This window comes from Sciurus vulgaris (genome assembly GCF_902686455.1).
Source record: "Sciurus vulgaris genome assembly, chromosome: 16".
In the NCBI taxonomy this organism is placed as follows: Eukaryota; Metazoa; Chordata; class Mammalia; order Rodentia; family Sciuridae; genus Sciurus; species Sciurus vulgaris.
The window spans coordinates 31077550-31221728 of NC_136477.1; the positions used below are offsets into that span (position 1 = coordinate 31077550).

Below are 144179 nucleotides of genomic sequence, written 5' to 3' on the forward strand. Positions count from 1 at the left end.
CAGTAAGTGTTAACTATTGTTATTAGAGTTTTGCTAATATTATCATTAGCACTACTAATGTTTCAATGTTTCAAATTGAACAAACCTGATCTACTCTTTTTGAACTACTTATTCATGGTGAATCTTGGATAAGTCACTAAACTTTCCTGTGCCCCAGTTTCTGAACTGTAAAATGGGCTAAATGGTTCTTATATCTTACGCTCATTATGAGAACTCAAAGAATCAAGGCAGAGGAAACAGAACATTCCCTGGCATATGGTAAATGAACCATACACATCTTAGCCTGAAGTAGTGTAGCAGTGTGGTAATTATCAAAGTGTGCCACTCTGGCACTCCTGTGACATTTCTGTATGAGATGCCCTTGTCCATCTGCCAAGTATCTGTTCACATTGGGATGCCTACCCAGAGCCTCTTCCCTAGAAGTGTCCCTAATACCCATATCAGCCCAGCCACCCTCTTCCAGGTACACCTGCTATCAAGGATACTCCTCTAATGTTCCTATCACTGCCCATGTCTCTTCATATTGAAGGTAATTACTTAAGACAAGTCATCACCATGAGTGTCCTGGACACCTCTGGGCTCCCAGAGCCCAGCACAGGGCCTGAATCACAGCAGAGATCAGTAAATGTAATGCTGAACCAACCCAGCAAGAGAACATCCTTTTTTTTTTTTTTTTGCAATGCTGGGGATCGAACCCAGGGCCTTGTGCTTGCAAGGCAAGCACTCTACCAATGAGCTACCTCCCCAGCCCAAGAACATTCTTGATTCATAACAGGGCTACAGCTGCAGAGTACACAGCTTCTCAGACATGTGAGTCCCTGAAAAGAGGGAGGAGACCCTGAGACTTCAGGAGGTAGCGCCTGTGCCATTGTCTTCTCCCCTCCAGCCCACCTACCCTCTTTCCTTCAGCCTCCCCTGTACCTCTAGCCAGAGAGAGCAAGAGGGAAGACACAAAGAATCAAGATGAGGAAATGTCTTCAGGCCTTTTCAGCTAAGTGGCCTGTGTTTGCAGGTTTTCTAAGGCTTCAGACCAATCCTTAATGAGTTGGCAAGAAAAGATTTCTCATCCCAGCTTGCAGCTCCTGCCTGAATCCAAAAAAATGCTAAATGGCATCTCTCTGCTCCAAAAGGAAGAGGGGAATGCTGGGCCTGCTGTGTTAGATAACACTCAGCAAGCTGGGATCTGTGTGAACCTGGGTGCACCTTGCTGTCACCTGCTCTCATGGTAATCAGCCAAGCCTCTCCAAGCCCTGTCCCTTATGCTAATAGCCTCACAGCCTGGCAGTACCAACAGTTTTGTGCACTTTAGCCAATGCTGCCTGCCCATGCTCTCGGGGCTCTCCTCAACCATTCATTCAAAGTTCCTCATGTCCACACAGACCGCAGGAGGTAGGCCTGTCCTGTTGACTGTCTCTCAGGCAAAACTGCTATGGAGCAGCAAGGGATGGGCCACGCAGGAAAGGGCAGAAAGATGTTTTCTATTTTCTTTTTAAAAACTTACACAAAACAGTAATTTATCATTCCTTAATTTATTGTTTAAAAATGTACGGAGCATCCACTACATGCCAAGTACTCTAAGTGGTAGGTCCACAGTGGTGAACAAATCAGATTTGGTCCCTGTTTCTTTCCTGTGAAACTTACACACCAGTGGCATCTAATCAAGGAAAGACAGCCACAAGCTGAAAGGTGAAAGGATGAAGACGACATTCCATGCAAACAGAGCCTGAAAGCAAGAAGGAATAACTACTCTCACACCCGACAAAGCAGACTTCTATAAAAATTAATCAGAAGAGACAAAGCTCACTTCATACTGGTAAAGAGAACAATCCAACAAGAAGATATGACAATAGTAAATATTTGTACCTCAAAAGTTGGTGCACCTATTTACATAAGACAAATCCTACTCAACATAAGACTCAGACACAGGCCCCAGCACAATACAATATTTGGTGATCTCAACACACCTCTCTCACCAATAGACGTCATCCAGACATAAAATCAGCAAAGACTCTTTAGACCTAAAAATAATAATATACATGAAATGGAATATAGAATATTTTCATCTAATAACAGCTAAATTCATTTTCTCTTCAACAGTTCATTGAACCTTCTGTTTTTGTTTTTCAGTTTACATATGGTGTTTCTGTAGTACAGGTGTTCTTAATTTGTTTTGTTTTATGTAGTCAAACGCACCAATCCCATTCACTATGACATCTGGGTTTATATGATTCTTACAAAAGTCTTGCCCAAAAGCTAATAAATGGGATGACATCAAATTAAAAAGCTTCTGCACAGCAAAGGAAACAATTAAGAATGTGAGGAGAGAACCTACAGAATGAGAGAAAATCTTTGCCAGCTACTCTTTTGACAGAGGAGTAACATCCAGAATATATAAAGAACTCAAAATACTTAACACCCTTGCCAAAAAAAAAAAAGTAACCCAATTAATAAATGGGTGAATGAACTAAACAGACACTTCTCCAAAGAAAAAATATAAATGACCAATAAATATATAAAAAATGTTCAACATCATTCACAAGTAGGAAAATGTAAATCAAAATTACACTGAGGGGCTGGGGCTGGGGCTCAGTGGTAGAGCGCTTGCCTGGCATGTGTGAGGCCCTGGATTCAATTCTCAGCACCACATATAAATAAAGAAAATAAAATAAAATAAAATAAAATAAAATAAAGATCCTTGACAACTAAACAAATTTTTTTTTTTAAATTACACTGAGATTCCACCTCACTTCAGTCAAAATGACAATCACTGACGGAGAGAATGTGGAGAAAAAGGAACACTTTTACATTGTTGGTGGGACTGTATGTTAGTACAACCACTGAAGAAATCAGTATGGAGGTTCCTTAAAAGACCAGGCATGGAACCACCATATGACCCAGCTATATCACTCCTCAATATTTATCTTAAAGATTTAAAGTCATCATACGATAGTGATACATGCATCTCCATACTTACAGCAGCACAATTCGCAATAGTCAAACTATGGAACCAGCCTAGGTGATGGATGAACAGATAAAGAAAATGTGGTATGTATACACAATGAAGGTTTATTCAGTCATAAAGATGAATGAAATTATATCACTTACAGGGAAATAGGTATAACTTGAGAGCATTATGTTAAGAAAAATAAGTCAAACTCAGAAAATCAAGGTTCACATGTTTTCTATCATATGTACAAGCTAGAGAGAAAAAAAGCAAAGAAAGGTGGGACGCTGTCCTATGAAAATCAAAAGGATATCAGAACAGGAAAGGGACCAGGAGAAGGGAGGAGGAGAGAGAAAGAGGAAATACTGGGGAATGATGATATATTAATATTAAATTATATTGTTACATTGTGTGCACATATGAATATGTAACAAGGAATCTCACCATTATGCACAACTGTAGTGTACCAATAAAAAAGTAGAAAAAATTCAAGAAACAAAAAGAAAAAAAATGTCTTGCCCATGGTGAGACTCTGCACCATGTACAGCCAGAGGAATGAGAAGTTACGCTCCATTTGTGTACAATGTGTCAAAATGCATGCTACTGTCATGTATAACTAATTAGAACAAATTTAAAAAAAAAAAAATTCCAAAACAAAGTCTTGACCAATTTGAGATTAAAGTAATTCTCTCATTCTCTACTACTTTATGACTCCTTTTTAATACTTAAATCTTTGGTCTACCTGAAAATTAATTTGGTAGAAGATAGGTGATAAAACCAAGTTTACTTCTTGTTTACTGTGAAATCAGTGAACCAGAGTGTGTTCAGAAAAATAAATAAATAGATAAATAACCCCCACCTCTGGTTCGAGGACGAGAACCTGCTCCTGACTGCAAGGAACAAACAGTCCATACTGGTCAGTACCCCTCTTTACAGTCCAACCGTGAGAACCTGCACAGCAAACTGTGTCTCAATGCTCCCCCCATTGCCTCCAAGATAAAAGCCCCAGGCAGACGGAAGATCCTGCCCTGATTTTCACCCAGTCTTGCTGTGACCCCAGATCATCCTAATTATCAGGATCAAATGCCTATGGTTACTGAAATTCACTCTTCACCACATTTTTGCATGGATTACTCAGTTTTCAAAACTAAACCTTTCCATTAGCCTTGGAGTTTACCTTACACTGCACACACACACACACACACACACACACACACACACACACACTACACATTTGCACATATTCCCAGACCTCTATTCACACATATACCACCAAAGCAGGAACCACACTCCACATTATGCAATTCACTGTTGTCTATCTTCCCTGCTAGTGTACAAACAAATGTGCCTGCTGCTTCTGCTATCCCTCCACTTAAAACAGAGAGATGTTGCATGAAATGATTCTTCAGTAAATGAAGAACTCCAACCCTTCTCCATTAGTATTTTTCTTTTTTTTTTTATTGTAAACAAATGGGATACATGTTGTTTCTCTGTTTGTACATGGCATAAAGGCATACCATTTGTGTAATCATAAATTGACATAGGGCAATGTTGTTTGATTCATTCTGTTATTTTTTCCCTTCCCCCCAAAGTTCCCACCCCTCTATTCCCTCTATACAGTCCTTCCTTCCTCCATTCTTGCCCCCCTCCCTAACCATAACCCTAAACCTAATCCTAACCCTAACACTAACCCCTCCCTCCCCCCATTATGTGTCATCATCCACTTATTAGCGATATCATTTGTCCTTTGGTTTTTTGAGATTGGCTTATCTCACTTAGCATGATATTCTCCAATTTTATCCATTTGCCTGCAAATGCCATAATTTTATCATTCTTTATGGCTGAATAATATTCCATTGTATATATACACCACAGTTTCTTTATCCATTCATCAATTGAGGGACATCTAGGTTGGTTCCACAATCTGGATATTGTGAATTGAGCAGCTATGAACATTGATGTGGCTGTATCTCTGTAGTATGCTCATTTTAAGTCCTTTGGGTATAGGCCAAGGAGTGGGATAGCTGGGTCAAATGGCGGGTCCATTCCAAGTTTTCTAAGGAATCTCCACACTGCTTTCCAGAGTGGCTGCACTAATTTGCAGCCCCACCAGCAATGTATGAGTGTACCTTTCTCCCCACACCCTCGCCAACACCTGTTGTTGCTTGTATTCTTGATAATCGCCATTCTCATTGAGGTGAGATGGAATCTTAGGGTGGTTTTGATTTGCATTTCTCTTATTACTAGAGATGTTGAACATTTTTCCATATGTTTGTTGATTGCTTGTAGATCTTCTTCTGTGAAGTGTCTATTCATTTCCTTAGCCCATTTGTCGATTGGATTATTTGTATTCTTGGTGTACAGTTTTTTGAGTTCTTTATAGATTCTGGAGATTAGTGCTCTATCTGAAGTATGATTGGCAAAGATTTTCTCCCACTCTGTAGGCTCTTTCTTCGCATTGCTGATAGTTTCCTTTGCTGAGAGAAAGCTTTTTAGTTTGAATCTATCCCAGTTATTGATTCTTGCTTTTATTTCTTGTGCTATGGGAGTCCTGTTGAGGAAGTCTGGTCCTAAGCCGACATGGTGAAGATCTGGACCTACTTTTTCTTCTATAATCTGCAGGGTCTCTGGTCTGATTCCGAGGTCCTTAATCCATTTTGAGTTTAGTTTCATGCATGGTGAGAGATATGGGTTTAGTTTCATTGTGTTGCATATGGATTTCCAATTCTCCCAGCACCATTTGTTGAAGAGGCTATCTTTTCTCCATTGCATATTTTTGGCCCCTTTGTCTAGGATGAGAAAATTGTATTTATTTGGGTTTGTGTCCGTGTCCTCTATTCTGTACCATTGATCTACCTTTCTATTTTGGTACCAATACCATGCCATTTTTGTTACTATTGCTTTGTAGTAGAGTTGAAGATCTGGTATTGCGATACCCCCTGCTTCACTCTTCCTGCTAAGGATTGCTTTAGCTATTCTGGGTTTCTTATTCTTCCAGATGAATTTCATAATTGCTTGCTCTATTTCATCATTGGGATTTTAATTGGAATTGCATTGAATCTGTATAGCACTTTTGGTAGTATGGCCATTTTGACAATATTAATTCTTCCTATCCAAGAACATGGGAGATCTTTCCATCTTCTAAGGTTTTCTTTAATTTCTTTCTTTAGTGTTCTGTAGTTCTCATTGTAGAGGTCTTTCACCTCTTTTGTGAGATTGATTCCCAAGTATTTTATTTTTTTCAAGGCTATTGTGAATGGGGTAGTTTTCCTAATTATTCTTTCCAAAGATTCATCACTTATGTATAAAAAAGCATTAGATTTATGTGCATTGATCTTATATCCCGCTACTTTACTGAATTCATTTATGAGTTCTAAAAGTTTTCTGGTGGAATTTCCTGGTTCCTCTAAGTATATAATCATCAGCAAATAGGGATAGTTTGAGTTCCTCTTTTCCAATTCGTATCCCTTTAACTTCTTTGGTCTGTCTAATTGCTCTGGCTAGAGTTTCAAGGACAATATTGAATAGAAGTGGTGAAAGAGGGCATCCCTGCCTTGTTCCAGTTTTTAGGGGGAATGCTTTCAGTTTTTCACCATTTAGAATGATATTAGCCATGGGCTTAGCATAAATGGCCTTTACAATGTTAAGGAATGTTCCCACTATCCCTATTTTTTCTAGTGTTTTGAGCATGAAGGGATGCTGTATTTTATCGAATGCTTTTTCTGCATCTATTGAAATAATCATGTGATTCTTGACTTTAAGTCTATTGATATGGTGAATTACATTTACTGATTTCCTGATGTTGAACCAACCTTGCATCCCTGGGATGAAACCCACTTGATCATGGTGCACTATCTTTTTAATATGTTTTTGTATGTGATTGGCTAAAATTTTGTTGAGAAGTTTTGCATCGATGTTCATTAAAGATATTGGTCTGAAATTTTCTTTCCTCAATGTGTCTCTGTCTGGTTTAGGTATCAGGGTGATATTGGCTTCATAGAATGAGTTTGGGAGGGTTCCCTCCTCTTCTATTTTATGGAATACTTTGAGAAGTATTGGAATGAGCTCTTCTTTAATGAGTTTTGTAGAACTCGGCTGAGAACCCATCTGGTCCCGAACTTTTCTTTGTTGGTAGGCTTTTGATGACTTCTTCTATTTCAGTACTTGAAATTGGTCTATTTAAATTGTTTATGTCCTTCTCGTTCAGTTTAGGCAATTCATATGTCTCTAGAAACCTGTTGATGTCTTCGAAATTTTCTATTTTGTTGGAGTATAGGTTTTCAAAATAACTTCTAATTATGTTTTGTATTTCAATCGTGTCTGTTGTGATATTTCCTTGTTCATTCCGATTTTTAGTGATTTGGGTTTTCTCTCGTCTTCTCTTTGTTAGTGTGGCTAAAGGTTTATCAATTTTGTTTATTTTTTCGAAGAACCAACTATTTATTTTGTCAATTTTTTGGATTGTTTCTTTTGTTTCAATTTCGTTGATTTCAGCTCTGAGTTTAACTATTTCCTGTCTTCTACTACTTTGGTGTTGGTCTGTTCTTCTTTTTCTAGAGCTTTGAGTTGTAGTTTTAGGTCGTTTATTTGTTGAGTTTTACTTCTTTTATTAAATGCGATCTGTGAAATAAATTTTCCTCTAAATACTGCTTTCATAGTGTCCCAGAGATTTTGATATGATGTTTCTTTGTTCTCATTTACCTCTAAGAATTTTTTTAATTTCCTTCCTAATATCTTCTGTTATCCATTCATCATATAGTAGCATATTGTTTAATCTCCAGGTGTTGGAGTAGTTTCTGTTTTTTACTCTTTCATTTATTTCTAACTTCAATCCATTATGATCTGATAGAATACAAGGTAGTGTCTCTATCTTCTTGTATTTGCTAACATTAGCTTTGTGGCATAATATATGGTCTATTTTAGAGAAGGATCCATGTGCTGCTGAGAAGAAAGTGTATTCACTCTTGGTTGGATGGTATACTCTATAAATGTCTGTTAAGTCTAAATTATTGATTGTGTTATTGAGATCTATGGTTTCTTTGTTCAATTTTTGTCTGGAAGATCTGTCCAGTGGTGACAGAGGCGTGTTAAAATCACCTAGTATTATTGTGTTATGGTCTATTTGGTTTCTGAAATTGAGAAGCATTTGTTTGATATACATGGATGAGCTGCTGTTTGGGGCATAGATGTTTATGATTGTTATATCTTGCTGATTTATGCTTCCCTTAAGCAGTATGAAATGTCCTTCTTTATCCCTTCTGACTACCTTTGGCTTGAGGTCCACATTATCTGAAATGAGGATGGATACTCCAGCTTTTTTGCTGAGTCCATGTGCATGGTATGTTTTTCCCCATCCTTTCACCTTTAGTCTATGGGTATCTTTTTCTATGAGGTGAGTCTTTTGCAGGCAACATATTGTTGGATCTTTCTTTTTAATCCAATCTGCCAGTCTATGTCTTTTGATTGATGAATTCAGGCCATTAACATTCAGGGTTATTATTGAGATATGATTTGTATTCCCAGTCATTTGGTTCATTAGTTTATTTTATTTATTTATTTATTTATTTGACACGACTTGGTTCCTCCTTTATTTGACAATTCCTTTAGGATAATTCCTCCCTTTGCTGATTTGCTTCTTTGTTTTTCATCTCTTCCTCATGGAATAATTTGCTGAGAATGTTCTGTAATGCTGGCTTTCTTTTTGTAAATTCTTTTAGCTTTTGTTTGTCATGCAAAGATTTTATTTCATCTTCAAATTTGAAGGTAAGTTTTGCTGGGTATAAGATTCTTGGTTGGCATCCATTTTCTTTCAGGGCTTGAAAAATGTTGTTCCAGGCCCTTCTAGCTTTTAGGGTCTTAATTGAAAAATCTGCTGATATCTGTATTGGTTTCCCCCTGAATGTAATTTGGTTCTTTCCTCTCACAGCTTTTAAAATTCTGTCTTTATTTTGTATGTTAGGTATTTTCATTATAATGTGCCTTGGTGTGGGTCTGTTGTAATTTTGTATATTTGGAGTCCTATAAACCTCTTGAACTTGATTTTCCTTTTCATTCTTCAGATTTGGAAAATTTTCTGATATTATTTCATTGAATAGATTGTTCATTCCTTTGGTTTGTTTCTCTAAGCCTTCCTCAATCCCAATAATTCTTAAATTTGGCCTTTTCATGATATCCCATAGTTCTTGTAGATTCTGTTCATGATTTCTTACCATCTTCTCTGTTTGTTCAACTTTGTTTTCAAGGTTAAATATTTTGTCTTCAATGTCTGAGGTTCTGTCTTCCAGGTGTTCTACCCTATTGGCTATGCTTTCTATGGAGTTCTTAATTTGGTTTATTGTTTCCTTCATTTCAAAGATTTCTGTTTGGTTTTTTTTTCAATATCTCTAACTCTTTATTGAAATGATCTTTTGCTTCCTGTATTTGCTCTTTTAACTGTCGATTGGTGCAATCATTCAATGCCTGCATTTGCTCTTTCATCTCATCATTCAGTGCCCGCATTTGCTCTTTCATCTCCTCGTTTGCTTCCCTGATCATTTTAATTATATACATTCTGAACTCCCTTTCTGTCATTTCTTCTGCCATGGTGTCATTGGGTTTTGTTGATGTAACATCTAGATTTGTTTGGGGCATTTTCTTCCCTTGTTTTCTCATATTGTTCAGGTATCAGTGGACCACTGAGATATTGCAGATTTCCTCTGTTGACTTATAATGTCCCTAACGATTTCCAGTATACCCCCTCTTAGCCTTCAGTAGGCTGAAGTCTTAGAGGAAGTTGATAGTGCTGTGCTCCACAAGGAAGCTGCCTCTCTAGGGGTGGTGGCCTTCAGGTGGGGTATATTCCCTGCTAGTGGACAGAGGTGCCTCCACTTGTTGACCAATGGTCATCCAAAGGGGAACTAGGCTGCAGGCTGAGCCAAGGCCTGTTTGGGCCTGTGTCTCTGGTTTTACCATCCTTGTGGGGAAACCTCACCTGGCAGAGAAGACTCACCCAGTGGGGTGGTCTCACTGGTCAGTTCCCCTCCTAGAGGTTCCCCTCAATCTACAACTACTGCCTGGGCTGGGCTGCCTTCCTCTGCAACATTCCCAGGGACCTACCTCCTGGGCCTGAGAGCCTCACCCTTCGCAGAGGAGTCTCCTTAGGCTGCCCCTCCTCAGAGAATCTGCCCGCAGGGCTGGAACCTTCGCTGCACCCCTAAGCATGTCTCTGTGCAGCTTTTCCACCAAGAAGCCTCCTAGGTCCTGGGACCCTGCCCTGCACCTAATCACCTGGCTATGCGGCCCCTACTCTGAGCAGCCACCTGGAGCCCCGTACAATCGCTCCGAGTCCCAGCGACCCACCGCACGCCTCTTCCTCTGGACAGCCGCCCGGTGTTCCGGTGCGGTCACTAGGAGTCCAAGCAACTCACTGCGTGCCTCCTCCTCCCGCCAACCGCCCGTAGCCCTGAGCACTCCGCGTCCAAGTGACCCGTCCTGTTCCTCCTCCTCCTCCAGGCAGCCCCCCCGGGTATTCAGGAGCGATCACTCTGAGTCCAAACAACTCACCACTCGCCTCCTCCTCTGAGCAGCCGCCCAGAGCTCTGGTGCAGTCACTCCGAGTCCAAGTGACCCCCCGCACTCCTCCTCCTCCTCCTCAGGGCAGGCCCCGGCATTCAGGAGCAGTCACTTTGAGTCCAAACAGCTCTCCACGCAGCTCTTCCTCTGGCAACCGCCTGTAGCTCTGGTGCAGTCACTCCGAGACCAAGCGACCCACCATGCTCCTCCTCCTCCTCCAGGCAGGCCCCCCGGTGTTCAGGAGTGGTTGTTTTGAGTCCAAACAGCTCTCCTCGCAGCTCCTCCTCTGGGCAGCTGCCCGGAGCCCCAGTGGTTGCTCAGAGTCCAAGCACTGTGCTGAGCGGCCTCCTCTACGATGCTCCCAGTTGTCCGAGTTCACTGCTCCAGCGGGGGGAGGGGTGTCTTGTTGGGCAGCTCTACTTCACAAAGTTCCCTGTGTTCCGGGACTACCGCCCCATCCGGGACACCTCCCCAATGGGAGAGACTCACCCGGCTGCTTTGAGTTGGTCCCAAGTCTCTCAATATCTCCTCTTTTGAATCCTGAGTCCTGGAGCAACATGAAATGCAGCCACCCTCTAGTCCGCCATCTTGAAGAAAAAAAACCCCATTAGTATTTTTCTAATTCCAAGAATGGTAAAGTCCAAAGAAGAATGTGATATTCATAGCAGTGCTAAATGCAATATTCAAAAAAACACAAGTTATAAATGCTTAATTTGCAATAGAGCTGATATCCAGCCAGTCATTCTGGTATGCAACAGCCTGGCAGATTTCTTTTTAAAAATGGAGCTCAAATTATTATCCTCCCTATATCCATACTTCTTTTTCAATGTGATTTTGCATCTCCTCCCAACCAGAAGTGGAGTCTATACTCTGACCCTCAAATCTGATGTTAAGACTTTCTTTGCCCATAAGAGTAGCAAAAGAAGTCAGGCAGAGAGGTACACACCAGAAATCCCAGCTACTCAGGAGACTGAGAAGGGGGAATCTCAAGCTTGAGATCAGCCCGGGCAATTTAGAGAGACCCTGTCTCAAAATAAAAAGGGCTGCAGATGTAGCTTAGTGGGAACACATCCCTGGATGCAATTCAGTTCCACAAGGGGGCGGGGGAGAGAGAAAGTGAGTAGCAGGAGAGACATTGTGACAAATTCAAGCCCTTATCTCAAGAATCCCTGCATGTGTTCTTGGAACTACATTCCACCATGTGAAAAGTCCAAGATAGCCTTCTGGAGATGGAATACACATGACCAAGTCACCCCCACTCTCCCAGCTGACCCTGCAAGAAGCTTACTGCCTAACTGGGCATCACCAGATTACACAAAACCAGAAGAATCACCCAGCTGACCCCACCACAAATTGCCAACCCACAGAATTACTGCTTAAATACATTGAGTTGGTTTTATTTTGTTTTGGCTTTAAGTCACTAAATTTCAGAGCAGTTAGTTACACAGCAAAAACTAATTGATAAAACTTGTTATTACCTTGTTACACTTCCTCCTTATCAGCAAATACTCACTCTCCAAACCCTTACCATTAATAATCTGCCCTACAATTCAACATGAGAGTTAATGTGAGGTCCAGCAGGGGTCTCCAGGACATGCTCTGCTTCTGTGGCCTAGTCTGTTTTGATTGATAAATTTCAATAAAATATCATTTATTAAATATTTTTGAAATCACCCCTGATCAAAGGGAAATGGCTAAGCCATTATAGCATATCAAAATATCATACAGTTACTAAAAATAACTGTATGAACTGTCAGTCCATAGAATCATGCCTACAAAATAAGGCTAAATGGAAAAGAATAGATCACTGCCAATTGATATGCACTTATCATGATAAAATGAAATGCCTATGTGAACACTGACAAAGATGAGAAGTGAAATTATCATACCAAAAGCTTGGTGGAATTTTTTCTTGCACTTATTTTATTTTAATACACAATAAGAGAAAAAACAATTATAATCTTTCCAAGTAGAATGCATTTAGAAATTTTTCTTCCTGGAATTGAGATTATCTCAGAGTAAAGCCCTGATCTTAAGTATAAGGCATTACAAAAATCATGTTCTAGTGGGTGGAGGGATGAGGGGTGAGAGAAGAATGCAGGAACTTTATGTAGAGGGAAATGAGAAAGAGGGGGTATGAAAAATGGTGGAATGAGACAGACATCATCACCCTATGTACATGTATGATTACACGAATGGTATGAATCTACATTGTGCACAAGCATAGAAAAGAAATAATGTACCCCCATTTGTGTACAGTGAATCAAAATGCGATCTGTACAAAATTAAAATTTTTTTAAAAACTTAACACCAAAAAAAAAAAAATCATGTTCTATTTCCTATAGGCAATATGTCCTAAGTGTCAATATAAATTTCTATTTTTAAAGGCTAAAAAGTTGCAAAGTGAAAACAAATCAATGTGTTCTAGAATTGATCCTACTCATTTAAGCTAATATTCATTCACTTACAAATAATTTTTGCTTAATCAGGTTTTTTCCCTTCACCCCAGCATAGAAAAGAGCACTGTTTTTTGCCATATTGGCCACCACATTTTTTCAAAGCAAAATCTAGCAGACAAGCGTGGCAAACACTGATAACTACCCAATATCTGTTCTTCCCTTCTCTAGTCAGAGGACCCTGATTGTTTTCCCCCCATGGTTGCAAGATGAAAAGTTCGACTTACCTCCCCAGGCTCCCTTGCAGCTAGCAATTTCATTTCCAGTCAATGAAATACAAGTGGAAATCTACTAGGTGGAAATCCACTAGGTAAGGCTTCCAAGAAAGCACTTGGTTTTCTGATAGAAACAGACCAATCAGCAGACACAAGCCTACTGCATTTGGCCATTCCCTTTCTTTTGGCCTAGAAGGAAAGCTTGATGACCAACTATGGGAATAAGAAGGTTAGCCACCACAAAACCAGCAGCTGCTGGACCAGCCATGCAGCACCTTCCTATGGACTTCTTCTCTGGGGACATAAACCTCTTACATGTGTTAGCCACCATACTGAGGTTTCTGCAACTTCAAACCAGACACTATCCTGATTGACAGAGGGGGAAGATGGGTCCTGAGAGACAAGGAAGCAGGTAGGGAGGGTATGGGCAGAGAGTCCCAGGTCCATCTATTTAATGAAGAACTAGAAAAGAGGAAAGAAAGCCCAGAGAAAACGCGACCCCAGATTGTGGTTAGAGAAGCAGCTTGTGTATTCGCACAAGAGAACACGTGGAGTAGCTGAGAGAAGAGTGGAGGACAGGGCCTTTGAAAAGTGTCATATCCCCTTAAAGTTTAACATGAAATGAATGGAATTCTCAATGACTGTTGGCAGCTGGATTTTGCTCTGGAGTATGGGGGTCTCTGTAGGGAGACTCCTCGTGGAGACTCAGGACATACCACAGTCATAGAAGAATTAATTTGGGAAAGATCTAAATGATGGGTACAGAGGTCATTGTAGTACAAAGAGCAGAGACAAGTAGGAGGTCTGAGTTCAAGTGCTCCTTCTTTCACAATCTACTGTGGAGCCTCAAGAAGGTACTTAGTGCTTCAGGTTCCCCTTTGTAAAGGGAAGGAGACAAGCCAAATGTGCCGTAAGAACCAGGATTGCAGTATTTCAAGAGTTACTATTAAAAGAAGGATATCTGAATTCCTAGAAGGATACCACTCCCTCAGGTAGCTTTTACTTTTGACTTTGAATAATGTAGCAGAAAAGGGAGGAATGTACAAAGAAAATCAGGTCCAGTTCAATAACCAATATTTTAATTCAATAAATATTGGTTGATCAGTGGCTCTGATTTGACGCTCAGATGAGCATGGATAAATACGACCGAGGAGTTCAGCCAAAGCTCCTTAGCCAGACTCACAAGCCCTCCACCATCTGACCCTGCCGGGTTCCTTAGCCTTGCACACCCTGGCTGCACACACACACACACACCCTTGCTCTTGACACCCAGAGTCACTCACAGTGTCCACAACCTCCTGGGACACTCAATGCCTCCCTTGATCTATTCTGGCTATATCCTCTTCCTGAGACATGTTCCCTGCTTGATCTTGAAGATTCCTACACATTCCCTCAGTACCCAGACCAAGCATTTTCAGAGGGTGAGGGAAAAGCAACCCTGAGACCTTTCCGTTGGTGGTCAGCTTCAGACTGCGATGCTTCCCTCCTGGACAGGAACAATTTCACAGAATCCCAACGTCAGTTGAGAACTCCCATAAGTCAAAAACAAGGACACTGCATGGTCACACCCGAACAGAGATGGAAACAAAGACCTATGCAACAAGAACCACCAGACCTCCCCGTCCGTGGCTCACGTGAGTCACCACTGACTCTTTCCCAGGGATATCTCTCCCCTGCTCCATCCTCCCACCTCCTTGATCAACAGTGTTCAACTGAATACAAGGACTACATTAAGATGCCCACCTACTAAACTGCCCCACTCTCTGAAGAACCAATCCAGAACAAAGCCCCACTTCACCGTACCCCACCAAACCACCAGACATGTACCCAAATATTCTGATAAGTTCCTCCCAATTCCCTTTTGCCCAGATGCTCCATGGCTCTTGGAGGGGTATATTATCTTTGGTGCAGCAAGTTCAGAACCAGGACCACATGCCAACAAAATATTGTCTAGGACAGGAACCGCGGCAGCAACGCCCGCTCTTCAAAGGTGTTCTTACTACAGGTATATTCCTGGTGGCCTCCGGTGGATAGTCCTTGACAATCTCTTCCTCCTCCAAGTCAGCAGAACACAATCGACCTCTGACACATCTCTACGGTACCTGTGCACACGTCCAACTTCCTCAAATCCTTTTTGGAACAATATTCTGCAGCAACACTTCCTACTCTGTCCTGCACTTTTTTTTTATTTTTTTGGTACCAGGGATTAAACCCAGAGGTGCTTAACCACTGACCCCAGCCCTTCTTAGTTTTGAGACAGAATCTCGCTTGGTTGCTTAGGGCCTCACCAAGTTGCTGAGGCTGCCCTTGAACTTTTGATCCTCCTGCCTCAGTCTCCCAAGCTGCTGGGATTACAGGTGTGAGCCACCACGTCCAGCCCTTCTATTATGCTTCTTTGGACACACATCTCTCCACTCCTCTCCCCTAAAATGGTTCACTCCCTGATGACAGAGTCCATGTCCTCTTATCACGGTACTCCAGCATCCAGCCCAGGGACTGGCATGGAGCAGGTTCACAAGACGTCTCTGTTAAATAAACACTCCAAGGCTCTCTACCACAAAGCAGCATGGACAGGCCTCTGAGAATCTCAATACCAAGCACCAAATGGTTCATAACTCTTCCTCCGTCAGGGCCTATGTCTCATGTGGACCTATTTCCAGCCACGGGGTGGGAAGATGAGAAAGTTGCCCTCCATCAGCACTTCATATGGCTTCTCATTTTTGCCTTATGTGCTGTTCTTAAATTTGCAAAGTTGCCATTACCATCGATCAACCACTGAGGCCACCTCTGTGACTTGGACATCCCCTGACAGTGCTCTGCCCCTTTATTGAAAGCAGAGGACTGCAACTACAGGCAAATAATGGGAACACAAGTTAATGAGCTGATAACACCAAGCTCCTTCACCAGAGGGAAGAAAGGGAGAGTCCTAAGGTTTAAATCACCTCCATAAAACATCTACAAATAGGACACGGTGAGGCTGCTGGGAGCCTGTGGTTGCTGTTTAACATGCACAATTAGCATTTTTAGGAAACAGCCTTTTGGAAAATCAGTATGTCCTAAAGAGCACCATTTTATGCATTTTTCAGTTTAAACACGTTGACTCAAAGGCATGCTGCATTTGTCCAGGCTCACATGCCAACAAAACACCGTCTAGGACAGGAACCGTGGCAGCAATGCCCGCTCTTCAAAGGTGTTCTAGAAGAAACTGCAGTTGCTTTCACCAAGGAAAATGTGGTTTTTCTCAGCTTTACCGAATGTGAAGCAAATATCTTTTTGAGTGGTCAAAAACAATAGGAATTTTTTGGTTTGTTTTTGTTTTTGTTTTTTCCCACTCCTCTCCAAGATGCTTCCCAGGTGTGGTGAGGGCAGTAGGAACACCCCTCACTCTCCAGAGCTTCACACTCCACTCCGCACTCTGCAGCACTGGCCCTGCCTCTGGCTCCTGTTCCTGTCAGCGAGGAAAGAAGGGCACAGACAGAGGCACAGGGAGGAAGGCATAGGGAGCCAACCTGGCTCTCTAAGAAGAGAAGAGGCAGCCTTTCTTGCATTCCACAGTAGAGAGGAAGTTAAAATGTAACAAAATGTCCTCTTTCTCCCCAACAAAAATTAATTCTGCCAGCCACGGGAAGGGTCTTAAACCAGATGCCACTTTTCGGTGGTTTAAGAAGCACGGGATCTGGAGAATTGCCTCAGTTTTGCCACCCCGAAAGCAAGGTTCTTTAACCTGACCCCAACCTCAAAGGGATGCTATAAGAAATATTTGTAAAATATCTTTAAAAGTCTCTGTGGTTTCTCAGAGAAAAAGGTAGGGCATGAGATGAAACTATAAGATAAAGTGTGGGCCCAGCCACAAATGAATGAAACAAATCCGGAGACCACAAGCAGAAAACACTCTTGCTGCTTAGAATTCCAGCAAACCTGGAACTGACCCTGGCTGAGGAAGCACTGGGGCCATTTGGAAGAAGAGCTGGAGTCCTGCAGAGCTAGAAACAGGGACACAGCTAGGCCTGAAGTTTTCTACTATGGTGGTCACAGCAAAGATGGCCTCCAAGTTTCCTCAGAAAAGCAGGAATGGAACCCCCAATGGCCCGGCTCTCCCACTCTTGGGGATTTAACCATAAGAACTAAAATCAGCACACTATAGTGATACAGCCACTTCAATGTTTACAGCAGAACCATTCACAAGAGCCAAATTATGGAACCAGCCCAGATGAGTGGATTAAGAAATGTGGTACATACACACAGTGGAGTTCTACCCAGCCATAAAGAATGAGATTATGGCGTTTGCTGGTAAATGGATGGAAATGGAGAACATTGTGCTAAATAAAATAAACCAGGCTCAGAAAATCAAGGGCCTAATATTTTCCCTCATATATGGAAGCTCGAACAAAATAAGAGAAAGATGGCAGAGAAAGGGGATACAGTATCATAAAGATATTGGGAGGATCATTGGAGTAGAAGAAAGAGAAAGGGAGGGAGGAGGGGCTGGAAACAGGAAGAATAGTGAAATGACTTTAATAAAATCATTCTATGTGCCTCCGTAAATATACCAAGTAAATTCCACCTCTATGTATAGGTATAAAGCACCAATCAAAAGTAAATAAATAAACGAGTAACAGGAAGATCAGTAGAGTAGAGAAAAGAGAATAGAAAGGAGGAGAAGGGAAGGGAGGGAGCACCAGGGACTAACACGGAGTAAATCAAATTCCATGCATGTATGAATTTGTCAAAATGAACCAACTATTATATATAACTATAATGCTTTTTTTTATTTTTTTGGTACTGGGAATTGAACCCAGGGGTGCTTAACCACTGAGTCCCAGATCTTTTATTTCTTTTACTTTGAGACAGGGTCTTACTAGGTTACTCAGGGCCTCACTACGTTGCTGAGGCTGGCTTTGAACTCGTGATCCTCCTGCCTCAGCCTCCAGAGCCACTGGAATAGCAGGTGTACACCACCACTGCCTGAGCCCACACCCCATCCTTGCCCCACAGCTCCATCACCCCCCACCAGCCACTCCATTCTCACTCCCCACCTGCACCACCCACATTATCACTCCACCAACACCCACTATCATCCCATCAACCACACCGACCTCACCTGACCGTCACTCCATCACAAACAACAGTCGCCCCTACCCCACATCACGCCCTTGACCCCGGCAGCAACTGCCCACCGCCACCCTGCAACAGTCCATCACCAACAACCACCGTAGGTCCTGACCCTGCCCACCACCCGTCATCCCAACAGTACCAGAACCAACCCTAAGAGCACATCGACAACGACTCCACTCCCACCACCGGCCGTCAACGTATCGCTCCCACTACTGGCCTGTCACTCCACCTTCATCCCCCCACCATCCCACCCTAACCCACAACCACCTCTCGGCCACAGTCCCTCCAGCACTCCACCACCACCCCTTCCACCACCCCACCACTGCTCATTCACCATCACCTGAGCCCATGAGGAAACGGGGTCTCCCTGGACGTGAGACCACTGGTCTACACTGCCCAGTAGAGTCACACGACTCTAATGTGCCATCAGAGAACACTTAACAAGCTGTCTAGGCCAATAATAGCCATAATAACAGCTCATAATTTTGAGTCACCACAATATGCCAGGGATATAAGTGCTTTTTTATGCACTGACTCCTAATAACTTGATGCAGAAAGCGACATTATTGCCCTTATTTTAAAAGTTGGAAATTAAAGCCCAGAGAATCTAAGTAACTTGCTTAAAACCTTGCAGTTAATACCTGTCCTCCCTGGGACTTGGCCCAGGCCATCCAGCTCCAGAGTCCATGCTCTTAACCAATTTGTCATACTGATGTCTCACAAAATCAATCTTGGGCACCTTAATAAAGAGCATGTATTAAGATCACCAGCTCACTGGGGTGCCAGGGCCTGCAGTGAGGCCGATGCTACAGCAGCTCACGCTCTTGGCTGCTAACAAATTTGCCTGGCCCATGCACACCACAGGCTCCAGGGACGAACTCTTTCTCATAAGAAAAGTGAGGCACCCTGCTAAATATGTACACTGTCTGTTTTCTTAACTCACAATAGTCTTGTGAGGTAGATTATTCCCATTTCACATCTGAGGGAACAGAGATTCGGAGAAGATCAACAATGTGCCTGGTAGGCAGAGCTGAAGAGACCCTACTCAGAGAAATCACATTTACCCAACATGTGCCCAGCACCCTGAGTGGAAGTATAGATCCACAGTCTTTGCAAATGCTTCTCCCCTAAGGCCCCAGCATCCAGGCTGGAGCCTGTAAAGGGCAGCTTTGATAGGAAGTTGTTGAAAGAGTGAACCAGTGAATGAATGAAACAACAACATTCATAATCAAAACTGGAGAAAAAGACCCTTAAAGTTCAGAGAAATGGACAGTGTAACAAATGATAATTTTAGAGTCACTGGTAAGTTTGAACACAGAACTGCATTTGGTGATAGGGACTCTGCCCCCAGAGACATTGTGCTGCGTTTTCTCTAGCCTGACCTACTTCAGGGCAAGTGAGGGTATGCAGAGCTATTCCTCCAAACAAATGATGCTGACTTGTAAAAGTGGCTGCTGCCCTTTGCAATTAGACACTCTAAGACCTCTATTTTGTGCCCTGAAATATATACAGTGACCTAAGTGCTGATGTGGCCAAAGGACAAAGGAACGCATAAAGTTGTTCCCATTAAAATCAGCCCTAGGGGCAATGGCTGTGTAACCAAGTGGAAGGCCTGGCTAGATCCTCAGAATTTTGATATATGATCACAGCCTCTCTCCACCTAAAAAGTTCTGAATTCCCTCCTTCCTCACCCACTCTCTGCACTCTGTCCCTCACACACACACACACAAACACAACACATAAAAACCTTCAGCTCTGTTTCTACTTTGACAGAGGACCTATTCCTATCAGAATAACAAAGCAGGTAACCTTTCTGCTCTACAAGGTTTTGGACTAGAAGTGGGGAAAAACAGCAAACAAACTGTGGTCATTAGACCTCGAGTTCTCCTCTAGTGCCTAAGACTCACTTTTTCACATCACGCCTCCTTGGATTCACAAGACAAGGATATTTAAGCTCTTGGAAGGGTATCAGTTACAGAGCCTCATCACTGGCCCCAATTACACTGCTAACAGCAAAGAAAACCTGAACCAATTTTAAAAGAACTAAGAGGGAATAACAAAAATGCTGCTGTGCCCTTTTAAAACAAAAGTTGTGAAATACTACCCTCTTGTGGTTAGAATTGGAATTGCGGTTCTTAACAGTAAGCTTTCCAACGTCCAGAAGTTAATAAATTTGGGGGGGTCAAGAAACATATTGAAGCCAGGCTAGTGGGGCATGCCTGTAGTCCCAGCGGCTCGGGATGTTGAGGCAGGAGGATCCAAGTTCAAGGCCAGCCTCAACAAAAGCAAGGCGCTGAGCAACTCAGTGAGATTCTGTCTGTAAATAAAATACAAAACAGGGCTGGGGGTGTGGCTCAGTGGTCCAGTGCCCCTGAGTTCAATCCCTGGTACCTTTCCTTAAAAAAAAGAACTACACTGATAATCAGAAAAAGATATGGACCTTTTCCCAAATTCATAAGGTAAAACATATAGAACTATAAATAATGCCAATTATATTTCCTTTTATGTATCCATTTATTAAGGGAGGGCCATACAAATGTGTTTTGTGTGTGTGTGTGTGTGTGTGTGTGTGTGTGTGTGTTGGGTTTTTTGGTTTTCATTTTTGTTGTTTTTGCTTTTGTTTTCTTTTGTTTGGTGTTTGTTTTGGGGGGTTGTTTTAGTAGTGCTGGGGATGGAAGCAAGGGCATTGCACATGTTAGGCAAGTGCTGTACAATAGAGCTACACCCCCAGCACAGTGTTTCCTTTTTATTTATTTTTTAATTTTTTAAGTTGTAGAGGGACACAAAAAAGGGATACTTTTATTTTATTTATTTTCGTGTGGTGCTGAGGATCAAACCCAGTGCCTCGCACATGCTGGGCAAGCGTTCTAACAGAGCTACAGCCCCAGCCCCAGTGTTTGCTTTTTGAATACAGCAAATAGCAAGACCTAGAGGCAAGTCTAATTACCATAAATTCAATGTAGTGAGGAACAGAAATGACATTTTGAAAAATGAGCAGCAACAGTAATGTGATATACAAATAACTGGGAATTCCAGAAGTGATAAAGTCATAGGTTCTGGTAATACTACAAAGGTCAGTGCAGTGCCAAGTATAACTGAAGGAAATTCTAAGTTTCAGTTAGAAAGGAAGCGCTCATCTTCACTGACCTGCTGAATTCTGTCCATGGGCCCAAGGGACATTCTATTCTAATCTAGCTTAATCTGTGCATTGGGCAGTCTCCTCAGGAGGCAAGGAGGCTAGCAACTTCTCGGTATTTCAAGGGGGAAAGTGCTACTGTTTTCTCCAAGGTGCGTGGGAACTGGAGAACGTGAATTAAGCAGTCAATCCACTACCTTTACTACAACGAAGTGATACCGCCGTTTACCGATGCCGAGTTCTGCTCCTTCTAATGTTGAAGACTGAACACTAGAGACGCACGCCAAGGCAAGCATGTTAAGCAGGTTTTATTTAAACGTAATAATACAGACTTCTCCGGCAGGAAGAAGGGGGCCATGGCTGATGTTCTAAGGTCCCAAGAAGTGAGCGCACCCTACATCTTTTATAGGTTAAATTCTCTTTTGTTCTCCAGTTCTCTCCCCCCTTATCTCTCCTTCCTGCCTACGTGACTAGGCCTGGTTTTGCATTAAGTGAGAAGCCACGGGCAGGGGGAGGGACAAGGTGATTCAGGCAGGCAAGGGCCCAGGGGGCATTAATTAGCAGCGCCTTGCTTGCAGTTCTTGATGAAGGCAGGTAAATTTGGTAATCAATGGGCTCCGGAGATCCTTGACATTCCATTCTTCCAGGGGCAGTCTCCAACTTCCAGAGGCAGATGATTTTATGGCCTCCATTTCCTCGATTTGACCCGATCCCCTATTTCTACACTAACTACCTGTTCCCAATTCTGGCTTCAGAAGGACCCCACCTCGGAAGACCCCACGGCCACCCAGCACTTAGGATAAGACATTGAAGGAGAAGCCGATCCACAGGGCAAACCTCCGTCCTCTCTGCACCTCTGTGAAAGGCAGCGTGTGAGCGGACTGAGGAGGCCACCAAGGGCCCCTGGGCCGTGGACAATGACCCACACAGCATGACAACCCAGGACCCTGGGCTGGAGGGCCTGGCCCAGTGTCCACAGGCCTCTAAGATGCCACACAGTTCCACCTCAAATCCAAACGTGTCTCCGCTCCATAGGGAGCAAAATCTGCCTCACCCCACCACATCGCTGCCCTGCTTAGAAGACTCCGGGGCTTTTTGTGGTCCACTGAGGTCTCTTACCCGCATCCCTTTCTCATCTCTGCAGTACCCGGTGTTTACCTGAAACACTCTACTGCCCAACCAGCGCCTCCACCACCCTTCCCGCTTCCCGCGCGCACGCGCACCCCCCCCCCCCCGCCCCCCAGGCACGCAGGCGCGGGAGGACTCGGGCTCCTCATCCAAGGGGCCACGCTGGGAAGCAAGGCTGCGATCCCCCCACCACCACCCTCCTCAGCCATTGTCCCCAACTGCAGATTCTGCTATGACTGAAAACTTAGCCAAGTGCTCCCATGTCTTTGCCACAGGCTCACAGTGGCCTCCTCAGGACCACCCCCTTCGAGGAGGGGTACACCTGGCTCACCTCACTGCCGCTCCAAGTATGCCGCCCCACCAAGGACTGCTGAGGGTGGCCCCTCACTGAACCAGGCTCCGCAACCCACCTCCCAGGAGTTAGAGAGAATCCTTCAGGACATTTGTGTTGAGATGCCTGCAGCTGTTGGCCTGAGTAGCAAGACCTAGGCTCGAACACCCCCAAAAAAATCAACCTTTTTCTTTTGATTCCCTCAGTTTCTAGTACCCTTTACAGCGACAGGTTAGGAGAAGGTGTAAGGATGAGAGTCTATGTCAGACCTTGGCATGAGGCACGCCACTCTGGTGTGTTCACACCCGTGTTGGAGCCCAAGTCTTTCTTGGGAAGTCCAGAACACCCTGATAAGAGCCCTGAGCACCTGTCTCCTCACAGGCTGAGTGAATACATCTTGTAGCAGCCGGCTGCGTGCTCACGGTGACTACAGTTCCCTGAAAGCCTGCCCTGGAACTCTGAGAAGCTGGCCTCAGCTGAGGACAACTCCTTCAGTCTGTGTGCCCTGAAACCCCTTGGGCTTCACTTTTAGTATGTCACTGAGCTCTGCAGTTTCTCATCCACCAATCTGCTGCATCCTAGGAACAGGCCACAACAAGACTCAAATGCTCTTATTCAGGGACCAAGTGGGAGCTTCATTTCCCTCAAAACAGTTTCTTGTATGTTCATTTCCACCATGTTAAAATAGCTATGACTTGAATGTGTCCCCCAAAAGTTTATGTGTTGGAAATAATCCCCAAATGCATGTTAATATTTGGAAGTGGGACCTTTGGGGCGTAATTAAAATGTGATTAAGTCATGAGGGTGGAGCCTCCATCAGGGCATTAGTGGTGTTAGAAGAGGAAGAGATCCACACTAGCACACTTATTCTGTCTTGCCATCTAATGCCCTCATGCTACAAACTAATGAGAAAGTTCTCACGTGTCCTTTGGACTTCTGAGCCTCCGAAAACATGAGGTACTTAAACCTCTATTCCTTATAAATACCCAGTCTACACGATTCAGTTACAGCAATGGAAAATGGTCCAAGGCAACGCCTCCCAACAATTGGGACAACCCATTTACCTAAGTCTTATGTGGCATGACCAGACCAGGGCCTCTGTAGCAATATTCTTCAATGCCACAATTGAGGCACCTCTCTTCCAGGTATATTGTACTTTTTGATGGAAATGAAAAGAAGTGAATCTCCTCAGCATTGTTGAATAAGTGATTCACCTCCTCTCTGTTCTGGTGACCCTCACATCTAACCAGTGGGTGAAAACATTCCAACTGTTCATTCAAGCTCAATCTCATTCCACAACCAACAGAAGCTTCTGAGAGACTGTAACTTCTGCTTGCCAGTTCTCAAGCAGGGTCTTAATCCATCAGAATGAATGCAGCAGCAGAGCATGAGTGCATATTTGCACAACATAAACATCTCTGCCATTCCAGAGATGGCTCAAATGCAGCAGGTGGCATGACTTGAACCCCACTAACCTAGGAACATCAGAAGCAACAGGATGCAGGAAACCTGTGCCCCAGCTCAACTGTTTGGAAGCCATGTGACCCTGAACCAGTAACTCAACCTCTCAACAAAGTTGACTCTTCCCTTTAAAATAAGTATAAATACAAGTAATACCAATTTTGTAAGTTCTTGTAAAACCTAAATGAATTATTATTCGAAGACTTACCATACTGCTGACAATTAGGAAGTGCACAGTCAAGGCTGAGCAAGTCATATGAACACAGTGGCTACCAGGATATCAACGAAACAGAGCAGCAGCTGACTACAGGGGTAAATGAGAGATCAGTAAAGATTGCCTTAAATCACAAAATATTATAGCCACATTTAAAAATGCTGTGGAGACTGTGGCAGACTGAACACTGCAAGAAGATGAATCTGAATTAGAAGATTGTTTCAAGAAATTCCTCAAAATCAGGAAAAAGATCAAAGATTAAAATAAGTGAAAATAATAGCTAACATTATTGAATGTTTGTTATACACTATCTACCAGATAATCTATGTCTCCACATAGAAAGCATGGAGAGACCTATTATCTATAACAATAGAGACTCCAGAATCAAGAGCACATTAGAGAGGGAATAAATTCTCTAAGCTTAATTAAAAATTTGGGTATTTGTATCAAAAAGTTTATCTGAACTTCTAGGTTCTTCTCTGACCTATGAAAAGCTTAGATGTCATCACTCCCTTCTCACTAGAAAAAAGTTAAAAAAAAAAAATTGAAAATCCACAACTCTTTTAGATCTATCCAGAAAACTGAGGTCACAGGTTAACAGATTCCCAAAACTAAAGTAACAAGAAAATATTGAATTATTGATTACTAGGAGCAAAAGTCACTGGAGCTAGGATTTTTTTGGGGGGAGGTGGGTGCCTGTAATGGATGAACAACCAGAAGCTCACTGTGGACCACCTTGAGGACTAAAAAAACTCTAGCATCTGGATCTTAGTGGGGCCCTCACACTTTCATGAGACTTACCTCCAAGCAGCCTACCAAGTTCTGATGAAGATTTCAGAAAAATTCCCTGAGCTTCCAGCAGGTGAAAAGTGACCACCTAAGCTTGCTGTTGTCTGCCCCCAGAGGAAACTACCAGAGCCTAAAGTGTCAGAAAAGGGAAATTCAACTCCAGCCCTCCCAGCCTTACTGTCACACCTAAGTGGAAGACTTAACAGTAGGAAGCACTTTTGAAGGTCACAGCCTAGGGCCACGGGCTCCTTTAAAGACTGAGACCTTGTCATAGGATTATAGAACTCTTTTGCCAACCCCACACCTCACTACCACAACAGGGGTTCTGCATAATAAAGGACTACATCTGGAGTAACTGCAAGGTGCTTAAGGAGTTTCCAGAGGAAATTAAGACACTACAGTGAACTGTCAGACCCCATAGCTACACTGAATAGTAAACATAGCTGTGTTCCTAGCCAGGTGAACAAACAAAAGCATAATCCTGAAGAGTTGTTTATCTCAGTTCCTTTTACCCATTATATCATGTCTGCCTTTCAACAAAAAATAATGGCAAGGCATGCCAAAAGGGAAGAAGAGACAAATGCAGGCAACAGAACCAAACCCACGTACAGAGATTGGAGAACTACTCAACCCAGAACTTCAAATAACTGTAATTAATATGGGCTGGGGTTGTAACTGGTTTTTTTGTTTTGTTTTGTTTTGTTTTGTTGGTTTTTTGTTTGTTTGTTTGTTTTTTTAAGTTGACAACCATGTTCTTTCAGAGTCACCAAGAATAAAATTATGGCATTTGCTGATAAGGGGATGAAGCTGGATAATGTCATGCTAAGTGAAATAAGCCAAGCCCATAACACCAAAGGTCGAATGTTTTCTCTGGTAAGTGGATGATGATACATAAAGGGGGGTGTGGGGGGCGGACAAGAGAAGAATAGAGGAACTTTGGATGGTGTAGAGGAAAATGGGGCAGGAGGGGGTGGGGGACGGAAAGATAGTAGACTGAGACAGACAGTATTACCCTATGTATACGTATGATTACATGAATGGTGTGAGTCTACATTGTGTACAACCATAGAAATAAAAAGTTGTACCCCATTTGTGTACAATGAACCAAAATGCAGTCTGTAAAAATAAAAAAAATTTTTTAAAGAGTAAGAGAAAAAAATTAAATCTAAAAAAATGTTTTAAATATTCTAAAAAAGTTATAAAAGTGAACGTGTAAGAATGGATGACTAACTGTAAGCAGAGACTGAAATTCCAAAAAGATAATCAAAAGGAAATGCTAGGGACTGGAGATATAGCTCAGTTCATAGAGTGCTTGCCTGTCAAGCACAAGGCCCTGGGTTCAGTTCCCAGTATCGGGGGGAAAAAAAAAAAAAAAGAGCCAGAAATCAAAAACCCTATTATAGAAATGAAGAATGACTTTGATGGGCTCACTAGTAGAATAAATATGGATGAGAAAAAATTCAGTGAACTTGAAGTCAATAGAAACTTCCCAAACTGAAATGCAAAGAGGAAAAAACCATGAAAAAATGGAACAAATTGTCTAAGAACTGTGAAACAACAGCATTAACAAGTAAAACATGGAACACCAGAAGGTAAAGAGAAAGGAGAAGAAATATTTTAAATAATAATGCATTTGGTAGAGTGCTTGCCTTGCAAGCACCAAGGCCATGAGTTCAATCCCCAGCACCACAAAAAAATTTTTAAAAAAATAAATCAAAAAAAAATTAACAGGAGACATAAAATAGAGATTCAGGAAGCTCAGAGAACACTAATCAAAATAAACACAGAATCAAAGGGAGATGAGTAGAGGAAAAGGACCAGGGGTGGGATGTGGGGAGGGAGGGAGAAAGTGATATTGACCAAAATATATTGTTATATTGTGTGCATGAATCAATATGTAACAAATGCCATCATTATGTGTGACAATAATGCACCCAAAAATATGTGGAAAGAGAAGAAATTCAGAGCTAGACAGGGTGGCATACCTATAGTTCCAGCTACTTGGGAGGATGAAGCAGGAGGATCACTTAAGCCCAGGAGTTCCCGTCCTGCCTGGGCAACATAGCAAGACCCTGTCTCAAAAAAATCAAAATAAATATAGAAAAATCTATGTCTCAAAGATTTATATCCAAACTGCAAAAAAAAAAAAAAAAAAAAACTAAAAAAAAATTATTTTGAAAGAAGTCAGAGAAAATCCCACCCTACAGAGGAACAAGAATGAGAAATATATTGAAATTTTTTTCACAAACCATGTAAGCAAGAAGAAAGTGGTGCTGAAAGACAATAACCACCACACTAGAATTCTGCATTTGGTGAAATTATCCTTCATTAATGAGGAAGAGGATGACAGACCTAAATGTAAAACAGACAACTATAAAACTTCTAGAGGGTAAGACAGGAGAAAACTAGGTGACCTTTGGTTTGACAATAAATTTTTGGATATAACAACAAAAAGCATGATCCATAAAAGAAAAAAAAATTGATGAGTTTGACTTCATTAAAATAAACTTTTGCTCTGTGAAAAACACTGTTAAAAGAATGAAAATAAAATCCACAGAAAAGAAATGTATTTGCAAACCATGCCTAGTAAAGAACCCATAAAACAAGAAAACAATCCAATCTAAAAATGGATAAAAGTTCTGGACACCTCACCAAGGATGGTATATTAGCATATGAAAAGATGTTCTATGTCTTAAAATGATTAAGAAATTAAAAATTAAAACAATGATATACCGCTACACACATACTAAAATGACTAAGATCCAAAACAATACCAAATGCTGATAGGATGTAGAGACATAAAGAGCTCTCATAAATTGCTGGTAGGAATGCAAAATGGTACAACCACATTGGAAACTGGCAGTTTCTCACAAAGCAAAATACATTCTTATCATCTGATCCAGCAATCATGCTCCAGTTTTCACCTAAAGAAGTTGAAAATTTATGTCCAAACTCGCTCGATTGTTTATTAACAATTGTCAAAAACTGGAAGCAACCAAGATGAATGGATAATCAAACTGTGGTATACCCAATATACCCATAAAATGGAATACTAGCACCAAAAAAGAAATGAGCTATCAAGTCATGAAAAGGCATAGAGGAAATTTCAAAACTAGAGACAATAAAAAGATCAATGGCTACAGAGTTGAGGAGGGAGGATGAATAGGTAAACACAGGGTTTTTTAGAACAATAAAACTATTCTACATGATACTGTAATATGTGTTTGGCAAAACTCCACACAATGTACAACTTAGAGAATGAGCCTTAATGTGAACTATGGAGTCCAGTTAATGAAAATGTGCATTCATTTATTAATCGTATCAATGAAACACACTAATGCAATATGTTAGTAAGAGAAACTATAAAGGGGTGGGGCAGGGGTATATGGGAATTCTGCGCTTTCTGCTCAATTTTCTATAAACAAAATTGCTCTAAGAAAATGTCTATTAATTTTTTAAAGTTTCATATATCATCAGGTAATTTTACTAGATTAAAATCCCAATTTTAATGGTTAAATTTCTGTACATTACCTATATGGGGAGAAAAAAGATTTAGCAAGACATCTCCTACACAACAGCGAGTCTACAAAATGCCTGCCTTGTGCAGAGTCTCCTACTTCTACATTGTATTTCTATTCTGAAATTTTCAATAGTGAAGAAACTGATAAAAGACCTTCTTTGAGAAGATAAAATATGAAGAAAGGGAACCTTCCTTTAGGAAGCAAATACTATTTCATTAAAGAGAATGAAGCTGATAGTTGGGCCTATGTATCCTTCTGGGAGTTACCACAGCAATGTAAATCTCTACACTTCTGTTGATGAAAAGCTAGTGGATGTATCATATTCGGCACAACCCAGGAGCAAAATAAGAAAACTATTTGTTAATATGGTTACATGGCAAAGGGAAATTAAGATAGCAAATAGAATTAAAGTTGCTAATTAGCTGACCTTAAGATAGATTGTTTTAGATTATCCAGCTGAGACCAAAATGATCAGTTTCCTTCCAAGTAGGAGAAAAGAAAAAGGAGAAAAAGAAAGATAACAGCATGAGAAGGAAGGATATCAGGTGCCACAGAACTGACAGAAACAGGATCCCTTGCAGGCAAGAATGCCAAGGAGCAGAAAAGGTGGACAACTTGAATTTGCCCTGGATTACTGCCTACAAAGGCAACACCAGGCAGTAAGCCAGGACGCTGGAAGGCAGTAGCCTGTGGTCCCGCAGCTCAGTGGCCTGCAGCACTCTGGGGCCCTAGACAAATTTGGGTCTGCTCACAGGTAGCTCCTAAACCAATCATGCCCTGCAGTAGTAAAGAGTGGTAAATTCTAAAGCAGCCCCAGCATGCAGTCTTCTTATACACTTCTGTTGGGGGCACAGCAGAACCCAAGTTCCAGGGAAGGCTCTTTGGATCCCCACTATTCCTTCTCCTCACTCATCTGAATTTCCAAGCCCCTCAGTGTGAACTCTATATTTTCCAAACCATATGCTAAAGTGAAAAGAAAATCTGATTTAACTATGCTCAATGGTAATGTTAGAATATACATACTAGGAACATCAGACTATTGACTTATTCCTAGAAATAGCTTATTCAACAAATTTTAAAAACATACACCAACATTTTCTGATAAAAATTGTGTATATTGAGTTACACAGCAATATAATTTCAAATGTGACCTTAAAATATGGGATAAGAATGAAGAAAATGTCTTTAAAAATGAGTACATTTCACCACTTTCCTCCTCCTCTGATCAACTGAATGTTAAGGTAATTTTGCTGATCATTTCCAAAAATTGGCCTAAAAGATGGTTCTTAAATACATATCTGAAAGAACTGGGGTAAATTTTAAGTAATGAAAAACATGGCCCACCGATGATAGTTAAATTATAGAGTTCAGAGTTGTTTAAAAAAAATAAATAAATAAACCACACTGTCTTCATTTTGTAGTCCCCAGTATTTAGTCAAAGTGGGTGTTTATTTCCCAACCCACCATTTATCCAAGAAACTATGGAAACTATAAAGCTGAAGGATAAACACTTTAAATAAGAATTCATACTCCAAGGAAGTAAGAATCTTTCAACTTTTATTTCTATGATACATTCATCTGGAACCTTTTTGTTTCTTTACAATTTTCCCCCTAAGAGAAATGAATACAATAAAAATATAAACCAACTACCAGCAATGTTTTTAACCAGAAAAGAATCTAAAATCTCTGGTGTGATAATATAGAATTTTTTTAAAAATATAAACTTCATACCAGAAATAAAGCCTGAATATTCTCTTTCTTGAAAAATATAATTTTCCTTCTTTGCTCTTCCATGTAAATCTTATAATCAACCATTTAGTTCTAAAGTCTATATTTAACCAGCAATTGTAACACTGTAGCAGGATTTTTTTTCCTGCTTAGTATCCTCTCCTATACTGAGAATTAACTAATTGCATACGTCTAAAAAAATGAGATGCCACTGGGTTGTAGCAAGATATACCAATCATAAAAAAAAAAAAAAAAAAAAAAAAAAAAAAATCTCATAGCAAACTGAAGCCTACTTAACAAATTATATTTTATCCTGCTTATGAAATTAGAAAATGTGTACAAAGCACTTTTGCAAACTATAAAGCTTTAATGGAAAACGTGTTTTGAGGACTAGAAAGGCTGCTGACTGGGATAGAACATTAGGGACACCAGGCTCTGTGAAATCTGTTCTTTTTTTCTGTTACTCCTTAGATTTGTCAGGGGTGGGGCCAATTATAAATTGCAAAGAAGATGGGGAATCAGTACAGGGATAGCTTACAAAGACTACTTTGCAGTGTTCAGTACAGGGATAGCTTACAAAGACTGCTTTGTGGTGATAAATGATATTTTTCTTGACTGAGAATAAAGACCAAAGGGCATAGGAATAACTCTCTTAAAACCAATGTTTTGCACCAGACTGAGAAGTCAGGCCATGTTTCCAACCAACAACAGGAAATAGAAGTTAGACAGTTTTACCCCTACTAGCTTCTCTAGGCAGAGCGTCATTGTCATAATATACTATAATCCATTTTAAAACAGAATCCCAAAGCCAAACATAAATGGCCTGAGAATCGTCCCTTAGTTTAAGAATCTAACAAAAAAGTCAAACTATACAACATACCTGAGCCACAGAGTAGAGCCCTCCTACCTGTAAATAAACAGCATTATCCATTGCTTTTTAGGATATTTTGTAGAACACAGGAAGCTCGGTAGCAGATTAAAAAGTTTCATACAAAAACCAGTCTGAGTGAGGGCTTTCTTCCTGCTTGCTAGAATGTAAAATACTTACAAGAGAAGGCTTTTTTTTTTACATCAACTCAATGCAAATATTATCGGCCTATGAATACAAACCCAGCACTCAGGGTTACAAAGACAGTTTTCTGTACCTAAACGTGAGTGACAAAAAGAAATATATTTTAAAACCTAGAGGATGAGTGAACTGACAATGAGTCTGGGTCACTACATGAAAGAGGCTAACACAGTGGAGCAGAGAGAAGCAGCCACAAGGAGCCATGGAGGCTTCTTTTCTAAGGTTTCTACAACATCTTTCTGTGGCTCTCTGGGAGCAGGCCCAGCTTTGCACATGGAATGGGCTAAGTGGCCTTGAATTTCTTGTGGCCCTCTGATGCACTTACCCTTTTCTTTAGTGCCCTCTTTCCCCAAGAGAATATTCAGGCCAATTTGTTTTTTCCTTGTTTCTGCATTAATAAGAATTATAAACTTGCAAATTGGAATATCACTAACTCTCACTGGGTGTCTTATGTTAGTACAAGATACCTCAAGTGGTGAAAATGTAGAACTTAAATGCCATTTACAGAGGAGTCAGACAAACCCATCTCACACTTTGATAAACCCAAAGTATTAAAACTTAATGATATGTAAAAAACTATTTTTGCCAATGTTTAACTATTAGACTTTAACCCAATATCAATATTCCATGTAATTGAAGGTTATTTATATTGAATTAACATGTCTTTGTGTTTTCTACATACAACAAAGTAAGATTCTTTAAAATATACATATATTTTTAAACCAATTTAATCCCTTTTACAATCATACCTTCAGTCTAACATTCAAAATATAAATCTAAATAGTCAATGAAAACAACAGTGGATTAAATGACAGTATCATTTAAATGAAACAATAATGCAAGAAAAGATCAGCATTCTCATAACCTAATGTGTTCAGAACAGCCCCCTCTGCGATGTTGCCCGACTCACACCTTTCTTTTTTCTCTCCATGGTGCATCTTCATTATTTTACTGAGGTTTATACAGTGACTACTATCCTAACAGCAGAGGCTCATGCTAAATACACAGCCTATTTCAGAACTGGCACATGTTCCCAACAATTGTTTTGCGTGATCTCCATATTATAAAATGGTCCAATCTTTCAGGAGAAAAATAAAGGGAAAGGGCTGAGATATATCTATACATACTGTGCATTAAATATTACTAGGTTAAGACAGTTAAGGTGGAAAAAAGGAATAGAAGGGTACAGTAAATTGTCTCCAAACAATTCTATTACATTTGACAATACTGTCAATGACATGTATTTATTTTAACCAGGTTATGAAAAAAACTAAAAGAATTATTACCAGAATTTGCATTAATTTCTTGGAGATGCTAACAATAAAACATTAAATATATTTTTAAATATATATATATACTTGTATATTTATTTGAAGAATCTTTGGTAACAATTGTGTGTTTCTTCCACATTATAGGATTTCTTAAAATAAATGTCAAAAGTAACTTACTAATCAGTATATGAAAGATAAATTATAATAGTATTCTTTCAGTCTTCCTATAAAGCGTCCTTAACCTATTAATCTGCACTGCTTGTGCACTTAAACACAGTATCTGTTTTAACTTGTGAACATACAAAATGAGAGACTAATACCAGAAAGAAATTAGACAATAATGAGAATCAATGACAAAACATAACAATGACAACTGTTCTTAAGTAATTTATTTTTAAATTATAAGATTTACAATGCCTTGATTACGTAAAATATCATAATGGAAATTAAACTGAATCAACAAACCAAAAGAGAAAAAGATTTCCTTGAATATCCGTACTTAAACCATCTTTATAAGTATCTGATGTCCCAACCGCATCTTATGTAGAAAGTATACTAGTTTCAAACGTTTCACTTGCAGGTTTAATTTCTCATTTTCAAACTTTTATGAACTGTAATGTAATTTATTTCAAATCCTATTATACCTAGTATTTATACTGCAATAGCAGCAAAATCTCACGTGTGCAATCAAATGTGGAACTGGGGCACAGCTTTTAGCTTTCAGCCACAGACAGAAATTATACACTGCATTCAGTACAGTAAAGTACATTATATTAACCGGAGCATAGAGTTTAGTATACTTATTGCAGGGTTGGTATTTCTCTCCCTCTGAACTGAACCAGCTGAGCTTCTGAGCAGACATTACTGCTGTGGATAGTAAGACTGCTGTGGGGGCTGAGGGAAGGGGTATGAAGGCTGCTGGGGTCCTGGGTATGGAGCCTGTCCAGGGCTCTGGTGATACACTGGTGGATATGGCATATTATACTGGCCATATGCATAAGGATTATAGCCCATGGGCATGGGCATTTGGCAATACCTGATGAAGGAAGAAACAAAAAACAATGTGTTGGTAAATAAAATACTAGAAAATGAAACATACTATAATTATTCTAAAGTCTTTTTTTTTTTTTTTTTTTTTAAAGAAAACCATTTTTCTCTACTTTTTCTGTATATCAGAGAACAAGAGGGATAAAAAGGAATTGTTTTAAGGTACATGTTAAAGAAAAAGAATTCTTATCCTATTAATTAAAAGAATATCAAATATTGAATACTATCCAGAAAATAATACTATTAAAGGAAATAAGATCAAATATTCAACTATTATAAAAGGAATAAAAATAGTCCCTTCATTTTGAAGTGGCAAAACTAATACTTCAAACACATTTCTGGGGGTTGGAGATGTAGCTCAGTGGTAGAGTACTTGCCTAGAACACACAAGGTCCTGGGTTCAGTCCCCAGTACCAGGAAAATATAAACAAATACATTCCTGTTCCACAAGAATCAATATTCACTATAAATGCACATACATTTATAAAGTTCTAATATTCTGAAGAAAGTATACTTATTAAATAGAATTTAGAGCATATTTTTAAAAAGGTAGTCAAGTGTCGGATTTTTAAGAAATTACCACAAAGGAGCTGGGGTTATAGCTCAATGGCAGAGTGCTTGCCTAGCACATGTGAGGCACTGGGTTCAATCCTTAGCACCACATAAAAATAAATAAATTAATAAATAAAAAATAATTCAAAAAAAAAAAAAGGAAGAAATTACCACAAGACAGTAGCAGTGTAGCTCAGTGGTAAAGAGCTTACCTGACATGTACAAGATGCTGGGTTCCATCCCCAACCTTCCCCGCACCAAATTAAAAAAAAGGAAAGAAAGAAAAGAAACTGCCACAAAGAAGGCTAACCTTTAAGTAAACACATTCATAACTAGGTAAATTTCTACCTAATAGTTTATTAAATGCCAAAATTTCAAAACAAAGGGATATAAAGAAGGCCTCATCAGTCTCGCTACACAGAACTCAGAAAAGGCACCCATTTATCACCTAAATAAAGGCAGCCAAGGGACACATACTGAATTTGATACAGAAGAGATCTGTTTAATGTAACAGGCAAAAATAAAAGTATAAATTTTTAAAACCTAGGAAACGACTCATACTCAACTACAAAAATAAGTGTCTAAAATGTTAATTTAATTTTTGGATAAGCTGCCATTGTAGCTCATTCCTTCATGACACCTCCATTTAGGGAAGGGGTAACAACGTCTTTAAAAGGTTAACCAGAGGTAGAAACATCATTAGCCACTTCAATGGGATACATGATGCTGTAGCCTTACCCAGGATATCCAGGATAGGTAGGGTAGGGTGGTCCCTGGGCCTGTGTCAGGGGAGCTGAGCCAGGGGCTGGTGATGGAGCTGGTGCAGCAGTCCCAGTCCCCACAGGAGCTGGAGCAGTAGCAGAAGGAGTTCGGTTTGCTGGAAGCACAGGGGGTGGAGGCCGGGCTGGGGGCTGGGGCTTAGCAGGCTATAAGAAAAAATAAGCATTGACTGCAAGATGTTTCTAGTTTTTCTCAAACTGCTATTAATTAAAATAAATGAGGGAAAATGAGAAATTCTGGCATCCAACCAAATATATTTCTAACTCCCACTCTTGGCTTATTGACTCTAGAAATGTATCATAGTAGAAGAGTAACTGTCCAATTTGTAAAAACTCCACAGCCACTGCTCTTTTTCTGATAATTAATATTTTATCATTTACTATTTCCAACAATGGTAGACATTTGAGGTATGAAAAAAGCAGTACAGGTATAGTTTATTATTGTAAACTCCTTTCACTCCCCCAAACTCTTTTTACAAAAATTTCAAACACTAAAAACTTAAAAAAAAAAAAGTATAACAAAGCAATCAGATTATCTACCAATGTAATTCAGTAACTACTAACACTTAACCATATCTGCTTCATCTATAACTACATCCAAATATTTACCTGTATATTTGCAGAACTATTTGAATGTAAATTAACACCAGCCCTACAAACTTCAGCACTCAAGTCCTAATAACAGTATTCTACATAATCACAATTGCATTTTTTTTGTGTGTGTGTGGTGCTGGGGATTGAACCCAGGGCCTTGTGCATGCGAGGCAAGCACTCTACCAACTGAGCTATATATCCCCAGCCCCCACAATTGCATTTTCACACTAAAAATATTAACAATTATTCCCCAATATCAACAAAATATCCACTCAGGAGTCAAGTGAAAAGCTGACCAAAACATGTAATAATTATTCTGATGTCACTATTCACCACAGAAAAGCTCTTATAGCTGTTTTTATGAACCAAAATCATATCAAAGTCCATGTACTGCATCTGATTATAATGAATCTTTCTATTCTCTTAATCTAGAATATACCCTCCCCTTTTTTTCTATTTTACAAAAGACCAACTTAGTGGAATCATATAATGGTTCCATGTTCTAGATTTGTCCAATTGTTTCTAAACATTTTGCTTCTTATTTAATCACTGATTCACTATCAACACAAATTTAGTTTGATTGGACTCTGCTTTCACATTTTTTAGCAAGAACTCCCAAGTGATACCATGTTCTACATACTGCAAAACATCAGAAGTTTGGTCACCTGACACAGGTAGTGACCACTAGGATCCCTCCAATGTAAAGTCTGTTTTATCATTTAGAGCAAACAAGCTGTCACTAATGTAACACTTCTATTTTAAAAATGTATTTGGCTTACTAACCGGCATGGTTCTTGGAGCTGGAGTTGGAGGAGCTGGTGCATGTCCTCCTGCAGGAGAGGACTGATATGCAGGTGTAGGAATTGAAGGAGCACTAGGTTCTCTGGCAATGCTTTGTTGCAAGTCCCTTATTAAAGACAAGAGTATTAGAATTTAACACAAAGAATAAATTTTAAAACCCACAAATACAATACCATGTCATTTTCTTGTTTTTCTTTTCTTCATATATGAAACAGAAAATGATACCTAAACAGGGATGATATTTTAGAATATATGACATTTCTATTCTTGACTATAAAATACATCATCTTTCTACTTCCTACTATTTAATAAAATGAAGTTAAATCATATACTATTTCTGAAGACTAGGAAAGAAGGTAAACTTTTTCAGAGATCACACAGTCACAGCTCAAGTAAGGAATGTGTTCACCTAGGCAAGCAGTCCTGTAAGACTGCCCACTCTCTCTTAAGTTATTCAGGAAATGAAAACTCCTCCCATAACCTAACCAAAAGTTACCAAAAAACCACAACCATTCAGTTGCCTCATAAATATTTTAATCAGTATATAGTATCAGTGTTCACAGAAAATCAAACAGCGTGAAAGCTAATTATGCAAATTTATAGATGAACAATTTCTAAAGATATTCAAAGAAATGTGACACTGGGATGTTTTTATATTAAAAGATAACTCATAACCTGTCACTAAAGTGAACTCACAAAAGATAAATTGTTGAAAAGACCACTTAAATACTGTAAGAGCCAGGCGCAATGGCTCAAACGTGTAATCCCAGAGACCCAGGAGATTTAGGCAGGAAGACTGAAAATCTGAGGCCAGTCCCAGCCCCTAAGCAATTTATCAAGACCCTGTTTCAAAATGAAAAGGGGTGGGGGGATGTAGCTTAGTGATAAAAGACCCCTGGGTTAAATCCCCAGCATACCCCCCTCAAAAATAAAAAGAAGAACTAGAAGAAAATTTCAAAATCTCCTCCTGAAATTTTCCCCCAAAACTCATTAAAACAATACCTAAGGTAAAAAGTACTCTAGTAGTACATGGTGTCAATCAATCTCTTCCAGCACTGATTAACAAGCAAATACATGTCCCAAAATGTCTGCAACAATACCTGCTGCCCTGATGTAACAATTAACAGCCACCCTTCACATCTGTCATCCATACTCTCACCCTCAAAGAGGGCCTCATTTGGAAGATGAATGTGACACTCCGGACACAAACTAATATACATTCCTCAAAAAAAAATAAATAAATAAACTACTTGACATAAGTTAATAGTTGCTTAGAAGATAAATTTTTTCATCAATATTAAAATTGTGAAAGGTCAGATTTTGAAGTATCTAAGAAATATGTGTATATTATAAAGCTCTAAAACAAGACCTTTCTTTTCCTTTGATGAATACCAGAGATGACTGTAGTAAACACTACATTCATATGACAAATGAGTCTAACCACTTACTAATGATGTAAATCAAAGCATCAGATCAAAAATGAAAAGTAAAACTAAAATGCTACCAGAATTCCTATTCCTTACTGACATTAGTATTTAAATCCTTAGTGTAAACAAAGTTTAGCTCAAAGTAAAACATTCTTTTAGTACTCATTAAATTTTTGATAAAAGATTTCAATGAAAAGACATTAAAATCAAAGTATTCAGCTAATAGAAATACAAAAAGAATGTATGAGTCATCAGGGAAATAAAAATTAAAACTACTATATATTAACTCAATGCACCCACCAGAATAGCTAATGGCAAAAATGTTTATCTTCTAAGCAACTATTTACTTTCCTTAAGTAGTATGTTATTGGTGTTTTTGTTTTCATTTTTTCTTTGAAGACTAAATAGTAGTTTTCCTTGTCTGAACCAGAACTCATGTATTGCTAATAGGAATATAAATTAGAAAAAAAACTTTGGAAAACTGACAACAATGCCCAAAGCTGAACATAAACATACCCTATGACCCTATGGGTTCAATATTCAGGAGGATGGGGGGAGGGAGGGATATTTGAAAATAAAAATATTATTTCTTCCAAAGAAGATCCAAAGCTTCCTTATGCATAAAAGGTCAATTAAAATATTTTTATTTTCTCTCTTTTCACACAAAAAGCACACTTTGTACCCTATCCTTTTTCTTACCTTATTTATCTGAGAACTTCCCACATCAGTAAATTGAAGATATTCCCTTTTTTAAATTATGTGCATAGTATTTTGCTGTAGAGATAATAGTTTTATTTATTTCACCAGCCCTCCACACTTGATTTATAACTATTCCTTTATTGCTATAAGCAATGCAGAAATAAGTAAGCTTATAAATATGTCATTTCTAGTACATATAGCCTCAGAATAGTTTTTCAAAACCAGAAGGATGCTTGAATCTGTAATACTGACCTTTACAACTAAATTACCCTATACAAAGATTGCACCATTATGTACTCTCACAGCAATGTATGAGATCTATTTCAACAAAACACATTATCAAACTCAGATTTTTGTCAATCTGAAAAAAAATGTTACCCCAGAGTAATTTTGACTTTTATTTTATATTGAATACATATTTAAATATAAGGGTCACATCCTTTTCGTAGTTTTTTTGGTTTTTTTTCCTTCTCTCATTAATTATGGAGTTCTTTATAAATAAGACAAATTTGCTTACTGACTATGAATAAGTTTCAAATACTGTTTCCCCAGTGTGTTATACCTTGTCTTTGCTTATCATGTTGCAGGATCGTTGTTTTTAATTCATGATGAAATGTTTGGTCAAAATTTTCATACATTCTGTGACAATATATGTTAAGTTATGTTCAATTTTGTTCATTTTTTTTCACCTTTAGAAATAATTTCTTTGTATCAATGCTAGATAAACTCTATTTGATCACTCAGCACAAAATAAGTCCTATGCATTGGCCCAGCTTGTAAAATACTAAGGAGAAAATAAGGGAAATTGCTACCTCACACTACCAAGTTCCCCCTAAAAGTTTCTATCATATTTTTAAGACAAAATTTTTAAATACACTTTGATACACAAAAACAAACTTACTTTAAGAGTTCATCTCTTTCTGTCTTCCGTGCAAACACTATGTCACTACATTTGTTCTGGAACCTGACCAGGATTTCTGTCAGCTCATTGTAAAACTGTAAGCAAACAACAAAGAGTAATAAGAACAATTTTTTTTAAACTAGGGAGTAACACCATCTAAAGCTAACTTGTCAAAAGTTAAAAAGTGAATAACTGAATCCTCTACACAAGACATTCACAGCACTTATTAAGCCCAAAGACCTAATCTTAAATATGACCTAAAATTCACTAAAAAATAAAAACAGTAAAATCATTTTTAAAGAACACTGTCATCAAAAATTAAGTGGCAATAAGTTAAGTTTCATGAATATGAACATGTTCCCAATTTCTAGAGAAAATTCTACTACTACATAATGATACTAAAACTACTTAAGGGGGAGGAGTAAATGTACACATTCACTAGAGAAATGTTTCATTTCAGACAATCTTCAAAGAATTTCCAAAGATTCTTTGGAGAATTCCCTCAGCTTATCTATTTGAACAAAGTATTTAAGTCAAACCAAGATGGTATTTCACTATCCTGTCTGGAAGGCAATGCAATATTTTCTTCCTCTCTTCAGAGGATTTTACATAATACCTACTGTAACTTTATTAAGTGATCTTTATGAAGTTGAGTATCAAAGGACCTTGTGTATCTGAAAAGCTAAAGTTAAGTTATTGGGGGTTGAAAAAAAGGCACTTTCCTAAATGTTTTAAGATACAAGGTAAGGAAAATACTTAAAATATATTTAGTAGCATATAAAGCTAGTGGCATGCCTGTAATCCCAGCAAATCAGGAGGCTAAGTCAGGAGGATTACAAGTTTGAGACCAATCTCAGCAACATATGAGGACCTAAGGACTTAGCAAGATCCTGTCTCAAAACAAAACATGGGGATATGGCTCATTGGTTAAGTACCCCTATATGAAATAAATAAATAAATATATATATATATATTTTTTTTTTCAGTAAGCACACTGATGCTCATATATGTGTATTTTTTTAAGTAAATAGGTTACAAATCTATCATCACCAAATCACCCACACAAAACATAAAAGCCATGTACCCATTTCACACCATAGATGAGCCTTTGCTACTTTTTTCCTCACAATTCACTCAAAATGCTCAACATCCTAACCCTTAAAAAGGTATTTTGACATCTCTGTACACTAACTTCTGTTACCTAGAATGATTATATCCCTTTTTCTGCCAGCTGAAATATACAATTCATTTTTACAAGTTCCAATGAAATACTGCCACCTTTATTAAATAATAACCTTACAGAAGCAAAAGTCATCAAAGCTAACAAATTCAAGGCAAAGAAATAATCTGGTCTAGCTAGAAATACAAATTAACTTTCTAAACTATATTTTCATATCTATACTTGTTAGCTATTGTTTCTTTTGTATTACTTCATACCTTTGTGCCTTCCTTCAAATTAGCCACAAGTTCAACAAAGTTGTCATATGCAGTAGCTAAATTCTTCAAAACCTCTTCTCTTAAATTAGCTTCATTGTTAGATTGTTTCATTTTTGAAAATTCCTGGTGTGAGACCTTATTAAAAGAAAGATACATTTAATTTACAATTGCTTATAAAATTAAGGTAGCTCATTACATTTTTAAATACCTTTTTCAACTATGAAAAGCATACATGATAATATATGCTTGCAGAATTACTAGAAATACCTAACTATTTCTTTTTGAGGTAGTACAGGGCTTTAAAAATCTTTTCTTAGATTTATTAAAAAATATCACAAATCCAATGGGTGTCAAAACATAACCAATAAAGACCACAGATTTCTACTAATACATAACACAAAATAATTACGAAGATGGAACTTTAACTTTTGAGAATACTTTATAGTATATATAAACATTCAAAAATGAAAAAAAAATAACATTTAATGCTGCATATTAACTCCTAAAAGCAAATTTTCAAATCTTATTAAATAGTCCAAACTACTTATTTGTAAACAAAAATTCTGGCTAATTTCAAACATCTAACTAAACACATTTAGTTTGGGATTATTTACAATGCCTGACAAAAGTCTGTATGTATTAGCCATACAATTTCAGGAATCAATAATTCCAATGAATTTTGATTTTTTTTCCCCCCCACATAAGCTTAAAAAAATCTTAAAAATTTGGAAAGGGATGGGGTGTGGCTCAGTGGTAGAGCACTCACCTACCATGTGTTAGGCACTGGGTTCAATTCTCAGCATCACATATAACTAATAAAGATTCATCAACAACTAAAAAAATTTTTTTTAATTTTTTGGAAAAACGCAAACTATCTGAAATATCAAGGCATTTCTAAGTAGCAAGTACCATTTTAGCAACAGAAGAATGGCTTTGTTTCATAGTTTTTTTACAATCAATGTGCCACATTAAATTTTACAAAACATAGATGTATCATGTTCCACTCTAAAATTTATGTTCTCCAATTTCATTTTCCTAAATGGGTACGGGTATCATGCAGGTGTATCCTGTCTGTAATTTTCTGAACATGTATCTTATTAAATATATAAATTTTACCTGAATATTTTTTAGGAGTCCCTCCTGTTTCTTTAGAGATTCCTGAACCTTAGTTGTAAGACCTCCATAGATTCGATCCAGTTCAGTAACAGAAAGAGCTTCTTCATTTATCACACCATCTTGAGCCAGAGCTGTCAAAAACTTGCTTGTCATATCAAAATTTACTGACTTCAGGTCATTCTCAAGACTTTCTCTTTCCTTCTTTACTTCATCAAGATTTGTCAATAAGGATTTTAAGACATTTACAACCTAAACAAGAAAAAAAAAAAAAAAAAAAAAAAGACATTTTCGTGTAATTGCCCAAAAAAAAAAAAAAGGCAGCAATGTCAGGAAGAAAACAATATACAAAGGTTATTAATTCATGGTCAGCGAAGGTTATTAATTCATGGTCAGCGAGAGATGATTTCTCAGAGAGTGAAGTATAAATTAAGCATCAGGTTTATTTAGATGTAATCATTATATACTTTTAGTTGCCTCAGATTACAAAAACAGGGATAACAACAGTAGCAATAGCTACAATTCACTCAACACTTACTACATGCCAGGAACTATTAAATGTTTCACAAAAACAATGTAACACATTCCTTATAATATCCTAAGGGTATATATTCATCATCTCTATTCCAAAAGTGGAGAAATTGAGTCTCAGAAAGATTAAGTAACATGGTTACATAGATATGAGACAGGGATTTAGAATAAAGAGATAAGATACTGAATCTTAAAGGAAACATCCTCACAAGCCACTGAGATACAGAAAGCACAATTGTAAATCTTGAGGAACACGCCCTTGGCCTATGCCCTTATAAAATTAAGGAAAACACAAGCACAGGGAAAACTGGTAGGAAATTATATAGCTCCACCCTGGCTCCACCTCCAGTCCAGTTCCTGATACAGCCCTTCTATAAATATTGGACCCCTAGCCCAAGTCAGGGCTTCTCACTCTGTAGTTAGCCCCAATTCTCCCTTCAATGTGTATTTTCCTTCCTAAATAAACCTCTGTCTATGCCTCTGTCTGATTCAAGCTGAAATTCTTTTCTGTCACATATACCAAGAACCCTGCTGATCCTGAGTTAAGTTCCCCCTCTCCCCCAGGACCTCCTTGGATCCTTCTCCAGAGACATCTCTTCTCCCAAGAAAGTAAAAGAAAGAGGTGAAATGTGAGACCTAAATATGCCTAAACTCCAAACCAATGCCCCCCCCTCACAACCCCAGTATTGGAGATTAAATCCAGGGCCACACACACGCCAGGCAAATGCTCTACCACTGAGCTACATCCCATCCTTCTTCTTTTCCCCTTCCTTTCTGACAGGATCTTGCTAAACTACCAGGCTGGCCTCCAGCTTGCATTCCCTCTGCCTCAGCTTCCCAAGTAGCTAGGATTACTGCTGCATGACATACCAGCCGCAAAACCAATTATCTTAACCACTCTACTCTATACTGCCTGCCTGTAATGGCTCTGAGGTAAGGTAAGGTCTGACTTAAGTAAGATAATCTATTTTGCCTACACTGAGAGAGAGAGATATATATAGAGATATACATGAAGACAGAAACAGAGACATGAAGAAAACATGCTAGATGGAGAAAGGGGGTTGAGCCTGGGAAACAGCACACAAGCAAGGGGACCGCATACCATATGTTTATTTTATATGCAGGGAAAAGAAGAGGGAAAGATGGTTACATATATCTCTTTTTATTATTAAGTGTTACTTCTTCTATTCAGTCCAGGCAACTTCTGATTTACATCCATATGATTCACACATACTCCCTTGTATTAACCGTGTTCTAATGCTGCTTCAAGCTGTCCCTTTTTCTCACATTTCTCTCACTTTAAAAGGGAAAGCACCAATCCCAAGCCCTCTACTTTGCTCATCCCAATGCTCATAGAAAGAAAATTAAGGAAAAGGCAAAGGAAGATGCCCATGAACCCTATTTCCACAGCCCTTCCTTATCACCAGCAACAGTTCCAACTCCAATGGATCTCCTGCCTGTTTCTGAGAATTCCTGTCCTCCTCTTCCTTTCACAGTCCTAATTAACTCCTTGACACTAATATCCAGAGTAATATTCCTTTGTGAAGGACTAAGACCTGAGGAAAAGTCTAAGCTTTCTTCTAAATATAGGTGAACTTCTTTTGGGCCTCTGTTTACCACCCGTATCTCCTAAGTCTCCTAATCTTAATCTAATCTTAATTTTAAAAGTTTTAATTGAAAAGGAAAAAAAAAGTTCAATTCTCAGCACCCTAAGAGAAGAGAGGGGAGTGAAGAGGAGGCCAGGGGAGAAGAGGAGGGGTGCAAAAGTATATATATATATATATGTGTGTGTGTGTATATATATATGCGCTCATATATATATTACTCATTTTGAGTGAGAGAGAAGGGAAATTAGGATATAAATATATACACATATATAATATGTATATTATACACATATACACATATACAATATATACACATACATAATATGTATAATATGTATATGTATACATATATACATATATATGTGTACAATGTGTACAGAATATGAGAATGAAGTAGAAGTAATGAATGGGAATGAGATTCCTCTGCACTTTAGAATCATAAACATTTTTACACATTCAGAATACAAAATTAAATCAAAACAATAAATAAATGAACCTATCAAAATGAAATGTAATTACATACAAAAAAATATATCAACTATGACTATACTCCCTTAGTAGATACAATGGACTTAGTTATTACTGTGTAACCCTGGACAGCTTACTTCCTAGAACACTCACTTTCTTCACTTACAAAATGGGAATAATACCTAGTACCCAGTACCTATTCCAGGACCACTGTGAAGACCAAGATAATGCATATAAAGTGCTCAACATAATTTCTAACGTAGGGTAACTGCTTAACCATACCAGTCTAATTTTAATTTGTTAGTTCAGTTTTATGATTTAACTCTATATATGCTGGGTACATTATGGACTAAAGGGGCTTAGGCATACAAGCATTCAGATAGGGATAAAAGAACAATGAGAAGTAGATTAAGAATTAAAGTATCCTTTATTTTACTGAATTATAACGATCTCTGTAGTTAAGTGGTATGTTTTGTATTGAGCAGGATGCAGTAAGATACAAAAATGCTATTGACAGTATTATCTTTTCCCTTAAACTGATAATGAACTAGTAAGTCAACTGTAACTTTAACTTAAGACCTAAGTGAAGGCTGTGTGCCTAACAGAAAAATAAAGGATGTTAAAAAAGAAGGAAGGAAAAGTCAAAAGAAGGAAGGAAGAAAGGAAGATAGGGAGGGAGGGAGAGAGAAGAGAAAAAAAAAATTGGGGGGGGTTTCTTTGGGTTTTTTTTTGTTATTGTTGTTTGGTTTTGTTTCACTTTTTGGTTTTGGTACTGGGGACTGAATCCAGGGGTACTTAAATATCCATTCCTTTTTTAAAAATTTTATTTTGAGACAGGGACTCACTAAGTTGTTAAGACTGGCAGCAAACTTGTGCTCCTCCAGCCTCTCAACCTACCAAGTCACTGAGATTACAGGCATGCATCACCACACCCAGCAAAACGTTATTCTCTCTCTGTAAGCAATGTCTAATTTAAAAATATATATATAGAAAAAAAGTTAGACAATTAAAATGAAGCTGGAGTGCTGAGGTGCTGGGGTTGTAGCTCAGTGGTAGAGCGCTTGCCTAGCACATATGAGATACTAGGTTTGATCCTCAGCACCACATAAAAATAAATTAATTAAATAAAGGTATTGTGTCCATCTACAACTAAAAGAATAGTTTTAAAAAATGAAGTTGGGGAGAAAAAGAATATGCAGAAGGTTTAACAGTCTAATAAAACTAAGGGTCTGGAACATTGGAACACTATTGTCTTTAAACAGATGGTATACTCTCAGAGTATGGAAACAAAGATCCTCTCATCAAATGATGAGTTGGATGAGTTGAAGTTACTATGGTAACATCCCCAAAGTTAGCTAATCTAATTTAATCTAACTTAATCAATAAATGAGAAGATAAAATGGTTCAGAGAGCTGCAACTTCTTCTTCAGTGAGAAACTAATTATACACAGGACAATAGAAAAATGAGGGACGAGAACTCTAAGAATTTAAGAACCACAAGTTCTCCTACCAGCTCTAGTTACAAAGAAAAGCTAACCTCCCAACGTATGTACATCATTTTCTAACCAAAAAAATGAGGAACAGACCAGTATTATTAAATAAATTCTGTACTATTTCAATATGCCATGATTTGAAGTCTCTGAAAGAAATGCTATTTTAAACAACTAATTTATAAATGAACCTTTGGACAGCCATACAAAGATAGTAAAAGACCCCTTATATTACAGAGCCTCTTTTTCATTTTTTTATTAATAATCATATACACTAGTTTAAATATATTTTAAATTGCATGACACTAGCCTAATTTTAAGAGTGAATGATGTAGAAAATGAATGAAACTACTTTCACAAATAAATGACTATGATAACAAGAAAAATACCACCTAAATTGTTTTAGAAACTCAAATTTCAAGTTTAAATGTTATCAAGTCCAAGTACATAAATAATTAGAAACCTGTGGTATATATTTCTGTTTTATAAAAACTTCCAATTAGCTTTTAACTGCAATTAAATGTATCACTTATATTAAGTTAGGCTGCCAGTGGTTACCATTCATCAAGAAATACTCTCTCAATGATTATGTGTTGAGTATTGTTCTAAAGGCTACCAACAGTCCTGCTGGGGATGTAGCTCAGTGGTCGGCCTTGGTCTGATTCCCAGCACAGCAAAATAGTAAACAAATGGAGGGGGAGGATTTAAAACAAACACACAACAACAGAGTAATGCTGTAGAGAGTGACAAAGATGGGGAAGATGTGCCATCTGAGACTAATGAAAAAGAGGAAACAGCCACAGAAAGGGAAGCCCTCCCTGACCCCAAGAAAATGTAAATATAAAAACATCTTGAGGCAAGAACAAACATGACACAAAGGGGAAAAAAAGGACCAACTGTGTCTGAAACACAGAAAAAAAAAACAGAAGAAAGAATGGAGAGAGATAAGGACAAACAGAACAGTAGGACTAAGACCGCCTAGTGTGTCAATACTTCTGTTTCCAATCAGGGGCTGGAAAACTTTTTCGGTAAATGGCCAAACAAAATGTTTTTAGTTTAGTAGGTTAAATTCAGTGTTGCATGTATTCCATTCTTGCATTTGTACTTGTGAACACAGCCATAGATGATATGCAAATGAAAGAACCTTGGCTACATTCCAACAAAAATTTATTTATGAACACTGAAATTTGAATTTCACATAGTGCCCACATTTCATGAAAATATGATTCTTTTAACCTTTTCAACCATTTAAAAATGTAAAAACAAAACTAAGAGGCCTCCTTTATCTGGTCCTCTCTATAGTTTGTTGTCCCTGGTTTTACATCATAAAACTCTCTATAGGGCTGGGGATATAGCTCAGTTGGTAGAGTGCTTACTTCGCAAGCACAAGGCCCTGGGTTCAATCCCCAGAACCAAAAAAAAAAAAAAAAAAAAAAATTCTCTATAGCATTTAACAGTACCAAATACAATTAGAGACATAAGAAATGCTCTCAATAAAATTTTCAACTTTACTTTTTGACACTATCATTTTATTTTCAGAAAAAGAAAACATGAGAATATCTCTGCAAGCAATAGAAAAGCAGGAACCTGATTCAGTTACCCTACAGTAAAGCTAACACAGAGGTGAAGACACCCTTTATTAGAGACCACATGCTCAGTATAGCTGCTGGCAAGTAGCAGACCTTCCACAAATGTGTGGTGAACCAAATGAATGGATTGCAGTCAACCTCAACACTTGTCTATAAACTTTCTGATATGAAAAATCAAGACTACAAGATGCCTTTTTATGATTTAGGAAAAAATCCTCTCAGGGAGAGCACACAGCTTTGGACAGAGCTCTTCATGCAATACCTTTCATGAAGTGAAGGTTTTTTATAAACGCATCCCTCCATTACCCTCAGGCAGATGCAATACCCAGTGTAAGTGGAAATATCCTTATGAAAGAGGGTAAAAAAAAGATACGCCCTTTATTCTGGCCAGGTTCAACTCCACAGTAGGGCCAGGGTCATACGTAGATGGTTTCAGACTTTAGTGAATCAGAGACACAATCACAAGCAGTGGTCCTAAGTATTTAATATAAGAACATTTAAATATAAACTACCAACAACCTGCACTATTTTCAGAGTATCTCAATATCTAAAACTAGATGCCCAAAGAGACTTAATAATAAGATAATAAAATAACCTTATCAAAAAGCTTGGGTTTCTTAATAAAACATATATGCTGTATCACTTCAGGAAAATTAAGCTTAAATAAAATAACTTCAATATGAAGTTATTAATTATAAAAGTTTTCTCCCTTGTGAAATACCACTAAGGACTAACAAAAGCATCCATTTTTATATAAGTGAATAATAATATATAAACGAATCAGCGCACTCATCATTTTTGCTTTTCTACGAAAGGACAAAAGCCAGATATATTCTGGGTCATATATGAAACACCAAAAAGAACAAGGAAGGAATATTTTTTCTAAAACAGAAAAGGTGTCAGAATTTGTTGCTGTTCCCTGGGTCCACAGTCTCTTTTTTTGGGTTCTTTGTTTTTCACAAATAATTTTCTGATCATTTCCTCTTTTATCCCCCATGTCATCCAAGCACCTAATTCCCTGTCCATCAGGTTTCTCCCTTAGATTCAAGTTCCTTGAATTAGGTAGCTTTCTCTTCTCTTGGGAAAGCCACCCAGCACCTGTGCCTGGTTTCCAGTGTATCTCTAGATAATAATAATGCAGTCCTTCCTAGATCCTATGTAAGTCCACTTTTCCTGCCTCTTCACACAGTTCCCAAAATATGCCAACTTCCTAAGAAACCTGCAAGAGAGGTGTTCCAAATTGCTGAAGTGTTCCAAATTGACGTCTTTGTAGTAATCTTTATATGTATCCTGTTGTATTTTTAAACTTCTATTCCTTACCAATTTTCTACATTGGACCATATAAAGGTTTCATATGACTCATCTGTTAATTTTTCAAAGTACCCATCATAGTGCCTTACAGAGTAAGTCTTGTTTGAATGAATATATGAAATTATTCTATATAAAGAACAATCTGATAATTTCTAAAACCTACTACTCAGGAAATCTTTCTTGAGAAGTTCTGAGTGGTATTTCTTGCCCTTTGATTCATTTTCCTATGTACTTTGGAGACTATTTGATGCTACTACATTACCCTACCTCATAGTGATCAGCCATTAAATTATACCTGCACTCTCTCCTCTTTTTAGGACTCCCAAACTCAGATGCTCTACTATCAAATTTTTCCTTCCTATCAGAAATACAATAATGATGTTATCTATTTATTAACAAGCATACCTGGTCAGTTTTCCCTTCACAGGTAATCCCAGTGGAATATGATATAAAACAGTACAGAATCATGTAAGAAACAAAGAACTGGTGATCAGAAAAGTATCTAGTCAAACCCAGTTTTTTATGGTTACTTCAGGCAACTTTCTGCACTTCCAAGTTTCTCCCTTTTATAAAACCTGAAATAAATATTGTGACCATATGTAGTATCTAGAATTTAGTACCTAGATTATAAAAGGCATCTGATAAATGCACATTATTGCAGGATATTAATATCAGTACAAAAAACTATCATAGTGTATATGGATATAACCCCAATTTACTTCTCCGTGTTGTGTGTGTGTATGTGTGTGTCTGTCTGTCTCTGTCTCTCTCTCTCTCCTTCGCCCACCCCTTGGTGGTGCTAGGAATCAAACCCTGGACCTTATGTATACTAAGCAAGTGCTCTGCCACTGAGCTATACCCCCAGAAAACTTCTGCATTTTTTATAATATGACAATAAGACGTTGTCAGTTCATTGTATATAATGGCCTGAACACAAGCATATGACCACCCACAACAAAATGTACCCTCTCACCTCACTGCCCTGCATAGTCTTTGCTGGGTTAGCAGAGGGGATGGCGGCATTCAGCTCAGGCTCCGGCTTACACAGAAGAGCAATGGTGTCACGATGAGACTGATAACGTTCTTTCACTTGCCCATCTGCTTGCACAGCTTTATCTAAAACTGTTCTGAAGTTGGTTCCCTCTGGGGGGGAAAAAGTTTCCAGAGCACAGCAATGATTCTAACAACAATATTTATGAGCTGGTTGTACTTTCAGTTCTGGTTCTCAACTTTACTTATATTCCTTTATGATCCCAAATCACTAAACAATAACTCAATTTCTGTCAATCTTTGCATTTCTGTTTTTGGAAAAATGACAAAATCATTTATAAAATCAAGGGCACAGCTACATTTTAAAATACATTTCATGGCCAGTGTGTGCCAAATACAATTCAAGAATATAGACAGAAATCAACAAAAACAAATCACTCCAAAAATTTGTACGACTTATTTAACTAGTATTCTTCTCTCAAAGAATCAACCTGACTTAAAAAGAATAACATATTTTTAGAAAAAATCTCAATATTATACGTCCTTTTTGCAGAAATAAAACAGGTCTCTAGTCACCATGAAGACACCACTCAGTAAGCACAAACCTGAATAATAAAGTCTTAAAAACTGTAATTTTTGACTTCAAAGTAACTCTTAGAACTCATTTTTTCAGCACCCAGATTCACTACCAAGAAAAAAAAAAAAAAATCATCATACATGTAATATGAACTCATATGATTTTTAAAATACACAGAGCTTAGAAAAGGAAATGAAATTTGGTAGGTATATTGTTTTATTTTCACTTTACACCTTCTTTTAAGAATCTGAATTTTTTTACAGTGAGCATGAATTACATTTGTTACTTTGTACCTTTATACTAAACTGAGGGAAAAACACCTGGGTTTACACAATAGTACAAAGTTTCAGTAAAAAATGAGCTTACAACTGAGTCTAACTAGCAAAAAGTAGATCCAAATTGAGAGTTTGAGTAAAGGTCATTTATATACATTTTTACCTGCTCTTAAGGGCTTATAGAGGTCATTGGATGCTGTCCTTTGCCAGCGTTCCTTGAATTTTGCTCTTAAATCATTATCAGTTGCTTCTTCTTCATCCAACAATCTTAATGACTTAAAAAGGAGGAAAAAAATCGATATATTATTTTCAGCATAAAAATTTTAAAGCAATTTTAAAATTATCACACCCAATATAGATGAAGAGTTTAGTGAGATGGAAACACTCCTATACTACTACTTAGAATATAAGTTATTTTTTGTTGTTGCAGAAATCCAAGTTATGTATTTAACAAAAAGTATTAAAAATGTAAGATTGTTAGCCATTCTTTCTCATTAAAATAAAAATGAAGAAAAAATAAGAAATTATTTATATCGAAATACAAGACTACTTCAAAGAAAGTTTTACAATTAAAATAAAGAACCAGATGCCATAACAAAAACCTTTTAATCTCAGAAGCCATTAATAAAATGAAAGGGAAAACTGATTAACTATATGAAAATAAAAAACTTAAGAATTCCATCCCAGTACAAGAGACTAACACTGTGTTTAACATATTTTAAAATGCTCTTTTAATGCTTAGCTGGAAAGAAACCCAAGGAAGTGCTGATCTATCAATGGACACAAATGCTGAAGCCAGTGGTATCTGACAATCCCTGATAGCTTAGGGCAGAGAACAACAAACTTTTCTGTTACACACCAGAGAGCAAATTTTAGGCTACACAGGTCACGTACAATCTGTCACTTATTCTTTTTTTACAATTCTCTGAAAAACAGCAAAAATCATCCTCCAAATAAAAATCAAACTGAACCAAACAAAAATGGGCCAAAAGTCAAAACTGGTCCACCACTCACATTTTGCCAGATTTGTAGTTCTTCACTGGCATAGAATATACACTGAACACAAAAGGAGGAGACAAGAATAGAGTCAACAAAACTGAGAGACTCCCCCTCCACCAAATCAGGACACTTACAAACAGGTAACTCAGGGAAATAATTTTAAAAAGCAAAACAGCCAACAGAAGGAAACCTACATGATCAGATTTTGGATCTAAATAGAAAAGTGATATCACCTGAGATTCTTAATAAAAAGCCTGTACATGGGACTAGAAATCACACTGTATGACACAGTTTTAAGATGAAGTCCTGGTTAGAAGATTAGACACAGAAAGGAAAAAAAAAAAAGTTTAAAGAGGTATCAGGTATACCATGCTTTTCTACAGCAAAAACAAACACAAATCCTATCTAAAAGAATTCACTTTAAACCTATCAATTCTCAGCAAATGTTTCACACACAAAAATCATTCAACACTAAATGTGTTAAAGAATTTCCACCAATTCCAGCATATGTGAATTCACAAAAATAATACAACACTAAATGTAATGTAGTATTTTGTACTGGATCATGGAACAGAATAACATCAATGGAATAACTGGTAAAATCTGAGTAAAAATATTATGCCACTGTTTAATTTCTTAGTTGTAACAAATTTACCATGACTACATAAGATTTTAACTTTGGCAGGGGGCTAGGTGAAGAAAATATAGGAACTCTGCACTAAATCTGTAAACTTTTCTGTACGTCTAACACTTTGCAAAATAAAAAGCTTTTAAAATTAAAACACAAGAACAAAAACAAACTGAACATGAGGAAATCAAGTCACTATTTTTTAAAAATGTCAAATCACAGAGTCAAACTCACAAAGATTAGAGAGATTAGCATTATAAAATGAAAGAACATAAAATACATTTAATGTATTTTAAGAAATAATAAATAAAGGTATAATATAGAAGAAATCGAATAGAAGAACTGAAAAAAAGCCAAATAGAATTTCTAGAGATGAAAAACATAACAAAATTAGGACATTAATGGATACCTAAAAGCTGCAGAGATATAACTGAAGAGAATGCGTTTACTGGAAGATTCTAAGACCAAAACAATTTGTGAACTATGAATGAATGAAGCACAGTACACAAAATGAGAGGTTGAGAGACATGGAAAATTCAGTAAAAAGATTCAGTAAAAAGATTCAACATACAAATAATCAAGAGATCCAGAAAGAGATAATGAGAATAGGGAAAAAGCAATAGTCAAAGAAGTGAAAACTAAAATTAAGCATTTTCCAGGATAGATAAAAGATATAATTCCTTAAATTCAGTGCATCCAATGAAATTGCAAGCAACTTAAAGGAAACTCAGACACAGTATAATAAATTTCAAAGAATAGAAGTAACAGTATGTAACTTCAATGCCAATGTTAAAAAAAAATGGAATGAACAACTATAAAAGCAAGAAAAAATGGGAAGAGAGGCTAGAGCAAAGAAACCCACAGAATTCTAATTGAGACAAATATAAAAATACAAACTATGGTAGAACATGATTCTGAATATATGAAAATAAAGTTAATACAAATGGACTTAACCCTTCAGGTAGAGACAAAGATTTTCAAACTAAATTAGAAAGATAATACTGCTATGTGCCATTTACAAAACACACAACTATAGGTTGAGTATTCCTAATCCAAAAATCCAAAATCTGAAATGCTCCAAAATACAAACACTTTTGAGCACCAACATAACACCAAAAATGGAAAACTCCATAACTGATTTCACATAACAGGTCAAAATAAAAACACAGGCACACTAAAAATTGTGTTAGAATTGCCTTCAGGATGTGTATATGTTACACAGAAAACAAACGAATTTCACATTTAGACTTTGGTCCCATATCCACAATATCTCATTATATATATGCAAATATTCCTAAATTCAAAAAAAGAAAAATCGAAAATCAAAAACATATTCAGAAAAGGGATACTCAAACTGTGTAAGGACACACAAGCTAAAAGCCAGACACACTACAAAAAAACTAAAGACCAACATCCCTCATAAACATAGGGGCAAAATCTTCAACAAAATACTATCAAACCAAATCTAACAGCACATCAAAAAGATTTTATACCATGAAAAGAACGATATCCCAGGAATGCAAGATGGTTCACATCTGAAAATCAATTAATGTAATACACCATATTAGTAGAACGAGGACAAAAACCTTATGATCATCTTAAAAGAGATGCAGAAAAAAGTATTTGACAAAATCCAACACTCTTTCATGATAAAAACATTTGATAAACGAGCAGAAAGGAACTTTCTCAACCTGATAAAGGTCATCTATGAAAAACCCACAACTAACATCTCACAGTCATGCTCCACATACCCATGTTTGGTCAAGGACAGAATACATATACAATGACAGTACCAGAATATTATCTCACCTAGTGATGTTCTAGCCATTTTAATGTAAGTAAAATGCTATGTGTAAGTAAATGCTATGATGTTTGCACCTAACAAGTATTTCTCAGAACATTCTGATATAAAGTGATACATGACTGTGCTGAACAGTCAAATGCTGGAAGCTCTCCCCATAAAATCAGGAATAAGACCAGGATGTCCATTCTCAATATTTGTAACTTGCCAGGAAAACTAGGCAAGAAAAATAAAAGGTATTCAAATTAGTAAGAAAAAAATAAAACTCTCTCTAGTTGCACTTCACTTAACCTTACACATAGAACATCCAAAGATTCCACAAAATACTTTTATAGAGACAATAAATTCAATGAACTAAAAGACAAATTCCACAACAAAAATTTGTTGTATTTCTAGCAATGAACAGTCAAAAATGGAAATTAAAAATAACAGTATCAAAAAAAAAAATAAAATATTTAGAAATAAATTTAGCCAAAGAGGTGCAAGACTTGTACACTGAAAACTACAGAGCACTGGTGAAAAAGTTAACAGCATTTTTAAAAACGGAAAAATATCCTATGTTCATGGATTTCAAGATTTAATATTAAGACTGGCAATGCTCTCCAAATTGATTTACAGAATCAGTGCAACCAGGTGCAGTGGTGCACACCTATAATCCCTGCAACTCAGGAGGTGGAAGCAGGAGGATGACAAGCTCAAAGCCAATCTCAGTATCTCAGCGAGGCCCTAGCAACTTAGTAAGACCCTGTCTCAAAAAATAAAAAGGGGGCTGGGGAGATAGCTCAGCTGGTAGAGTGCTTGCCTCACAAGCATAAGACCGTGGGTTCAATCCCCAGCACCACAAAAAAAAAAAAAGAAAAAGAAAAAAAATAAAAAGGGCTGACTATGTGGCTCAAAGGTTAAGCACCCCTGGGTTCAATTTCTGGTACCAAAAAATTAAATTAAATTAAAAAGATACAATGCAATCCTTATTAAACTTCCAATTTTATTTTTGGTAGAAATGAATAAGCTGATCCTAAAATTCATTTGGAATTGCAAAGAACCCCATATAGAGAAAACAATCTTTAAAAAGGGCAAAGTTGTAGAAAGACTCCTCCCCTCCATTTCAAAAAATATTACAAAACTGCAATAATAAAACAATGTAATGGCATACGTTTAGACATATCAAGCAATTTTTCACAAAGATGCCTAGGCCATTGTCGTCAACAAATAATGCTAGAACAGAGTAACTACATGCAAAATATGATGTTGGACATTTACCTCACACCAAATTCAAGATTTATTTCAAAACAGATCGAACACCTAAACAGAAGAGCTAAAACTATGAAACTCTTAGAAGAACACATTAAGAGTAAATCTTCATGACCTTCAATTTTTGGCAATGTAATCCTAAATATAGCACCAAAAGCAAAAGGAACAAAGGGACACTAGATAAACTGTACTTCATCAAAACTGAAAACTTTTCTGCATCAAAGAACAGTACCCAAAGAGTGAAAAGACAATCCACAGAATAGAAGAAGGTACCTGGTTAATCATACAGCTGATAAGGCCTACCATCCAAACACGTAGATGTGAATTTCCTACTAACGTCTATAAAGTACATGACTGAGTGGCTTTCAGTACATTTAAAAATATGTAAAAGAATTCTTGCAATTCAACAAAAAGACAACCCAATTTCTGAAAAATGTCAAAAGTTATTAGATATTTTTCCAAAGATACGCAAGTGGCAAATAATCACAGGAAAAGGAGACCGATATCATTAGCCATTAGGAAAATGCAAATTGAACAAATTGAACCCACAATGAGATACTTCACACAATTATGTAAGGTATGATTTTTTTCCTTAAGAAAACTGTAATACAGGCTTGGGCTGGGGTTGTGGCTCAGTGATTGAGCGCTAGCCTACCATGTGTGAGGCACTGGGTTCAATTCTCAGCACCACATAAAAATAAGTGAATAAAATAAAGGTTCACCAAAAACTAAAAAAAAATTTTTTTTTAAAGAAAATTATAGTGACTAGTAAGGATGTGGACAAACTGGAACCTTTACACACTGCTGGCAAAAATGTAAAATGGTACAGCTATTTGGGAGAGTGTTTGGCAGTTCCTTAAAAAAATGAGACTTACCATATGACCCAGCAATTCTGCTCCCAGGTGTACATACCCAAGAGAAATGAAAACAAGTGCTCAAATAAAAATTTATACACATGTAGCAGGATCATTCAAAACAGTCAAAAAAAAGTGACAACAACTTAAACATTCATCAATTGAGGAATGGACAAACAATATATGGTATATCCACACAATGGAATATTATATGGCCATAAAAAGAAATGAAGTATTAACACATGCTATAACATGGATGAACCTTGAAAATATTATGCTAAGAAAAAAAGAGCCAAACTCAAAAGGCCATATATTGTAGGATTTCATTTATATGAAATGTCCAAAACAGGCAAATCCATAAGAGACAGAAATCAAATTAGTGTGGTTTTCAAGGGCAGAGAGAAAGGGAAAAAGAGAGGTGACTGCAAATTCTTTGGGAGGAAGGAAAATGTTCTGGAATTAATGTCAGTGTTCACAGAACATTGTGAATGTACTAAAAGTCACACAGTTGTATACTTTAAAGACTTTAATAGTGAATTTTATGTTATGTGAATTTTACCTAAAAATAAAACAGAGAATCAAATATGGATATTAAACAGAGGAGTTGTTTTTTAAAGAACCAATTAGGTATCTTGGAAATAAAAAGATCAAGGAAATTAAATACATGTATACGCACACACACACACACACAGACAATGGCTGAAGAATCAAAACAGCTGAAAAGTTGATTAATGAACTAGAAAGATGACCTGAGATAGTCTCTCTGAAAGAAGAAAAAGAGCACAAACAGAAAAAAATAAAAGATATGATAAGGAATTTGAAGAAATGATACAGAAGCACAGCCATCAGTCTAACAGGAACTCATAGGGAAATAGTGGAGGGGATAGAGAAAAAGGAATCTAAAGAACTAGAACCCACAGACAAGAATCTAATCTTTAAAGGACCCAACAGGTCCCAAACAGACTATTTACAAAAGAAAAAACTGGTAAACACCTCAAATTTCTGAAAATTAAGATTAAACAAAATGACTAAAAGCTACCAGTAAGAAAAACAACTCAAATCAAATACCAGCTTTACAACTTACTATAGCTTACATTTCTAAGTACAAATGACAAATACAAACCTTAAATCATAAGGCTGTTAGAAACATCAAAATAAATAAAAGCACTTCATTTTTAGACAGACAACAAACATATGTATATACACCAATGTCTGTACAAGATAAACTTTTTTCACTTCAATATTTTTTAAGGAGATGCTCCTCACAACTGATATATATTTCATTAGGCAATATCCTTATCAAAAAAAATTGTTATGAAATCAAACACATCTTCCAATCAATGGCATCTTAAAATCAAGGAAATACAGAAGTATTTAATATTTATGTAAATATTAAGTAGCAGACGTGTGTTATCCCAATGTACAACTCGGCAGGCTAAACACTATTATTACTATTTTCTCGATGAGTCAGCTGAGACATGAAGATGTTAAACACCTTGCCCAGAGTCACAGCTCTGAGGTAAGAATCAAATCCAAACATAATTCCACACTCTGAGACTTTAACCACTGAACTATGTGTAAATTATAAGTACTAAATGCTCCCAGAATGTTCTCCATTTGACTCACCAGGTCTGCATTTTCCAGGGTTTGCCTGCCCCCACACAAACAATTTTTCTTGATGCCATCACTTCTGGGATTTCTAAAAAACTCTCCACTTCCTTCTCCCTATGTCTACCTGCTATTTCTAATGTCCATTCAATTGCAACACAAGATGACAGCTTGCTTAGTCCACAAATCAACAGAATTTAAAGGACTATAAAGTATTCTTCTATGACCTTAAGAGCAAAGTGTGTCAAATTTTAATGGACATGAAAATGACTAGGAATCTGATCAAGATGCAGACTGTGATTCAGTAAATCTGGAGAGAGGCCTGAGATTCTACATTTCTAACAAGCTCAACACAGCAAAGATTTAACACTAAACTATGTAAACATTCTAGTTAGTTTTTCAGGTTGTTGACTCTGTCTACATAGATAAGGTTGGTGACAGCTTAATAATTAATGTAGAATCCCTCACAAATAGCAGCATTCCAGAATCAATGCAGTAAGTCTCCATCCTAAGCTTTTTCAAGAGATGATTTGCATTGAAAAATGAATAACAACCATCTCTACTATCAACAGTTATAATTGCAATACTATCATCATAATAGTAACATAAGAGTAATAACAGCTATAATTTATTAACCACATCCTACGTGTCCCCAAGGCTAGGCATTTCACTGTTTTATCTTTTACGTAACTAGCTCACCCACAAGATCCATATTGTCATCATAAGTATTTAAGTGCTCTGCCTCTCTTCCAATGTATTTGGAAATTATGTAAATATAATATCCTCTGAAAGTTAATTTAAAAATCAAAACTTCAAGGACTGATAAGAAAGGTCACCTAAACAGACTATGTGACTTCAAAACTGACCAGAGTCCATCTAACCAATTTCTAAGTATCTAGAGCTAAAGAAAGAAATCTAGCAATTAGGGAAAAAGACAAAGGCACCAGAAAAAAATTTACATTGGTGGACAGTAAGCTTTAGTAAAAAAAAGAACTTTACGAAGTGTTTTATTCCTATTAATAAAATGCCATCTCTACTGGTATATGAATGTAGCAGCTTTATAAAATATTTGATGTGATGTCCTAACTTCCTTTGCTCCATGTTCATCAAGAAACCCGATCAGCCTATGCACAAATGAAATCATTAATTACAAAGACTTCAGTTTGTGTGACAGTAATTTCTTAAAGTATACTAGCATTATATAGAAGTCATATGAATTTTATTAACATGCATTTATTTGACTTAAGACAAGAATGAACTCATTCTCATTCAACCAGGATTCCTCTTGAACTGAAGAGCAAGCTCTGGGGTTACATCAATTTCTGGGGCAAAGATGATGAATACAACCCTGTGAAACCCTGCAGGCCTCATTCCTGCTGAACACCAAGAGATCACAGTTTTTATTTGAAAAGCAAATCTTTTAAAACATACCTCATCTAGAATTTCTCTATTTCTTTGTAGTAGTTCAGGTAGTTCTTTAATCAACTGATCAACAGTCTGGATACCACCCTGTTCAATCACCGATGTGGACTTAGTCAATATCGACTGAGGTACAGTATCTCCAGACACATCTTCAATTGCTGCTGGAAGATTAAGGGAAGCTAACACGCTGAAAAAAATGAGATATTTTGTCATGTTTAAGGCTAAACCATCTTTAAAATATTAATTGCCTATATCCAAATCAATAGCAATGGAATGGAGTTAGCCTCTAAAAAATGAAGATAACCCCCACTAATAAAAAAATAAAGCAAAGATAAAGGGAAAAAAACAGAAAAATCAATAATTGATACGACAGAAACATTACAAGTTATTTAAGTTCACAGTTCACAATTAAAAGCCAAAAAGAGGGCTGGTGAGATAGCTCAGTCAGTAAAGTGCTTGCCTTGCAAGCACAAGGCCGTGGGTTCAATTCCCAGCACCACAAAATAAAAATAAATAAAAATAAATAAAAGCCAAAAAGAAAAATTATGACAGCATTTAAAATACACTAGACATCTTTTGGCCTGTAGCTCAAACTTAACTTCTTTTAGCCTAAATAATTAAAAGTAAAAAATTCTTTTTCAGTGGCACACGCATATAATTCCAGCAACTAAGGAAGCTGAGGCAGAAGAATTCCAAGTTTGAGACTGGCCTCAGCAACTTACAAAGGCCCTAAGCAAGACCCTTTCTCAAAATAAAAATGTTTTTAAAAAGGGCAGGAGAGGTGGCTTTTTAGTTAAGCACCCTTGGGTTCAATCCCTGGTACCCACCCCTGCCCCCCAAAAAAGGAATTTTTTTCCTTGAAAAAGCAATCTTTTATGATACCTTTGATGGTAACACTGTCGGTGACAAATCAAAAATAATACATGAAATAGCTAAAATTTCATAGTATTTAGGCAAAATATCAATAGAACAATAGGAAGACTAAGTATTAATTACAGAATATTCAGAATACTCACCTGTTCTCAGTTGTGGTACAATAAGAATTTTTCACTTACTTCATTTACATGATAGGGACAGGGAACTTATCCCTGTCTACTATTCATGAAGACAATAAAGCAAATAGCATGATGTAATGCAATAAATTGCTCAAAAAACAAGTTCTGTACAAACTCAAACTGCCTCTTAATCATATGCAATTACTATTGCCTTCGTGCTAGATAAAGAAAAATTCCATGCATTCATCAAAATGATAAATCAAACTAGGAGAATATATTCTCAATCATATATATCTAACAAAGAACTTGTCTCCAAAATATATAAAGAACTCTTTAAAGGTAATTAAGGAGGAAAAAACTCAATTTAAAAAAGGAGCCAGGGTTGGGTTTGTGGCTCAGTGGTAGAGTGCTTGCCTAGCATGCATGAGGTGGGTTCAATTCTCAGTGAAAGAAAGAAAAAGGGGAAGGGGGTGGGAGGGGGGAAGGAAGGGGAGGGGAGAAAGGAAGGAAGAAAATAAAGGTCCATCAACAAATTTTAAAAAAATTTTTTAATAAAAATAAGTAAGTAAAAAAAGGAGCCAAATGACTGGTGTGAAGCTCAGTAGAAGAGCACTTAACCTAGATGCACAAGACCTAGGTTCTATCTCCAGCAAAACGAAAATACAAAGGAACCTAATGTTTCAACCAACACTTCATAAAAGATATATAAATGGCTACTGAACACATGAAAAGCTGCTCAACATCACTGGTAATTAGAGAATGCAAATTGAACTCCAATGAAAGATGGCCACATATACACTATATACATGGCTAAAATTAAAAAGTGTAAAAGTGTTGGTGAGGATGCAGAGCAACTGTATTTCTCACATAGTGCAGGTGGAATATAAAATGGAGGACCCATTTTGGAAAACAATCTGGCAACTTCATATAAAGTTAAACAAACTCAAAATACACAACTCAAATTTCACATCTAGGGCTCGGGATGTAGGTCAGTGGTAGAGCACTTGCCTACCATGTGCAAGACCCTGGGTTCATTCCCCAGCACTGGAAAGGGCGGGGGGTCGGGGGGTCTACTACTCAGTATTTACCAAAGACAACAAAAACATGTCCACACAGATTTGTATATGAATACTTGTGGCACCTGAAATGTTTTATCAACAGGCAAACTTAACAAACTATTATATGACTGTAAAATACTGCTCGAAGCAATAATAAGTGCTGGCAAGGATGTGGGGAAAAGTGTGCACTCATACATTGTTAGTGGGACTGCAGATTGGTGCAACCACTTTGGAAAGCAGTATGGCAATTCCTTAGAAAACTTGGAATGGAACCACCATTTGACCCAGCTATCCCACTCCTCAGTTTATACCCAAAGGACTTAAAATCAGCATTCTACAGTGACACAGCCACATCAATGTTTACAGCAGCTCAATTCACAATAGCAAAACTATAGAACCAACCTAGATACCCTTCAACAGATGAATGGATAAAGAAAATATGATACATATACACAATGGAATATTACTTAGCCTCAAAGAAGAATGAAATTATGGCATTTGCAGGTAAATGGATGGAATTGGAGAATATCAAAATAGGCCAATACCAAATAACCAAAGGCTGAATGTTTCCTCTGATAAGAGGATAGTGATCCATAGTGGGGGGATGGGTAGGGAAGAATGAATGAACTTTGGACTGTACAGAGGGGAGGGGAAGGGTGGGGCAGGTGGGGATGGGAAGGACAGTAGATTGTGACAGACATTATTACCCATATACATATATGAAAAAAATTTTTTTCTAAAAATTTATCACTGTCAAAAGTTAATGAAAAAATTAATAAATAAAAGAAAAAGTAAAAAAATACTGCTCAGACCAAAAAAATCAAATTGATACACATGACAATACAGATGAATCTCAGAAGCAAACTGAAGGAAGTAGAGAATATACTGTACATACTTAAAGTACTACATACTGTACAACTGTACTATACTGTACATGATATAATGAATTACCTTCATATTAAACTGTATAAAGATTAAAACCTATGGTTACAGGGAGCACATTAGTAGTGACAAGGTGAAGAGGGACTGAAGGGAAGAGGCATAAGAGAATTTTAGGGTAACAGAACTATTCCCAGTCTCAATCTCAGTGGTGGTTACATGGGCACCAAAACTTAACTGCACACTTAAAATGGGTGTATTTTATTGTGTACAAATTATACCTTTTTATTAGAGCATTATATTACACACAGTAGCTGGGTTCATTTTGACAAAATCATATACACATGAAATTTTGTTTCAGTTCCCATTCCTCACCTTTTCCTTCCCCTCCTTCTTCCCTCTATTATCCTTTCTCTACACTGATCTTTCTTTCACTCATTTATTTTTGATTGGTTCTTTCTACTTTTGTATAAAGGTGAAATGTCACGGTATATTTACATGTGCACATAACATGATTTTGTAATATTCATTCTGTACTTCCTCTCCTTTCTCAACCCTCTTTCTTTCTGTCTTTTACTCCACTGATCTTCCATCTTTATGATCTCTGATCCCCCAATCCTCCTTTCCCCTACTTTTCTCTAGACAGACATGTGAGAGAAAACATTCAACCCTTGGTTTTCTGAGACCGGCTTACTTCACTTAGCAATGATGTTCTCCATTTCCGTCCATTTACCAACAAATGCCATAATTTCATTCTTTCTTATGGCTGAGTAAAACCCCATTGTGTATATATACCACATTTTCTGTATCCATTCATCTACTGATGGGCAACTAAGCTGATTCCATATTTGGCTATTGTGAATTGTGCTGCTTTCACTGAGGTGGCTATATCACTACAGTATGCTACTCTTAGTTCTTTTGGATATACACCAAGGAATGGGATGGCTGGGTCATATGTTGGCTCCATTCCTAGTTTTTTTAAGGTAACTTGATGCTGCTTTCCAGAGTGGTTGTACTAATCTGCAGTCCCATCAACAACATACAAGAGTACCTTTATCCCCACATCCTCGTCAGCATTTGTAACTATTTGTGTTCTTGATGACTGCCATTCTAATTGTAAGGAAACAAAATCTTAGTGTAATTTTGATCTCCATTTCCTTGGTTGCTACAGATGTTTAACATTTTTTCATTTATTTGTACTATTTATGTTTCTTCTTTTGAGAAGTTTTGGTTTTTTGCCCATTTATTGACTGGGTTACTTGGGTTTCTTGGTGTTAAGTTTTTTGAGTTCTTTATAAACTCTGGCTATTAATCTGCTGTCAGATGAGCAGCTGGCAAAGATTTTCTCCCATTGTGTAGTTTCTCTCTTCACAATCTTAATTATTTCCTTTGCTGTGCAAAAGCTTTTCAATGTGATGGCATCCCACTTACTGATATTTGGTTTTGTTTCTTGAGATTTTAGCGGTCTTGTTAAGGAAAACAGTGCCAGCACTAATATGATGAAAGATTGACCCTATGTTTTCTTCTAGCAGTTGCTAGGATTCTGGTCTAATTCCCAAGTCTTTAACCATTTTTTTTTAAGTTGTTGATGAAACTTTATTTATTTATATATGATGCTGAGAATCAAACCCAGTGCCTCACACATGCTAGGCAAGTGCTCTACCACTGAGCTACCACCCCAGCCCTCTTTGATCCATTTTACTTTTGTGCAGGGTGAGAAATAAGGATCTAGTTTCATTCTTCTAATATGGATATCCAGTTTTCCCAGCATCATTTGCTAAAATGACATTTTCCTCCAACATATATTTTTGGCACCTTTATCAAGTATCAGATGGCTGTAAGTATATCAGTTTGTTCACAAGTCTTCTATTCTATTCCACTGGTCTTTGTGTCTATTTTGATGCCAATAGCTCTGTAGCATAATTAAAGATCAGGTATTGTGATGCCTCCTGCATTGCTCTTCTTGCTCAATATTGCTTTGGCTATTCTGGGTCTCTTATTCTTCCAAATGAACTTAAACACCATTTTTTCTAATTCTATGAAGAATGTCATTGGTACTCTGATGGGGACTGCAGTGAATCTGTACATTGCTTTTGGTCGTATACCCATTTTGACAATATTGATTCTGCCTATCAAAGAATATGGGAGGTCTTTCCATCTTCTAAACTCTTCAATTTCTTTCTTCAGTGTTCTATAATTTTCATTGTAGTGATCTTTAACCTCCTTGGTTAGATCAATTTCCAAGTATTTTGTTGTTTTTTTTCTTTTTGTTTTGTTTTGTTCTCTATTTTAGGATATTGTGAATGAAACGGTTTTCCTGATTTCTTTCTCATCAAAATCACTGTTGGAGGACAAGAAAGCTACTGATTTATAAGTGCTGATCTTGTATCCTGCTATTTGCTGAATTTGCTGATCAACTCTAGAAGTCTCTGGAGTAGTTTTTTGGGTCTTCTAGATATAGGATCATGTCATCCACTTATAGAGATAATTTGATGACTGCTTTTTCTTTTGGTATCCCTTTAATTTTCTTCTCTTGCCTGACTGCTATGGTTAGTGTTTCAAGAACAATATTTAATAGAAGTGGTGAGAGTGAACATCTTTGTTTTGTTCCTGATTTTAGAGAAATGCTTTCAGTTTTTATCCATTCAGAATGATGTTGGCTTTGGGTTTGGCTTTATACAGGCTTATAATGTTGAGGTAAGTTCCTTTCATCCCTAGCTTCTCCACTGTTTTTAACAGAAACAGGTACTGGATTTTAGTAAAGGTCTTTTATCCATCTGTTGGATGGTCAAATGATTCCTGGGATGAAACCCACTTAATCATGGTGAATTATATTCTTGTTGTTATACCTAATTTTTTTTTAAATTAATGAATTAATTTCTTAGTCTTTATTCCACCAGAAACAACAACTGGTTTGGAATACTAAATGTACCAGATATCACAGAGTTCATTTCTACTTCTCATTACCCTCAAATAAATATTTCTTAAAATGCAAACAAGTAGTCAAATGTTCTCACCTTGTCTCTGTAATTAAGTTTCTTCTAACTCTAATTTATATGCCAGGGTTTAAAACAATGTCTCCAAGAAGTGTTATAGATTTTGTGAGAGAGAGAAAGAGAGAGAGAGAGAGAGAGAGAAAGAAAGAGAGTGACACTATCTATATCTGCTGAATCACATATACTTGACATTTTGCTCCAAGTTCAGAAAACTAAAACTTCATAAACTATTTATTCAAAGAAATACCACAGAAAACTTTAAAACTTTAGAGGCTAATTTATAAAAGTTAAGCTCTACCTACCCATTTGCCAAAGTGGTGGCTTCTCTCATTTGAGCAATTGACCTGTTAACTAAATCAGCTTTCCTCTGATTAAAAGCAGCCAAAGACTGCTGCACTGACACAGGAACCATCTTCTCAAACAGATCTAAAATTAGAAAAGGATATTTCAACAAAATTTTAAGACAAAAATTCAAACTTTAGAAGTGACTGTTCATAACTTCTTTCCAATATTCACATAGTATGTAAACATTTAAAGTTCAAAACTAAAACATGGGTCATAGATGTAGCTCAGTGGTTAAATAAGTAAATAAATACTAGAAATACAATGACAAGAATTTTTAGATCACTATATTCAAGATTAGTGGCAATAATGAAAGCTTTCTCTCTTTTTTTTTATGTTGCTAGAGATCAAACTCCAGGCCTCACACATGCTAGGTAAGCACTTTATCACTGAGTTACATCCCTAACCCAGAAAGCTTTCCTTCTTGAACTCTATTTCCTGTAACTTTTGAGATGCGTTTGTTATTAGTATGAAAGATCTTTGGTTAATACTGCTCATTTATTGATTAAATTGAGCCAGCCACAGTGCCAGGTTCAATTTCCAGTTCCATGACTTCCTAGACATATGACCTTGGGGAAATGAACACTCTCTGCATCAGTATCATCATTGGTACAATAGAGATTTAAATAGTACCTGTCTCATGGGACTGTTGTGAGAAATAAATGAGCTCATATTTATAAACTCCTGGAGTCCATGGCACAAGGTAAATATTGTAAATACTCTATGTTTGCTAAAACAGTAACTCTTTCTCAGGAACTTAGAATATTATCCCTGGGATCTCAACTAGATTCATTAAATACTGTACACATTACATATACTTATGATAAACAAGGATATTATAACATTTATTTATCTAATACAAATATGACTCTGGGAGTCTACATTTTAAGAAATAAAATGTTTGCTGGGGATGCACTTCAGTAGTAGAGCATTTGCCTAGCATGTGTGAGTCCCTGGATAAATATATATATATATATTTTATCTGTTTAATTTTTAAGTGCTTGTTTAAAATCTTAATCATTTAAACACAGTTTCAAGCTTTCTGACCCTGTTGTAAATTTTATGTATGCTTTAACATTTATTTTCCATCTTAAAAATGCCAAATGCCACAAAAGTTAGGCACAGTAGAGCACACCTGTAATTCCAGCAACAGGGGGGCTGAAGCAGGAGGATCACAAGTTTGAGGCCAGCCTCAGCAACTTACCAAAACCCTGTCTCAAAATGAAAACTGAAAAGGGCTGGGGACAGAGCTCAGTGGTAGAAGAGCTCCCCTGGGTTCAATCTCCAGCACTGCCCAGGGAAAAAAAAATCACTAGAGATACAAAACAATTTTTATTCTCACATTCATTTTGAACAATATGCATGCAAATTATATCAAAATACTACAGCAATTGTATGATTTTTAGCTAAACATTAAACTGGAGAAAAGATGAGTATAAGATTAACGTGCACATGAGTATCAAACATACCAGTAAACTTCTGGCTGATGGGTACATTGACTGGGGTAGATTTCACAAGCGTGGCTTTGCCAATAGGATCTAGATCTTTAAGGTCTGGAACACGATCATGATAAATGAAGTCATTATCCTTCTTTGCTGCAGTAAGGGCACGGCTAATTTTGTCAGAAAAATCCTTTACGTTGACATATTCATCATAGCGAGATGCCACTGTCTTAATCAATTCTGCTGCATGCTGAAAAGAAAAATAACAAAAAAACAAAAAAAAGAGGAACATTTTCTATATCTAGCATTGGTTTATTTTTTTTCAATTTTTTCCACTGGTTCCTTTTAACTGCACTTAATGGTGGGATTCATTGTTACATATTCATAAATGCACACAATATAACAATTTGATCATTATCATGCCTTGCATTAGTTTAAAATAAAAATTTCAATTTGAGGACTTTGCATTTCCAGCATTGTGGGTGACAGAATAACCTGGAAATTCTCCCACCACAAAATACCCCAAAACTGAAGAATAATACACAGTAAACATCCCTTTACACACATGGGTAAATTACCAAGGTAAAAGAAATCTAAAGGCCAATCAAGAGTAACTGACATTGAGAAAGGTTGGCTATAAAACTGTGTCTATGAACCAAAAGAATTAACATGTAAATTGTACTAATAGCCCTCACAGAGATCTAAGACATGAGTCTTGAAACTATACAAGTCTGAGATTTACCTCCTTCACACCCTCACATGAGGAAAGGAACTCTGAGTGAAAGGGTGGATTCAGAAAAAAATTAAACAGCAACACAGGAAGTCAAAAAAGTAGCATGTCATTTCAACATCAATAAGAAAAAAATTTTTTAAAAAGATTTGGACTTTTTTTTTAAGGGGAATAAATGTTTCACACAAATTTAAGGCTCAAACTACATTATTTAGGAGGCAAAAATACAGCAATGTCAGATAAAATAGACAGGAAAGTCAAAAACAGATAAATTTAGCACACTGCAATATTGGCCAATTTACCAGAAATACGCAAAACCTCTTAATTTTACATGTACCTCTCACTACATAAGCAATTTTTTTTTTTCTTGGTACCAGGAGATTTAAGTTTACCACTGAGCTACATCACCATCCCTTTCTAATTTTTATTTAGCTGTTTGTTTCTTTATTTTGAGACAGGGTCTCACTAAGTTTGTGAGGTTCCTGCTAAGCTGCTGAGGCTGGCCTCAAACTTACAATCCTCCTGTCTCAGTCTCCCAAGTTGCTTAGATCACAGGGCTGCACCACAGCACCTGGCACTACATTAGTAATTATAACAAGACATTGCTAGATCTACCCATATCAAAGTAAAATTCTAAACCCCTCTCTCACAACAACTGGATCAAGTAAATAAAAAAATCTTTAAGATCATACAAGAGTTGAATAACACAATTAATGAGTTTGATTTCCCAGACATGGAGTACCTTGGGCTCCTAATCAAAGAATATATAATACTTTAACACATAAACACAGCTATGCAAAATGATCAGACAGACAGAGCAAGTCTAAAATCTCAAATGCCAAAATCACAAGAACACAAAAATGGACTAGTGGACTTCATATTAGCAAATCTACGTATGCCATTCTCCAAAACAATAAATTTAAAAATCAAATATCTCCATAGGATGTTGAAAAAAGTGTTTGCATATATTTAATATTTGCTATGATTTGGTAAGTGTCCCCTAAAGTCCCATGTGTTAAAGGCTTGATCCCCAGACCATGATCCTTCTGGGCAGTAGTAGAAACTTTAAGAAGTAAAGTGGGAGGTCTTCCAGTCATTGGAGGCATGTCTTTGAAGGGAACAATGAAATGTAGACCCCCTTCCTCTTCCTCTACTCACATCCCAGTCAAAGGTTTTCGCCATGTGCTGCCAACCATGATATGCTGCCTCATTACAAACCCAAAACCAACAGGCCCACAAATCATGTGCTAAAACCTCCAAAACTGTAAACCAAAGTAAACCCTTTCTGTTTATAAGCTGAGGAACAGAAAGATGACTAGCTTATTCTTGTTTTTTTATCCTAGTAAAATAGAAATGTATAGTTCCTTAACATGATTAAAATCTTAACCCCAAAGTTGGTATTATGCTTAGCAGAAAAATATAAGATTCCTAGAGCAAATGAAGATTACCAGTATCATCAAAATCACAGACATGTCAAAACAAAAGAGTGTAATCAGAGGTACAAAATTTAGAAAAGGAAAAATTATGTATTAGTTACAGGTGACTTATAAAAAAAAAATCAACTGAACTACTCTAAATAATGAGAAAGTTAGCTTAGATACAAAATCAATATAACTAATATACATAAACAATCACCAATTTGAAGAGAGAGCAGAGGAAATAAATCCACTGCCACTAGCAACAAAATACAAAATATACAGTAACAAATTTTGGACATACGTAAGATCAATATGAAACAGTAAGGAAAAAATTAAAACCAAATAAAATCTGTATCTTCGGTATAAACTGAGATGCAGGAAAATGCACACATTTTAATCACTTTTTAAATTTGCAAATCAAATTTGTTTGTAAACTAGTCGCATGTTTCCCTTCAAATAACAAACTGGGACTAGAACCTTAAGGCATGCTGAATACACAGGGGGAAAGAGAGGGCTAAGGGGACCACTCTGAGTACAAATTACTTTAATCAAAACTGAAAACTTTGAGAAGAAGAAAACTGCCAGCTTATGAAAAAGCAACCAGAAAGCCACAGAAAAAATGGGATGCTGAGGAACATCAACCCAAGAGAGCTGCTAGGAGCCAGAGGTAGATTCATTGAAAGAACAGGTTGTACAGAAAGTAGAAAATAGGAAAGACTTAAAAGGGGGGAAGGGAGAAGAAAAGGCAGTGGGACTGAGAAAACGCCAACAAAATACAAACTCTAAAAGTAGATGCATCAAATTGAAAAGCAGTAGGAAGCACTGTATATAATAGGATCTTTCCAAGAACAGGCCAGGTTTTTAGGACCAGAGAAGCAGGGCTCCAGAGAGTTCTTCCACAATGATGCCTGGAAGATACCCAGGTCCATTCCCAACCCAGGAACCTCCTGTAAAATCAGTATACTTCACACACAAAGGTAACTCACCTATCTCAACACAAAGAAACCATACACAGAAAAGGATGAACATGAAAAGTATAATTTTCTAACACATAATGAAAATTCACCAAACATTGCCACAAGTGCTAAGAAATTAAAATAGACTTAAGTACTTAAGGATGCAATCATACTACTAAAAGAACACAAAGTATGAACACAGAACCAGATGACCCAGACAACAGTGGGTGATAGTAAGAGAATGTGAAATGGGAACTGACAGAAATCAGGAAAGGAAGTGAACAAAAATATAAATTTCTTTAAGAAAGAAAGACTAAAAACATTCACACAAGGAGCAAAAGGCAGAACAGACATTACAGAAATCACAATAAACACACAAGGCTAAGCACAGGGACACAAGCCTGTTATTCCAGTAGCTGAGGCAGGAGGATCCAGAATTTAAAGTCAGCCTCAGCAAACTAACAAGGCCCTAAGCATCTCAGTGAGACCCTGTCTCCAAATAAAATATAAAAGAGAGATGGGGATGTGGCTTGGTGGTTAAGTACCCCTAGGTTCAATCCCTATTATCAAAAATAAACAAACAGAACAAACAAACAGGGCTGGGGATGTGGCTCAATGGTAAATGCCCCCAGGTTCAATCGCTGGTCCAAAAAAAAAAAAAGAGCAGAACAAGAACAAGTTAAAAAAAAAAAAAAATCAACATGCAGTTGAGAGAAGAAAGCTACTACAAATTAGATCTAAGAAACACAGCAATCAAATGCAACCTGAGAACCCTGTATGGATCTTGATTTGAACAAACCAAGACCCCCCCTAAGAAAAACATCCAAGGAACACTAAACTAGGTTAGAATAATACTGAATTGTGAACATTATTAATATATTAACATTGAGGTAAAACAGAATAAAAATAGGTAAAAAGGAGACATAAAGAAAAGAAAAGGAAATAAAATTTTAATTCAAAAGTTCCAGGCAAGTCACTCCTTTGCAGGCCTGATACTCCGAAAATTCATGGGAAATCTGTAATTCTACCTGCACACTGTTAATTAATTTCCAAATAAATCAATTAAGCAAAGAGAGATGATTACCTTCAGGAACCTATAATTTAAGGACTCTCCACCTCCATCTACTGATCAGATAATGAAGACCACATAAGCATAAGGATAAAGTAACCAGACCACCAGTTCATCTTGTGATCACTGGACTGATACCATTCCTACATACCTACCTATCTAACCCTCATCAAGTTTCCTTTAAAAGAGCCAGGAACCCCCAAACTATGTCTCTTACTCTCAAGATGGCCTACATTCTCCCTTGAATGCATATTCCTCTCTTAAGACTGCCTCCATTCTTCCTTGAATATGTATTTGCTTCCTAAATAAACCTCTATGTCTCTGACTGACACATTCTGAAATTCTTTTCTGCTACGTATGCCAAGAATCCTGATGGTCCTGAGTCAAATTCCCCCTTCTCTCAGAGAACTCAATGGACCCCACTTCAGAAACACCTCTTCTTCCATGACATCTTTAATTTTGCTAGATAATGTCATCATACTATGATTTCAATTTTTGTGATCTTCATCTATTACAGATACATACTACAGTACTTACAGGTAATATTATGTGACATAGCTAAAAATATCCCAAGAAGAAGATAAGAGTGGGGAGATGAAATAAATGAAACACAAAATAGCAAACACTGACAGTTATTGAAGCAAGGTAAAGGATATTTGATGGTTTATACTTTTATGTTTGAAATTTTCCACAATAAATAAATTTACATAAAAAAGCACAAATAATGGGCTGGGTTGTGGCTCAGTGGTAGAACACTTGCCTAGCATGTGTGAGGCACTGGGTTCGATTGTCAGCACCACATAAAAATGAATAAATAAAATAAAGGAATTGTGTTTATCTACAACTAAAAAATATTTTTTTTTAATTTTTTTTTTTTAAAAAAAGCACAAATAATTCCAAAAAATTCAGGCAACAAGAACAGGAAATTTCAGAAAATGAAAAATGATAATACCTAATACACAATAAGATTTTAAATATAAATAATTTAAATGGTAGAATCAATGAAACAATGAAAAGTTCAGAAATAAACCTAAATGTATATGGTAAATCTAAGATGTGATAATGTGAGAATCTCACATCAATGAGGTAAAGGAAGTCACTATAATAAATGATTTGAGGACTAGGTAGCCATTAATAAAAAGAGAAAGATAGGATTCATATATCATACATCAGGATAAACACCAGTGAATCAATGATTTGAATTTAACATACAACATATTTCAGATATATTACAGATGTATTTGCACTTTGATATCAACAATCCCATTCCTCGGAATTTAACACATACCTGCTGCTATAGACTGAACTGTTACCCAAAATTCCTATGTTCAAGGCCCCACCTCTAATGTAACACTATTTGTAAATAGGGCCTTTGAGCGACAACTACATGAGGTCATGAAAGTGGGACCTTCACATGAAATACTAATTCATATAAGAAGAGATGTCAGAAATCTTGTTCCCTTTCTTCATCGGGTGAAAATACAGCAAGAAGGCAGGCTGCGAACCTCAACAGAACTCGATGTTGGTAACCTGACTTTGGATTTTCATCTCCAGTACTGAAACATGTATTTCTATTGTTTATGTCACCTAATACATGACATTTTGGTACAGCAACCCAAGCTAAGACACTTGCTTTAGTACAAAATACCTTGTATACAGGATTGTTATTTTTTAAATATTTTATTTATTTTTTTATGTGGTGCTGAGAATCAAACCCAGTGCCTCACACATTCTAGGCATATGTTCTACCACTGAGCCACAACCCCAGCCTTGTGTACAGGATTATTCACTACAGTACTGTTTATCATGTGAATCTTGGAAACACACAAGTGTCCAGCTCTAGGAGTCAGCAATAAACTGTGGTTTCTACAATGAAGTATAATGCAGCTCTAAAGAAAAAGAGAGCTGTCTTTCTATTGCTGCATTAAAATGGAGAGATTGTCAGAATATATAGTTATGTAAGAAAAGCAAGATAGACAATGCTATATGTAGCATATGTTACCTCTTGGCTAAGAATAAAGAGAGCTAGGAACATATATTATGTTTGTCTATGTATTTTCCTTCTACTTCAAACAAAAATACTGAAAAGATTAAATATGAAACTAATGAAAATTACCCAAGGGGTAGTGGTAAAAAAGGGAACAGGACAAAGGAAGAGGGCAGGGGTTGAAGCCTTTATATATACCTATTTTTCCCAATTTTTATTTTGAACAATGTCAAGTCCATAAAATATTGAATGAACAGAATAATGAATAATGATATGTCCTTTAGGTTCAGATATTGTTACCATTTTGCCATATTTGCTTAATCCCTCACCTTCCCATATGTAGATGCAGATTCACGAACTTTTTTCTTTTTCTGCAGTCATTTGAAACTAAAGTTCAGATGTCAGGACCCATCATCCCTAAATATCTCAGCATAGATCACCCAATAAGGACAATCTCCTTAATATCTATAATTTATTATTTTAACTAATAAAAAAATATTGTCTATATGAAATCAATTTCTCATCTTCCTGAATCCCTCATTAATGAGTTAAATAAATCTGACATGTAATCAATCTCAAGGAATATATGTTTTTATATCTTTTTAAAAGTTGTACATTGCGGTTTGAAAAATCTACCAAGCAAGAGGACCTACCGAAAAATAATGCCAAATAAACTGCAATGTCCATGAGGTACATACAATTTGTGAGCTGTATTAAACCCAAGTACAACCATTCTGGGTTCCAGAAGTAATTTCAAACAGCAATTTTATCTTTACTACCACTTTAATTTTTGTTTTGATTTTCCTGACTGTGGCTTTGTTTTTGTTTCTGTTTTGTTAGTAGTAATGACTAGAAACTTGGTTTAATGGTGTAACCATCTAATGATCTGTCAGGATCATGTGGTACTCTACAAAGTAAGAAGATACAGAGAATATGGTTTGTTGCTCACCTTTTTTCTGTTTCCCTATTTGTGAGCTCGAATTGATTTTTTTAAATATTTCATGCCTACTAGAATAAGGGACTGCCTTTATTCCTGGAACTGTTAACTCTTGTTCACATTGTATTAACATTTAACCTATGACGAAAACTGTAAAACTTAAGTTATAAACTCTGTGTCTACACCTGAGAAATGTATTTTACCTCATTGTATAAATTTGAAATTTTCCTTTTTACAGTATTTAAAAATTAGGTTACAATTTCAAAACACATTCTTCTCTGATTTGTAGAAACTAAATCCTTTAAATTTAATAATCCCAGAATTCCCAGAAAAAAAGAAATTAAACTTACTTCTAATAATTTAAATATGCTAGCCTTAGGGGAAGAAAATCCTTCCCACAGAAATTCCTTACTCAGAAGCATTTTTACATAAAAAATTATTATTACAATCAAAGTGAATCCCTAAACAAATCAGACATATTTGAAAATCTTGGTTCTATCAAAAATTCTTACACTGGTTTTATCAGTATGGGTTCATCTTCTAAAAGACTAATCTGAACTTCCTAAAGAACAATTCCACAGCATCTTCTAATATCTAATCCATAATTAAATTTCCCTAACAATCCTCTATTTTCCATTTACAAATACACAAAACATAAACAATTAATTTATATAGCGCTTGCCCTTGTTACAAAGTTGTCCTAGATGTCACTGCAAGTCTCTGGCAATCTCAACACCAACACTATGGATACAATTGCCTAGAAGGTACTCTGCTGTTTACAAGATTTGTATGTGGGTGCATAACCACAGTTCTTCTCAAGCTGTGGAATTACATGCTCCATTTTGGCGAAGGCTAGGCCACAAGTTAGGTACTACACATCTTCCTGAAGCATTATATTCAATTTAGACTATTTTTACACTAAAATAAATATGGGTAACTAAGAGAACTGAATGCAAACTTCGTATGAATTTTTTAGGTAAAATATGACATGCAAAAAACATTTTGACTACATCAAAAAACATACAGTACGTAAAGCCTAAAGATAAAAACAATCGCTATCTCTGTTGATAAGAGGCAATAAAAAGGAAAAATTTTATAAGTAAACCTGGGGATCTCACTAGGGGGGAAAAAAAGGAAAATCAAGTATATCTATCACCAAGAAGAAACTCACCTGTAACCGTGCAATCTCTTCCCCAAATTTCTTCTGCTGTTTAGCCAGGATAGACTGGTGGTACTCAGCGTTGGCCTGCATGATACAGTGCTTTGCAGCCAAGACAGGGAACACCTCCTGGAAATAAAAATACTGACCAGGGGAGAGTCCAACCAAACAAACCATCACAGACAACATGGGATGCAGGAAGAAAAAGGAAAAGGAGACAGAAATTAGAATCACCCCATTAATGGTTTAGAGATAGGTTAGTCATTAGGTATAAACAGAGAAGACCACATGAATTTTCAAGGACTGAAGGCTACAAATTCAATTTTTTCTTCCAATTAAAATTAAGGTTGGTTCTTTTTTTTTTTTTTTTTTAACGTTAACTGAAGCCAATTTAGATTTTTACAATTTTCTTTGAGCCATGAAGTCAGCATTTTGTTTACAAAGAAGAAAGGACAGCATGCATTAGAAAAAGAAGTAGAATGTATAGTAACAGAAGAATACCAAGCACAGGGCTTTAGAAGCTTTCTCATAAGCCCTTACCCAGCCCTCGGGGTTGACTAAATCACCATTACTCACATATACTAATGAAACTGTTCTATAGCTGACTGTTTCATCATGTTTAAAAGACAAAAGACAGTAAAGTAAGTTCTCACTTAAATTCATATGCTGAAGACTTCTTAATAGATTATTTTAGACATATAAAATGATTTAGTAGTACATAAACACTAACATTTCAAGACCATATACTCAAAAACACATCACGAACATAAAAATACACTGTTAATGACTGATGATAAAGTGTTATTTTTGCCACTTTTTAAAATAACTCCAGTCAAAATTAATTTTTAAAAATCTAAATATATATACATGAACCAGAAAAGCCATAATATTGGTAGAGGCTCTTCCAAAACACCAAACCCTAACTTGCAACCTCACTGCTTTTCGGAAGTACACAAGATAAAAAAAAATCCAAGAAATATACTAGACAATCACTGTCTAGACAAAAATATAAGAGAATCAAAAACTGAATTACTACCTTGAATGTTTTCCTGTCTCCCAGTGAATAATTTCCTAGCTTCCTGGATCACTACTTGCAGATATTCCAGTTTTATAACTAGAATGTGAAAATACCTTATGAGCTTTATTTATTAGTAAAAAGTAAAGACATCTAAATCTCAAACTGCATTCATGCCAGTCAGTACTCAAGGTAAGGCTGGACAACTTGGTACTTAAACAGGAGATTTTCAAGGAATACCAGGAATGCTGCAGAAGTAGTTTCCAAGTCTTTGTAGGTGACATTCTTCTTTCCGTGACAGGACTGAACTAATGGCCCAACAGGATGTAACGGTACACTGTGCAGCTGAACATGAGGTCTTTCAGATGAAAAAAAGGTGAGAGGAGATCCCAATTCTCTTTTTAAGAGTATAGCTACTAATACATAAGAGTCCTGGGCAAATTTCTACTAAGCTCTTGGTGTATTTTAAATTCCCAGGAATCTTCACCTTAATTTCTTATTATTTGTTTTCTGACTACTGGGTACTGTTGATATACTTATGTGAATTTTAAGCTTACCCTGAAGCTCTCTACAATATAATTTACAAAGATGCCTGAATATGACTTAAAAATTCATAAACTCCATACAAAAAATTCATGTAACAATATCATCTGCTACGAGATGAAACTAATCCTTGAACATTTCTGAAGTAGTTGAAACATATAATTCAATTTTTACGTTTTCTTTTTTAACTAGTCCAACACTCTATTAGTCTAATTATCAGCTTTATCATTTACAAATGATCATCTCTGAACAGTCTTTTCAATTGCCATTTCAGAAAAGTTTACATTAAAACATAATACTTCCTGTGTTATGTGGTTTAAGATGGTTGCTTTTCCTTAGCTGTCCATTAGCAGCCCAATTTTCTATACCTGCTGGCAAAACTTAATTCTAATCAAAGTATCAGATGAATTTGCTATGTTTTCTTTTCCTTTTTTGTCTGTTTTTGCGCTTTAAGACTCATCTCTAAGAAAATAGGACAATAATTAAAAATGTGAATAATCAACATGCTCAAATATTCATGCTAGCACCAAATCACCAAATGATTCAGAATGATACAATGCTTTGAGTTGATAAAAATCACTGAAGATAGATGGCCAAAGTTTTCCAGAGATTTAGCTTAGAAAAACAAGTTCAGTAAAGAATAAAGAAAAAGGCATCCTCTAAGTATAAAATTATTCATGCATCTTAAATTCAAAAAAAATTCTATAAATACAGTCTTCAAATGCTCCTATTAAAATTTCACATTTCTTTATAATACATAATTTTCAACTTGCTTCTTATACACAAAAATATTTCCACATGCAAAATAACCAAGTGTTTATAAAAACAGTAACTGACCTTGGGGAGAGTATCTTTGTACTGACACTGTTTGAAAGCATCACCAAAATAATCTGCAGCCTGATTAGCCAATTTAGCTATGATGGCATCTTTCATTTTATCTGGAATAAAATATTAAACTGACAGTTAGAATTACAATAAATGAGAGAATCTGATAGATAACTCAGTATCGAGTTTATATATACATATATCCAAAAAATCCTCATTGATGAAATTAAATCTTCTGCATAAAACTTAATTATTCCATAGGGAAATCCAAAGACACTGAAAACAGTTTAATGATTGCCAGCAACTGGAGAAGAGGGGAAAAAAGGAGTGTTCAGAGTTTCTTTTCAGGGGTGATAACAATTAAAATAAAATAGTGTCACAGTTCCAATAATATATGAATATACTAAAAAACACTTAACTGTAAAGATCAAAAGGGTAAATTTTGGAATATATGAATTCTATCTCAAAATAAGCTATTATTTTAAAAGGAAATTATTCTAGTTCATCTCTCTTCCACATGATGACTGCTCTCATTTTCGATTTCTCTGCACTTAAATATTTAACCCAATCTCTCATACCAAATATATATGCCTTACAAGAATTATTCTTTTTCCTTTATTCACAAAGGACTTCGCCTAAATGGCTCTTTCTTGTTACTAAGTCCAGTTTAAACAGGACCTCCTCAAAGATACCCTTCTTGATCTTGATGAATGGACTTAAAATTAGCATGACTTGCCTTACATCCCTATCCCAGAGTCAGGCCACCTGCCACTATCACATCATCCATTTTTATTTTCTTCACATAAAGCATCTCTGAAATTACCTTGGCTACTTAATTTCTATCATCTCCCCCACACTAAAATGTAAGATTCCTACAAAAAGTCTTATTTTTCTTCTAATAATCTAGAGATTAGGACAATGCATGGCACACAACAGGTACCGAAAAAACATTTGCTAATGAATGACACATTACCAACATATGAATTACTCCAGAATTCAGTGTTTTAACATAATAGCTAACTATCTATTTTGTAAGTCTTCGAACACAGCCTACACTCTTGTAGTACAAGTTCCAAACAGGAAGAGCTGAAAATTTTAATAATCCATGCATCAAGTTCAAAAAGGAAAGCCTATACAAAACATATTCTAATCACCTTATTAATTTGAAAGCCTATCACTTCTTTTCACATGCAACGAAATGAAGGAAAATTTGCAATTACCTCTTGTAGCTTTTAAAAAAAAAACTTCTTGGGCTTGTGCCAGCATAATAAGACTGAGGGTCCCAACAGTATCTGGAGATATGTCCACGGTGGGCTCTCGATTTAAGGCAGATAAAACCGTCTCTTTAATATGTAAAAAGGCACCACTAGCAAACTAGATAGGGAAGGAGAATAAATTTCCTTAAAACCCATAGAAAATGTAATTTTCTACTGTTAAACACAAAACATATTCCAAAATGTTAACTCAGTAAACATTTACTATACTGAGCAAGACTGATCTAAAACTTCTGACCTACAGACAATATAGGTGTATTTCCAAAACTACAGAGTAACAAATAATTTAACAAAAATTAAAAGTAAATTCCAAGGAAAAACAAAGTAAATTAGTGGCAAAAACTGATTAAGCTTACTTTTAGATATACTTCTTTAAAACTACCTAAGAAAAGGAGGAGGGACTAAAACATTATTAAAATGTCTCAGCACTGAAATGCTCTTCTCTTGGTCCCAAACAAATTCATCTTTCCAGAAACACCACATATGTCTAGTCCTATAAGGAACAGCGTTACTATCCAAAGTCAATCATTTTTGTTTGGCTTTCAGAGCTCCCTAGTGAGGTGTTCCCCTTTCAAATTTTTATACTGAATCTATCTTGTTGAGGTTAATACTAAAATAACTTTGCTTAAAAAAAAAAATTATAGTGAGAAAAAGGAGCCAGTCAATCTAGAAATCAAAGGTAGGTTAGGTATGTAGGCTACGCAAAGATAACTCAAAGTTAACTGTATTAAAATGAGTATCACATTAAAAAGTATTACAAAAATTGAATAGCTACAAGGATTAATCAGTTGGCCTTATTTAATGAACAGAATTATAGACTCCCAAAGCAAGGAATCAGTTCTCTCAAGCACACAGTTAAGAAACCAGAGGTCTATAAGGGTGAAAGAACACATAATGGCACATAATGGCTTCTGGCTAGCAAGTGGCCTAGACAAGAAGCTAAGTTCTTTTTCCATCATGTGCACAGGGTGCAATAATAATTCACTAATAATTCAAAATGACCTCCAAGATCTCACATGCCAATTCACTTGGTTAGTTAATAGTAAACTAAATATTACTTCATTTTCATATTTTAAAATCTCTGCCATTTATGGCCTAAAAAAAGTGTGTGCATTATGTTTGCTAACTATGCTTATCCAAAACTGTATAGTAAGCCACAATTTGGTGCATGTGGTTTATTTAAAGTAAACTTTCTTTTTGACATTCCCAGATTAGCATTCCTCGCCTCTCCCCTAAACTTAAACAATGGGAGAAATCAGACTACGAGCATCTCTGAGAGAAGCAAATTCCATGGGGAGACAATGGAAGGATCATTTCCAACTCTATGAAATTTGTAATAAAAACACCTGAAGCTCAAATGGACCACTTTATTAATATTTCTATCCTTAGTCTCATCTTTACTAAAATGGGAATGACTTTACATGACATGCATCACCAGGTTTATCTGAAAGTCAAATAAAGTACATAAATACACTTTGTAAGTTATAAATACAAAGTATAAAAACATGACGATGTATATCACTTAATCACTTATGGTTCTTTTAACGGAAACAAAAAATGAAAACCAAGAAAATAATAAACAATTGTCACAAAATGAAATGCCATATTAGTAAATGATTGTTACCTAAAATATAGATATAGCCATTTTAGAAACATGTCTGACCACATTTAAGTATGACCTCTCCACAAGTCTCAGAATTAAACTTATATTTTCTTGCCAAAAGTTAATTTTTGTGACACCAGTGAAATTGCAGGTGTTTCACTCTAAGAAAACATAAAAATAATGTACAGAAGTTTTAAATGAAGTCACTTATTTAAAAGGGATTTAGCACAAATGTATGAGATTTCATCCCACACATTTAATCACTTTTGTTCAATCAACATTTACTGAGCCTCTATTACGTGCCAGGCACTGTGCTAGGTCTTAGGTATACAATGGTGAGGAAAAATAAAACTGGTCTATAATGGTTAAACTAAGATTTTCAGTAATAAGAATCAAATCATTTAAAAAGTACATTACTTTTCAAGAAAACATGTATTTACAAAGAAACATCTATAAATTCAAATGTAAATTATTTTCAATTTAATGCAACTTTTATGTAGTAACTACTTTTCTGCATACCTGGTAATGCTTAGCAGCGATTTTCAATCCTTCATCATTATCCAGGTTCTGTTCTGCTGCAATCTGGCTAGCTAAGGCTGCACAATTGAACAACACACAGCTCTTTTCATATCCTAAGCTTGCAAGAGCTGTAAAAAATTAAGAAAAATGTATCATATTATTATTTTCTAAAGAAAATAAATATTTCAAAGCAAAATACTATGACCTCTATGCCAACAGCTGTCACAAAAAAAATTACAGACCTGTTTTCTAACCTATTTCAAGCTGCCCTGCTAGGCATTTATTTCCACAATACTCCCATCATCAAAAACTCAAAAGATCAATAAATTATTCTTTCCTTCTCTTTACTTCCACATTTTTATTATACATTCAAAATGTAAAAATCATTCTCAATGTTACTTCTCACCTAATTTCTTAAATTCAAACAAATTCTTTATTTTTCTTTCCTCTCTCAAAATTTTATCTTCCCACCACATTTAAACCAGTTCTTCATTACTACAAACCTGAGTCAATGTAAGTGCCTCTTAGCTGGCCTTCCATTCCTTACTCCCTCATGCCAATACATTTCTCAGAGGGTCAGCAGATTCGTTTGGCTGAAATGCAACTCTGATCAAGAACCTAAATACCTCCTGTCCATCAGCATAGCTACTATTTTTTTAAAAAACAGAAAATAACAAGTGTTCAGTGTACAGAAACTGGAATCTTTATAGATTGCTGATGGGAATGTAAAATGCTGCAGCTGCTATGGAAAACAGTATGGTGGTACCTCAAAAAATTAAAGCCAGACACAGTAAAGCATGCCAGTAACCCCAGCTACTCAGGAATCTGAGGCAGGAGGATCATGAGATAGAAGTCAACCTCAGCAATTTAAAACCCTGTCTCAAAATGAAAAGTAAAAAGGGTTGAGGATGTAGCTCAGTGGTAAAATGCCCCTGGGTTCAATCCCCAATACCAGAAAAAGAAAAAAATCTCAATAGAATTACCATATGATCCAGAAATTCCATTTGTAGGTATATACTCAAAAGTACTGAAAGTAGAATCTCAAACAGATATTTTGCACACCCTTGTTCATAGCCAAAAGGTAAAAGCAACCCAAGTGTATATAGACTGATGAATGGACAAACAAAATGCAGCATATATATGCAATTAAATATTATTCAACATTTAAAATAAGAAATCGAATACTACAAAATAGATGAATCTGGAAGATATTATGCTAAGTGAAATCAGTCACTCACAAAAAGACAAATATTGTATGACTCCAGTTACATGAGGTTCTCAGAGTAGTCAATTCACAGAAACAGAAAGTAGATATAGTTACCTGGGAAGAAATAGGGAGCTGCTGTTTAAATGTCTGCACCATTTCAGATTTGCAAGATAAAAAGGTTCTGAATATCTGTTACGCAACAATGCAGCTACACCTAACACTACTGAACTGTACACTTAATAAATGGTTAGGATAATGAATTTCATTTGATTTTACTTATATAAGGTACCTAGAGTAGTAAAATTCAAAAGCAGAAAAGTAAAACAGTAATTGCCAGGAGCTGTTTGGGAAGAATGGGAAGTTATTATTTAATGCGTAGAGTTTCAGTTTATAAGATGAAAAAGTTCTAGAAGCAGGTGGCGATGGTACACAATAATGTGAATATCCTTAATATCACTTAAATACACACTTTAAAGTAGTTTAGATGGTACATTATGTGTATTTTATCACAAAAATAATTTTTACAAAAAAGAATCTACAATAGCTCTCTATGACTTATAGAATTCATTAACAGCATAATTCAAGGTCTTGCATCATATGACAAGTATTGACTGCCAGGCAAAATAATCAACAGGCTCCTTACAAAAAACACTGGACAAAACATCTAGAAGAACCAAAACAACAGTACAGTTGTGTACTTATGCTACAGAGTGTAATCATAAATCCCTTCTTGTTACAGTATCTTGGTAGCCACTCTTTTAATAATGGCCAATTTTCAACTTGCATCCAAACCAATTCTACACTCCTCACTGAAAAGTTTAGCAGACATACATACTAATTACTCCAACCTACTGTCTTAAGTATATGAAATTTAGTAGAACATGACAATACAATAATATGAGAGACTGCAGAGAAATAGATGATTAAGGTAACTGAAAAACTGAGCCCAGAGTAAACAAAGGCAATTCTAGTAATAGAAGGTAATATTCCAAAGACTGAAATTAACATCCTTAAAGAGTTCCAAAGACAGAATTTCCACAAAACAAGATTTTGGGGGGACTGGGGATGGGGGTTAACCTGGAATTGAACCCAGGGGTGCATAACCACTGAGCCACATCCCCAGCCTGGAGGGCCTCACTAAGTTGCTAAGGCTGGTTTTGAACTTGCAATCTTCCCACCTCAGTCTCCCAAGCTGCTGGGATTACAGATGTGCACCACCACACCCAGTAAGATCTTTTTAAAGTTAGTGACTAATAAAATGTGCCCAGAAATGAAAAACTTGATTAAACATTTGTAAAAGTATTAGAGAGTATTACCTAGTGAGTTCCCCAGAAAACAGAAAATCAAAGAAATTTAGAATATAAGAATTATGAGTGAATAACTCAGAACAACCAACATAAAACTAATAAAGCATTCCAGAGAGAAGAGAGGGGGAATAAAAAGGAAAATGATTAAAGAAATATAAAAAAATTTCCCAGAGCTGAAGAGAGTTATTTGTATTTCAACTAAAAGGACCAACAGTAAGTGTCACACTCAAAACTTAAATGGGATCTATCTTTCGAGATTTTGAGATTTCTAAACACAAAGGATAAAAGGAGATTGTAAAAATCTTCCCAAAAGAAAAGAAACATGTCACCTATAAAACTTCTCATCAACAACTCTGGATGCCAAAAGGCAAGGAACAATGCCATCAAGTTCTAAAGAAATATAACTCTAATTAATTTAACTACTATATATTGGGGTCAGTATGGGTGGAGAGAACAAGAAACAACATGATAAGCAAAGACATAAAAGAGGTAAAAAAGAGCAAACTCATGATATAAAACCTTAAGTTTTTTTTCTGAGTGAGGTAGGAAGTTGACAGTTTCTAACAGAATCACTCAGTTCACAATGTGGAAAACAGATCACAGGAATTTAACACACTGAGAATAACTGCTGCAGTGAAATGCTGAGAGGTGGCTCAGGCCAGAATGGCAACAATGGAAGTGGTAAGAAGTGAATGTAAAGTAAAATCTGATAGCATTTGCTGATGAATCAGATGTAAAGAATGAGGTGAAACACAGTAAATAAAGGATGACCTGTTTTTACCTAAGCATCTAAGTGCCAGAATTTCAAACCAAATTCATGTAATGATAGAATATACACATCTTCCAAAAGAAGAGATTCAGAAAGTTGACCTTTTCTTGGAAAGTTACTTAGGAATATATCCAAGCAAAAGTGGAAGACATAATATGCAGAAAACAATGGTTTTAACCTAGGAGAGTAGTGATAGTTCAGGAAGACAACTATGCTGCAGCTTTGGAGAACCAACTGTCCAGATTCAAAACACAGAAAGGCCATGAAAAGAGTCTCTTAAGAAAAGGGAACCCTGAGCCGGGTATGGCAGCACACACCCATAATCCCAGTGGCTCTGGAGGCCAAGGCATGAGGATAATGAGTTCAAAGTCAGACTCAGCAACGGCGAGGCTCTAAGCAACTCAGGGAAGACCCTGATGCAAAATAGGGTTGGAGATGTGGCTCAATGGTTGAGTACCCCTGAGTTCAATCCTTGGTACCAAAAAACAAAAACGAAAAAAAAAAAAGGAAAAGAAAGAAAGAAAGAAAAGGGAACTCTGAAGCTGGGGTTAGAGTTCAGTGTGAAGCACTGGGTTCAATCATCAGCACCACTTATAAATAAATGAGTAAAAAAAAGTCCATCAAGGCTGGAGTTGTGGCTCAGTGTTAGAGTACTTGCTTAGTATGTGTGAAGAACTGGATTCAATTCTCGGCACCACATATACATAAGGTCCACTGACAACTAAACAAATGTTTAAAAAAAAAAGGCCCATCAACAACCAAAAAATATATAAATTTTTTTTTTTAAAAAAAGGGAGCCCTAGAGAAATAGGAAAAAGAATTAGGACCTTTTGGATAATTTGAGGAATATGATAAAAGCACAGAATGTGTGGCAGTGGAAAAGCAATTAAAACCTCTAAAACTCATACACAAACACAAAGCAGCTGGGCAAGGGGGCACACACCTGTTAATCTCAGCTACACTGGATCCTCCTATAAAGTAGGAGGATTACCAAGTTCAAAGCCAGCTCTGCAACTTAACAAGACCCTATCTCAAAAAAATAAAATAAGAGGGAGTAACTCAGTGGTAAGTCACCCCTGGACTCTGTGTGTGAGTGCTCACTGCCTCAAGGCAAGTTCAAAACTGGCTGCTCCTTTGGGAACACAGCAGCCTTGCAGTGCCAGTTCGCCATCTAGAGCAGGTGAGGAAGCATGCAGCACATGCCACTGCAGTCAGGGGGATGCAGAGCCAAAACCAACCCTTGATCAGACTTGCCAGGACCAACACAGTCTGTATTCATGCCTGGAAGACAGCTTGTGCTTAGAATGAAGTCAGTGGACAGCGGCCGGAAACTGTCACAGATAGAATGGCATGCTTTTCTCCAGGGAGCAACTATCCAAGGCAAGTTTCCCTCCATCTTGAGACCACCCCACTGGCGCTCTGAGATGGCAGGTGCCCAGCCCATGCCACGGCCAGAGCCAGTTCACTGAACCTAAATCTGAAACAGGAAGATACGCACCTCTGAAATGACCTTGTGCAAAAACCAACCCAATCAAAACATGGCACTGAATAGGTGCTTCTGCTTGCCTAGGACTCCTCCAGCGGTCAGCAGACTTCAGCAAAGTCAAGCACTGTGTGTAAGGAGGGATTTTAAAGACCAAAACTGTGTATAAAGTGGCTAGGTTGGAATTACTTTCCCATCCATATTCTTTTCTAATTTCTGAATTGTTATTGGTTACTTGTTACATATGTTTTTTATTTCAGTTGACGAGTTAGCATTGTGCCTATTTATGGGGTGCACAGTGGTGCTATGGTGCCTGCCTGCAAGGTGAAGTAGCCCCGTCAAACTGACTGATACATCCATGACCTCACAGACGTCGCATTTTTGTAGTGAGAACATTTGAAACTTACTCTTAGTAATTTTGAAACATAAATACATTATTATTACAGTAAAAAAAAAAAAAAAAAGCCTTCACCTTCTGACCTCTGGTTATAATGTTGTTATGGTTGTTTGTAATACTCTTTAAAAAAGTATTAAGTATTTTTAAAGAGTATTACAAACAACTATCACACATACAGTCTTTCAAGGACAAAAACATCACTTTGCAACACACGTTATATACTGGTAGTACATACTACATTACAGAATGATCAACTATCTTCCAATCAGATTGAATACAACTATCTTATTCATTTTCATAACTAGGACAGTGCCTGGCAAGGCAAAGGCTCTACAAATATTATAAAATTGCAATAAAAGAGAAAATTAAATGTAAAAAAACTTTAGCATTTAACAAAGAGTCATTAGGAGAACAATTTTAAAAGCCTAAAATAATGCAAAGTGTTTAGGACAAGTTTTCTATCATTTCTATTAAAACTACATACCCAACTTTACCGATCCTCCAAAAAGTGAACCTTTATCAAAAGCATCCTTCCAGGTAAACGTTAAACAGATCTGGACAGAATGGGAGAAAACAGAAAATTATTTTGCCATCATGAATTTCAATAAATATTACCTTTTATTTTTTCTTTTTCTTTTTTTTTTTTTTTTTTTGGTACCAGATATTGAACCCAGAGGCACTTAACCATGGAGCCACATTCACAGTCCTTTTTATTTTTTTGAGACAAGGTCTTACTAAGTGGCTTAGGGCTTTGCTAAAGTTGCTGAGGTTGGTTGGAACTTGCAATCCTACTGCCTCAGCCTCCTGAGTTGCTGGGATTAGAGGTGTATGCCACCACTCTTCAGTATCTTTTGAAGAAAAATCCACAATGAAGAAAAGGACAAAAGCTCAACATGTCTAAAAGATTATCTCCTTATAACCAACCAACTTCTTTTCCCCCTCTGGACAATAATTTTTTTTCAAAGTAAAATACTGACACTAGGCTATTTCAAAATGGTCATTCTATGTCAGTAATCATAAACACTATCTTATTCATATTCATAAACACACAATGACAGAACAAGCACTACATGCTTGTCAAACAAGCAAAGATAAAGGCAATAAAGTACTACAGGTTTCTCAGGAGATAAAATTAAACACAACTATTACAAAAGTAGGAAAATGGTTTCTCTGAGAGGATGGGATGATATAATATTTTACTTTTTGATCTGAGTGGTTGTTACACAAGCACGCTCACATTGTGAAATTCAAGGTATACATATGATTTGTTCACTTCTCTGCAAAATACAACTAAATAAAAATTCTACTTAATGAAAAACTACATCTACGTCTGCTTCATATGTAAGCGACTACATATGAAGGTTAAAAAGAACTTAGCCGCATTTAAATTATTTATTACAACTCAATTAAAAAAAACATAACTGGATTAGGAAAACCTTTCAAATATACACAAAAATAAAAATAACATGATGAACTTGCATGTACCCATCAGCAGCTTTAGCTTTTTGCTCTTCTTGGTCTATTTTCTCCCTAACTCACCCTGCTACCACCACCACCCATGCACACACACTTTTCTTCCTAGAATATTTTAAAACTAAATCTCAATACATAATTATTTCACCTGTAAAAATTTAAATACAAGAATATTTAAAGCACTTTTCTTACACTGTTTTAAAACTTAGAAGTACCACAGAGAGGCTGGGGACGTAGCTCAGTGGTACAGCACTTGCCAGGCATGTACACCTGGGTTCAATTCCCAACATCACCCAAAAAAAAAAAAAAAACCACAAGCTTAATAAAAAGGTACCACAAAGTTTAATAAAACTTTAAATAAATAAAGCTATAAGAAATTAGCAACATTTTCAATTTTCAACAACTAGTCTTTTAAAAAAAAATAAAGTTGACATGCTTGTAGTGTAATATCAATCATAACAGCATTGCAACTTTTATATCCAATTGTAATTTGGACCAACAATTTTTAAAGCACTAAGAGTAATACCTTCTGAATTATATAGCTTACTTCTTAGTTCTGTAAAAGGGAAAGGACATAGCAGATTATATTAATTGATCAATAAATAGATCTTCTGATACAAAATGAACTCCACTGCTCTACATAAGCCTCAGAAGTGACAGGGGAATTACATGAATAGAATTCCAGGACTCTTCAGAAGGACATACGTTCAGATCAGACAAACCTAAATACTTATATAGTTTACATAAAATCATATCATGAAAGTCTAAACATAGTAAAAATTTATCACTAATCTCAATAAAATGATACCATGGGTGGAAGGAAATGGGTGATTTGCCATTACCAAACAACTTTAAAACAAAATTACTGGCTTACCTGATTTTCAGAAAATGGGAATTTGGGTTCAATGGAACAAATCTGATCATAATACCTAAAAAAAAAAACAGAGCAAAGTTAATAATTAGCAGAACTAAATATGACACACAGACATAAATACAAGTGATTTAAAAGTATACAAAAATTATTCATGCTTATGCTGGAGCACACCTGTCATTCCAGCAACTTGGGAGACTGAGGCAGGAGGATCACAAGCTCCAGGCTAGCCTCAGCAACTTAGTGAGACCCTGTTTCTAAATTTAAAAAAGGGCTGGGGATGTAGCTCAGTGGTAAAACACCCCTGAGTTCAACAACCAGTACCACCAAAAAAAAAAAAAAAAAAAAGAAAGAAAAGAAAGAAAAAAGATTCATGCTGACTTTAGTAGCCTACAAATTCAAACCAATCAGCTATTTTAAGGCTAGTGAACAGCCTCTCAGTGTGTAAGCCAGAAGCTAAAATATACGTAATGAAAAAACCGTGAGGAAAAAACCGATACCCAGCCGGGCACAGTGGGGCACACCTGTAATCCCAGTGGCTCAGGAGGCTGAGGCAGGAGGATCAAGAGTTCAAAGCCAGCCTCAGCAACAGTGAGGCTCTAAGCAACTCGGTGAGACCCTGTCTCTAAATAAAATATAAAACAGGACTGGGGATGTTGCTCAGTGCCCCTGAGTTCAATCCCTGGTACCAAAATAAATAAATAAATAAAACTAAAAATAAAATTTTTTTTAAATCCAATACACATCAAAAGACAATATTTATCAATTACTACTGGCTTGAAATAAACTAACATCTGCCCAAGAAACTATGTATTTCTTAAAATACTTTTTTATTAAGACACTTATGTTTATAACCAGTGGACAAATTACTATCTCTGCCAAAGTGATTAAAAATAGGTTTACCAGAATGAATGAAACAACATTGCTCTATGTAAATTTATGATTACACAAATGGTATGCCTTTACGCCATGTACAAACAGAGAAACAACATGTATCCCATTTGTTTACAATAAAAAAAAATTTAAAAAAAAAAATAGGTTTACCAAATTTCAAAATGTTTTAGGTATGTCCATTTCTTTAGGTATGTCCACCACTACCACACAGCTCATCAAAGCTCACACAGCTCATCTCTTCCAGGCAGACTAATTCAGAAGTTTCCTAGACAATCTCCCTGTCTCCTTTCTCATTTTTTCCAATCTATTCTTCACACAGCAACCAAAATAATGATTAAACATAAAGCAATCTCTATCCTTGACAGAGTGAGCTTTTAACCAACAAGTCTGAAGAAAAAGAGAATTAAGACCAAGCTTTCTAACTGGCCTCTAAACTTTCCTCCATCCTTGATTCTCTTCTATCTTCCCATGCCTTCATGGGGACTGTCTTTCCAATGGCTATTTCTGGGGGCAAATTTTCAGAAGGAAAGGAAGTAGGAGAGGCAAGCAGCATGTCTAAGACAAAGCTTTTGGTTTACATGAGATAGATTACATGGCCATGAGATAGATTAAAAACAGAAAAAACTGGGCAATTAAGTAAATGCATTAAAGATAAGAGGAGCCAGGTTTCGACCTGTCAAAAATTTATAAATGTGTGAAGAAAGAAGGCTAAAATAAATTCTGTGGTTTTGAACTGAATTGGAGATATCAAAGAGAACTTTTTTTTTTTTTTTTTTTTTGTACTAGGAATTTAACCCAGGGTCACTTAACTATTGAGCCACGTTCCTGGCCCTTTTTATTTTTAGACAGAGTCTAAGTTGCTGAGGTCCATGCTAAGTAGCTGAGGCTGGCTTCCAACTTGCAATCCTCCTGCCTCAGCCTCCTAAGTCACTAGGACTGCAGGCATGCACCACCATGCCCAGCTGTGAACTTATGTTTTAATATCACTGAGAGATAAAACATGTATGTATTTATTTCCTAAATGTACATACTGAGATGTACATTTAGGAAATGTACACAGCAATAATCTAGTGTCCAAATAAATAATGTCCCAAGTTAAAAGGAGCCACTGCTCATTAGAGAAATGACTGATTCCAGAGCAGAGACTGAGAAAATTGAAGACTCAAGACTAAACTTGCTATGAATTAGAAAATGATGAATTACTCACAAAACAATGGGGACTTATTTTAAAAAACAAAAGACAAAATTTTAAGGGGCTCCCAATAATCAAGCTTAGAAGAGTTTAAATAAGTAACAGTAACAAATCATAATCCATTGAAAAAATAAGAAAACTATTCTGAAGTAAATAAATAGATGAATAGAGAATAGAGTTCTACCCTACTGTATAATTTCAACTAATAAATCTAGAAAAAATGATGGAGTTAGAAAAAAAATCACCAGTTGGCACCTTTCAGAGCAATATCTGATTATTGTAAGACTCATCAATAGATACAAAAAATAATGAAAGTTTCATGAGAAACAGGGTAAATATAGTCTCAAAGTATCTCTCTACCAAATACTTATTAATTAGTACAATACAGTCATTAACTGTAAGAACTTGGCAAACACATCCTAGCAAAGTGATAAAAAAACTAATATTATCATCAAGAGGACACATCAACATCACATATCATAGGGAAATATGATACAATACCCTTTTGAGGGACATTCTACAAAGCAACTAGCCTATACTCTTCAAAAACATCAAGATTGTGAAAGACAACTGAGGAACTATTCCAGATTGAAGGAAACTAAACACCCTAGAATAGATCCTATCCCTATAAAAAACATTATTAGGAAAATAAGCAAAATGTGAATGAATTTTGTGAATTAAATGGTAATACTGAACCAGTGCCAATTTCCTGATTTTGGAAATTGTTAAGAGTTATGTTATGTAGTATAGTATCCTTGTACTTAGAAAATAAAACTTCAAAGTGCTAAATACTGAAACCTTTAAATGGAACCCCTTATACTTAAAATGCATTCAAAGTTTTTGACAAGGTCTTGAAATATCTGCCCATTATCTTTATCATGCCTTATCTCAGGATATTCACTACAAATTCAAGTGACTACATTATATGCTCTCCCGGTTCAGGGCCTTCACACTATTTTTCCTTTGTACCTGAAAACTTTCCCTCTCACGGTTTCCTACATTTTTTGGTCTAGATTAACATGCCTTCAAAAGAAGACTTTATGCATTCATTCTATGTATGTAACAGTTCTAGGACATAGGAATTCAGCAATAAACATTTAAAAATCTGTGCCTCTGTGAAAGTTTTAAAGGGAAAGACAAAATAAATATGTTAAATATATAAACATGAAATATAGAGGTATGAGGGTGTTATGGTTTAGATATTAGGTATCCCTCAAAAGCGCGTGTATGAGAAATGCAAGAAAGTTTAGAGGTGAATGACTGAGTTATGAGTTTTAAATAATTAATGCATTAATCCCCAGATGGGGATTAACTAGGTAGTTAATTGTAGATAGGCAGGGTGAGTCCCTGAGGAGTGCCTTTAGAGTATTTAGTCCTTGCTGAGCAGAACTCTATCGCTGCTTCCTGGTGCCATGTCCTGTCTTGAAATGTTTTCCTCCACCACACCTATCTGCTCTGATGTTCTCCCTCATCTAGGGCCCAGAGCAATAGAGTCAGCCGACTGTGGACTGAGACCTCTGAAACCATGAGTCCCAAATAAACTTTTCCTCCTCTGAAATTCTTCTTTTCAGGTCTTTTACTCTCAGCAACAAAAAAACTGTCTAAAGTAGAGGTATAAAGTATATGGGGTAAGGTGAGAAAACTAAGAAAGTGGTCATTTGACTACATAGCTTTAAAAAAATAAGTAAAAATGAATAAAGGCCTAAAGAAAAGTGATGGAGTGAGTCAAGAAAATAAGAGAAGTCTAAAGAAAAGCAAATACCAAGACCCTGGGACAAGAGTGTGCCTGAGAATGTACCTACCATGATAAGAAGGTCAAGAGGGTCATAGAGTAAGCATGGAAGAAAATGGTAGTAGAACTCAAGGATGTACAACTGTAAAACTTTTAGCTTTTGCTATATGCAGGAAGAGGATGAACCATTAGAGGGTTTGAACAAAAGAATAGCATGATCAAGTTTATTTTCATAAAGTCGCCATAGCTGTTACGTAGAACCCTGAATGCTGGTACACAAGGGCAGTACAGAAGTTGGACACAAATCTACTGCAGCAATCCAGTCAAGAGACGATGTTAACACAGACCAGTGAACTACATGGTGGTGGCAAAAGTAATAAAAGTCAGTCAATCTAATCCCTTTTTAAAATTAGTTTCCCCAGACTGGGAATGTGGCTCAGTGGTACAGTTCTTATCTAACAAGAAGCAAGTCCCGGGTTCGATTTCCAGTTCCACAAAAACAAAACCAAAAATTAATAAATTAGTTCCTCCTCCACTTATACTCTTAATCCCCTGAACATTTCCTTCATACAATTTCTCACAGTTTATACTATTTGTGAGATTATGTTTATGTGGGATTATGATTATATCTTTTCTCTTGAAGAATTCTAAATTCCATGAGAGCAGATGCTGGGTCTGTTGGCTCAGTTTTATTGCTGGTCCCAAGCAAAAGGATTAACAAAATGCAAAGTCCCTGAAAAATAAACCTAAGATTCTCTGTTTTGAGAATGAACAAGAACTACCAGAGTACAAACCCATAAAAAAGGAACAGCAGGTGCTATTGGACTGAGTCCAGAGAGTGCCTAAAAATGTGCCTGGAATAGCAAGGAGACCAACACGGCTACAGAGGACTGGCAAACTTGTTCTGAAAAAGAATATTTTAGGTTTTGTCAGAGAAAAAGCAAGATCGATTTTTTTTTTTTATTTTAAATAGTATATAAGTACGTTATACAATAAGAGAGAAACTCCTGTCTGCCCTGTACCTTTTTGACCTATGTCGGGCTACCTCAGATGCTAAGTGCTGTTCAACTGCCATCAGCTGGAGACATTAACTGAAGGAAAAGTCCCAGTCTATTGGAAAAGAGCCATGGAGGAAAGGAAGGAATGGCCAACATTATCAATTTTATTCTCTGCTCCAATGGCACCCAAATTTCAACATACTCTTCTCTGCTCTAGGAAAAACAAACATTTCAACTTGGGTACCTGACACAACTGGCTGGAGCAAGGTAATTTTCTGAGTTGTCAATTCCCAGATTAAGATTCCACTATTTAGTGCCAAGCCACTGCCAAACACAGTATTCAATGTGTGGGTGGCACTGGAGCAATGCTTGGTAGCAGTCAAGTGTGGCCACTGGCCAAAGAAGCAAGCACTGGAAGCAAAGGACAGAATGAAGCACCAGGAAACACCCCAGCTAGGTCTCCAAGGCTCACAGTGCTAGCCCACTGCAGTGGTACCCAACAAAAGCTGCCCAGCTGGACAGGCCTCATTTTGCTGATCACTACTATAAAGAAAGCAGGGAAGGAAATAGCAGGAAATAAAGTTACTTACCCTGCAAAGAAAAAGAGGAAAAGAAGAAGAAGTAAAAGAAATAGTAGAAGGAAACAGAAAGGGAGGACAGTCATTGGAAATCAACAATGTCTGGCCAGTATGGAGCAAACCCCAACAAAACAAAAGACGTCAAATAAGCCTTTACAAAAAAAAGCAGTGGTTGCTATCTGCCATTATCACAGGCAAAACACTGCTCCTAGAGAATCAAATACAATAAGCTTCTCCTTTGATATAATACCTCTCTCATGGTTCAGCCTAGATCTCAGGTATCAGAGTTCCCTAGAAAGGGAACCCATAGAAATAGAATCTACCACACCCTTTTCTGTGTCATTTTAATGGGCTTTCCCAGGCCAGTTACTCTACAAAGTAGACCTAGGCAAGAAGATGGAAAACCAGTATGCTAAGCCAGAGAGCTGACCCAAAAAAAAAGTATACGTAACTATTAAAAACATGCTATATAAACTATATATTATAAATATATATATTTTATATGTAAAATATATATAAATGTATAATGGTACATTGCGGGAAATAATGCTAAGAATTTTATCTTTATAGAGTTTATTTTAGAAACAATTAAATTTTAATCACTTATTTAAATTTAAAATCTTAAACAAAAGGTATGGTGCCACACTGGGCACCATACCTTTTATGGGCAGAACTCAGCCTTCAAGTCTGATAACCCTGAGTTTGAATTCCATTTCTTAGAGGTACAACCATGAGCAAGTTATTCGACCTGCCTTCCTAAGATAAGGATAATTAATACCTCCCTTATGTGTGAGGAACAAATGAAATAATACATACAAAATGCTTGAAATAGTGCCCAGATAAACAGTATGCATGAGATAAGTGCAGCTATAAATTATTATTTTATAACTATGTAAAAGTAGTTTTATATGCTCTCCACTATTCTATAAAACTCAGTTACTTCAAAGCAAATACGTAACAGCTTAATTTACAAATCTCATAGGGAGGGCTGGAGTGGGGCTTAATGATAGAGCACACATTCAGCACGGGCCAGAGCCTTGGGCTCAATCCCAGGAACGATGGAACCACTCGCACGCACCCACATACCCCCCAAAAACCTCATGGGGGTGCCGGGGCTGTAGCTCAGAAGCACAGTGCTTGCCTCCCACATGTGAGGCACTGGGTTTGATCCTCAGCACGACATAAAAACAAACAAAATAAAGGCATGCTGTTCATCTGCACCTACAAAAAAAATTTTATTAAACTCATGGGGTGAAAAGCTAGGAAATACACTTCTTTAAAAGTAACAAATGTGAGGTAAAATTCCCATCAGAAGTTCTAGTTTAAAAAAAAAAAAAAGTTTCAGGAGAAATGTATAGGATCAAGAACCACCAATCCACATTAGGCCAAGTAATGCTGTGATACAAATTTCTATAACTCAATACAGCTCATATCTGTATTTAGGGCTATGTACTTCTGAGCAGCAACTAGAGGGAAAAATAAGAGAGAGAGAGAATCTGGGCTGGAGTTATGAACTAGAGTTTACAGAGCCTTCCAGAACCTTATTTCCATACTTCATTCTTCACCCAATTTACCATATGAAAAATCATTAATGAAGCACTGCTGCAGCAGAGTATGAGTAGTAAACTAATCGTCAGAGAGTCAGGATCTTAGCCAAGTTCCTCCATAAAGTCAGTTACATGGGTTTAAACCTTTTGTGTAAATCAAAGACGACTCTTAAAAAAATAAAAAAAATTTTAAAAAAAGACAACTCTTTTTAAGGTTATACAGAATGATAAAATAGTCCTGATAAGCTACTTTATTTACTAACTTCCAGAAAAACATCAAACATACCCATCAGACTTTAAATCTTAAAACTTTCTTTAAATTTTCATGTTTATTCATCTATGTAGAATAAAATTACTGGACCAAATTAAGGTGTAGCAATCACAGATATTCCTTGAGATAGGGAGATGAAGTACAATACATCTTTATATCCTCTACACTATCTCCTGCAATGTGGTTCGCATAGGACTATCCATTAAGATTTCATAAAGAAATTATTTCAATGTCATCAGTACAGGATAGCTCAATATCTTCACCCCAAACCAAGAACCAGAATGTGAGCAAGAGTTTTGAAGGAAAATAAAACAATGATATTTTATTTTCTGATCTATAAAATATTAGAAAATCATTTCAGAAATTACAAAACTGGTTCTATTAACTTCATTTTACAAATGAAAAAAAGATGAGAGATGAATTAGAAATTTTACAGTCATATAAGTAAATCTTTGTTAAAGAAAACAAAAATTATCAACTATTTAAAAATAAATATCAATATATCAAAATCAGTAGGATATAACCAATACAAACTGAGAAAAAACAGAGTTCTAAAATAAATGTATTGCAGTTTTTGGTGGAACTGTAGACTGGTACAACCACTTTGGAAAGCAGTATGGAAATTCCTTGGAAAATCTGAAATGAAACCACCATTTGACCCAGCTATCCCACTCCTCAGTTTATACCCAAAGGACTTAAAATCAGCATACTACAGTGACACAGCCACATCAATGTTTATAGCAGCTCAATTCACAAAAGCTAAACTGTGAAACCAACCTAGATGCCTTTCAACAGATGAATGAATAAAGAAAATGTGATACACATACACAATGGAATATTACTCAGCCTTAAAGAAGAATGAAATTATGGCATTTGCAGGTAAATGGATGGAACTGGAGAAGATCATGCCAAGTGAAATAAGCCAATACCAAAAAACCAATGCCAAATGTTTTCTCTGATAAGCGGAATAGTGGGAAGTGGGTAGGAAAGAATGAAGGAACTTTGGAACAGAGAGGAGTGAGGGGAAGGGTGGGGATGGGAAGGATGCCAGATTGTGATGGACATTATTACCCTATATACATGTATGAAAAAAATTTTTAAATAATAAGTAAATAAAAATATTAGCAAATCAAAAAACGTTTTGAGATGCTTGGGGGAAAAAAATTAAATTAAATGTATTGCAGGGCATGGTGATGCATGCCTATAATCTCAACAATCCCAGAGGCTGACGCATGAGGATTTCAAGTTCAAGACTAGCCTCAGCAATTTAGCTTGGCTTTAAGCATCTTAAATAAAAAGGGATGGGGATGTGGCTCAGTGGTTAAGTGCCCATGGGTTCAATCTCAGACATCGATAAATAAATAAATAAAATGTATTAGAAAAACAAAAAAATGGACAACTAAACATTCAATACAAAAAGACAGAAAAAGAAAATACATAAGCAAAAAAAAAAAAATATATATATATATATAGGCTTGGTTTTAACAAAGAAAAAAATGATCCCAAACCTACTGGTGAAGGTGGGGACATGAATCGCACATGAAGGCACAACAGAAATAAAAGAAACTGTTAGTACAAATAATGAGAAAGAGACCAAAATATTTTACAAGGACTTCTATATAACAAAAGATACCAAAAATACAAAGTTGAGTAGTAAATGTGAGAACTAAAAAAAAGAAATAGAAGATTTTAAAACATACATATTGGAAAAAAGAAAAACATCCAGGAAATGTAAGTAAGTCCTACAAATCAGTTTAACAAAAAAGCAAACAACCTGATAGAAAATGGACAAAAGTCATTGAAAAACAATGACTAGTAAACATAAAATGTTTAATCTCAGCAAAATAAGGGCAATGCACACTAAAACAAGGTACCATCCCACAAGCATCAGTTTAGCAAAAAGTATGATTTGAATTTTTCATCAGTGAGTACCAGGAAGGATGTGGAAGAATAAAAACCATATATCAGCTACTGGGAATATAAATTGATACAACCATTGTAGAGAGCTTAAAATTCAGATACCCAACTCTTCCTATTAAACAAAGAGATCCGTTAAAAAAAAAAAAAAAAAAAAAAAAAACCCTTCTTTGCTCCCTCCTGAAACCTCACCAACAAAATAAAATTTAAAAATTTAAAAGGGTTCAGGTATAGATCAGATGTAAAAGAACTGTTTAGTCTGTGTGGCCCTAGGTTCAATCTCCAGCACCAAAAGATAAAGTAAATGACAAAGAAAAAGAGAATGGGAAAGAGCACAGCAGCATACAAGAGGTTTCAACAAAATGTTCAGAAAGGTGAAAAGTGAATGAAAGAAGCAAAAAATTAAAATAAAATCTAACTGCATAAGCAAGGGAACCAGCAAGCCAAATCATACCAGAGAAGACAGAAAAGATCTGAATTAAGAAACATGAGATAACTCTCTAAAGATAAAGAGTTCAATCTGAGGCTGAAAAGATAAAGATGTGATTGAAAATGCTTGAAAGAAACCTTCAGGCCACCAGATCATCAACTCTAAGGGTAGGCTCCCACTCAGAAAAATGTTAGGAAAATCAAGTATTACACAGTGGGGACTGTAGGGATGAAGAGGCTGGGGTTGGAGTGCTAACTGTCTACACCATTACCAATCCTTCCCTTCTTCCTAACAAAGCCTGATCTTTTAGCTAATGATAAAGCTACCCATAATAAAAACTCATTTTTGTAGCATATCTTCTGAGATGTGAATACAGCAACATATGAGTAGGATGTTGTGGGGCAGGTTCCAGGTTCTCCTTCCTTCCATCCTACTGTCTGGAACTTGAATATGCTTGTAATCTTGGACCATGAGAATCAGAACCATACTCTAGGTTTCAACAGAGCAGAAAGCTGGAAGGAGTCTGAATTCCAGTGAACTCCACAGAACTATCACCCCTGAACTACCACAACTACCTACCTGCCAACTTTTTAGACAAACTTAACTCACTGATAATTTGGGATCCCCAAATAAAGTTGAACCTAAATCTTATACAGATGCCATTCTAAACACAAATAAAACGAATAGTGGAGATCCCCAACCTCCATTCACTATGATTAAATTTCAGAAAGCTGACAACAGATTTTTTCATGTAAGGAAACAGGAAGCTTTCTTTCTGAAGAAACTGATCACCACAAAAGAAATGGCATAATGCGGATATGTGGAGCTCCCAAAATAAAAGCAAAGCAAAAAACAGCAGGGTTCCCATGTGATCATCATAAAGTTCAACATTTTCAAGACTCTTCTAACCAATTTCTAGTAAAAATCATTTTATAAAGGACGAAGTACCACATGTGATTTTTTAAGTAATCATTCTCATTAATATTGCCCACATAAATGTTCATCTTAAAACATTTAATCCAGTATCTACAAGCCAGTATATCATTGGAGCTGCATATGGAACTGTGTACGAGGGCTTATTAAGCTAGCTTCTACTCTTCAGCAATTAGTTTCAAACCTATTTTTCAAAGTTCATTAGTTTAAAAGTTCATTAAGCTAAAAACTATAAATGTCCAATTTACACAATTATCAAAAATAATCAGGGGCTGGAGTTGTGACTCAGTGGTAGAATGCTTGCCTAGCACATGTGAGGCAGTGGGTTCAATTTTCAGCACCACATAAAAATAAACAAGTAAAGGTTTAAAAAAAAAAAAAAAAGCAGTTTAAAAAAAATCATAAAATGAGACATTCTGCTTGATTTGAATAAGTATATCACAACTGTTTGATTAAAAATTACCTCTAATTTTACAGTGTATACACCCAAGGAATTTTTGTACACACCTCCATTAAAAACTTTAGTAGCCTGAGTAAGTTTATTAGCTTACACTAACCCCATAAAAAAAAAAAACTGCAAAAAAATAATAATAACCTAATAGTTGCACTAGGAGAGGATCATACAAAGGTTGACTAAAGAAACAGTTTCAAGGAAACTATCTCTGCAATAGCTCCACCACCTAAAAACAGTTCCTACATACAGGCCTGGTTGAAAAACAAAGGAACTGGGCAAGGTGGTACATGTAATCCCAGCAGTTTGGGAGACTGAGGCAGGAGGATCGCAAGTCCAAAGACAGCCTCAGCAACTCAGCAGGCCCTAGGCAACTTAGCAAGACCCTGTCTCAAAAAATAAAAAGGGGCTGGGGATGTGGCTCAGTGGTAGAGCACTTGCCTAGCATGTGTGAGGCACTGGGATCGATTCTCAGCACTGTATATAAATAAATAAAGGCTCATCCACAACTAAAAATAAAAAATAAAAATAAATCACTCTGAATTATTTTTAAAAAATAAATAAATAAAATTTTAAAAAAATAAAAAGGGCTAGGGATATGGCTCAGTGGTTAAGTGCCACTGGATTCAATACCTGGTACCAAAAAAATAAAAATGAACAAATGTTTTTTTAAAGTTCCCAGCAGTATCCTATCTGAAGCATTATCAATATCCTCCCTTATCATTCTTAAAACCATGTGCCAAATGCCCCTGAAGCTCTTTCACTACTGGAACCAAACCTAACCAGATTTTTAATCATAGATTCATTATACCACAATATGCTTTATTAATAATACTAATTGAAAATCCTCACTGAATGCTACTTATCTCTACATAAAAACAGCCTTGAAGATTTATTAAAATAGGTTAATTCTAAAAAATGGCCAAGTATCCCTAGGTTACTTAGAAACTGTTTACATTGCTGTAAGCAGTTGTGCACACCTGTAATCCCAACAACCAGAAAGGATGAGGTAGGAAGATGGCAAGTTACAGACCATCCTCACCAACTTAGGGAGGCCCTAAGCAACTTAACAAGACCCCATCTCAAAATAAAATATGAAAAAAAGGGCTGGAGATGTGGCTGAATGGTAAAGCACCCCTGGGTTCAATTTCCAGTACCAAAAAAAAAAAAAAAAGTGTTTATGCTAAGTATCAGACTAATGATCCTTTGAGTTCAACAGTCTTGGCAGCAAGTAGTCATAATCTGAGCAATATATTCAATATATTTCTCCTTCAGGGAATCAACCATTTCTCTGTCCAAACTTCTTGCTTTGATCCATAAGGGGTTAAACCAGCTGGGAGACCCAAACAAAAGTCATTAAATTAGCCTATTTCCCACCATCAAAAAGGGTACACACCAAACAAATTAGAGACCTCCAAGACTTTCAACAGAGCTAAGGATAAAGTTTACTGAGTGTTATGGATTACTACAAGTACCTTAAGAGCTGCGAGTAGCCATCTCTATAAAGACATGAACAAACCTCACCTAAGAAGACAGCATCCTGGAGACAGATGATCTCCAGTGATGTCTAAACGTAATGAATACCTTTAGATATTTCAATTACCAGAGTATTTTCTTAGCTTAGGCTGGTTAAAACTGATTTCTGCTATCCTACTACTTGCGCCCTAATACACCTCTACTTTCCTATGAAATGAGAATATATTACACCGACGAAAGGAGGTCATAAAGTGCCACAAAAATTTTGTCATAGTTAACGTAAACTGCCAAAAAAAAAAAAAAGAACCCTCATTAAATACGGAATGAGGTCAAAATGCATTTGCTAAAATAACAAACTTACTCCATTACTGTGCATACCTGTTTGTAAACAGATTTTTAAAACGTACTTTGAATGTTCCATTGTGTCACTCGTTTTACTTCAAATAACTGTAGCTCCTAACTTCTAGAATTATTTATCTGTCGTTTAATAATTTTGAATTTAAAATTACCTATGTCAAGGGAACCACGTAATGAGTAATAAAAAGACACTTGGTCCAAGTGTCCCAATTCCTCCACTTTCCTCAAGCAACTACTATTATGAAACCTAAATGTGAACAAAAAGTCATGAGACAGTGACAAGAACACCGGGGAAGAAGGAAGTCTTCAGTCTGAGACCTCAAAAAAGTGAAAACTAGTTGAGTTAAGGCAACAAGAGAAATCAGTACGTGGCAGATTGTTCCTCCCAGGTATCCAGCCCCGCCAACCAAAGGGCTGGGGCGGGCGGACAGGGTTACCGCTGGGCTGCCGGGCCGGTGCTGCTCACCAGGAAAGAATGCAGACCACACCTACGCTCCTGCCCAAGCCGGGGCGGGGCGGCTCGGCCTGGGCCACCGACTCGGAGAGTGAGGAAGGAAGGGAGGCAGCTAGGCTCGAAACCTGACTTACCACCGCCCCCGCCCCCGCGCCCGCGCCCACCTCAGGAGCGTTTCCAGCGCGCCCTCGTGCTTGTCCAGCGGGCGGCCGAGGGCGGCTCGGCGCAGCTTGCTCAGCTCCTCCGCGGCGCGGCAGTACTGGGCCTGCTCCTCCCCGCCGCTCGGATATGTCTGCTGGATGAACTTCACCAGCGGCTTGGCCAGGTCCACCTCCGAGGTCTTTTTCAGCTGCACCGAGATGAACGTCGCCATAATGAGCACCCCGGCCGCCGTTCGGGCCAAAAAGACGGCGGGACAGTGACGAGGGCCGAGGCGCGCCGGGCACCGGGCGGCGGACGAGCGGACCGACGGGCTGACGGACGTTCGGTCGGCCGGCGCTTCGGCTCTGTCCACTTCCGGGAGCTCCGGCGCAGGCGCACTCGGAGGGGCGCGCGCGCCGCACGCGGTCACGTGAAGATGTCGCAGCGGCGTTGCTCACCTGGTCCCGTCGGCGCGGTGAGATCCTGGCTTTCTTGATTTGTGGAATTCTCCCCTTTCTCTTTTCCCCGGGGTGGACTGGACACTTTCACGTAAGAATAACTACTGCTCCACTGGAACAGCTTCCCGGTGAAGTACTCCTGTTAGACCTCCAGCTACGAGGTCAATTACCTGCCCAAGACCTTGCAGCCTCCGGGTTATTTTGGCCAATGATAGTTCATTCAGCTATTGTTGACGGTCTGCTGTGTACATATTCCGGGTGTACAGTGAATCTGGGTAGATAAGTTCTCTGCCTTTTTGCAGTCCTGACTAGGTAAGGACTCTGAGGGTAAGGTAAAAAAGAATCATGAAGATAAAAATGGGGTGCGGTTGGGGGAGCTTGGAATTTAGGATATGACGTCCCGTAGAAGAACCAGGTTTAAACAAGATAATTTAAAAGGCTTTCTCTAAAAAGGTGAACTTAAAAAGACACTTGCAAAAAATAAATAAATAAATAAAATTAAAAATAAAAGACACTTGCAGAGTTTCCCACCCTAATTTGTAGTTTGAAAGAATTCCACTGCTTTTCTTCTGCACACCCTCCCCCACTGTAATAGTGTAGCCCAGTGGTTCTCAGACAAGTGATTTTGCACTCCAGGGGACATTTAGCAATATCTGGAGATATTTTTAGTTGTCACTACTTGAACAAGGAGGGGATGCAACTAGCAGGTAGAGGCCAAAGATGCTACTAAACATCCTAAGATGCACAGGATGTCCCCACAACAAAACTTCTCTGACCTAAAATATCAATTCCAAGGATGAGAGTCTCTTGAAAAGCATACTGCTCAGAACAGTCTCCATTTTTTGAGAAATATACTGCTGGGGTTACAGTCTGATCCATTTGGAAACAGTAAATTGTTCCAAAGAATGAATGAAGGCTTACTTTGAGAAGTAAGAAGCAAGCATTGTTGCAGAGATATTACTGCCTAAGAATAGGGGAGAGAAATTAACAATGAGAGAGAGAAATTAGGAATGGGGTAGACCAATGAGGATTGACCTTGAGAACTTCTCCATTAAAGTAAAGTCTCTGTAATTTTCTTTGTTGGCCAATCCTCATTAAAGTAAAAGACTAAGACAGCAAAGAATGTGAATGACCCCATACTCATACCTCTGCTGATCCTATGGGAAGAAGCTACATCCTAGGAACTCTGTCCAGAGGTTCCAAGTTGTGACCAGCAGCTCTGTGATTAGAGAAACACACCAGTGAGGAGCAAGTTTGGGATTTAATGTAAGTTGCTGTGTATGGTAGATGTTACAGTCCTACCTCCCATGTACCTTCACCCATTCACTCTTCCCTGATCTTCACCTTGTTATCCTCAACTTTCTTTGTTTTGTGTCTTAAGGCTGAAGATAGAAGGATGTGGCTCCGACCTTAGATCATTAGTGTAATCCCATCCTCAAGTCCAAGTAGTTAAAAAAAAAAAAATGACACAATATTGACTATTGAGCTATAAAAAGAGGTTTGCCAGAGGTATCAGACGACACCTCTTTACTGTTTTGAGAGAATTTTTGAAAGTCATCTCTCTTTCCCTAGTTGTGGATGAAGAAACATCTCTGTATGTCAGGGTTCTTGTACACAATAGAAATGAACTGTGGATAGTCTTAAGCAGGAAAAAGGTTTTAGTAAAGCCCATCAGGGAGTTCAGAGAATCAAGCCTTACAACCACACAGCTGAATATACCATATTACAGACTGCTTCAGAGAAAACATCTCTGCTGCCCCATGGAGCATAAACACCACACTGCCTGAGGATGCTGGGCCCTGAGGGCTTCCATCTGAACCTCCGCAACTACTGCTTCTGGAGATTGTACTTCCATCCTGGCTAGGAGGGTTTCTGCATGGCTTTTGCATCTTCTGTCACTAGAATCCACAGAGCTGCAATAGAGTCTAAGAAACGGAATTTCTGAATTCCATATTGAAGGAAGTAAGGACTCCATCTGATGAGATGGAGAATTGCATAAAGGGAGGTTTTCAAAGACTTTAGACTTGCTGCCATGAAGAGTACATGTATCAAAAAAAAAAAAAAAAAAAATGTGCACGTGTCCACTCTACACTGGGAGTTGTGGTCAGCCATCTTGTAGTATTGACAGAGAATTAGCCTAAAGATGAAACTGACATACCGGAACTCAGAAAGGACAGTGGGAAGAAACTGGGTGCTTGTAATACTGCTTTTAACTGGTTAATTTGGGAGGAGGGGGATGTTGCTGGGAGTTAAACCCAGGGACACTGCCACTGAGCAACATCCCCAGCCCTTTTTGTTTTTAAGACACGATTCTGGGCTGGGGTTATAGGTCAGTGGTAGATCGCTTGCCTATCATGTGAGGCACTGGGTTCAATTCTCAGCACCACATATAAATAAATAAAAGATCCACCAACAGCTAAAAAATACATTTAAAAAAATAGGGGCGCTGGGGATGTAGCTCAGTTGTTAGAGTGTTTGCCTTGCAAGCACACCGACCTGGGTTCAGTCCCTAGCACCACAAAAAAAAAAAAAAGATAGGGTCTTACTAAGTTTCTTAGAGCCTCACTAAGCTGCTGAGGCTAGCCTCAAACTTGTGATTCTCCTGCCTCAGTCTCCCAAGCTACTGGGATTACAGTCGTGCACCACCACTCCTGGCTTGCCCTTTTTATTTTTGAGACAGGGACTCCCTAAGTTGCTGAGACTGACCACTGGGATTAAGGTGTGCACCACTATGCCCAACTTAATTATAACCGGTTTCAAGAAAGATGGAAAGCTGCTCTAGTCCACACACACCCCAGTCTCTGTACCTCTTCCCCAAAAGGTGTCACCATTGAAACACAGAATATTGACTGTATCAAGACCTTTGAAAGGGACTCACCGCTGACCTCTCCAGTTAGCACTCTTGCCTGTCTACTGACTCGTTGCTCCCCGCTTTGCTCCCTAGCAGCTGCAGAGATCCTACTGCCAGTGGAATGACAGACAGACGTCCACTCTGTGCTCTTCAGAGTAGACACCAGAAGCAGGAACTGTGTGCACTTGGCAAGCTCTTGCTGACTGGGAGTGGTCTCAACTCTTAGATTTTAATCAGTTCTGGTTTAGCAAATAGCGTCTTCCCATCACTGGCTACTGACACACAGATTTTAGCAGCCATTGAAGCCCCAGTCAATGAAAGAAGCTGCCGTCCACAACTCTGGGAGACATGTTGAACTCCAAACATACATATTTAACAACTGGTCTGAAAGTTGTCTGCACAGCGAGAGACGCTCTCATCCCCATCAAAGGAATCTTCCCCTAAGTACCCAGCAGGACCAGATCAAAGTGTACAAATGTGGCTCCTCTTCTCTCCTTTAGAGCATTTCAGAAATGCAACCTATTAAATGAGTCTCACTCTTTACACAAATTATCTTCCTTCAAAAAATAAAAAATAAAAAAAGGTGAGGGTATGGCAGCAACTGTTAAAAACTAACAACAGAAAAAAGAAAAAGGGCAGAGGGATATGCCAAGATACTAAGGGGGATTAAAATTATATTTTTGCCTTCTGTTCTATGTGCCAGGGTCTTTTAAGCATGTGTAGCATTTATAATATTTAAAAAACTTTAAATGATGTATATGATGAATACTTTTCATTGCCTTAGAATATGCTTTTGAAGATGTTGACCCATAGCCATACACAAGATTGATTTTCTCTATTCTTTAATAAAAATAGCATGTGAGAAATCCTCACTTTGTCTTAGGAAGCTGTGTCATCATACCTGATGGTCTACACAATTCCACCAAGAAAAGGCGAATGACCAGAAAATAGTTTTAAGGAGAAATCAAAAGGGACATTATGGAATGATAGAACATGTTTACAAATAGATTTTCTTTGTGCTAATACAACATCCCTCTCTCTCCAGATCTTCATTTCTATGCAAGCCAGAAGCAGGAATGCATGATATAGACAAAAGGGAACCAATTTTTTTTTTAAATAAAAGATGATTGTTGGGGCGAAGACCTTTAACAAGATGGAGCTGTTGAAACTCTAGTGCTGTAAAATCTATGGTTCTAAAGTTTAGTAACACAAAGGTCTCTTCTTCCTAAGACACACCTGTGATACTGAAAAAAACTTGGTAGGAGCTGAGCTAGAAACCTGTCCCTCCCGCCAATGATATTAGACACAGGTAAGCAGTCCAGGCTCTCCTCTCCTTCATGGTGAATTTCTTCTCCACAAGCCCTGGTGTTTTTTGCTGCCATCTCCAGTCATGGCCATTTCAGTCCCCCTGAACATTGACCTTCCTAAAGGAGTAGTTGGATCTCAGTAAGTTTCTTTCCAGAAGGCTCCTTCATCTTTGGGAAAAAAAAATCATTTTCTCTCAGCAAGCTTCAAACTCTTAAATTCTTTGTAACAAAGGACTTGATGAAAAGAGCTACATTGTCAACTCCCTTCCATTTGTCCTTTCCTAATTAAAAGAAATCCCTCAATGTATCTTCCAGAATAAAAGTGATCTGGGATGCTGCTGACATTTGTAAATGGTAGTTTCTCTGCTGATAAAAATTTGAAGTTCTACCTTACTGAATTCTACCTTGTTTATGATATAGAAAAATGATATTTTACCACACATGCTTTTTTTTTTTTTTGTACTGGGGATTTAACCCAGGGATGCTTTACCATTGAGCCACGACCCAAGCCCAAGTCCTATTTTTCTTTTCTTATTCAAACTTGGAATTCTACCTGCAGTTATACTAGCTGTATGATTCTGGGCTATTTACTCAATGTCCCCAAACCTCATTTTCAGCATCTATGTGTCATGTACAAGGAATCATAATAAAAGTGATTCTAGCCTTCCCATCAATACTTGAAGAAGAAAATGCTGGGTATTGTGGCCTGCAATCCAGCTACTTGGGACTTGAGCTTCTGGTAATAGTGGAACTGGATAATTCAGACCAAAACAACCACCAAAGACAAATTAAACAAATTAGATAGTAGAGTGAAATAGACATTATTACCTCATGTAATGTATGACGCATGACCAATGTGATACTGCAATATGTATAATCAGAAATGAGAGATTATACTCTGTATGATCTATCAAATGCATAAATACATTGTTATGTATAACTAATTAGAACAAATAAAATTTAAAAATTTAAAAAATAAAAAACATTTGTACCTTAACATAAAAAAACAGAATATTAAATAAAACTAAAAAATTATAAGTCAAGAATGCAAGAGAGGACATGAGTCTAGAAAGCATATTATTCAGGTCACTTTTGTCCTGGTCATTTGCTAATCTGAAAGAGTGGCAAAGAGGCTGAACTTTTGAGATATTCCCAGAACTGGAAGACTAAAAGTTGGAATTCAGAGCCTAGTGAAGGTGGTAAAGCATCTTCTGCTTTAGCCTAGCATCTTAAAGGGCTGCACCCTGAAGTAAAAATGAACTGAAAGTAAACCAGCCTTCACACAGATGGCCACAGGTTTAGACTTACTTGGTGGGCCCAAAATCTCAAACACTGAAGTTGAATTAAAATGATCCTAGATTGCTAGTGATCCCAGGAGCCTGGCAGATGCAAATACAACTCTTCTCTGGAGGGAGATAATAACATCCTAAAGTTTATTTATACAGCTAATTTTCAAAATACATTGTCTGACAATCAAGTGTAGCTAGTCACATGAGATGTCAAGATAACATGAACAAGAACCAATAGAAATAACTGACATTATACACAGTCCTGAAGGCCCCAGAGATTGGAATTTTCAAAAGCAAATATTTAAACAACTGTATTTACCATGTTAAAAAGAGACAAAAAACTTACTGCTGAAAACTATAAAAAATGTCATAGCTGCTGGTTGCAGTGGCACACTTCTGTAATCTCAGTGACTCAGGAAACTGGGGCAGAAGGATCACAAGTTCAAGGTCAGCCAGGGAATTTAGTATGACTCTGTCTCAAGATAAAAAGGATTAAGGTGTAAGTCAGTGGTAGAGCACCCAAGTCCAATCCCCAGTACCATACACACACACAAAAACATTTTTTAAAATATTTACTTGAGTTGTGTTTGGACACAATGCCTTTATTTTATTTATTTTTATGTGGTGCTGAGGATCGAACCCAGTGCTTCACTTGTGCTCGGCAAGCACTCTACCACTGAGCCACAACCCCAGCCAAAAAAACAACATATTTTAAACCAGATAGAATTCGACAACAATACTATAGATCAAATTTAGGATCAGTGAATGTGTTTCCCAGCATATAGCAAACTGGAAGATATGTTGAAAACGTAATCATAAAACATTACAACACTTCTGGGAATTATATTTTTATATATAATAATATAAACTATTGATTTGAACAACTATTGTAATATAATCATACTGAGAAGATCAAGGATAGTAGGAAAGGAATTGGCATTGCAAGAGAGAAATTCTCATCTGCCATAATATGAAGTTGATAGACAATATCTAGAAGTAATATATGCATATTATTTACATATGTAAGTACAAGAAAAGACAGCTAAGAGTAATCAAAGTTGCTTCAAGAGAGGAGTGAAAAAGGAATAAGGAAGGGAAATGCTGTATTTTATAACTTTCAGTACTACCTGATTTTTTTAAAATGTGTATGTATTACTTTGATAAAATTTAAATTTAAAATAAATATAAGTCATAGGGCTGGATGAGATTACAAGGTAGGCAGAGAAAAGAAGAACTAATATCTGAGCCCAGGATGACTCCAATCTTTCAGGGTCAGGTGAATGAAGAGGAGAATAGGAGAGGGAGCAGCCAGAATCACAGGTGGAAAACAAGAGAATCATGTCCTAGAAGCTAAGAGGTGACAAAACTTCCAAAAGAAGTGAATGACCAACCATATCAAATACTGTTAGTGAGAATGAAATTCAATCATTAAAATTGATATCATTAGCACTGGGGCTGTAGCTCAGTGGCAGAGCACTTGCCTAGCACGTGTGAGGCACTTGGTTTGATACTTAGCACCACATAAAAATAAATAAATAAAATTAAGACATGCTGTTCATCTGCAACTACAATTTTTTTTTAAATTGGTATCATCAAGGATAACCTTCAAGAGCAATTTTAGTGGAATGAAAGTCTGATTCAGGGTACAAGTGATTATGTCAGCCCGAAAAGTAAGGATGATTAGAATAGCAACTCTCTGGTTAAAGAAGGAGAATGGTATTCCCATGTCAAGAGAGGGTTTTGGACTGAGGAGAGGAGAGCAGAACACTGGGCTAGAAACTGATAAGGCAGAGTGGCAATGTACCAGGTTGAGGGCTTTGCACTAAAGCTGGACCCAGAGGAGATGAAACAGAAGATATGCAAGGATGTTATCTCCTCCTTATGGAACTTCCTCATCTATGTGTCCCTGCAGCAAGTTACTCCATTTATCTTAAAGAAATTGGATAGCATATGAAGATTGGATATCATGTGTACATATCCAATATGAAGAACCTAGTTAGGGTTTTTCCTCCTATCTGCAAATGAATGGGTCCAGAATGGTGTAAAAGACTCTTTGATTGAACTTGTTTAGAACAAGTTGAGCTATAGTAACTGACCTTCATAGCTAAAACATACAACTATTTGGAAAGGATGAAAGGGCATCTTATAATTATTGTGTGCCCTTATGCTTGTGATACTTGACCTCTGTGAATGTTACTATCATTGTAAATAGCATCAAACTTCCATTTATTTATTATAAGGGTATTGTGTCTGAAATGGCCATCATTTCTGTTTACATTTTTACTTCTTTCCAGAGTGTGTTTGTGAAGAGCCCCTTACAATTAAATCTTATGAAGTCAGCACCCAACCACAATTACATTTGATCACAGGATAATTAGTCTGTATTTTTATTAAACATACCAATTAAGAAAAAAGGAGAGAGACTGGGATTGTGGCTCAGTGGTAGAATGTTTGCCTAGCATGTGTAAGACAGTGGGTTCAATTCTCAGCACCACATACAAAATAAATAAATAAAGATTCATCAACAACTAATAAAAATAATTTGAAAACAGGATTTTTGCCTTGGTAAGTGTGAACTTTTGTTTATGGCTTCATATGAAAACATTTGAATGTCAATGGGAAAGACCTATTACTGTTGTTATGCTATAGACCAGATACATGATTTATATCCATATATTCATAAAATATGAATATATGGACTGTTGAGTCAGTCAGCATCTATCAACTTCAGTAGCAATAAAGAATAGTTGCTAAACCCCTTAAAGAGAGTCATGCCGGACGCAGTGGTGCACACCTATAATCCCAGTGGCTTAGGAGGCTGAGGCAGGAGGATCACAAGTTCAAAGCCAGCCTCACCAACTTAGCGAGGCACTAAACAACTCAGTGAGACCCTATCTCTAAATAAAATACAAAAAAGTACTGGGGGTGTGGCTCAGTGGTTGAGTGCCCAAATTCAATCCCCACTACCAAAAAAAGAGAGAAAAGAGTTGTTAACTTGTTACATTCTCTGCAGCAAACAACACACAAACATTTCTTGAATGAATAAACACTGCCCAAGTTGTTGAATTTGTTCTGCCAATATATGCTCCATAACCAGTCAACCAGAATTTAAACAATTATTAAGTTTCTAAATCTTTTTTTTTTTCATATCAGGGATGAACCTAGGGGCATTTAGCCACTAAAGCACATCTCCAGCCCTTTGTATTTTTTATTTTTGAGACAGGGTCTCACCAAATTGCGTAGGGACTCAATAAATTTCTTTGAGGCTGGCTTTGAACTTGCAATCCTCCTGCCTCAGCCTTTGGAGTCACTGGGATTACAGGCATGCACCACTGTACCTGGCAAAAGTTTTTAAATCTCTTTAGGAGAACATTATTGCTTATGTTAAAACATAAACCTCAAAAATATAACGCAAACCAGGAAAGTATATTTAACATGAAATGGATTTAAGCCATCATTTATGTTGTTTAAAGGAGGTACATCATCATGTTCATTGAAGAATTGAATAATTAGAATTATTGCAATGGAATTCTTTCAAAATTAGAATTGTTGCAAGCCAAGTTGCAATAACAAACAAAGGTTATAATCAGAGACATCACAGAGTTAGGGCAGAGAAGAAGCGGTTCAACAAGTTATAGGAACTTTGAAGTGAAATATTTCAATCCAGTCCCAGATAGAATTATGAAACTGGTTTGACCAAGTGTGTGGTCCCTAGACCTTCCTCACTTCTTCAACTCTTATTCTAGACATTGTCAGTTGTTTTCTTCCTATCTTCTTCCAAATTAATAAGAAAATGCAGTGATGGTATTTTGAAATTATCACCAAAGATACCCTTTATTCCAGTATCATGGTAGCCTTAGGGGGAACTTCTCAGGCTACAAAGAATGCACTTTGCTGAGTTGAAATACATGCTGATATTTTCCTTCAAAGAAAAGGCCTTGACTGGTTTTTGGCTTTTATTTCTGCTTTTTCACCCCAGATTTGTGTTTATTGAAGGCCTAGTTTCCTGCTCAAGTAGTGTAGTTAGAACTTGACTAGAGGAGGTGGTGAGGGAAATATGACTCTTTAAGATGTTCAGTAACTGGGGGCTGGGGTTGTGGCTCAGTGGTAGAGCACTTGTCTGGCATGTGTGAGGCCGTGGGTTTGATCCTCAGCACCACATATAAGTAAAATAAAGGTCCATCGACAACTAAAAAATATTTTTAAAAAAGATTTTCAGTAATTATAAAACAGCCCTTAAGTTCAGGGTCATTCACTAAAGACAACAAGATAATCTAATACAAACTAATTATGTATTTCTTTGGGCAACTTATTTAGAATCCTCTGTCCCTGAATGATGAAACTTGCCCTTTGTTAAACTATGAATCATCCTATCATTCTGACCCACATTTTATGTTTCAATGCCAGGGAGAAGTGAGTATTACATTTTCAATCTAATACATTAAGCTAGTATATCCAGGTTTACCTACTGAAAAGGATTATAGAAGGCACTAAGTTAATATATACTACAGTGGAATACAAGACAACCTGTAAACATTGTGGGTATGGGTCTGACATCTGGAACTGCTACAGCCATCTTGTGTCTATGAGGAAAGTGATAAGGGAAATTTTTGTTGAGTTTGAAGTTATGTACATTGACTTGCTCACTACATACCCCTGATCCTGTAATGTAGCAAGAAATAAGAACCCCAAAAGAAAAGAAGCCAGACATTCCAGTAATTCTACCATATGCTATTGATCTCACAGTCCAACCTTGCTTTGTGTACCGAGGACACTGCTCTAGGGCATGAACAGTAGGAGGCGGGCTTGGGGGCTGTCTTGGATATTGGCTAACCACACAAGCTCTGCAGTCAAACTCTAGGGTTTGAATCCTGAGCCCTGTAGGTCACTTGATATCATTTGCCTCATTTTTTACATATATAAAGGGGAATGAGCTGATACATTAAAAGAGCTGGATTAAAAGAGCTGATACATTTTTAAAGTTTAGAATATATTTAAGATATTGATAGGCGAAATATAGAACATCTGACATTTGCTTTAAAAAAAAGTGGGAGGGGGAGGAAAGAATGGTGACAGATAAGTCAAATATGGCAAATGTTAAAATGTTAATAATGGTTGAGAGCAGGTGATACATATGTAGGGGGTCTTCTAGTTCTTTATTTCCCAAGTTTGAAATTTTCTTTTTTTTTTATTTTTTTTTTATTTTATTGTAAACAAATGGGATACATGTTGCCTCTCTGTTTGTACATGGTGCAAAGGCATACCATTTGTGTAATCATAAATCCACATACAATAATGTTGTTTGATTCATTCTGTTATTTTTTTCCCCTTCCCCCCACCCCTCCCACCCCTCTTTACCCTCTATACAGTGCTTTCTTCCTCCATACTTGCCCCCCTAAGTTTGAAATTTTCAATAATAAAAAGTTATATCATTCTTTATATAAAATGTTCATAGGAGTATCTGGAACAATAAGCACTGAATAAAAGTTAGTTACTACTTTTTCAGTGCTGAGGATCAAACCTAGGACTTCTTGCAGGATGGACAAGCACTCTACCACTAAGCTATATCCCCAGCCCATATAATTCTTGATTAGATAAGTTAACTTATCTTTGCAATGTTTGATTTAAAATTATCAATCCAGATGGGTGCAATGGTACATGCCTGTAATCCCAGCAATCTGGCAGACCAAGGTAGGAAGATCAAAACTTCAAGGCCAGCCTGAGCAATTTAGTGAGACCCTCTCTCAAAATAAAATAATAAAAAGGGCTGGGGATGCAACTCAGTAGTAGAGTGACCCTGGGTTCAATCCCAGTACCACAAAAATAAATATCAATTTAGCTACAATCATCTTTCTACCAGTACCCAAATAATCTTTGTAAAAACTGCAAAAATGCAGATGAAGTTTCTCTATATTGTATGTCATATAGCCTATGAGCCACAAGAGGGCGTGAGGGAGCCGATGTTCAGAAACAAAAAAACAAGTGACTTAAAATTTCTATTACCAAGAATGGTAGTTCACTGAGCTGTTGCCACGAACAGAGTGAACAATCCCCTGAGATCAGCATTCTCTCCTCCTTCCCCCAACAGAAAGACCAACATTATTTCTAAACAGAATCTTCCAGTGTGAGAGGGCTGGGTAAACTGGCTTGTATTTAGCTCCCTTGCAGTGCCTAGGGAAAGGATCAGACTCTAAGAAGTAGGACTCATAGGAGCAAGACTCAAAGGCACCATTCAGAAAACACCTAAAGGCATTCCTGACCAAAATATCTCATTTTTATTGAGATAAAAATAAGATAAAAAATAAGATAAAAAAGATAAAATAAGATAAAAATATCTTATTTTTATTCTGATGCCTGTGATTTCTCTCACTAGGGAAATTTGCCTCCATTAGCAGTTGACCATGCTTAAAATGCACTTAATCCCTAGGTGAAAAAAGATGCCTTTACTGTCTACCCTCCCAGGGTTTTCAGGTTACTCAGCAGAAGCATCAAGAAAGAAGCAAAGTGTTGGTCACAAGAAGAAGGCAGTCCTGGGAAGAACCCAAGGAGAGACACTGTCAATTTCAGACTGCCCCAGAGTGAGTGTGGTGATCATCAGAGAGATACTGCCTATGATAGATAATTACAGAAACAAAGATTTGCCTCATTTTTATAATCAAGGACTCCATTGCATTAATTTTTAGCTCTATGGTACATTTTTTATATAAGCTTTATGAAATATGCACAAGCTTGTCTATACTGAAACAAACACATTTCCCATGTTATTCATTTCTTCTAATCCCTAAGTTTTTTCTCTTATATAAATGCTGCTCTCAGTTACAGAATTATGACCATTACTGCTCTCTGCCTTTGTGCTCTCTGTAGGATGTACTCTTTCTCTCAATAAATAGAAGTGTTACCAGTCTGTTTATAGATTTGGATGTAACTTTGATTATAATAGTCCTTGCAAACATTCAACATATCACAATGCAACCATGTTGTACAAGTGAATATGTAAGATACACATTTAAGTCCTTGTGCACTGTTAACTACATGTATATATCATAGACAGTTTTCAAAGTAAAGTATGTGGAGTTATCAATATGTATAAAAATAGTGGCATTTCTTAATCAGATCTGCTCCCTATTTTCCCTTCCCTTTTTTTTTCTCTTTTTCGTTTGTTTTTTTATTTTATTTGCTTTGTTGTTTGTGTTGTTTTACCAGAAGGGAGGGAAGCTTATGTCAAACTTTGGGATATTCTACACTTCTATCTTTTATTTATATCATCGTTAAGTTTACAAAACAAAATCATAGCAATGCCCTGGAGCAACCTGGTAAAGCGAAACTTTTTCCAAGCAATCATGCATGTTTATATATTCTTTTGGTATACCTGATACTTGTGATGGAAAGAAAGTTGATAAAAAGACTGATGTCAGCAAGTTCCTACTCCTGCACCAGTAGAGTGAGGCCAAAACTTATTAAAAGCCCCTTGAAGCTGGGCACAGTGGTGCATGCCTGTAATCCCAGTGACTCAGGAGGCTGAGGCAAGAGGATCACAAGTTCAAAGCCAGCCTCAGCAATTTAATGAGACCCTAAGCAGCTTAGTGAGGCCCTAAGCAATTTAGTGAGACCCTGTCTCAAAATAAAAAATTAAAAAGGGCTGGGGATGTGACTCAGTGGTTAAGTACCCCTGGGTTCAATCCCTGGTACAAAAAAAAAAAAAAAAAAAGGTCCTTTAATCCAGATGTGGTGGTACATGCCTGAATCCTAGTTACTCAAGAGGTAAGGGCAGGAGGATCACAAGTTTGAGGTTGGCCTGGGCTACTTAGCAAGACCCTGTCTCAAACTTTAAAAATTTTAAAAGGGTTTGGAATGTGGTTCAGTAGTAGAACACTTGCCTAGCATGTGCGAAGCCCTGGGTTCAATCCCCAGTACCACTAAATAAATAAACAAACAAACAAACCCCCTTGAAGGAAGCTTATGTAGGATTCTCCTAGAGCTAAGGAATGGAATGGACAGGCTTAGTAGAAAGTGATGTGGCTGGGGGGGGGGCGGGGATGGGAGGAGCCTCCAAGGCTAAGGGAGTGGGTTCTATGGAATGACCTGTGCTTAGCATCCTAGGAAGGGTGTCAAACAAATTTAACTGTGAAGCATCAAAGCAACCATCTACCTAAAAACTCTGAATAAAGCAACTGCCTAAATACCCTAGAACTGACTATCATTGCTATTCTCTGGTTGTGAGCTTTGTCCTGACTCTGGGATCTCTGAAATTGCTGTAGAGGAAAGATACCTATGTTGCCTTCCTTGTAATGCAGTGCAGTAGAGAAGCTGAGGACTTCCAGGACTTGAATCCTGTCCTTTAGTTAAAGAAGTTGTAGAGAGGAAAGTAACCACTCATGACAAAGATACCTTTTCCTTCAAGATTTTTTTTTAATATAAATGTAACGTACATTGTGCTCGTTGAAAAAATATTTAGAAGAATATAGAGAAGTATAATTTATATGTAATTTTAATGGGATTAGTCTATAAATACTATATGATAACCTACTTTTTTTCACCAACAATACATTTTGGGCATCTTTCCATGATAATGAGTATAAATCTATGGCCACAGAGTATATCCTTATATAAATATGTCATACTAAATGCCTTTTGGCAAACCCTGTCTCAAAATAAAAAATAAAAAAGGGCCAAGTACAGTAGTGCATGCCTGTAATTCCAGAGGCTTGGGAGTCTGAGGCAGGAGAGGATTGCAAGTTCAAAGCCAACCTCAGCAACTTAGTGAGGTCCTAAGCAACTTAACAAGACCCTGTCTCAAAATAAAAAATAAAAAATTCAAGGGATGGCTCAATGATTAAGAGCCCCTGCATTCAATCCCCAGTACCAAAAAAAGAAAAAAAATGTAGACTGATTAAAGCATAGTTTTTTAATACAAAAATACAAATGTTTTTAATACAAAAATAGTGATACCATGAACACAGAACTTTGCATATTTATTCAATTATATATATATGTGTGTGTATATATATATATATATATATATATTTTTTTTTTTTTTTTTGTACCAGGGATTTTATTCAGGTACACCTAACCACTGAGCCCCAGCCCAGCCCTTTTTATTTTTTAATTTCAGATAGGGTCTCACTAAGTTGCTTAGGGCCTCTCTGAGTTGTTGAGGCTGGCAATGAACTTGCCATCCTCCTTCCTAACCCTCCCAAGTCACTGTGATTACAGGCATGCACCATCACACCAAGCATATTCAATTACATTCTTAGGACTTTTTTATTTATTCATTCATTTATTTTTGGTACTAGAGATTGAACCCAGAGGTGCTTTACCACTGAGTCACATTCCCAGCCCACTTTTATTTTTTATTTATTTTTTTTTTTTATTTTTTATTTTGAGACAGGGTCTCCCTAAGTTGCTTCAGGCCTTGCTAAGTTGCTGAGGCTGGCCTGAAACTCAGGATCCTAATGCCTCAGCTTCCCACATTGCTGGGATTTGAATATTACCATGTTTTAATTCAATAAGTACATTTCTTACTCAAAATGTTAAGGAAATTCCTAGTGCTCCCTACCTATGAAGGGAGGAACTTCAAAATGTTTCTAAAACCTTAACAGTCCATCAAACAGCAGGGCAGGTTTAAATAGACACAATCCTCAGAGGAAAAAAAGAAAAAAGCTTTATTAAAGGAAAACAACAAAGTAATAATTTATACCATCTGATTATTTAGAATTATGCTGCCACTCTGTGTCACTCTATAATGTTAGCTTTACTAAAACTATAATACTTGTAACTGAGTACCAATTCAACATTGAATCACTCCAAACTGATCTTTGTCCTAAGTATAAAAAGAATTTTGTTACTATGTGGGCCAAGAGAAGGACTCCAAAGCCAGAAATGAACATAATTTGTCTTCCATTTTTTAATATATGTGTATGTAGAAAGTCAGTATTTAGACCAGATAATTAAATCTGAAAATTATAGCCCTTAAAGCTTGCTGTAATGTCCCATAAATTCTTTTAAAAACTGCCTCAGATTTGACATAATTACATTAATTAAACATCTCTAGAATAAAGGTTGAATTTTTTACTCCTTAAATAAGCATGGTCATTTAAAGAATGTACAATGATGTATTATCGTCACTGTAAGGGAGAGCAGTGAAAAACCAGAAAAACTATACAACTTTTACTTAGACTTTTTGAGATATGCTATTCCAATTTAATGAATAGATCACTTACTTAATGAGCTCACCTTAAACAGAAGTGTATGCAGTCTTTAATCTTCCTCAGTATCTGTAACAAAGAAAGCTACAATTTATTATTGAAATGAAATTCATATAACTAAGTTCACTTTTGTAAAGGGCACCAACAGTGGTGTTTGGTATATTCACAATGTTGGGCAATCATCATTACTCTCTAATTCCAGAATGTTTAAATCACCTCCAAATGAAACTCCATACCTTCGAACAGTCACTCCCAATTCCCTTTTCTGCTATTCTATCCCTGTCAAACACTAATCTACTGTTTATCTCTACGAATTTTAACTATCGTTACATTTCATATAAATGCAATCATACAATATGTGATCTTAAATAACAGTTTACTATATAATTCACACACTTAAAGTCTAGGATTCAACAGTTTCTTATACATGTGCAAACATCACTGCAAATAATTTTAGAGCATTTTCATTACCCCCTAAAAAGCCCTATACCTTTTAGCTATCACTCTCCGATCCTTCTTCTTCTCCCCAGCTCTGAACAATCAATAATCGGCTTTCTGGCCAGGCAGTGGCACACCCATAATCTCAGTGACAAAGGCAGGAGGATTCAAAGTTGGAGGCCAGCCTCAGCAATTTAGCAAGGTCCTAAGCAACTTAGTGAGACCCTGTCTCAAAATCAAAGATTAAAGAAAGGGACTGGGAATGTTGCTCAGTGATTAAGCACCCCTGGGTTCAATCCCTTGTGCCAAAAATAAAAAATAATAATTAGCTTTCTGTCTCTATAAACAGAAATGTCTCTTCTAGATATTTCATATAAATGGAATCATACAATATGTGGTCTTTTGTGACTAGTTCCTATTTTCAGAGCTTGTTATTATCTGACATTTTGATTTTAACCATTCTAGTACCTGTGAAGCAGTATCTTTTGGTTGGCATTTGCATTTTCCTAATGAGTAATTGTGCTGAACATTTTTTCATGTGCTTACTGACCATTTGTGTGGCTACATTCAAGGGGCTCACTTTCCCAATTTTTTTTCTTCCTGATTCTTTTGACGACTTAGTAAATTGCTTTACTTCATTTGTAAGGTGCTACTCCAGCCTGAAGACTATTGGTTTGCATTTTTGAGATCTGGGAGTTTCCATTTCTAAACTATATTCTGGAAAAATTCCTGGTCATTTTGGGACTCTCCTACTCACTATGAAAACAAAAACATTTTAAACTGAAAACATTATCTGCCTAACGGGGTTTAAGTAAAATAGAACTGGTAAGACCAGAGACTCCTTTCATTAAAAGAAGCGATGCATGATTACAGGAGTTCTAAGGAAAAGAATTCAAATTTACATCCATCAATCATGGTATAGGTGTGCCTCTGACTTGTCCTCACATGTCCTGGGCACACTTTACACCTGCATATCATTTCGTGCTCACTCCACCCTCCCAGGGACTGTAGAATCAAGGTCTATTTCAGGTGTAACTGTGATTTGGATAAGGGATAGAAGTGGGAGTATATATGAACCTGCAAATGCCAAATCCCGCTATCTCATTTACCTGCCTCCTTCATTTTTAAAGATTAAACAGTTCCAATGTGACTATGTAATGACTCTATCAAAAAGAACCTGGAACATTGCTTAATCTGTTCTCTTGCTTCAGGGACATATCTTTACCTGATTCAACTGAGGAATTAATCCTTAGGCAATAACATTCCAACCATCCTCTGTAATTCACTGCATAGGGACCCATCCCTAGTACCCAACCCAGAACTTAGATTAGAGAACAAGACAGGGCATAAGTGAATGAAGATATTAATGAGTGATAAAGTGAATGAGAATAAACAAAAGAAAAAAGGAGAATTTTTTTTTGAGGAATGTTTTTTATTATCCCATGTTTTGTTTTGTTTTGTTTTGTTGTACCAGGTATTGAGCCCAGGGTCACTTAACCACTGAGCCACATCCCTACCCCTTTTTTTATTTTGTTTTGAGGCACGGTCTTGCTAAGTTGCTGAGGGCCTCACTAAGTTGCTGAGGCTGGCTTTGAACTTGTGATCCTCTTGCCTGATCCAAACCACTGGGATTACAGGCATGCGACACCACATCCAGCTGAGAATGATTTTTGAAATGAGAACAGGATTTTTAATTTGAAAAAATTTTATTTATGTAATTATTGGTACTGGGGATTGGATTCATGGTCATTCTACCACTGAGTTACATTCCCAGCCCTTTTTCAGTTTTTTACTTTGAGACAGGGTCTTTTTGAGTTGCCCAGGTTGATCTCAAACTCCTGAGTTGCTGGTGTGCACCACCATGCCTGGCAAGAACAGAATTTTTTCAAAAGTTAGATAGTTGGATTTTCAGTTAATTATGGTACATTATCCACATTTATTTGTCTTCTCCACCCTGAAACCTCACCAGAATAATTACAGATGAATTTTAAATAGCTTTATTGTGGTACACTTCACATGCAATAAACTTTGAACATGTATCATTTTGAAAGTACATGTGTGTATGTATATACATAACACATGTCTACACATCTATCTGTAGGAGGGTCTATTTTTTTTTTTTTTTTTTTTTTTGCAGTGCTGGGGATTGAACCCAGGGCCTTCTGCTTGTGAGGAAAGCACTCTACCAACTGAGCTATATCCCGAGTCCTGGAGGGGTCTATCTTTTGAGGATAACAAAAGTCTTGTGCCCCTCTGTAATCTTGCCTTCCATCTCTTTCCTGCTCTTTCCCAGATAACCACTGACCCCTTTCTGCTATACTAATTTATATCTTAGAATTTTGTGAAAATTAAATCGTAAGTCTGTAATCTTTTATGCCCCACTTCTTTGATTCAGCATAATTTTTTTGATTTATCACATGGTAGAATATATCAACAGTCAATTCTTTTTCATTGTGGAGTAGTATTTCATAGTATGGATTTACTACACTCTGTTTATTTCCATTATTTGTTGGTGGACATTTGTGTTATTTGCAAGTTTGGCAAGTACATAGTGTCTGTGCACATTTTATAGAAGTCTTTGTGTATATATATACTTTCATCTCCCCTGATGGACAGGCATGGCAGGCCCATATGGAAGATATGTGTTGAACTTAGAAGAAATTGCCTTGGGTTTGGTGAAAGTTGATGATACCAAGATGAAATCATTCTTATCAGACCCAGACAAAATCCAAACTGAGACGTAATGAAGTGTGAGGGCTAATGCCTGCCTGTTTGAGATAAATACTTTTCCAAGGAGATTCTAAAGACCCATAAGAGGGGCTGGGAAGATAGCTCAGTCAGTAGAGTGCTTGCCTTGTAACCACAAGGCCCTGGGTTCAAACCCCAGCACCCAAAAAAAAAAGACCCACAAGAAATTCCTTCTCATCCTACAAGCACCCCATGCTTTACATGCCTCACACATATGTACAGATTTAACAAAGTTTATCTTTATCATTCTTAAAGACTACAACAATTCAAAAAGGATGCTTTCAACAGAACAATTGCCCAGTAATGGCACTTCCACCAATGAACTGACACCAAACCCCTGAGGGAGTCTCCAAAACCAATGAACCCTGTATCCAAGTAACTTATGTAAAATTTTCCCTTTTTGTCCTTGGAAACTTTTTGCTTCAACCTCCTTGAATATGTCCATAACTCACAATGGCATGAGTATTCCCATTGCAATGCCCTGTCATTCCCAAATATTTATTCTTTGGAAAAATCTCTGATTGTTAATTAGATTGAGTTTCTGAAGTGGATATTGTTATTCACATTCCCACCAGCAGTGCAGGAAAGTCCCAGTTCCTCTACTTTGTTGCCAATAGTTAGCGTAGTCAATCTTTTCAGTTTTACCCATTTTGTTCAGTATGTAGTGGTAACTCATTTTGATTTTAATTTTCTTAAAGACTAATGATGTTGAGCATCTTTTCATTAATATATCTTCTTTGGTGAACTGTTTGTTCACAGCTTTTGCCCAAATTTTAATTTTGTTGTTTATTTTCATTGTTCTTAACAAATTCTAGATATTTAATTCTTTTATTATAATTCTGCAAATATTTTATTTGAACCTGAAATTTGGGTTTTCATTCTCTTAACAGTGTTTTATTTTCTTTTGTTTTGTTTCTTGGGTTTTTGTGTTTGGTACTGGGCATCAAGCTTTATTCTTGCTAGGCAAGTGATCTACTTCTGAGCCATATCCCTAGTCCATTTAATCTTTAATTTTGAGACAGGAAGCCAAGTATGGTGGTATAATCTTATAATCCCAGTGACTCAGCAGGCTGAGGCAGGAGGAATGCAAATTTGATACTAGTTTCAGCAAGTAAGCAAGGCCCTCAACAATTTAGTAAGACCCTTTATCAAAATATAAAATAAAAAAGGGCTTGGTTGATAGCTTACTGGTAAAGCTCCTCAGGGTTCAATCTCCAGTATGCAAACCCCCCCAAAAATTATATATATATATATTTTTTTTTAAATATATTTATATATATATATATTTTTTTTTTTTTTTTTTTGAGACATGGTCTCATTCAATTGCCCAGGCTGCCCTATAATTTGTAATCCTCAGCCTCTTGAGTAGCTGAGATTATATGCTGGGATTATACCCCACCATTTGTTTTTTAATTTTTTCTATGTGATTGTTTACTTATATTAAATTTAACAACATGGCCCTTATAAGCCTAAAATTAGTAATGAAAATATACCCTAAATACTACCTCTAAGACTACCTTAGCTATTTTAGACATTTGTCAACATCACTTGTCTAAGCTGGCCTAATTTTAAGTTTTTAAAATGGGCATTAAGTAGATATTTCAGTACTAGTCAGATGTTCTGCTGCTCCTTTTTCTCCATGGCATTGCTACACAACTTTGCACATAAGAATCATTAGGGAATCTCCTAGAATTCCATTCCCTAGTCCACATCTCAGGCCAGTTTACTATAATCTTTGGAGGTGGTAACCTGTTGGTATTGTTAAAACTCTCTTAGTGATTCCAATGTGCTGCTAAGGTTGAGAACTACTGCTCTGTGGAAAACTGTAATGAACAGCACTCAGATACTGCCACATTGGTAGTATTGATGGTATCTTAAATAATCTCATCTCTGGGCTGGGCATAGTGGTACATGCCTGTAATCTGAGAGGCTTGGGAGGCTGAGACAGAAGCATCTCAAGTTCAAAGCCAGCCTCAGGAGGAGAGCCAAGATGGCGGACTACAGGGAGGCTGCGTTCCTCGTCGCTCTGTAACTCTGGTTTCAAGCACAGGATATCTGTTTCTTGGTGAGGCAGTTTTTGCTGCTTATCGATACCCTGCTGTTTACCCCATTTGTCTGCTGTGATCACCTGCAGTCTGCCAGCATATCGACGCCTTCTTTGAGTGCAGATTGCTCACTATCAGGTGTCTATCATCTGCCATTTGCCTGCCTTTCCCCTGTCCATCGCCTGCCTTACACCTATCTATCACCCAACGCACAAGGTTCGCCTCCCAATCGTCTGACAACAGTCAACAAGCTGATCGCTGACCACCAGTGGAGCACCAGCTGCCTGCTGTTGCCTGGAAGTTCACTGTTACAGTACCTGCAGGTTTGATTACACGTGACTGCTGCCATTTTGAGCCAACAGCCAGGCCCCGTAGGACCCCTGGCCGGACTGACTGAGCCCCGTCTACAGGATCCCTCAGCCTGACCAATCACTCCCTGCCTCTGGGGCCCTCACATCCACTGACTGCTCCCTGCCGCCAGGATCCCCAGATCAACTGACTGCGCCCTATCACCAGGACCCCAGACCGACTGATTGCAACTGGCCTCCAGGATCCCACAACCACACCAAACACACCCGACCTCCAGGACCACTGCCTGACCAACCGCATCCCACATCCAGGACCTCCTGCTGACCATGGCCACACCCTGACTGCAGCTCCCCATTTGCCAACACATTTGGAAGCCAGAGCGGCCATCTTCAATAATCCTGAAAGCCTTAGCTCCGATCTTGAGGTGGGGCAAATCCCATCCTGACAAGCCTGCTGGAGGCTTGAAGCTCATTGTCAGATACCTCTCCTGCATCAGGCTACTGAACTCTGGGAGGTTTCATTACTATATTACTGAAAACCGCTGCTTGCCGCCGGGGCTGTTTCAAGCGGCTCCGCTTACGGAAAACCGCAGCTTCTTTGCCTGGCTGCTCCAGGTGGCTCCCCTTACGGAAAACCGTGGCTTCTTTGCCTGGCTTGCTCCAAGCAGCTCAGCACCGCTTCTCACGCTTACGGCCCGACCAGCAGGACAAAAGACACGTACACTTCAGAGGTTCATGAAGCAGCTTCCCCTTTATTCAAATAACACCCTCAATATATAAGCAGTCTCATGCATAAGCAATTGTAACCAGATATGTCCATCCAATCCTGTTAAAGGTCAAGCGATCACTCGCTCAAGCATGCATGTAAAGTATATCTGTCCATGTGCTAGGCAACTGAACTGATTATCATACGGCCAATTGTAAATGCATTCTGCCATTCTCCAAGCATAATCAGGACGCCATTTGTTCTCTGCCAGTCGCCATCTTTAGATGCATGTAGCGTAACCCTGGGCCCCAGGTTTCGCTTGCCACACTATATGATTGTTATACTGTAGATTTTCTTTTTTCTCCTTATTGAAAAAGTTTAAGTTTTTATTTCTTTATTTTTCTTGCTTTCTTTTCCTTTTGTTTACCTGTTCACTCAGAGTCTCTTTCTCCCTTTTTTAAATGCTAACATCCAATTTCTTTTGATTACACTCTCACCCTTTCTATTATCTAGAACTTCTGTATATTCTTTTCTTATCTCATTAACAGCCACATTCTACATCCCTCTGCATCCTCTTTGTCCTCCATTTGAAACTGCAGACCTTATTGCAAATCCGTTTGTTTTACTGAAGATAATATTTGAATTCATTCTGTTTATTATGACAATTTTGTTATTGTCCTCATAGGGGCTATTTGGTCTAAGATTACATAGTGTCTGAATTGGGCACTGCTAATATTGATCTTCCCTTAAAGAAAGGGTTTTGGAAACCTATAGGGCCACTATAAGCCTATAGGGGGAAATCTGCAATACCCCAGATCTGCAATGCTAGAGGGGAAGATGCATGAACAACATGAAAAAACAAGGGAAGAAAATGATCCAAACAAATCTAGATTCTATATTAATAGAATCCAATGACAGTATGTTAGAAGAAATCCAGAAAAGGACTTCAGATTATACATGATTAAGATGATTCACGAAGCAAAGGATGAGATAAGAGAGCAAATGAAGGCAATGAATGATAATACCAATACGCTGAAAGAGCAACTGCAGGAAGCAAAAGATCATTTCAACAAAGAGATAGAGATTCTCAAAAAAAAAAAAAAAACCCAAAAAACAAACAAACAAAAAGAAGGAAATCCTTAAAATGAAGGAAACAATAAACCAAATAAAAAAACTCAATGGAAATCATCACCAAAAGACTAGATCACTTGGAAGACAGAACCTCAGACAATGAAGACAAAATATTTCATCTTGAAAATAAAGTTGCCCAAACAGAGAAGATGGTAAGAAATCATGAACAGAATCTCCAAGAACTATGGGACATCATGAAAAGACCAAATTTAAGAATTATTGGGATTGATGAAGGCACAGAGATACAAACCAAAGGCATGAACAACCTATTCAATGAATTAATATCAGAAAATTTCCCAAACCTGAAGAATGAAATGGAAAATCAAATACAAGAGGCTTACAGAACACCAAATGCACAGAATCACAACAGATCCACACCAAGGCACATTATAATGAAAATGCCTAACTTCAAAGTAAAGATAGGATTTTGAAGGCCACAAGAGAAAAGCATCAGATTACATATAGGGGGAGATCAATACAGATGGCAGCCAACTTCTCAACCCAGACTCTAAAAGCTAGAAGGGGGCTGGAGCAGTGAACTCGGACAACTGGGAGCGCCGTAAGGGAGGCCGCTCGGCACAGCGCTGGGACTCGGAGCAACCACTGGGGCTCCGGCGGCTGCCCAGGGGAGGAGAGGCGAGGAGAGCTGTGTGGACTCAGAACACCAGGGCCTGCCCTGAGGAGGAGGAGGAGGAACGTGGCTGCTTGGATTTGGAGTGACTGCACCAGCGCTACAGGCGGTTGCCAGAGGAGAAGCTCCGCGGTGAGCTGTTTGGACTCAGGGCGACTGCTTCTGAACCCCGGGGCCTGCCCTGAGGACGAGGAGGAGGAAGAGGAGCGCGGCCGCTTGGATTCGGGGTGACTACACCAGAGCTACAGGCGGTTGCCAGAGGAGGGGCTGCGTGGCGACCTGTTTGGACTCAGACCACTTCTGAACGCCGGGGCCTGACCGGAGGAGTAGGAGGAGGAGGAGGAGGAGCGCGGCGGGTCGTGTGGACTCGCAGTGACTGCATTAGCGCTCCAGGCGGCTGCTCAGAGGAGAAGGCGAGTGGTGAGTTGTTTGGACTTAAAGGGACAGCTCCTGAACACAGGGGGGCTGCCTGGAGGAGAAGCGTGGTGGGTCGCTTGGTCTTGAGTGGCCGCACCAGAGCTCCGGGCGGTTGCCCAGAGGACCCGTGCAGCGGGTCACATGGATTCAGAGCCACTCAGAGCGACCGCTCCTGAACACCCATGGGGTTATCTGGAGAAGGAAGAGGAACGGGGAGGGTCACTTCGACTCGGAGTGATTGATTGCCCAGGGCTACGGGTGGTTGGTGCGAGGAGGAGGCACGCAGTGAGTTTCTTGGACTCCTAGTGACCGCACCGGAATACTGGGCGGCTGTCTGGAGGAAGAGGCCTGTGGCGGGTCTCTGGAACTCAGAGCAATTGTTCGGGGCCCCAGGTGGCTGCTCAGAGGAGGGGCCGCATAGCCAGGCGATTAGGTGCAGAGCAGGGTCCCAGGATCTAGGAGGCTTCTGGGTGGTAGAGCCGCACAGAGACAGGCTTAGGGCGGAGCGAAGGTTCCAGGCCTATGGGCAGATTCTCTGAGGAGGGGCAGCCTAAGGAGATTCATCTGCAAAGGGTGAGGCTCCCAGGCCCAGGAGGTAGGGCTGGGCCCCTGGGAACTTTGCAGAGGAAGGCAGCCCAGCCCAGGCGGTAGCTGTAAATTGAGGGGAACCTCTAGGAGGGAACTGACCAGCGAGACCTCCCCACCGGGTGAGTCTTCCCTGCTGGGTGAGGTTTCCCCACAAGGACAGTAAAACCAGAGACTCAGGCCCAAACAGGCCTTGCCTCAGCACGCAGCCTAGTTCCCCTTTGGATGACCATTGGTCAACAAGTGGAGGCACCTCTGCCCACTAGCAGGGATTATACCCCACCTGAAGGCCACCACTCCTAGAGAGGCAGCTTCCTTGTGGAGCACCACATTATCAACTTACTCCAAGACTTCAGCCTACTGAAGGCTAAGGGGGGATATATATAGAAATCTTCAGGGACATTGTAAGTCAATAGAGGAAATCTGCAATATCTCAGTGGTCCTCTGATACCTGAACAATATGAGAAAACAAGGAAAGAAAATGCTGCAAACAAATCTAGATGTTACATCAATAAAATCCAATGACAGCACGGCAGAAGAAATGACAGAAAAGGAGTTCAGAATGTACATAATTAAAATGATCAGAGAAGCAAACGATGAGATGAAAGAGCAAATGCAAGCATTGAATGATTGCACCAATCGACAGTTAAAAGAGCAAATACAGGAAGCAAAAGATCATTTCAATAAAGAGTTAGAGATATTGAAAAAAAAACAAATAGAAATCCTTGACATGAAGGAAACAATAAACCAAATTAAGAACTCCATAGAAAGCATATCCAATAGGATAGAACACCTGGAAGACAGAACCTCAGACATTGAAGACAAATATTTAACCTGAAAAAAAGTTGAACAAACAGAGAAGATGGTAAGAAATCATGAACAGAATCTACAAGAACTATGGGATATCATGAAAAGGCCAAATTTAAGAATTATTGGGATTGAGGAAGGCCTAGAGAAACAAGCCAAAGGAATGAACAATTTATTCAATGAAATAATATCAGAAAATTTCCCAAATCTGAAGAATGAAATGGAAAATCAAGTTCAAGAGGCTTATAGGACTCCAAATATACAAAATTACAACAGACCCACACCAAGGCACATTATAATGAAAATACCTAACATACAAAATAAAGACAGAATTTTAAAGGCTGTGAGAGAAAAGAACCAAATTACATTAAGGGGGAAACCAATACGGATATCAGCAGATTTTTCAATCCAGACCCTAAAAGCTAGAAGGACCTGGAACAACATTTTTCAAGCCCTGAAAGAAAATGGATGCCAACCAAGAATCTTATACCCAGCAAAACTTACCTTCAAATTTGACGATGAAATAAAATCCTTCCATGATAAACAAAAGCTAAAAGAATTTACAAAAAGAAAGCCAGCATTACAGAACATTCTCAGCAAAATATTCCATGAGGAAGAGATGAAAAATAAAGAAGCAAATCAGCAAAGGGAGGAATTATCCTAAAGGAATTGTCAAATAAAGGAGGAAACAAGTTGTGTCAAACAAATAAATAAACAAATTTTTAAAAATGAACCAAATGACCGGGAAACCAAATCATTTCTCTATAATAACCCTGAATGTTAATGGCCTGAATTCATCAATCAAAAGACATAGACTGGCAGACTGGATTAAAAAGAAAGATCCAACAATATGTTGCCTGCAAGAGACTCACCTCATAGAAAAAGATACCCATAGACCAAAGGTGAAAGGATGGGGAAAAACATAGCATGCACATGGACTCAGCAAAAAAGCTGGAGTATCCATCCTCATTTCCGATAATGTGGACTTCAAGCCAAAGTTAGTCAGAAGGGATAAAGAAGGTCATTTCATACTGCTTAAGGGAAGCATAAATCAGCAAGATATAACAATCATAAACATCTATGCCCCAAACAGTGGCTCATCCATGTATGTCAAACAAATTCTTCTCAATTTCAGAAACCAAATAGACCATAACACAATAATACTAGGTGATTTTAACACGCCTCTGTCACCACTGGACAGATCTTCCAGACAAAAATTGAACAAAGAAACCATAGATCTCAATAACACAATCAATAATTTAGACTTAACGGACATTTATAGAGTATACCATCCAACCAAGAGCGAATACACTTTCTTCTCAGCGGCACATGGATCCTTCTCTAAAATAGACCATATATTATGCCACAAAGCTAATGTTAGCAAATACAAGAAGATAGAGACACTACCTTGTATTCTATCAGATCATAATGGATTGAAGTTAGAAATAAATGAAAGAGTAAAACACAGAAACTATTCCAACATCTGGAGATTAAACAATATGCTATTACATGATGAATGGATAACAGAAGATATTAGGAAGGAAATTAAAAAATTCTTAGAGGTAAATGAGAACAAAGAAACATCATATCAAAATCTCTGGGACACTATGAAAGCAGTACTTAGAGGGAAATTTATTTCATGGAGCGCATTTAATAAAAGAAGTAAAACTCAACAAATAAACGACCTAACACTACAGCTCAAAGCTCTAGAAAAAGAAGAACAGAACAGCACCAAAAGTAGTAGAAGACAGGAAATAGTTAAACTCAGAGCTGAAATCAATGAAATTGAAACAAAAGAAACAATACAAAAAATTGACAAAATAAATAGTTGGTTCTTCGAAAAAATAAACAAAATTGATAAACCTTTAGCCACAATAACAAAGAGAAGACGAGAGAAAACCCAAATCACTAAAATTCGGAATGAACAAGGAAATATCACAACAGACAGGATTGAAATACAAAACATAATTAGAAGCTATTTTGAAAATCTATACTCCAACAAAATAGAAAATTTCAAAGACATCAACAGGTTTCTAGAGACATATGAATTGCCTAAACTGAACGAGGAGGACATAAACAATTTGAATAGACCAATTTCAAGTACTGAAATAGAAGAAGTCATCAAAAGCCTACCAACAAAGAAAAGTCCAGGACCAGATGGGTTCTCAGCCGAGTTCTACAAAACCTTTAAAGAAGAGCTCATTCCAATACTTCTCAAAGTATTCCATAAAATAGAAGAGGAGGGAACCCTCCCAAACTCATTCAATGAAGCCAATATCACACTGATACCTAAACGAGACAGAGACTCATCAAGGAAAGAAAATTTCAGACCAATATCTTTAATGAACATCGATGCAAAAATTCTCAACAAAATTTTAGCAAATCGCATACAAAAACATATTAAAAAGATAGTGCACCATGATCAAGTGGGTTTCATCCCAGGGATGCAAGGTTGGTTCAACATCAGGAAATCAATAAACGTAATTCACCATATCAATAGACTTAAAGTCAAGAATCACATGATTATTTCAATAGATGCAGAAAAAGCATTTGATAAAATACAGCACCCCTTCATGCTCAAAACACTAGAAAAAATAGGGATAGTGGGAACATTCCTTAGCATTGTAAAGGCCATTTATGCTAAGCCCATGGCTAATATCATTCTAAATGGTGAAAAACTGAAAGCATTCCCCCTAAAAACTGGAACAAGGCAGGGATGCCCTCTTTCACCACTTCTATTCAACATCGTTCTTGAGACTCTGGCCAGAGCAATTAGACAAACCAAAGAAATTAAAGGGATACGAATTGGAAAAGAAGAACTCAAACTATCCCTGTTCGCTGATGACATGATTATATATTTAGAGGAACCTGGAAATTCCACCAGAAAACTGTTAGAACTCATAAGTGAATTCAGTAAAGTAGCAGGTTACAAGATCAATGCCCATAAATCCAACGCATTTTTATATATAAGTGATGAATCTTCAGAAAGAGAAATTAGGAAAACTACCCCATTCACAATAGCCTCGAAAAAAATAAAATACTTGGGAATCAATCTCACAAAAGAGGTGAAAGACCTCTACAATGAGAACTATACAACACTAAAGAAAGAAATTAAAGAACACCTTAGAAGATGGAAAGATCTTCCATGTTCTTGGATAGGAAGAATTAATATTGTCAAAATGGCCATACTACCTAAAGTGCTATACAAATTCAATGCAATTCCAATTAAAATCCCAATGACGTACCTTACAGAAATAGAGCAAGCAATTATGAAATTCATCTGGAAGAATAAGAAACCCAGAATAGCTAAAGCAATCCTTAGCAGGAAGAGTGAAACAGGGGGTATTGCAATACCAGATCTTCAACTCTACTACAAAGCAATAGTAACAAGAATGGCATGATATTGGTGCCAAAATAGAAAGGTAGATCAATGGTACAGAATAGAGGACACGGACATAAACCCAAATAAATACAATTTTCTCATACTAGACAAAGGTGCCAAAAATATGCAATGGAGAAAAGATAGCCTCTTCAACAAATGGTGCTGGGAGAATTGGAAATCCATATGCAACAGAATGAAACTGAACCCATATCTCTCACCATGCACGAAACTAAACTCAAAATGGATTAAGGACCTTGGAATCAGACCAGAGACCCTGCAGATTATAGAAGAAAAAGTAGGTCCAAATCTTCACCTTGTTGGTCTAGGATCAGACTTCCTTAACAGGACTCCCATAGCACAAGAAATAAAAGCAAGAATCAAAAACTGGGATAGATTCAAACTAAAAAGCTTTCTCTCAGCAAAGGAAACTATCAGCAATGCGAAGAAAGAGCCTACAGAGTGGGAGAATATCTTTGCCAATCATACTTCAGATAGAGCACTAATCTCCAGAATCTATAAAGAACTCAAAAAACTTTACTCCAAGAATTCAAATAATCCAGTCGACAAATGGGCTAAGGAAATGAATAGACACTTCACAGAAGAAGATCTACAAGCAATCAACAAACATATGGAAAAATGTTCAACATCTCTAGTAATAAGAGAAATGCAAATCAAAACCACCCTAAGATTCCATCTCACCCCAATTAGAATGGCGATTATCAAGAATACGAGCAACAACAGGTGTTGGCGAGGATGTGGGGAGAAAGGTACACTCATACATTGCTGGTGGGGCTGCAAATTAGTGCAGCCACTCTGGAAAGCAGTGTGGAGATTCCTTAGAAAACTTGGAATGGACCCTCCATTTGACCCAGCTATCCCACTCCTTGGCCTATACCCAAAGGACTTAAAATCAGCATACTACAGAGGTACAGCCACATCAATGTTCATAGCTGCTCAATTCACAATAGCCAGACTGTGGAACCAACCTAGATGCCCTTCAATTGATGAGTGGATAAAGAAACTGTGGTATATATATACAATGGAATATTACTCAGCCATAAAGAATGATAAAATTATGGCATTTGCAGGCAAATGGATGAAATTGGAGAATATCATGCTAAGTGAGATAAGCCAATCTCAAAAAGCCAAAGGACGAATGATATCACTAATAAGTGGAGGATGACACATAATGGGGGGGAGGGAAGGGTTAGTGTTAGGGTTAGAGTTAGGGTTAGGTAGGGGGGCAAGTATGGAGGAAGGAAGGACTGTATAGAGGGTAAAGAGGGGTGGGAGGGGTGGGGGGAAGGGAAAAAATAACAGAATGAATCAAACAACATTACTCTATGTAAATTTATGATTACACAAATGGTATGCCTTTACGCCATGTACAAACAGAGAAACAACATGTATCCCATTTGTTTACAATAAAAAAAAAAAAAAAAAAAGCTAGAAGGGCCTGGAACAACATATTTCAAGCTCTGAAAGAACATGGTTACCAACCAAGAATCCTATACCCAGCAAAATTAACCTTCAGATTTGAAGATGAAATAAAATCCTTCCATGATAAACAAAAGTTTAAAAAATTTACAAATAGAAAGCCTGTGCTACAGAATGTTCTCAAGAAAATATTCCACAAGGAGGAAATGAAAAACAACAATGGAGGTCAGCAAAGGGAGGAACTACCTTAGAGAAAAAACACTCAAAGGAGAAACCAAGCCAACTTAAAAACCAAAAATAAGCCAAATGACTGGGAATACAAATCATATATCTCAATAATAACCCTGAACATTAATGGCCTAAACTCATCAATCAAAAGACATAGACTGGCAGAATGGATTAAAAAGAAAGACACAACAATATGCTGCCTGCAAGAGACTCATCTCATAGAAAAAGACATCCACAGACTAAAGGTAAAAGGATGGGAAAAAACCTACCACGCACATGGACTCAGTAAAAAAGCGGGGGTTTCCATCCTTATATCAGATAAAGTGGACTTCAAGCCAAAGTTAGTCAGAAGGGATAAAGAAGGACATTTCATACTGCTTAAGAGAACCATAAATCAGGAAGACATAACGATTGTAAATATTTATGCCCCAAACAATGGTGCATCCCTGTACATCAAACAAAGCCTTCTCAATTTCAGGAATCACATAGACCACAACACAACAATTTGGGTGACTTTAATGCACTGCTGTCACCACTAGATAGATGTTCCAAACAAAAACCAGCCAAAGAAACCATAGAACTCAACAACACAATCAATAACCTAGACTTAATAGACATACATAGAATAGTCCATCCATTGACAAGCAGATTCACTTTCTTCTCAGCAGCACATGGAACCTTCTCAAAAATAGACCATATGTTATGCCACAAAGCAGCCCTTAGGAAATGCAAAAAAATAGAGATACTGCCTTGTGGACAGAGAATAGAAATCAATGACAAAATAAAAAACAGAAATTACTCCAACACCTGGAGACTAAATAATATGCTATTGCATGAAACATGGATAACAAAAAACATCAGGGAGGAGATAAAATATTCTTAGAGGTCAATGAGAATGATGATACAACATATCAAAATCTCTGGGACACTATGAAAGCAGTACTAAAAGGAAAATTCATTGCATGGAGGGCATTCCAGAAAAGAACGAAAAGTCAACAACTAAATGACCTAACATTACAGCTCAAAGCCCTAGAAAAATAAGGACAGAATAACAGCAAAAGTAGAAGACAGGAAATAATTAAAATCAGAGCTGAAATCAATGAAATTAAAACAAAATAAATAATTCAAAAAATTGACAAAAAGTTGGTTCTTTGAGAAAGTAAACAAAATAGACAACCCTTAGCCACACAAACAAAGAGAAGGAGAGAGAAGACTCAAATTACTAAAATTCATGATGAAAAAGGAAATATCATGACAGACACCACTGAGATACAGAACATAATGAGAAGCTACTTTGAAAATCTGTATTCCGACAAAATAGAAACTACTGAAGACATTGACAAATTTCTAGAGACATATGATCCTCCCAAACTGAACCAGGAGGACATATACAATTTAAACAGATCAATATCAAGCAATGAAATAGAAGAAGCCATTAAAAATCTACCATCCAAGAAAAGCCCAGGACCAGATGGATTCTCAGCCGAGTTCTACAAGACATTCAAAGAAAAACTCATTCCAGTACTTCTCAAAGTATTCCAGGAAATGGAAAAGGAGGGTACCTTACCAAACTCATTCTATGAAGCTAATATCACCCTCATACACAAACCAGGCAAAGACACATCAAGGAAAGAAAATTTTAGACCAATATCCTTGATGAATATAGATGCAAAGATCCTTAACAAAATATTGGCAAACTGTATCCAAAAACATATGAAGAAAATCCTGCACCACGATCAAGTGGGGTTCAATCCCTGGAATGCAAGGATGGTTTAACATCCATAAATCAAAAAACGTAATCCATCATGTCAATAGACTTAAGGATAAGAATCATATGGTTATTTCAATTGACGCAGAAAAAGCGTTCAACAAAATACAACACCCCTTCATGCTCAAAACACTAGAAAAAATAGGGATAGTAGGAACATACCTGAACATTGTAAAGGCTATTTATGCTAAACTCATGGCCAACATCATTCTTAATGGGGAAAAACTGAAACCATTCCCTTTAAAAACGGGAACAAGACAGGGATGTCCTCTTTCACTACTTCTATTCAACATTGTCCTCGAAACTCTAGCCAGAGCAATTAGGTAGACTAACGAAATTAAAGGGATACGAATAGGGAAAGAGGAACTTAAGCTGTCACTATTTGCTGATGACATGATTCTATATTTAGAGGATCCAAAAACCTCCTCCAGAAAACTTCTAGACCTCATCAATGAATCCAGCAAAATAGCAAGCTATAAAATCAACACGCATAAATCTAAAGCATTTTTATACGCAAGCCATGAAACAGCTGAAAGGGAAATGAGGAAAACAACCCCATTTGCAATAGCCTCAAAAAAAAAAAAAATACTTGGGCATCAGTCTAACCAAAGAGGTAAAAGATCTCTACAATGAAAACTACAAAACATTGAAGAAAGAAATTGAGGAAGACCTTAGAAGATGGAAAGATCTCCCATGTTCTTGGATAGGCAGAATTAATATTTTCAAAATGGCCATACTACCAAAAGTGCTATACAGATTCAATGCAATTCCAATTAAAATCCCAATGATTTACCTTACAGAAATAGACCAAGCAATCATGAAATTCATCTGGAAGAATAAGAAACCCAGAATAGCTAAAGCAATCCTTAGCAGGAAGAATGAAACAGGGTGTCAGGATCTTTAGCCCCCTTGCTCTTCTCGACCAGTGACAAGGGAAGGGGACACTCCCCAACAAGGCCAGACCGGGAAAGGTAGGGCCGACTGACCACCCGCACCCAGCCCTCTGGGTGGAGGACAATCAGACGCGTCAGGGAGACCCGTCACAGCAGGAACTCGTTTATTGAGGAAGTCACACAGCTTTTATGTAGGGTGGGGGCTAGGCAGGAACCAATCAGCTTAAAGGTCAGCAAGGCACAGGGGGTTCACGCAGGCGAGAGTCCCATAGGACTATATGGCAAGCACGAGCTGATCACGTTCGCAGAACTGTGTTAACCAATCCCTGCCAGTGGTCCGATTTATCATCATTAATGTTTGAAACCGCCTTTGAGGCCTTGATCATGCTCATTCACCAGGGAGTAAGGAGTCAACCTGTTAGTTAACGTGTCATTAGTCCCAACATATCCCTCTTTTTTGTTTTATATTAAGGGTTTGTCTGTCTTAGGTTGCCCCTGGGAGGATCTTGCCTGTCATGGAACGTCACCCGTAGCAGTTTGAGGGCCCGCCTTATTCAAAGGTGTGCCTATCTTAGATTGTCTTTCTCTGAGGATCTTACCCGTCATTGACTATCACCTTAGCACTTCAGGCGGGCCCCTCAGGAGGAGCAGGGCTTAAGGGAGAAGCACTTAGACCCCAGCGTCTTGATACGAGTGATCCATGATCCTATAGGGCTCCCAATCATCATTGTGAATGGTGGTATAATGCTGTCGGACCACCATGAGCTGCACAGACTTAGCCTGGCTTTTCAGGAAGTGGATAAACTTATTGATTATGCAAGGCCCAAAGGTGAACACAAGGATAATGGTGATTAGCGGTCCCATAAGTGGGAGGAGGTAGGGGAGCCACCGTATAACCCAGTCCAAAGGAAATTAGAGTGGAGCTCGCTCCTATGACTTTCCAGATCTTCTTGTAGGTTTTTTTTATTTTATCTTGTACAATGCCAGAGTGGTTGGCATAGAAACAGCACTCTTCACCAAGGAACAAGCAAAGCCCTCCTTCCTTCCCCGTTGCAGGACGACAGGGGCCAAGGAATCAAGTTGAGCCTGTAGATCTAAGATGGTAGAGCTGCAAAGTGCAACATTAGGAGCTCTGTGTAGCTCTCAAGGAAGTCAACTGTCCAAAGTCATGAGGTCAGAGACCCCAATTTCAATCACTGTTGTCCCATTTTTGCTACTGCGCATTACACTCTTTCTTAAATGTCATTCTAAGAAGTTTACATGTATTGACTCCTGAGTCTATATGAACATTAGTTAACACAATTTAACATTATATCTAAACATGAATTAAAGAAATGCTGAGAGAGCTTTTAACTTTCCTTTTGTGTGGCAAAGTGGCAAAATGTTTTCATGTTTAACCTTTAAACAAATCAGGCTCTCGATAACTTTTAGAAATACATTTAACAAAGTTTACATATACCCTATTGATGACAGGTCCTATATAGAACATTAAATGATAGGTTTACCGTTACAGACAAGTTTAATTTGTAGAATAGCAGCTTGATAAATTTCCTGTTTTAAAAACTTGTATGCCTGGAAAATATGAACACATTTAATATACAAAGAGTGACCATTTCACAATTACCTTGACACTTTTATCTTAACAAATTTAGTTTTTAAAGAAAAATTTAGACTCTGTAACATAGTACAATACTCTAACGGTTGTTTAACCATAATTGTATAAACCCCAATTTTTAAGATTAATTGTTCTAAAGAATAAAAGTTAATAGACACAAAATTAAGAGTGAATTAGTGTTTCTAAAAAATCCTTGTCATTTTACCATATACATTAAACTTTGGCTTATATCAGAACATTAGTATTTCACCTTAGGAAAAACCTTAAATAGCTTTAACTGTCTCACATATACACAACCAACTCAGTTACATGCAAACTTGTTGAAATTTGCCCTTTATAGACTTTCTTAGCACTTATTTAGACCCTCATGTATTTTATCACATAAGCACTTTCTTACCCAGAAACATTTTGTTCTTCACTAAATATATTTCCATATCTAGAACCTTTTATTTTTTCTTTCCTGTGTTGACCTTTTTGTTCACATTCTGAAACAACTCTTAAGAAATTTCTTAATTTATATAAATTACTCCATTTTAATAAGATTATATATTTTGTTTTTTATAGTACTCTAATTGAAACACAGTTGAAACATTTAGAACTCTTTGTATATAGAATTGTACCTGTTAGGACATAACTCTTAGTAACCTTGTTTTTAGTCAAGATATTAGACAAATGTCCTGAACAGTATTTGCCATCTTTTCCTTGTTGAAGGAAAATCCTAGAAAAATTGATGTTAGACATCTTATTAACATCAACATTTTATTAGTTTGACCACCTAGAGACTTGCGAGTTATGTTCAAAGACATTTTACTTTTACTAGTTTACCCAATTTGAATTGAACCTTTTTAAATCATGTGAATTAAAAATATTTGGATCCATTTTTGAATTTTAATTTTCGGAGTGCTCAGTATTGATACAGACAAAACATGACATCAGACAGCACGACATACAAATAACACAAAATCAAAGGCCTTGCAACTTTACAGGCAAATCCATTGCAATGTAACAGATGTTCAAAAACTAGTTGAATAAAAAAATAGAACTGATCAAAAAAGTCATGAGCTCAAAAAAAAAAAAAATGTAGGATTCAAAAAAAAAAAAAAAAAACAAGAATCCTGGACAAATGATATGGCCATTAATTACTTTAGTAAAGCACCATAAAATTTACTTTTGCTGGAGTTCAGGTAAGACTCTTTTTGCTCTTTTTTTTTCCCCCCTTGGGTTTGAGATGGGTCTCCTACTGAGTCTTCTGGCTTCCTCCATTTACATTTCAATGTAAACCTTGAGTGAGATCAGGATCTGAAAGGGGCTAAAATGTTCCAGCAGAAACTTGATGCCTAGGGCATTTTTACCTCTTTTTCCTGGTTCAATTCAGGTTTGGACTCAGAAAATTGTGAAACAATTATCTCCCACTACTTGTGGGGAATGGGGCTACTATATCATACTCCTTACTGGGATATGCCACTGATGGTTGGGCTGGTTACTCCCTCCACACCAGAGTATGTGGGACCTCATGGCAGGAGGACTAGGTGGGCTGGGCCAGGGAATGGAAGCAGAAACAGCTGAGTTGAAGTTGGAGAAGGAGGAGGGATTTTAGAATACTTGCGTAAACATACCTCAAGAGGGTGTGCTCTTGGGTGAATTATATTGTTCTGATTGATGGTATTTGAGGTTCCTGGCGGGCACCCAGATAGGGTTTGGTTCTCCAATTGGGAACACACATCCAAAACTTCTGCCAGCACTTATTAGTGGATCAGGACCACGCCAGCATCCATTTAATGGATCTTTCCATTCAACTTCAACTTTCAGGTAAGGTACCTGATTGGCCCAGTGTCATTGGAAGGCAGTTAAAGGCTGATTTTTTGAGAAATTTAAAATATTTAATGTAAGCATTGCTATTCTTAATTGATCATGGGGATTATTTTCCCCTTTTTGTTTTATTGGCTGATTTTTTTAAAGTTTTATTATGTCTTTCAATTATGGCTTGTCCTTTTGGATTATATGGGATTCCTGTAGTGTGTTTAATATGCCAATTGTTGAAAAATTCTTGTAATGATTTACTTGTAAAACAGGGTCCACTATCCGTTTTGATTTGTTGAGGCAAGCCTAAAATGGCAAAACATTGTAAGAAATGGCTTTCAGCGTGCTTGGCCTTTTCACCAGTGAGCAGTGGCCCAGCAGGCATGGGAGTAAGTATCAATAGACATGAATATATATTTTAATTTTCCAAATGGTGCATAATGAGTTACATCAGTTTGCCAGATAATGTTAGGTTTTAAACCTCTGGGGTTTACCCCGGGGGGTTGGAGAGGTGGAACCTGTAAGAAAGGTGGGCAAGATTTGCAGGTTCTTACAATCTTTTTAAAATCCTTTATGGGGACCAAAGGAAACTTATGATGTAACCCTCTCCAATTTAAATGGGTCAGGTCATGAAGGCCTTGGGCTAGTTGTAAGTCCTGTTGAGGTTGGGCCGTAGCTATTGAGGTCCCTGATGTGGCTAACTGGTCGGCCACAGCATTGCCTTGTGCAAGGGAGCCAGGCAGATTTTGATGTCCTCTTAGATGCTGTAAGAATATGGGTTCAGCACTCTCCTTTAACAAGGACCATACCTGGATCATCAAGGGGGTAATAGGATTTTTATCTAACTTGATATATGAAGAGACCAATGTGGGTAGCAGGTTTATCACATATAGGCTGTCTGAGAAAAGATTCGTGGGTTCTTGTACTTGAGTTAGGGCCATAGCAATTGCATATGACTCCTTAAGTTGTGCTGAACCAATAACTGGTTCAAAGTGGGTAATTACTTCCTGTTCCACTAATCTGGGAGAGGGGGGTAAATTACAACAGCAGATCCCTCTTTTCCTCCATCTGTGAATACATTTACAGCTTTAGGGAGGGGTTTAGTGGAAAAAGTATAGGGGGTGCTCATTTCAGTTTTGAAAATGAGGACACCCATTTGGTTGGCCCATAATGGCAATCAATCTTCCCTAAGAAGCCCTCCAATGCACAGGATACTCTATTGTTATTCCTTTGAACCCACTCAAAATCTGACAGGTGACAGGTGATAGGGCACTGTCAAAACATTAGGCTCTTTTCCATAGTGCCTAAGGGCAGTATCCCTGCCTTTAATTATAAGGTCAGCCAATTGGTCGAGGCCTAGGAGCTGCCCCTATGACTGCATGTATCCATTGAAGGGGCTCTCCCCGCTGAGTTAGGGCTGCGGTGGACAGCTGAGAACCAGGGAGAATCCAGAGGCTAAGGGGGTATCGAGCCAACTGGGTAGAGTTAAGGGCTGCTTGTATTTTTTGGAGTATATGTTGATGGTCTTGAGTTAGGGTAATAATGTTTGTAGGATCTTTGTCCCGTAGCAGGTCGAAGAGAGGGAGGATATCCTCCATAGAGGTAGGAAGCCATGTTCTCAATCAATTACGTTCCCCTAATAATTTTTGTAAATCAACCAAAGAATAGGAGAATTGGAGGAGTAATTGAGGTTTAAGGAGACAAACAGAATCCAATTTAAGCTCAGTTCCCAGTATCTTGAAGGAAGAGACAGTTTGGACCTTATCATTAGATATATGTAGTCCTCCTCTCTCCAGAAGGCCTTGGGGTTCTTTGTATGCTGAGCTTAGTTATAGGGCATTAGTGGCTCCAATAATAGTGTCATCCATGTAAATATACAAAGTAATTTGTGGCCTTTTTCGTAGGGGTTGAGGAGCTCAGAAACAAAATGTTGACAAAATGCAGGGCTATTTGCCATGCCTTCGGGTAGAACCACCCATTCATAATGTTCATCTGGTCCTTCGTAATTGGTAGAGGGCACTGAGAAAGCAAACTTCGCACAATCGTCTGGGTGGAGTGGTATTGACAAGAAATCATCTTTGATATCAATAACAAGAAGCAAGAGATCTCTTGGGATAGAGGGGATCCAGGGAAGACCCCTTAAAGGGGTTCCCACTGGAACCATATACAACTATTAATTTTCCTGAGATCCTGAAGCATCCTCCATTTTCCTGATGTTTTTTGGATGACAAAAACTGGACTATTCCAGGGGCTCAGAGATGGTCTGATATGACCTAAGGTTAGTTGTTCTTGTACAATATTTCTTAAATGTTGAAGCTTATTTTGGGGTAATGGCCACTGTTCCACCCATATTGGGGGACCTGGGAGCCGTTGGATGGCTCTCATTACTGGAACAATGGCCCTTAGGATTGGGGGTGAGGCTTTACCCGGGGAGCTGGGACCTTCTGCCTAGATGCCTCAAAAAGAGGGTCTCCTCTGTAATTGCTAAAAGGGCCAGGCAGATTAAATTATTGTTCATATTTCCTCTTGCTCAAGGAGGTCATCATACACTGCCTTGTGATCAGTTGTTATATAGACCTCTGCGTCCCCTAAGATATCCTGTCCTAGTAAATTTGCAGTAAGACCTGAGGCCACGAGGGGAGCACACGTCTCCCTGGGCACCATCCACATCCCGCCATATGAGCCAATATTTGGTCTCTTCTGATTTAGTATTACCTCCTACCCCAAGCAACGGGGGCCAGGAATCAACCTCCATTGAGGTGGAACTTCCTCCTTTCTTAACACAGTCCTATCTGCTCCATTGTCGATGAGACAGCGGAATTTCTTTCCTGCTATAAAAATGTCCATTTTGGGCCTGACCCCAGGGACAATGGGAACAGTCCAATGTGCCTTAGGGGGACTATTGGGGGAGAAACCTCCTTTGTGTGACGGGGCTGGTGGGTGCCCCTGATTAGTTTCCCCTCAATGTTGAATTTATATTTGCAATCCTTTTGCCAATGGAATCCCTTGAATCTTGGGCAAGGCGTTTTGGGGGTGGCCAGCCTTTGAGCTGAACCGGCCGGCCTTTGAGCTGAACCCCTAGAGCATCCAGGTAGAGCTTCAGAACACACCCGACCAGTGGGGCAACCCCTCTTGAAGTGGCCTGGTTGCCTGCAGCCATAACATACTCCTTTGCCCTTAGCCGCGACTGGTGACAAGGCTGCTGTGAGAGCCTCAGCAAGTGAGGCAGTTTGGGCCTGTAGGGCTGCGACCAAGGATTGAGACTGATGCACTTGCGTGCCAATATTTTTGGTAGCCACAATCCACCTTCCCACGCAGCGATCTTTCATCCCTGCACAGGCCAATTTGTGATCGGTAGTCATTCCTTCCCAAACTAACATTTTAACAAATTGATCTCTTAGGGGCCCTGGAGGAAATTTTCTCTGAAGGCTTCTTTCTACCCTTTCAATGAAGGTTGCCAGGTCCTCAGTTGCCTTCTGGGTAATCCCTACGATGGGGGGTTCTGAGAGGCCCTCCTCTAGCTTTTTCCATGCTGCTAACCCTAGGGCTCTTACTTGTTCTTGATATGGGGCCGGGATGGCAGCCTGTAAGAGGCTAGTAGAGGATTGGTCACTGGACCCGAGAGCATCCCATAAGTAGCTGGCACAGGAGGGTTAGCGGCCTGGTTCTGTTCAGCCTGAGCATGACATTCTTCACTAAAAAAGGCACACCACTTTAGATATAAAGGACCAGAAAGGACAGCTTTAGTTAGGTTCTTCCAATCCTGAGTGGTGCACTGCTGGTGGGCGAGGCCCTGAAGGATGGTTTCAGCCCAAGGGGAATTGGGCCCATCCTCTGAAACAGCTTTCTTTCGTTCCTTTAAATCTTGTGCCTCCCATGGGTACCATATAGCAGGCCGGTTACCCCCTGGGTTAGCATTTACCCAGAAGGCCATATAGGGAGGGGGGAGGGTAGAGTCAGTGCATTCTCCCCCAGTATCATAAAATGGCCACCAGGAAGATTTTCTGCCATCCAGACAAGATGGCAGCAATGAGCCTCCCTGGGGCAGAAGTGGGCCCTCACTATGTGTAGAGGCTGGCTGCCCTCGTTGTTCCTCAACCTCAGGAGGAGCGGATGGAGATGGATTGGGCTCCTCATTAAAAGGTCTCCCAACGTTGTTTACTATGTGGCAAGTTTCTGGAAGGAGATGCAACGGGAGGAGCTGACGGTTCTTTAGGTGGTGGCTCTTTGGGGGGAAACTTGGAGCCCCCTTTAGGAGGTCCTGGAGAGAAGCAGGCCTTAGGGGCGGATAATGTAGGGTAGACTCCCAATGGGGACCCTCCCCTAAATTGATTTCCCTCTTCCTAACAAGTTGTTCTACACGATCCCATGTGGACCAGTCAAAAAGATTAGCGGCAGGAAGCCAAGGGGCCACCCGAATAAAGGTGTCCCAGGCTTTTTCCGCCTGTGTACCAGACCACTCAAGACCCTTACTCTTCAGCATGAGTCTAAGAGCTGAGAGTGCAGGGTCACCCTGTGTGGTGTGTGTTTGCCCCATCTTTTCAAGGATGCCTTACCTTGGAACTGGCTTGGCCCGATCTGCTGGTATTTTCGGTTTCGAAGCTGCCTCTTCGCTTTGGCTGCAGATCAGCCTTGAGGGGCCCGAAGTTGGGTGCCAGATGTTGGGGTCTTAAGCCCCCTTGCTCTTCTCGACCAGCGACAAGGGAAGGGGACAGTCCCCAATAAGGTCAGACTGGGATAGGTAGAGCCGACTGACCACCCGCACCCAGCCCTCCAGGCTGGGAGACCAGTCACAGCAGGAACTCGTTTACTGAGGAAGTCACAC

At 37.6% G+C, this 144179-nt stretch overlaps 2 protein-coding genes and 1 long non-coding RNA gene across 4 annotated transcripts; 2 read left to right on the forward strand and 1 right to left on the reverse strand.

Annotated features, from left to right (window-relative positions):
- Nucleotides 1–33303: 33303 nt before the first annotated feature.
- Nucleotides 33304–102679, reverse strand: PDCD6IP (programmed cell death 6 interacting protein). 2 transcript variants are annotated; one of them, XM_079114236.1, is made up of 18 exons: nt 102329–102679; nt 88938–88992; nt 87075–87144; nt 81428–81555; nt 79252–79405; nt 78044–78144; nt 75661–75777; nt 67420–67642; nt 65911–66034; nt 59690–59867; nt 51281–51392; nt 50249–50418; nt 42283–42531; nt 41167–41301; nt 39730–39824; nt 36685–36808; nt 35267–35454; nt 33304–33965 (listed from the first exon to the last, which is right to left on the reverse strand). In XM_079114236.1, exons 1-18 carry the CDS (start codon nt 102535–102537, stop codon nt 33791–33793), a joined length of 2607 nt encoding a protein of 868 aa, XP_078970362.1. In that variant the 5' UTR covers nt 102538–102679; the 3' UTR covers nt 33304–33790. The 2 variants fall into 2 exon arrangements, with proteins under 2 accessions (XP_078970362.1, XP_078970361.1); XM_079114235.1 differs by having other exon boundaries at nt 75661–75792.
- A 333-nt stretch (nt 102680–103012) lies between these two features.
- Nucleotides 103013–105408, forward strand: LOC306645976. Its single transcript, XR_013759782.1, has 2 exons — nt 103013–104029; nt 104145–105408. It is a non-coding gene; the product is annotated as an uncharacterized lncRNA (long non-coding RNA).
- A 2040-nt stretch (nt 105409–107448) lies between these two features.
- LOC306645990 (mitochondrial import receptor subunit TOM5 homolog) lies at nt 107449–110728 on the forward strand. Its single transcript, XM_079114257.1, has one exon. The coding sequence runs from the start codon at nt 110009–110011 to the stop codon at nt 110162–110164; it is 156 nt and encodes a 51-aa protein (XP_078970383.1). The 5' UTR covers nt 107449–110008; the 3' UTR covers nt 110165–110728.
- The last annotated feature ends 33451 nt before the right edge of the window (nt 110729–144179 follow it).

What these genes read in the sequence shown, in the direction of transcription:
- PDCD6IP (XM_079114235.1), bottom strand. Translation starts at nt 102,537, where the DNA reads ATGGCGACGTTCATCTCGGTGCAGCTGAAAAAGACCTCGGAGGTGGAC. An exon ending in ACAAAGATACTCTCCCCAAG is followed by an intron (nt 75,793 to 78,043) that starts GTCAGTTACTGT and finishes TCCCCTGGTCAG; the next exon opens with TATTTTTATTTCCAGGAGGT. An exon ending in GAAAGAGATGAACTCTTAAA is followed by an intron (nt 36,809 to 39,729) that starts GTAAGTTTGTTT and finishes GTCTTTAATAAG; the next exon opens with GGACTTGCAACAAAGCATTG.
- LOC306645990 (XM_079114257.1), top strand. Translation starts at nt 110,009, where the DNA reads ATGTACCAGGTTGAGGGCTTTGCACTAAAGCTGGACCCAGAGGAGATG.